At 42.4% G+C, this 144,179-nt stretch overlaps 1 protein-coding gene, 3 long non-coding RNA genes and 1 other non-coding gene across 10 annotated transcripts in view; 2 read left to right on the top strand and 3 right to left on the bottom strand.

Annotated features, from left to right (window-relative positions):
• ERRFI1 (ERBB receptor feedback inhibitor 1) overlaps positions 1 to 336 on the bottom strand; it is a 14,079-nt gene extending 13,743 nt beyond the window's left edge. For 2 of the 3 annotated variants that reach the window (XM_060396121.1, XM_060396122.1), the window contains exon 1: positions 1 to 336. This exon is cut by the window's left edge. The gene's annotated coding sequence lies outside the window, so the exon portion shown is untranslated. The other variant, XM_027975677.3, reaches the window with a different exon arrangement.
• Positions 337 to 9,772: 9,436 nt separating this feature from the next.
• Positions 9,773 to 9,844, top strand: TRNAW-CCA (transfer RNA tryptophan (anticodon CCA)). The gene has a single exon. It is a non-coding gene; the product is annotated as a tRNA-Trp (tRNA).
• Positions 9,845 to 53,128: 43,284 nt separating this feature from the next.
• LOC114117297 (uncharacterized) lies at positions 53,129 to 124,074 on the top strand. 4 transcript variants are annotated; one of them, XR_009595696.1, is made up of 7 exons: positions 53,129 to 53,452; positions 91,873 to 91,975; positions 95,699 to 97,211; positions 100,182 to 100,306; positions 100,683 to 112,622; positions 114,240 to 114,938; positions 115,946 to 124,074. It is a non-coding gene; the product is annotated as an uncharacterized LOC114117297 (long non-coding RNA). The 4 variants fall into 4 exon arrangements; XR_009595695.1 differs by lacking the exon at positions 91,873 to 91,975 and having other exon boundaries at positions 115,946 to 116,033; positions 120,144 to 120,526; XR_009595697.1 differs by lacking the exon at positions 91,873 to 91,975 and having other exon boundaries at positions 115,946 to 116,033; positions 117,329 to 120,137.
• LOC121816100 (uncharacterized) lies at positions 89,366 to 90,250 on the bottom strand. Its single transcript, XR_006055569.2, has 3 exons — positions 90,091 to 90,250; positions 89,803 to 89,917; positions 89,366 to 89,578 (listed from the first exon to the last, which is right to left on the bottom strand). It is a non-coding gene; the product is annotated as an uncharacterized LOC121816100 (long non-coding RNA).
• Positions 124,075 to 132,194: 8,120 nt separating the features above from the next.
• Positions 132,195 to 138,443, bottom strand: LOC114117296 (uncharacterized). Its single transcript, XR_003591012.3, has 2 exons — positions 137,455 to 138,443; positions 132,195 to 136,310 (listed from the first exon to the last, which is right to left on the bottom strand). It is a non-coding gene; the product is annotated as an uncharacterized LOC114117296 (long non-coding RNA).
• Positions 138,444 to 144,179: the final 5,736 nt, after the last annotated feature.

Genomic DNA, 144,179 nt, shown 5'->3' with positions numbered 1-144,179 from the left:
AGCTAGCCGCTCCTGGAGCCGCGCGTCTCCAGCGCGCCGGGCCGGCCCCTCCCTCCGTCCCGGGAGACTCCGCGCCGGGAGACCCTCTCCGCGCCCGGGGACCCGCCCCATGTCGGGAGCCGCCCGGAGTCCCGAGGGGCGCGGCGCCGCCCTTACCGCCCCGGGCCCATAGGCCCCTTACCCCAGCAGAGCCGCAGCTGCCCCACGGAGCCCTCCCGCGCATGTCCGTCCCGGCTGTCTCAGCGCCTCGGGCTCAGGGGCCAGACACCGCGCAGGCGCCTCGCCCCACGCCAGCCGCTCGCTCCCGCTCGCACTCCAAGCTCGCACCCGGCAGCCGTCGTCGCTACCGCCGCCGCCTCACTATATAGCAAGGGGGGCGGGGCCGTAACGTCACCGCTCACCGCCCCACCTCCGCCGCGCAGCCAATCCCGGCCTCTAGCCGCTTAAAGGGGCGATGTCCGGTCAAGGTGCTCGCGTGGGGTCCACTGGCGTCGGATGGCCCCTCGCCAGGGAAGCAGTCTTTGTCTCCCGAGGGACGTGTTTTTGGCCTGCTGCGGCCCGGGCGTCCCTGCTCTGCCGAATCCGGGAGGCCGCTGCCCGGCTCTGGGCACTCCTTCCCCTGAATCTTCCTCTGAATAGTGCAGGCCGCCCGGCCTCGGCCGCGGTTCCTGCCCGAACCAAAGGCGGCGCCATGCCTCGCACGGGGTTTCCGTCGTTTGCATCCCTGGGGAGGGTTTTCTCTTCCTCTGTCGGCGGGCCGCGTGGGTGGGCCGAGGGCACCGCGGGGAGGCGAGCGGACCCTCTGCGGGCCGGCCTGGGGAGGCGGGGGGCGCGTCTCCTGCAGGACCCGCGCTCACCACGAGGCCCGCGGCCCAAGACGTTGGAAGGACAGCTCGGGGCATCAAGGGTCTGCGCAAGACAAGAAAGGACAGAGCGAGGCATCGGAGGACAGCGTGGGCAGAGTGGCACAGTGTGAGACAGCGAGGGTCAGGAGGCCACATTCGTGAGGGTGCCCGGCCATCTCATGACCGCACTTCTGCACATGGAGGCCGGGCCTGGTTGGCAGTTGACTCGGATAGGGCCGCCCACGGGCTTCCAGAAGGTGCCCCCCACCCCCAACCCGGTGTCCGCTTGAGTTCCAACCTCTTGTTTACTTAATAGACCCACGCAGACCTCAACATCTCTTGGCATGAGGGCAGCCACTGATGTCCAAGGACAAAACACCAGCGAGCCGGCGGGAGGAGGTTTCTCAGGGCGCCAGTGATGCAACTTAGGCTTATAGTTTAACCGTAAAATAAATAATACAAATGATAACAAACCAAGAGTAACTAAAGTAAGAAAAAAAGCAAACAGACAGAAACCCTCCAGTTTTAACTAGAACAAATCCCCTGAATGGTACTCTGTTGAGTAGAGGTCAGAGACCTCCTGCTGACCTCTTTGGTCTCTGCAGAGGCCCTTTTTACATTTCAGCAGTAATGCCGGATAGTTAGACATTTAGCGCTGCCTAATTGGGATAGTTTAACATATGGAATGAGATTGCGACCTCATTATCAGGTTAACTATTAACTTTACACTGCAAGAAATGATTTGCCTTCTCCACATTGCTATTTACTTACTTTCTTTTAAATTTCATTCAAAGGCCTAATTTTGAATTCAAGGCCTTAAACACCTAAAAAAAAAAAAAAAAAAAAAAGAAAGATAAAACAAGAAAACAAAACTCTTTTATGTGCAAGATATTTAGCCAAGAGAACTCTATCCCCCCATTTTGATGGGCTCCTTTGGGCCATTTTCATGGCTAGGCTACTTATCAACAGTTCAGTTGTTTCATCTTTCTTTTAAGTTTTCTTATTGCCATTTGGTATTATTTTAGGAAATGATGGCAATTAGGCATAACTAATTGCTAACTTTCTTACCGAATCAACTAGGTTTTTTGATTCACAGTTACACAGTTTCCCCCCCAACCCCCATTTTGGTTTCATTAAAGTTTACAGCTTACCCATACAACTGTTATCAGTGTAAAAAAGGGATCAGCATGAGAACTTGCCAGAGAACATCTTTTCAGACCTCACAGTCCAGCATTTAATGAATGGGGACTTAGCTGAGCTCAAGTTTCACCCAAAAGGAACCCTAGTTGCACTATTTCAAGTCACCACAATACAGCTGTAATTTGTGCTTTGGCCTTATTGGCGAGCTTTTACATTCTCCCATTCATTAAACAGTGATAATCACTAGAGCAACCATCAAACACAACCCTTCTTTGGAGAAAGAAGATCAACAGGATACTCACTATAGGATTGGGAGCTGGGAGCCGAATGAGGGGCTGATTTGGTAAATTATAAAAAAAAAAAACCCCACAAAATCACAGGAGTCACTCCTCATGAATCCAATTTTTTTCTTCTGATCCATTTAAAACTTGCAAAATAAATATCTTAAAATTTTGTCTTTATTGAAATGAGTCAACTTACAATGTAGTGTTAGTTTCAGAAATACAACAAAGTGATTCAGTTATATATATATGTATATGTATATATTTTTCTTTTTTTAACATTCTCTTCTATTATAGGTTATTGTAAGATATTGAGTATAGTTTCCTGTGCTATACAGTAGGCTCTTGATTATCTATTTTAGATATAATGTGTATATTTTAGTTCCAAACTCCTAATTTATCCCCCTCCCCAAAATAAACATTTTGATTTATTCATTTTGGAGGAAAAACCAGTTATAGCTGATGGCTTACTGAATTTTGCTTATAATGATATTCACATTATATGGCTTTCTCAGCTGTGGATGAATTACATGAGAAGACTTAACCCCACAAATCTTTTATCTAAGACTCTATTAATGATATTGTGTAATAGCACTAGCATGTCAATAATACTGTGGAATATTTGGGGAAGAGTTTAAATGGAAAATGCTAAGCAAGTTGAAATGAGCCTTTTTTGTTTATCAAGTGATCATTTGGTGACTTTTCACAGATTAGAACACTAAGAGGTTTAGGGGCAAAAGTACCTTCTTTGTACTGAATCTAGCATGTTTTTAAATTATCTCCAGTAAGGAAGAAATTTAAAGTCAGAATGTTTTTTCACATCTCTCTGAATCCATCTAATTTTGAGGTCACCTCTCAAGGAATTTATATTAGCTGATGTTATTTAATATAAAAGATTCTAAACATAGCATCTAGAACATTAGACTTATATCACATTGACCCAGATTGTCACTTGGCACTTTTGCTTCTTTCAGAGTAAGAAGAGGCTGTCCTTGGAGTAAGAACAGGGGGAGGTTCTGGCTCAGAAATCTTACGATCACAATATCTGCTTTCTTGAGGACATTGTTCCTGTCTGTCCTTTCCCAGCATCCTTGCAAGTCGTGTGTAAGCTCACATTGTGTCAGAGAGGGGCCTTGCAACCCTTCTGAATTTCTGTTTTGATATTATGTGAGTCCTGTAAAAGAGGATCACAATTTGGCATTTATTCATCTTGATTACAGATGTTGTATTTTGACTTGTTTATAGAGACATATTTTAAAGTGAGACACTTTCTGCATACCTGCTTAGTCCTAGAGCCTTTTCTATTCATGATATATGTAGATATTCACTTTCAAAAAACTAATTTATAGATGTGTGCAACTAAAAAATACATGACAATAAAAGAATTGCATTTCGTATAGGTCATTAGTTTAGTTGTCACTTTGTGTTTTGGAAACATCTGGCACACACACACACATACACACGCACACACATAGATACATGCACATATATATGTATTGGAAATATACATGTATATATATATATTTATATAGTATTTCCAATAAACTTTGTGGATTATTTTAGACACTCACACTGATAAGGGCTGAGATTCACCCATAAGGATTGCCTCATCGAATCAAAGTCTGCATGGAGCGTCCAAATTTAGCAGTCATTTGAAAAGTTTCACAGAAAAAGATTTTCTTTACAACTTCCGTTTTCCCCAGGGATATTAATGAAGGATATTACTTCACCTTCTTAGCTTTCCCCCTAAATATATATATATATATTTATGCAGTATATTCAGCCTGGGAAAAGACCAAACAGGCTGGTTTTAATTTATCTGTCTACTCGTTTAAGTGTTAGGGCCAGGGCTTACCTGTCTTTGCTTACTATGAGTTTTGGAGGGCTGTTTGTATAGTTTTCTTTCAACTGGGCCACTTTTTCATTTAATGCTCCCTTAACAAACATTTGATGCTGTTGGCAGTTATTATATTTCTAGTTTTATCCCATTTCTAGAACTTGAAACCTTTTTTTATTGTCCTATAGATACATTAATGTATAGATGTTTATAAGACAATTTTTTTCAAATTTCTTTGAAACACGAATCTGATTTTTATCTTCAAATTTTAACATGACATTTTCTTCCAAGTAAATGCTGTATTTCCCATGAGCTGGCCAGTAGGGTGTGCTCTAGCCCCTTGCCAAATTAATTAATTAATTAAAAATATTAATGTCAGCTCTCCATTAAGAGATTTCAGAAATATATTTCAACTCCTTCACTGCCACCAACATTGATGAGGTATGGTTATATAGACACAAGCTAATAGTTCAGCACACACAACATATATGGGAAGTTACGTCATTATATGAAAGCAGGAAAACTTAGAGCTATTTACTTCTTTGGATTTAGTTCTAAAATAACTTGGTATGGGGACTTCCCTGGAGGTCCAGTGTCTAAGACTCCTTGTTTCCAGTGCAAGAGGCCTGGGTTCGATCCCTGGTTAGGGAACTAAGATCCTACATGCCACAACTAAAGGTCCCACGAGCCGCAAGTAAGACCCTACAAAGCCAGTGTGTAGCCAGTGCTTGTGTGTATGCTCCATCATGGCCAATTGTCTTGAGACCCTGTGGACCAGGCTTCCTTGTCCATGGAATTTTCCAAGCAGGAATACTTAGCAGATTGCCATTTCCTTCTCCAGGGGATATTGCTGACCCAGGGATCAAACCTACATGTCTTGGGTCTCCTGCATTGACAGGCAGATTCTTTACCACTTTGCCACCTGAGAATCCCTAAGATCTGAAATAGCCAAAGAAATAAAAATAATATTTTTTAAAAGGCCAACGTGGTGTGATTTTACCAGATTGGTTCCTTGGTAAGAGATATTTTCTTTTCTTCAGGATGAAAGAATAAGGAAAATGGTGCAGTGATGAAGGGTCTGTATTTAGAGGGATGAGTCTGAATCTCCATTCTGTCACTTGCTATGAGCTGGGGCTAACAGTGCTTCCTACTCTGTAGGGTTACTATTCAAATAAATAAGATTGTACACCTAAAAGTATTTAGATCATGGCCTGGTCCCAATCAGGATTCAATATGTGTTGTTAATCAGTCACTAAGTCATCTCTGATTCCTTGCAACCCCATGGACTTCAGCCCTCCAGGCTGGTCTGTCCTTCACCATCTCCCAGAGCTTGCTCAAACTCATGTCCATTGAGTTGGTGATGCAATCCAACCATCTCATCCTCTGTCATCCTCTTCTCCATTTGCCTTTACTCTTTCCCAGCATCAGGGTCTTTTTCCAGTGAGTCAGCTTTCTGCATCAGGTGGCCAAAGTACTGGAGCTTCAGCTTCAGCATCTGTCCTTCTAGTGAATATTCAGGGTTGATTTCCCTTAGGATTAACTCATTTGCTCTCCTTGCAGTTCAAGGGATTCTCAAGAGTCATCTCTAACACCACACTTGGAAAGCATCAATTCTTCAGTGTTTAGCCTTCTTTATGGTCCAACTCTCACATCCATACATGACTACTGGAAAAACTATAACTATGACTATATGGACTTTTTTTGGCAAAGTGACGTCTCTGCTTTTAAAAATGCTGTCAAAGTTTTTCGTAGCTTTTCTTCTAAGAAGCAAGTGTCTTTTAATTTTGTGGCTGCAGTCACTGTCTGCAGTGATTTTGGAGCCCAAGAAGATAAAAATCTGTCCCTGTATCCACTATTTCTCCATCTATTTGCTATGAAGTGATGGAACTGGATACCATGAACTTCGTTTCTTTGAATGTTGAGTTTTAAGCCAGCTTATTCACTCTCTTCCTTCACCCTCATCAAGAGACTCTAGTTCCTCTTCGCTTTCTGCCATTAGATGGTCAGTTCAGTTCAGTCACTCAGTCGTGTCCGACTCTTTTCGACCCCATGGACTGCAGCAGGCCAGGCTTCCCTGTCCATCACCAGCTCCCGGAGCTTGCTCAAAACTCATGTCCATCAAGTCAGTGGTGCCATCTAACCATCTCATCCTTTGGTGTCCCCTTCTCCTCCTGCTTTCAATCTTTCCCCAGCATCAGGATCTTTTCCAGTGAGTCCATTCTTTGCGTCAGGTGGCCAAAGTATTGGAGCTTCAGCTTCAGCATCAGTCCTTCCAATGAATATTCAGGACTGATTTCCTTTAGGATTGACTGGTCTGATCTCCTTGCAGTCCAAGTGACTCTCAAGAGTCTTCTCCAATGTCACAGTTCAAATGAATCAGTTTTTCTGTGCTCAGCTTTCTTTATGATCCAACTCTCACTTCCATGTATGACTACTGGAAAACACATGGCTTTGACTAGATGGATCTTTGTAGGCAAAGTAAGGTCTCTGCTCTTTAATGTGCTGTCTAGGTTGGTCATAGCTTTTCTTCCAAGGAGCAAGCATCTTTTAATTTCATGGCTGCAGTCACCACCTGCAGTGATTTTAGAGCCCCCCCCCCAAAATAAAGTCTTCATTGTTTCCCCATGTATTTTCTATTAAGTGATGGGACTGGATGCCATGATCTTCATTTTTTGAATGTTGAGTTTTAAGCCAACTTTTTCACTCTCTTCTTTCAATTTCATCAAGAAGCTCTTTAGTTCCTCTTCACTTTCTGCCATAAGGATGGTGGCATCTGCATATCTGAGGTTATTGGTATTTCTCCTGACAGTCTTGAATCCAGCTTGTGCTTCATCCAGCCTGGCATTTCACATGATGCACTCTGCATATAAGTTAAATAAGCAGGGTGACAATATACAGCCTTGACATACTCCTTTCCCAATTTGGAATCAGTCTGTTGTTCCATGTCCGGTTCTAACTGTTGCTTCTTGACCTACATACAGATTTCTCAGGAGGCAGGTCAGGTGGTCTGGTATTCCCATCTCTTTCAGAATTTTCCACAGTTAGATCCACATAGTCAAAGACTTTGGTGTAGTCAGTGAAGCAGAACTAGATGTTTTTCTGGAACTCTCTTTCTTTTTCAATGTTCCAGCAGATGTTGGCAATTTGGTCTCTGGTTCCCCTGCCTTTTCTAAATTTAGCTTGAATATCTGGAAGTTCTCGGTTCACATACCGTTGAAGCCTGGCTTGGAGAATTTTGAGCATTATTTTGCTAGCGTGTGAGATGAGTGCAATTGTGAGGTAGTTTGACCATTCTTTGGCATTGCCTTTCTTTGGGATTGGAATGAAAACTGACTTTTTCCAGTCCTGTGACCACTGCTGAGTTTTCCAAATTTGCTGGCATATTGAATGCAGCACTTTCACAGCATCATCTTTTAGGATTCGAAATAGCTCAGCTGGAATTCCATCACCTCCACTAGCTTTGTTTGTAGTGATGCTTTCTAAGGCCCACTTGACTTCACATTCCAGGATGTCTGGCTCTAGGGGAGTAATCACAGCATTGTGGTTATCTGGGTTCATTAAGGTCTTTTTTGTATAGTTCTTCTGTGTATTCTTGCCACCTCTCTTAATATCTTCTGCTTCAGTTAGATCCATATCGCTTCTGTTGTATTGTGCCCATCTTTGCATGAAATGTTCCCTTGGTATCTCTAGTTTTCTTGAAGAGATCTCTAGTGTTTCCCATTCTTTTGTTTTCCTCTATTTCTTTGCATTGGTCACTGAGGAAGGCTTTCTTATCTTGTCTTGCTGTTCTTTGGAACACTGCATTCAGACGGATATATCTTTCCTTTTCTCCTTTGCCTTTTACTTCTTTTCTCAGCTATTTGTAAGGCCTCCTCAGACAACCATTTTGTCTTTTTGCATTTCTTTTTTTTGGTGATAGTCTTGATTACTACCTCCTGTACAATGTCACGAACTTTCATCCATAGTTCTTCAGGCACTCTGTTTATCATATTTAATCCCTTTAATCCATTTGTCACTTCTATTGTTGAATCATAAAGGATTTGATTCAGGTCATACCTGAGTGGTCTAATGGTTTTCCCTACTTTCTTCAATTTAAGTCTGAATTTTGCAATAAGGAGTTCATGATCTGAGCCACCGTCAGCTCCTGGTCTTGTTTTTCTGACTGTATAAAGCTTCTCCATCTTTGGCTGCATAGAATATAATCAGTCCAATTTCGGTATTGACCATCTGATGATGTCCATGTGTAGAGTCTTCTCTTGTGTTGTTGGAAGCGGATGTTTGCTATGACCAGTGCCTTCTCTTGGCAGAACTCTGTTAGCCTTTGCCCTGCTTCATTTGTACTCCAAGGTCAAACTTGCCTGTTACTCCAGGTATCACTTGACTTCCTACTTTTGCATTCCTATCCCCTATGATGAAAAGGACATCTTTTTGGGGTGTTAGAAGGTCTTGGAGGTCATCATAGAACTGAAGTTCAGACTCGGTGCTAAAATAGGGGAGAGTGGGCATGGAAAAGAGTTTGCATGTTAGAGATGTCACTCCTATTGCCATGGGTATTGTGTGACCAAAAGAGTTTTAATTTGGGGCTGTGGTGGTGGCTAAATTATCTTCCTAGTTCTGCATCATCTTTTCTTGTTAGGGCATCAGTTCTTCTAATCCTGGGGTGTGGAGACCTGCACCAATGCTTGGCAGTGATTACAAAGTGAATGTGAAATAAGAAGAAAAGGGAAAGGCAAATACAGAGATTTGGGGTCAGTTCCTTGGTTTTCAGCTTCCCTAGAGGCCGCCGTCTCTGGGGTCACAGAGTTGGACAGGACTGAAGCGACTTAGCAGCAGCAGCAGCAGCGGAGGCTCAGACAGTAAAGAATCGGCCTGCAATACGGGAGACCTGGGTTGGATTCCTGGGTTGGGAAGATCCCCTGGAGAAAGAAGAGGCTTTCGTGGTACTTATTATATTTTTCTCATCCCAATTTAGAAGTTTTACCCTCTGTTTTTCTTTTTTAATGTGCTTATATAGATTGTAAAATGGACACTTGACATGCTGCTAAGTCACTTCAGTTGTGTCTGACTCTGTGCGACCCCATAGGTGGCAGCCCACCAGGCTCCTCCGTCCCTGGGGTTCTCCAGGCAAGAACACTGGAGTGGGTTGCCATTTCCTTCTCCAATGCATGAAAGTGAAAAGTGAAAGTGAAGTCTCTCAGTTGTGTCCAACTCTTAGCGACCCCATGGACTGCAGCCTACCAGGCTCTTCCGTCCATGGGATTTTCCAGGCAAGAGTACTGGAGTGGGGTGCCATTGCCTTCTCCTATACTTGACATAGAAAAGTCTAAAACGATTATTTTTATCCTCCTGAAAAATAGGATGAATACTTTGGGAATATGTTAACTCAAATTGCTGCCTCCCACTTTTCATTGCATTGTCTATAATTGTATTCCCTTTCTTCATCACCCCTAATTAGACATTGTTATCATTGTTTATACAGTCAATATTTATTTAGATTTAACTTTATATCTTTTTTGTTCATCATGCCTTTTTGTCCCTCAGATAGGGTTAGTTTTCTATCTACCTCCTATATATTTCTTTTGAAAGTTCCTTTGAAGTTGATATGTTGATTGTAAACTCTATCAGTTTTTGTTTGCTGGTAGATGTCTTTCTTTATCACCCTTAGGGCTTCCCTGGTGGCTCAGAGGTTAAAGCGTCTGCCTCCAATGCAGGAGACCTGGGTTCGATCCCTGGGTTGGGAAGATCCCCTGGAGAAGGCAATGGCAACCCACTCCAGTATTTTTGCTTGGAGAATCCCATGGACGGAGGAGCCTGGAGGGCTACAGTCCACGGGCTCTCAAAGAGTCGGACACGACTGAGCGACTTTCACTGTCTCAAGAGATGATTTCATGTATGTACAACTCTGAGTTGACAATTTTTTTCCTCAGAAATTTGAAAGTGTTATTTCACCATCTTTTAATATTATCGTTATTGATGAAAGATTATTTGTCAGTTTAATTGTCTTTTCTTGCAGGTATCATCTTTTCTTTCTGTCTTTAAAGACTTTCTTTTTGTTGATCATTGCTGGTTTATGGAAGTTCTTTCATTTATATTTGAGGAATGTTGTATTTCATTTGTTCTGGGAAAATGTTAGGCATTATTTCCTTTGCCTCCTCCCTATTCTTTCCTATCCTTCTATAAGTTTGATGAGAAATAAACTTTCTTATTCTATCCTTTGTGTCTCTTATCTCTCTTGTATTTTCTATTTCTGTCTCTCTGTGTTGGATTTTGTGTAATTTTGTCACATCTATCTTCCAATCTGTTATTATTCTCTTTCACTGTATCTGCTACTTAATATTAATGTACTTTGTAATATCAGTGTTATTGCACTGATGCCACGGACATGAACTTGGGCACACTGTGAGAGATGGTGAGGAAAAGGGAGTCCTGGTGTGCTGCAGTCCATGGGACTGCAAAGAGTCAGACATGACTGGGTGACTGAACAACAACAATATCAGTGTCATATTTGTCATTTTTAGATGTTGTATTTGGTTCTATTTCAAATACGCTTGTTCATTTTTAATCGTCTCAGCTTTCTTCTCTGATATTTTCTTTTATTTTTAAGATTATAGTAGACATAATGTTTTACATTTGAAATCACATAGACATAATATTTTACGTTTGGTCTCTAATAATTCCAGTATCAGCAGTCTTTGTGGGTCTACTCTTGATGTTTGTTTTTTCTGCTTAGTTTTACTCTCTCTCTACAATATATTTCTTTTGAACATTCCTTTGGGGGTGATATGTTAATTGAAAGATCTATCAGTTTCTGTTGGCTTATAGATGTCCTTTTTTTAACCCTCCTTCTTAAAAGATAGTGTCATGTATATAAAACTCTAAGTTGACAATTTTTTTCCCTTGTGTAACTTGTTTCCTCATGCATTTTGTGCTTTTTGATTTGAAACTTTGATTCTCTGGAACTTTATCTATGGGAATTCAAGGATTCCTGTTTGTTTATGCTAGACACCTAGGGGCACTACTGAGACAGGATCACTTGAATAAACCAAAGTTTTGACTAAGACTTTTTTTGGACCACCTCAGAGATAATGTGGGTTCTGACCTATGTGAGGATGGACTTGGGGTAGGAATTCTCAAAGAAAAGATTTTCCTTTCTACTGCAGCTAAGATATGAACAAGCAAGGAACCCCTTCATCTCCCTTTTCAGACAAGCATTCTCCTAATTCATCTACAGAAAGTGTCACCTTTTAGGATCCCAATTTTATTCACTCTTTCATGAGACATCCTACTCTATGCACATGCCTGGCTTTGTTTCCCCAATCCCATAAACTCAACCCATGAAAACTCAGGACCAAGAGTCAGCAAACTTTTTTTGCAAAGAGTCACAGAATAAATATATTAGGCTTTGCAGACCACATGGTCTCTGTGGCATCTACTTATCTCTGCTATTTTAGAATGAAAGCAACTAGGGACAACACATAAATGAATGCATAGGGCTGGGTTCCAATAAAACTTTATTTACAAAAAGAGGTGATAAACTAGATTAGTCCCTGGGCCATAGTTTCCTGACTTCTGGTCTAGGCCAACAGGAAATGGCTGATGCCCTCAGAGCAAACGCCAACTTCATCATTTTCTTACCTGCTTGGAGTCAGGCTTTCTTCTTTTGTCAGGTCTCTGAAGATTTTACTTATCTTTTTGCCAGTTCAGCAACATATTTATGAGGATGTTTTAGGATATTTTGTTTGCAGTTGCATTGTTCTGCACTGGGAAGATTTCTCTGGATGGAAGTCAGCAATGAGAGTCAGATTCATCTTGAAAATGAAAGTGAAAGTCTGAAAGTCTCTAAGTCATGCCCAACTTCTTGCATCCCCATGGACTGCAGCCTGCCAGGCTCCTCTGTCTACAGGATTTTCCAGGCAAGGATGCTGGAGTGGGTTGCTATTTCCTTCTCCAGGGGATCTTCCTCTCCCAGGGACTGAACCCTGGTCTCCTGCAATGCAAGCAGATTCTTTACAGACTGAGGTAGCAGGTTTTCTCAGACTTTCAAATCACTGGGAGAAACTTTAATAACTACATTTGCTTAACATTCCTATGAACTGAAGAGAAGGCTCATCAGCTTCCATGAGAGCCATTGCATTCCATCAAGAATAGAATCACAGCTGTGCTTATATCCTACAACCCGTGTAGAATCTCTTTTCATGGTATCTGAAAGTTACTGCCCACAAAATCATGACACCACCCAAAGATAACTGCTGTTGACAGTGCATGTATTGTTAACAACGATATTATCCCCATTGTCACTAAGCACGCTTTCACAACAGGATTTTTTCATAGCTACTTTGTAATTCATCATACGGATACAGCACGATTGTATCTGTATGATGACCGACCAGTCCCGAGTATTAGACTCTGAACATAATATTATTAAAGTAATGTTTTTTTCCCTAAAGATTTTTTTGATGTGGGCCATTTTCAAAGTCTTTATTGAATTTGTTACACTATACTACTTCTCTTTATGTTTTGGGTTTTTTTTGGCAAGGAGGCATGTGGGATCCTAGCTCCCTGACCAGGGATTAAACCCACACCCCCTGCATTACAAGGCAAAGTCTTAACCACTGGACCACCAGGGAAGTCCCCTAAATAATGTTATAATGAACTGGTTTGTATGTAATTTTCCATCTCTCTGCTTCTTTCCTCAGGATAAATTCTACCAAGTAAAGAAAATGTTGAATCAAAGAGACGGATCATCTTTCAAAACTTTTTCAGTTGCTAAATGGCAACCAGATTGTTGGGACAGCTAGTAGAAGTACAGTGTTCAGTTAATGATATGCTCTTCAACTTTGGAGTTTTGGGTTAATTTCAGATTTTTTTCTTGTTTCTTTGTTTTTGAGGGTTGCTTTAGTAGATAAAATTTTTGCATAGCTCTCAGAAAATGTGCATTTCTCCTGTTGGTACTGAAGTTGAATATATATACACATATATGTATATATATACACATATACAATGAATATATGTATATATATGTGTGTATCCATATGTACATATGTGTATATATATGTACACATGTATATGATGGTTAGTCCTCATATTTCTTTTGTGATTTACTTACTCATTTCTCTTTTTTATTGTGGCATTTGTTTTTTCTTATGATTTATATATTGATGAATTAATTCATTGTCTATCTCACATGTTACAAGTATATGTATATACATTTTAGTATACATCTTTTTTTGTTTATGACAATTATTTAAAATTTTGACATAATTTCAGACTTGCAGAAAAGTTGCAAGGTTAGTGCAAAGAATTCTCTAGTACCTTCACCCAGAGTCCTCAGATGTTAACATTTTAGTACTTTCATCTTATTCTTTTTCTTTTTGGTTTTCTCTATCTATATAATTTTTATTTGAACTGATAGACATGAAGCTATGGTATAGTACTTAGAGTTAAAGAACCAATATTGATAGGTTATCAGCTAAAGTGAATCATTTATTCACATTTTCTTAGTTTTTACCTAATTTACTTTATCTGTTCTAGGAGTCCACCTAGGACACTATATGGCCTTGTGTCTTCATGTCTCCCTAGCTTCCTTGGTACTGTGACAGTTTTTAAGATTTTTCTTTGATCTTTGATGATCTTTGAGTTTTGAGGAGCACTGGTCAGGATTTTGTCTAATGTCCTTCTAAAAGTGTTTTTCTCATGATGTTACTGGTTTGGGGGAGGAAGACCATGGAGGGAAAGTGATATCTTCATCACTTCCTATTAAGTCTGAATTCATGTCCAAAGACTATTAACTTCGTTTTTCACTGTTGATGTTGACTTTGATCTCAGGAATCCAGAGCCTTTTAATGTCTATATAAACATCCTCAGTTTCGAATGAAATTATTTACAAAACAGAAAGAGATTCACAGACATAAAAAGCAAACGTATGGTTAATAAAGGGGAAAGATTGGGAGGAGGGATAAATTGGGAGTTTGGGATTAACGTACACACACTACTATATAGAAAAGTGATGAACAACAAGGATCTACTATGTAGCGCAAGGAACTCTGCTCATTCTGTAATAACCTAAATGAGAAAAGAATTTGAAAATGAATAGACATACGGATATGTATGACCAGTTCACTTTGTGTATGCCTGAAACTAACACAGCATTGTGAATCAACTATAGTCCAATATAAAATAAACATCATCAGTGGCGTTTAGGTCAGGTCAACTATTCTGAGCAAAATTTGGAGGTTCAAGTTGTATTTTCTTTTTATTTTTTAAAAAGCATTTTTGTTTCTGTGGCTGCTTTGGGTCCAGTTTTGGCGTGGAAGATTTCGGTTGCATCATGTGGGATCTTTCCTGCAGCTTGATAACTCAGTAGTTGTGGAACTTGGGCTTAGTTGTTCTGCAACATGTGGAATCTTAGATCCCTAATCAGGGATCAAACCCAAGTCCCCTGTATTGCAAGGTGGAGTCTTAACCACTGGACCACCAGGGAAGGTACCTCAAGTTATCGTTTAATCATCATGGAAGCTGCACAATAGCTAGAGAATGGTTATATTCATTGCAATTCATGAACCTGAACGATACCTTGATGAAAATTCCTTAACTATAAGGTTACTGTTATACAGTGTGTTTTTGGTGATACTACAAATTAGGAATTAATCTTAGAACAGAAAGTCTTAAAATTGGTTCTTCAAAACATTCAGCAAATTATTTGAAGGGCAAAAATACTTGTGCACATCCCCTGTTGTGTCATCTGTACCCCTCTGTGTCCCAGATGTAGCCTTTGACTTTCTAGTATTGTTTTGCAAAAAACCACATCTTATCTATTATAAATGATTTAGCTGTCTCATTTCGACTACTCTTGTTTTCCCATTCACTGAATAAACCTTTTGAATGTTTGAGCAGTTAGATTCCCACACCCTACGTTTGATCATTTCCAGGAACCAATAAGAAAGTTTAGCAAAGTGAATCTGAATGATTTATTTGTGCAGAAAGAGTGAATTTCCTCTTAGTCGTACATCCGACACCCACACGATACCTCATCTGTGATGCTGGGAAGGAACATTTTCAGGAGAAATTTGATGCCCAATTAGTGTGTTTTAATTTAGTCAGTGGAATTTCCATCTGGCTGCAGCACATATCCTGGAGGGTAGACAAGCGCTGAGTGTCTTGATGAGTTTGTGAGATGGGTCTGCAGATACAAAGGACACTTTACCCAAGCAGGATTTTAGAGAGTCTGAGTTCCCCCACCCCACCTCTATTTGTTAGTTACAGGGTGAATGGGAACAGAAATAATGCGTGCAACTTATTTTGCAAATAAACAATATATAATTCAGTTTATATATAAATATAAATTAACTGCCACAGGAAAGTCTGAGATTAAACAAGCCTATTATAAAAAGTTAAGTTTTCATGGAAGGTTTTGGTTCTTATTATGTCTAAAAATAGAGGGGATTTCAGAAGTCTATAATCCTTATCCAAAAATTCTGTTTTCCATTTTGTGGAAGATATCTTTTCAGTCCATTTCAAACAGTAATATGTTGTGTTTTCTGACCTTCGGTTGTTCTGTTTGCATACACTTAGGAATGAGCTTACACAGCTGACATTGATCTTTTCTACTTTCCTAAGAATCATAGTTGCTCCCTGGACACCTTTATCTCCGAAAGTCCTGTAACACTATTAAGTGATGTCTAGATTTGGCTAGCTCCTAACACTAGGAATTCATTATTTTTAGGAGGGAAAGGTGATCATGTACCTATAAGACTTAAACACTGACCTTTGCTAACACAGTTCAGACTGTGTTTAATTGTGACTATTGGGACGTCATTGAACAAGCCCCAGGCAGAGACGTTCATAACAGAAACACCCTGTCCTTCCAGGAACAGAACCAGAAATGTCTGCAATATGTCTGTAGACTCTGGACCTCAGACTGTGTGAACACTTTCCTGGGTTCCACTGTACCCTCAAGTTTGTTTCCCAGCCGTGGAAAATGGCTGTGAGAAATGATTGTGCAACTGCGAACTGTTAGTCACTTTAGATTTCCTGAATATTCCCTGTTTAATTTCTCTGGTAGCTGGCAATTGCATCGAGGATTTAAGCTGCTGAAGGGAATTCGGGAAAACCCACATAAATGTCCTGGATGAGGTTTGGCAAGCTATGTGTCTTGGTGACATAACAATGTCATAACTAGAGATTTCATCAAACACAGCAGGCAGGAAATCCCTCTCGCTGCCAGACACCCACTTACAGTCACTGGAGTCTGAGAATCATTGTTGGTTAGAACGGATTCTACACAGTTTTTAATTTGATTATCAGGCTGCTGGAATATAAATTTGGACCCAGAGTTTAGATGCAATGAGATTTCGTTAAAAATGGGCATCTTCAGAGACTTTTTAGAAAAGGGAAAAAAAAAAAAAAATTAAAATGTAGGAAAGTTTCTGTAAAGGGAACAACAGCTTCTCCAGGAAAAACCCAGCCTACTCCCTCCAGATGAGGCCTGAGCTCTGGGGCCGGAGCTCTGCACCCGGCCTAAACTGTCAGCCAGGCCAACCACTGTGGACTGTCTTCCCAGGCAACCTTTCCTCACCCCCAAGAGCCTAATGAACAGGACCTTTCATTTGAGACCCCATGGACTGCAGCCTGCCAGGCTCCTCTGTCCTTGGAATTTTCCAAACAAGAATACTGGAGAAGGTTGCATTTCCTACTCCAGGGGATCTTCCTGACCCAGGGATCAAACCTTCATCTCGTGTTTTATTTATTGGCAGGAGGATTTTTTTTTTTTACCACTGTGCCACCTGGAAAGCCCTAATTTAAGATAGCATTTTGTAAATTGATGTGTTATATTTATCTTAGTCACTATGAAAAATAGTCTGATGTTCTGAATTTTATCCCATTCTAGAATGTTGTTTCCTAGTGTGTAGGTTTAGATTACTTCAAGATACCTTTTCTTTTCATTCATTTTTGGGGTCTTATTTAGATCTAAGACTATCACCAATTTCTGTTCTAGAATTCGGAAGCTTTTAGGAGAGAGATTGTATACTGTTAAAGGAAGTTGACTTTGACCTTCCGGTTTTCTCCACTTATTCCTGCTCACTGTCACATTTTTGTATCACCCAGGGTTACTTTCTCTGTCTAATTCTTTGATATTTAATTCTGTCGCTTGGGTAAGTATTGAGATTCCAGGTACCATTATATATGTTTATTGGTCCCATTTTCACCACTGAAGACATTTTTATTATATTCATTGGGACATGAATTTAATGTAATGGTTTTTTTTTTGCTTTTAAAGTATTTATTTATTTTGACTGCCCCGGGTCTTTCTTGTGGCATGTGGGATATAATTCCCTGACCAAGGATTGAACCTGGGTCCCTTTCATTAGGAGCCTGAGGTCTTAGCCACAGGACCACCAGGGAAGTCCCCATAGTGTTATGTTTTTATTGTCTAATGGTTTACCATTATATGGTGATTTTTTCTGCTTTGCTCTTGCTTGGCATTGATTTAATCTGATACTATGGTGATCACTCTGCTCTTAAATTTGTGTAGGTGTCTTAGAGTATAGACCATCTTGCTAATTCAAAAGTTGACCTCTGTTCACATATGTGTAACTCCAGTTGTCTGTTTGTAGTAGACTGTGGATTTTTCTCTATAGTGAAGTCTAGTCTATTTGCTAATCGTATTCTAACTGTATCTCCAAACTGACCTCTTTACCGCAGACTCCCCTCAACTCCAGACGTTGAATTTCTAATAAGCATTTTATTTGTTTCCTGGGGTTGCTGTAACAAAGCACCACAAACTGGGTGGCTTAGAACAACAGAAACATATTGATGCACAGTTCCAAAGTCAAGATGTAGGCAGGGCCATCCTCCTTGGAGCTCTAGGTAGGATTCTTTCTTGCCTCTTCCGGCTTCTGGTGGTGGCCAGCAGTCCTTGGAGTTTCTTGACTTGCAGCTGCCTTCCTGCCATCTCTGCACCCTCGTCATCACATGATCTTCTCTTAAGGACACTAGTCATATTGGATGAAGGGCCCCCCTAGCTCCACTATGATCTCATCTTAACTAATTATTTCTGTAAATCCCCTTTTTCAAATAAGATCATGTTGTAAGGTTCTAGGGGTTGCTGCTGCTGCTAAGTTGCTTCAGTCGTGTCCGACTCTGTGCGACCCCATAGACGGCAGCCCACCAGGCTCCCCCGTCCCTGGGATTCTCTAGGCAAGAACACTGGAGTGGGTTGCCATTTCCTTCTCCAATGCAGGAAAGTGAAAAGTGAAAGTGAAGTTGCGCAGTCATGTCCGACTCTTCACGACCCCATGGACTACAGCCTACCAGGCTCTTCCATCCATGGGATTTTCCAGGCAAGAGTACTGGAGTGGGGTGCCATTGCCTTGGGGTTGAGACTTCAGCATATCCTTTTGGAGGGACACAACATTAAAAAAAAGAAAAAATTGTTAATTTTGTATTGGGGTATAGCCCAGTAACAGATGAGCTTCTCTGGTATCTCAGCTGGTTAAGAAACCTCCTGCAATGCAGGAGACCCCAGTTTGATTCCTGGGTTGGGAAGATCCCCTGGAGGAGGGCATGGCAACTCCCTCCAGTATTCTTGCCTGGAGAATCCCCATGGACAGAGAAGCCTGGGGGGCTAAAGTCTGTGGGGTCACAGCAAGGAGTCGGACGTGACTGAGCAACTAAGCACAGCACAAGTAACAAACAATGTTGTGATGGTTTCAGGCGAACAGCAAAAGGATGGAGTCATACATACACATGTATCCATTCTCCCCCAAACTCCTCTCTCATCCAGGCTGCCGTGTGACATCGAGCAGAGTTCCCTGGGCTATGCAGTAGGTTCTTGTCGGTTATCCATTTTAAATATAGCCGTGTGGGACACAGCATTTTTAATGGAATTTTTACAGCTTTGTTGAGATAGCTTCTTGTGTTGTTGTTGTTGATTTTTTAAATATGGCTGCACTGGGTCTTAGCTGCAGCATGCAGGATCTTTAGTTGCAGCATGGGAACCCTGAGTTGTAGCATATGGGATCTAGTTCCCTGACTCGGGATAGTACCCAGGACACCTGCATGGGAAGAGTGGTGGCATCTTAGACACTGGGCTGCCAGGGAAGTCTGCTTCCTGCCGTCTTCTGAAAGATAGTTTCTGTCTTAGGACTTTGAATTTGCTGTGTCTCTGCCTCCACTTTCCCCCATCCACTCCCCAGTCTTCTCATGGCTTACTTAGATCATGCAGCTCCTTGCTCAAACCTTATTTCTTCAAGGAAGCCTCTTCTGACCACCCTACCTAAAATAGAAACTCATACTCTTACATTTACCACTGTCTGACACTTTATGGGGTTTTTTTGTTTGTGTGTTTTCTGTCCCCAAGTAGAATGTAGGATCTGTGAGAGCAGGAAATTAATCTTGCATCTGATCAATCTATCCCCAGGGCTTGAAGCAGTACCTGGCACACGATATATGCTCAATCAATATGTGTTGAATTAACACAGGGAGGGATATCACTGTAGCATCGTTACCTTATCAAGCATAGATCTGAGTCAAGTGAACAAGCAGAGTGCTGGAAGACACTACGGGCAAAGGGCCTGAGGCAAGACCCTGCTCGGCGTGTTCGAGGACCAGCGAGTCAAGGTGAGTGTTGAGAGATGCATCAGAGGAATGGACCGCGTGAAGCTCTCCCCTTGTTCATGATGTTCTGGCCACCTGTGCTCTTTCCCTGGTTGTTCTGATGGTTGCCTTCTCATTCTTGGTGGCTTCAGTGTAACCTCCCTCTCATTACTCTGTGTCACACCACCTCATAGCGTTTATCACCAGCAGTAAATCTATTTATTGCTTTATTGTCTTGTCCTACTACCCCACCGGGCACAGAAGTGCCACACGGGTCAAAACTGAGTTTGTTTAATGACTGTTGTGCTCCTGGAAGCTAAAACAGTGTACGTTCCCACAAGTGTTGGTTAAGTGAGTGAACAAAGATAACCTTATACTGGTAAACGAATTCCCCAGAGTAGTTTAATTCCGCTTATAAAAACATGTCTGGCTTTTACTGGGAGGAGAGAAGGAGGAGAAGAGAAAAAGGCAGCCATATCTAAATATGTTTCTACCTCCCATAATGATTACCAAATAATATAAAGATATTTCAGTCATCTGCCTATGTGACAATTCTCTATTCCCATGACCTTAAAGCATATCCCCTATGAATACTAAGGCTCTGTTTTTTCTCTTACCACATGGATCAAGTTTTTACCCCACATATTTTCCCAGTGTTTCTTTATTTTCTTTTCACATATTCTTCATAACATTAACCATATAAAGCATATAAATATTTCTTGTCAGAGTATAAATAAGAAAAAGGTGAGATTAATGGGCTATAATTAGTAAGCATATTCATTAGCTTCTTTTTTTTTTTCTGCCAATTCTTCAACTGTTTATTGTGTGCCTACTGTATACATGCTTCCCTGGTGGCTCAGACAGTAAAGAATCTGCCTGCGATGCAGGATACCCGGGTTCAATCCTTGGGTCAGGAAGATCTCCTGGAGAAGAGAATGGGTACCCGCTCCAGTATTCTTGCCTAGAAAATTCCATGGACACAGGAGCCTGGTGGGCTCAATAGTCCATTGGGTAGAAAAGAGTCAGACACAATTGGGAGACTAACACTTTCACTTTACTACATACAAAGCACTGGGCTAGACTCTGGGTCTTCCAGGGTCAGACAAGCAGGAGACATGGTTCCCACCTTCCTCAAGTTTATGTTCTATTGTGAAAAGGACCTAACAGAAGCAGAAGAGATTAAGAAGGGGTGCAAGAATACACAAAAGAACTATACAGAAAAGGTCAGCTGGCCCAGATAATCACAATGGTATGATCACTCACCTAGAGCCAGACATCCTGGAGTGTGAAGTTGAGTGGACCTTAAGAAGCATCACTACAAACAAAGCTAGCAGAGGTGATGGAATTCCAGCTGAGCTATTTCAAATCCTAAAAGATGATGCTGTTAAAATGCTGTGCTCAATATGCCATCATACTTGGAAAACTCAGCAGTGGTCACAGGAATGGAAAAGGTCAGTTTTCATTCCAATCCCGAAGAAAGGCAATGTCAAAGGATGTTCAAACTACTGCACAATTGTGCTCATTTCACAAGCTAGCAAAGTAATGCTCAAAATTCTCCAAGTGAGGCTTCAACAGTACGTGAACCAAGAACTTCCAGATATTCAAGTTGGATTTAGAAAAGGCAGGGGAACCAGAGATCAAATTGCCAACATCTGTTGGATCATAGAAAACATAAGAGATTTCCAGAAAAACATCTACTTCTGCCTCATTGACTATGCTAAAGCCTTGACTGTGTGGATCACAACAAACTGGAAAACTCTTCAAGAGATGGGAATACCAGACCACCTGACCTGCCTCTTGAGAAATCTGTATGCAGGTCAAGAAGCAACAGTTAGAACCGGACGTGGAACAATGGACTGGTTCCAAATTTGGAAAGGAGTGTGAGAAGGCTGTATATTGTCACCTGGCTTATTTAACTTATATGCAAAGTACATCATCATCAGAGAAGGCAATGGCACCCCACTCCAGTACTCTTGCCTGGAAAATCCCATGGACGGAGGAGCCTGGTAGGCTGCAGTCCATGGGGTCGCTAAGAGTTGGACACGACTGAGCAATTTCACTTTCACTTTTCACTTTCATGCATTGGAGAAGGAAATGGCAACCCACTCCAGTGTTCTTGCCTGGAGAATCCCAGGGACAGGGGAGCCTGGTGGGCTGCCATCTATGGGGTTGCACAGAGTCGGACACGACTGAAGCGACTTAGCAGCAGCAGTAGCAAGTACATCATGCGAAATGCCAGGCTGGATGAAGCACAAGCTGGAATCAAGACTGTCAGGAGAAATACCAATAACCTCAGATAAGAAGATGTCACCATCCTTGTAGCAGAAAGTGAAGAGGAACTTAAGAGCCTCTTGATGAAAGCAAAAGAGGAGAGTGAAAAAGCTGGCTTAAAACTCAATGTTCAAAAAACGAAGATCATGGCATCCAGTCCCATCACTTCATGGCATATTGATGGGGAAACAATAGAATCAGTGACAGACTTTCTTTTCTTGGGCTCCAAAATCACTGCAGATGGTGACTGCAGCCATGAAATTAAAATGCTTGCTCCTTGGAAGAAAAGCTATGACCAACCTAGACAGCACATTAAAGTGCAGAGACATCTCTTTGACGACAAAGGTCCATCTAGTCAAAGCTATGGTTTTTTCAGTAGTCATGTGTTAATGTGAAAGTTGGACCATAAAGAAAACTAAGCACCAAAGAATTGATGCTTTCCAAGTGTGGTGTTGGAGAAGACTCTTGAGAGTCCCTTGGACAGCAAGGAGATCAAGCCAGTTAATCCTAAAGGCAGTCAACCCTGGATATTCATTGGAAGGACTCATGCTGAAGCTGAAACTCCAATACTTCGGCTACCTGATGCGAAGAACTGACTCATTGGAAAAGACCCTGATGCTGGGCAAGAATGAAGGCAGGAGGAGAGGGGGATGACAATGGATGAGATGGTTTGGATGGCATCACTGACTCAATGGATGAGTTTGAGCAAGCTCCAGGAGATGGTGATGGACAGGGAAACGTGGACTGGAAGTGCTGCAGTCCACGGGGTCGCAAAGAGCTGGACACAACTGAGCAACTGAACTGAACTGAATTGAACTTACCTACATCCTGAGAACCTGTATAATATCAAGAAGCAACAGTTATAACAGGACATGGAACAACGGACTGGTTTCAAATTCAGAAAGGTATATCTAGCTTGTATATTGTCACTTTGCTTATTTAACTTAAATGCAGAGTATATTATGTGAAATGCCAGGCTAGATGAAGCACAAGCTAGAATCAAGATTGTGGGGAGAAATATCAATAACCTCAGATATGCAGATGACACCACCCTTATGGCAAAAAGTGAAGAAGAACTAAAAAGCCTCCTGATGAAAGTGGAAGAGGAGAGTGAAAAAGCTGGCCTAAAACTCAACATTCCAAAAACTAAGATCATGGCATCCAGTCCCATCACTTAGTGACAAATAGATGGGGAAACAATACAAACAGTGACAGACTTTATTTTCTTGGGCTCCAAAATCACTGTGGATGGTGACTATAACCATGAAATTAGAAGCAGCTTGCTCCTTGGGAAAAAAAAGACAAACATGGTGTATAAAAAGCAGAGACATTACCTTGTTGACAAAGGTCCATCTAGTCAAAGTTACGGTTTCTCCAGTAGTCATGTAGGGATGTGAGAGTTGGACTATGAGGAAAACTGACTGCCGAAGAATTGATGCTTTTGAATTGTGGTGCTGGAGAAGACTCTTGAGAGTCCCTTGGACAGCAAGGAGTTTAAACCAGTCAATCCTAAAGACAATCAACCCTGAATATTCATTGGAAGGACTGATAATTTTAGGTCCTGTGCCAAATTCTACTGATTTATTCCCAGTTGTGATCAAACTAATTATCCTAGTCCGTGCAAGGCTCATCCCAGCCCCTAGACCTTCTCAGTCTGTGCACTGCTGCTTCTACTACAACAACCAAGAGCCTGCTCCTTAGGTCCAACTCTAAACAACTTGGAGAGTAGTTCACAGACTACAAGTTCAAAACTAGTCCAGAAACTATTACAGTCTGCAGCAGGATGAGCAGAGAATAGCATTTAAAGACTTGGGCAATTTAGCATCTCCCCAGCATCTAAACATATGACTGATGAATTCGTCTTGTTGACAAAGCATAGAGCCCCTGAGTGCTGTCAAACTCAAGTGATGAGTTGGATGCGGCCCCAGATGTTCTACAGCCACAGGCAACAGGGCCGCTTCTTGGTTCATGATGGACTGAAAGTTAAAAGTGGTCCCTCACCATAGAGAATTTGAGCATTATTCTTATTCAGTCGCTAAGTTGTATGGGACTCTCTGAAACCCCACGGACTGCAGCATGCCAGACTCCTCTGTCCTCCACTATTTCCCAGAGTTTGCTCAAATTCCTGCCTATTGAGTCGATGATGCTATCTAACCATCTCATCCTCTGCCACCCCCTTCTCCTCTTGCCTTCAATCTTTCCGAGCATCAGGGTCTTTCCCAATGAGTCAGCTCTTCACATCAGGTGGCCAAAGTATTGGAGCTTCAGCTCCAGCATCTGTCCTTCCAATGAATATTCAGAGTTGATTTCCTTTAGGATTGACTGGTTTGATCTCCTTGCAGTCCAAGGGACTCTCAAGAGTCTTCGGCAGCACCACAGTTTGAAAGTATCAATTCCTCGTCATTGTTCTAACCCACATCTTTCTTCCCTGTTGTGCGTCACCATGGTGATTCTGTCAGTTTCATCTCATCTTATACTGGATTTTTTATTTTTTAAGCTTTATTCTAGTTGCTTTGTCTGTGGTGATCTCACTTTCTTATTTGTATTGCAAGACTCATGAGGACAGAGATCATCCTTTTTCTGTGTTCTTGTCTACCCTAGCACTTAGTCTTATCCTGGTCCCATACAGTAAGCACTCAAGTTTTTTTGTTTGGGGTTTTGCAAGGGTGGTGGTGATGGTGTTTCTCTCTCTCTCTCTCTCTTTTTTTTTTTTTTTGACCCTGATTCAAATCATAAGACAAGACTGGGGTTGGACAGGCAGGAAGAGAAGAGTCAACTTTGCTTTATTTTGTGCTAGAAGGGAAAAACATTTAACAAGTGATTTTTTTTTTACAAACGCAAGTCAAGGAAAAACCTCAGGCACACTATTGTAACAACCATTTGTGGTCTGGGCTTCCCCAATAGCTCCTTGGTAGAGTCTGCCTGCATTGCAGGAGACGCAGGAGAGGCAAGTTCAATCCTGGGTCCGGAATATCCCCTGGAAGAGGAATTGGCAACCCACTCCAGTATTCTTGTCTGGGAAATCTCAAGGACAGAGGAGCCTGGTGGGCTACAGTCTGTGGGGTCAGAGAGTCGAACAAGACTGACCACACGTGCAATCATGCATTTGTGGTATATGCCAGGCATTGTGTTAGAGTTTCATTTATTTACATGTATTATTTCATTTAATCTTTGTACAATCTCTTGAAAGCTGTAATTACAGGTATCATTTCCACCACTTTGCAGATGAAGGAAGTGATGTGTCAGAGGTGAGTAACTTGCCCCAGGTCACACAGCTCCCAAGTGGTGGTGGTCCATCTGCCTTCAAAGCCCGTATACTTTTTCTTGTTTCCAATATTACTTAGTAAGAACATTTATTGCTAAAAGGGCATGTTACTGGATTTAGAAAAAATACATGGACTCTTGTCATTTCTCTGAACTTGCGTTCTTTGTCATGGCTCTGATGTCTTATATTTCCATTGAGGCTTTTCCCTAATATACTTTTCTCTTACTGTAGAGGATGGAGTTTTAGGCCGCCCAGAAAATTACAATTCCAGCTTCACCTTTGTATCTCTTGGGAGAAGAAAGAGACAAAGCCTTCTTCTCTGACTCTAATTAGGCTGTAATTCAGCTTCCTCGCCATGGAGGTCGGGACACACAGCTTTAGCAGAGATCTGTGTCCTGTCTCTGAGAGCAGTGGATTTGTTACATGCTTCTCTGGTGTGTCATCCTTACTGTGTCTCATATGGGGTTTTCAGATGCTGCTCTCTGGTTGTCAGTAATAATCGTTTTTTAGTGTTTGTAGTAGTTTTCAAAGGCTTTTTATCATGTATGGTCAATATATATTCCTTAGTTTTTAATTTTATCAGTCTTTGACAACTATTTGGACAATTTGTTCCCCTGAGTTAGAACAAAGTTGCAAATTTGATGAGACAAAGGCACTTCTACCTCAACTAAGAGCCTCAAACTCATTGTTTAATTATACTCCAGAACATAAATGTATCACTGTATTCCTTTAGACGTATTTTAGGAAACTGACTACTTAAGGAATAAAATTTGAAAAAGGTCAAGTGGAGATTTTTTGTGTGTGTGTGATATTGGCATTTCTATGTCAGAATCAAGTCTGTATTTTAAAAACAACTTTTATGTTCTAAAAAACAAGGTTTCTAGGGATTGTCTGTATTCAGTGTGATTCCATCGGTCCCTAATAAGCTCAAAGGAAACTTGATGATGGAAAGATGATTGAGAAACCAATTCTTTCATACTGTATTTGTCTTGAGGTGACTCAGTAATTAAAAGTGAAAACAGAACAATTGTGATTCAGGATGTTGTTATAAGGAGGGGAAATACAAGGAAGGGAAAAATGTAAATTCCCCTCTTTGGAACTAATGTGGTCTTCTGAAAAGTTGTTTATTCAGCGTGGTGCCTCTAAAATACATGCATGCATATGTATTCAGGTAATTTCTCATTAGCCAGCTGCCTGTCACATCACTCTTCCTTTCATCTCTCGCATCTAATTGGTGACCAAAGCCCTGAACTCTGGTAAATGAAACTCTTCATCTGTCCCTTCCTCTCAATCCAGCTGCTCAGCAGCTGCTTTCCCTTCTTGCCTTTTAACTGGTCTTCTTATTGTTGTCTCTTAGTCACTCAGTCGTGTCCAACTCTTTGTCGCCCCCTGGACTGTAGCCTGCCACGTTCCTCTGTCCATGGGATTCTACAGACAAGAATACTGGAATGGGTTGCCATTTTCTTCTCCAGGGGGTCTTCCCGACCCAGGGAACAGATCAATGTCTCCTGTGTTGGCAGGCAGATTCTTTACCATCTGAGCTATAGGGAAGTCCCAAAATGGTCTTTATAACTCCCAAATCTTCCATTCTTCAACTGCCTCTTACACTGCTGCCCAAGTGGTGGCGCCTTAGAAAACGTACCTGGTTATGTCATTCCGCCACTTAAATTTCTTTCATCTTTATTTCTTCCAGAAAGAAAATAATAATAATTTAAAAAGCAGAGATATACACAGAGAAAATATAGGGACAAGATAAAACAGACCTTGCCTTCTAATTCTTGCCCACCCTTCTTTCCTCCTGATCACTGGTATTCCAGCCTCAGGGACAAGCCCATCACTCCTGGGTCTGTCTTTTTGATCATATGGTGCTGTAGGCCTAGAATATCCCTTGCCAGTCACCTCTCCTCCATGAGGACGAGTGAAGGGTTTGACATCATCACCTCCTTGATAAACCTTTCGTGATCAACTCTTCTCTCCCTCTTCTGCTTCTTTATACATATATATATTCATTTATTCAAAATACATATAAATATTCATTTATTTGGCTGCACTGGGTCTTAGTTACAGTAAGTGGGATCTTCAGTCTTCATTGCAGCTTGTAGGATCTTACTTCCTTGACCAAGGACTGAACCCAGGCCCCCTGCATTGGGAGTGTGGAGTCTTAGTCACTGGACCACCAGGGAAGTCCCCCTACCTCCTCTGCTTCTATGTTACCAAAAGCCCAATGTGTTCTCAATATTAATCTAGGTTTTATAAGTTTTAATTATTTCATTTGTATGTAATCATTGTATTTTAATAGCAATGTGGTCGAGGAGGTTGAGACCTCCATGCTGATTGCCTGGTTTCTAATTCTAGTTTTGCCATTTCCCAGCCGGGTTATTGGGTGAATTACTCAAGCTCTCATACTTCAGTTTACTCATCTGTAAAAGGGGATAATAATAGCTCCCACTTCCTCCACTGCAGTGAAGTCTCAGTGAATCAATGCAAGTAAAATTCCTCGAACACTCACTGGTTGTGACAAGCTAGTTGTCACATTGCTCATTACTGGAGGAAGTCATTATGTGCATTGCATAGATCTCATTAGAGAAAGTGCTTTAAAAATACCTTATTTTTTATTATTCATTTAATTATATTAGTTAAATGTTAATAAAGAAATAAAAGGGCTTCCCAGGTTATGGCTGTATTCATTTGTAAGATAAAGAATTGGATCATGTTAAAGGCAGTGGCAACAAATTGCTGTTTGTTGGTAGGGTTCTTGCTCAGGAAAATGAAAAACTTTTTAAATAAAGGGCTTGTATACTCTTGGGCAGAAAAGTTTAATGTAGTTCTTGAATTTTAGTTATTTTAGTCATATTGATTGATAGATTGCCTACAATTTATTGAACTCATTGACTCGGTTCCTGAAGAATGCAGTGCACAGAATAAGCTACATTAATGTACAGTATTCCCACTCCAGTATTCTTGCCTGGGAAATCCCATGGACAGAGGGACCTGGCAGGTTACAGTCCATGGGGTCACAAAAGAGGTGGACACAACTTAGGGACTAAACAACAAATCTTACCAACAGTGTTTGAAAGTGTTCACTTTCTCTATACTTTGGCTCTCCAGAAGTAGGAAGTAAAGACTTCTGGCAGGTCTCTTGGCCACTAGTGGTCAGGGAAATGCAGTTTCATTTTTCAATTCTCCCATGGATGATTCCAATTTTCACTGTTATAAATGATGCTGAAATGAACATCTTTTATCCAAAACTTTTGTGCACCTTTAATTATTTCCTTAGAATAAATAGATCAAAGCACAAAGCAGAATGATCAACCCAAAGGAAATGATTGAGTCTTTGCATACTAACTGCTAGCTTATTTTCCAAATAGGGTTTTACTCGTATATACTCTTTTTTTTTTTTTTTTTTTTAACTCATTTATACTTTTACCGAAGGCATCCCTGGTGAGTCAGTGGTAAAGAATCCGCCTGCCAATGCAAGAGATACAGGTTTTGTTCCTGGGTCAGGAAGATCCCCTGGAGAAGGAAATAGCAACCCACTCCAGTATTCTCATGGGATTCTGGGAAATCCCATGGACAGAGGAGCCTGGCGGGTTACAGTCCATGGGCTCACAAAAGAGTTGGACACCACTTATCAACTAAACAACTACTCTTACCAATAGTGTTTTAAAGTGTTCATTTTCTCTCTATTTCGGCTATCAAAGAATATTTGCTTTTTTATCTTTCCTAAATTCATAAGCAGAAAAAAAAAGAAGAAAATAGGAGAAACAAAGAAGGTATAGCTCATTCTTGCAGGGGAGAAAACATTTCACTCTCAGTTACATTTCTTTATTAGTTTTTAAAAAGGTGTGCTTCAGATTTCACTGTTTTCTGTTCACAGAATTTTTAACTCCCAAAACTTTTCATACCTAATACTTATAAAAAAAAATCTACATAAGTTAAACAAAAGAAGAGACAGAGATACTGCTATTACATGTATTAAGTGAGATTAAGAAAGATGATAAGACTTTAAAGTCCAGAGCCTAAAGACTGACTTTTAAAAAGGACAACAGGATTTGCAACCATTGGAATCATAGAAACTCAGTTTGGAACTTGGTATTTTCCAATTACTAGGTAGGAGTGTGTAAAGTTTTATTAATAATAGAGGGGATTTTTGGTGACTTAAGAGACATCTGATCTATATTATTTGTGCATGCCTGCTTGGTTGTCCAACTCTACGACCCCATGGTCGGTAGCCCACCAGGCCCCTCTGTCCATGGAATTTCCCAGGCAAGACTGAACTCAGGTCTCTCATGTCTCCTGCACTGCAGGCCGATTCCTTACCAACTGAGCCAACAGAGTGGCTATTCTTATTTGTGAACTAGCTCAAAATTTTACAGTGCTCTAGTTTGAAAAATGATTGGAACTATTATTCTTTTTATCCAAAAAAAGTATGTGAATTAGAAAGATGCATGTATAACTTTAGAGTGATTGGCAGTACTTCTTTTTTTTAAATACTTTTACGTATGTGTTCACTTTTGCCTGTGCTGGGTCTCCATTGCTGCTCAGGCTTTTTTCCTCTAGTTGCAGTGAGTGTGGGCTTTCTCTCTAGTTGCTATGCGGGCTCTTCTCACTGCTGTGGCTTCTCTTGTTACAGAGCATGGGCTCCAGGCTCTCGGGTTTCAACGGTTGTGGCTCTCTGACTCTCGAGCATAGGCTCAGTAGTTGTGGCACACAGGCTTAGCTGCTCTGAGACATGTGGGATCTTCCCTGATCAGGGATGGAACCCATGTCTCCTGCATTGGCAGGTGGATTCTTTACCATTGAGCCACCAGAGACGCCCTGGCGGTACTATTTTACTTACTGTCTCCTGCAGTGTTCTCACTTGCTGTTTGGGTTGATGATGTGTGTATGAGAATGTGATTCATGCTTCTATCTAAAAAGTAGTCAGAGGTGAGGATTTTCAGAGATATACATGTATTTTAAATTCAAATAGTCTTCATGGTATTTGCAGGCAGAATTCTGGGGACCTACAGGAGGGAAGGAAGGGGTTAAACAGAGTAGGAAGTTGCTGGGGCAGGCCGCTGGGCTGACTTCTCATTAGGAAATCTGGTATTTCAGGTTGGACTGGGCTTGAGGCCTGGCTGCTCCTTTGTTCAAGAGAAAAAGTGCTTGGATCTGCCTGCCCTGTCACAAGGGACTTGTAGAAAATGAATTCCAGCGCTTTCTAGCGTTAGAAAGTGAGGCCGGGCCCCCGAAGTCCCTTGAACACATTTCACCCCCATAAATCTAAGGCCACATCCCCTGATTTCCTACGCTTGTGCATAATAACTGAGCCTGCAAAGCCGAGCCCACTGCACACCCGCTTGTCCTGGGAGTGCATTTGTAAATGTTAGGGATCCAGTTCACCAACCTTCCTCTTTCTAAGTGCTGTGGATTCCTTTCACATCTCTGATGAGATTACCCCTTAAGGAAAAATTGCCTTGAAGTTGCCTTTTTGTTTCAGGTGAATTTGTTTTCCCACTTTTCATAGGTGGTGATTCATGTCTTTCTGTTTCTCTGATGACCAGCATCAGCGTGTGGATTCCTTCTTGCCATTTTGTTTTTCTCAGCTGCTTCATTTAACCTGTGACTAATTAGTTAAATAAAAGCAACATGTACTCCTAGAATTTAGGAGTACATCTTGTTCCCGGCCTGATAAAAAGGAGTGGATTGCTCTGTTCATTCCTGTCATTCTTTCTCCCTCCCTTCCCTTCAAAATCATCATCAAGGTCTTGCTGGAAAGTTCTTAATTAATGATAGAGTGCCCAGGGCATGTTTGTTTTGAATTAAATTGATTGGTTCATTTACAAATGTACCTACCAAGCACTAACTTATCTTCTGATCATTTGTGAGTTATTCTGTGAATGTTCTCACCAGCCAGCTCACAGGCCTGAGGGCTTCAGTTTGTACACAGTGCCTGAAGGAAAGAAAGTGGTCAGGAAGGAAAGAATGTCTTGTCTACACAATGGAAACAGGGTTGACCAGAAGTATGGAAACCTGGGTTCTGACTGAGTTCTCTGCTTGGTTGTATGATGTTGCCCAATGTCATCTAAACTCTCCAGTCCCTGTCTGCTCCACTTATAAAATAGAAATTATAACCCCTAGGTGGCCTGTTTCCCCAGGATAATTGTGGGAATCCAATGATATACTGTGTGCAAACTCACTTCGTAGAATCACTTTCTAAAGCTCTTTCTGGACGAAACTTGTCATTATTTTAGAAAGAAAGTGTGGTACAGGCAGGAAAGTGCTTCCATGTTGGGAATTCATTCTAGAGTGAGGTTTTAGTGATTCCTGGAAGACCCATCTCTGAATAACTTGTATGACAATTCCTCAAGGAAGTTTTCCCTGCCCCTACCCTTTCCCACACCCAGATCTGTGCTCCCCAGACACGCCCTAGCCATCCTGTACTCTTGTGTCCTTTAGCATTTTGCTGACAGTGTTATCATTGTCTATTTATAAAGCTGCAAGTCCCTTGAGGTCAGCATCTAGTCTTATCGGTCAGTGTGTCCAGAGAGTCAGGCGCTGTGCACGTGTTGTCGTTTAGTCACTGTCTTGTCCAACTCTTTCGCGACCCCATGGACTACAGCCCACCAGGCTCCAATGTCCATAGAATTCTCCAGGCAAGACTGCTGGAGTGGGTTGCCATTTCCTTCTCCAGGGGATCTTTCCGATACAGGGACTGAAACTGCATCTCCTGTATTGCAGGAAGAATTTTTTTTTTTTTTTTAACCACTGAGCCACCTGGGAGGCCAGCTGTACACATAGGGTACACTTAATAAATAAGTGAAATTATTTCTCATTAGTAAAATCCTGAAGAAGGCATTAAATCAGAGTCATACATCAAAGGATGGAAAAGTCTGTGGATTGAAACCAGGCTTGGTGTCCAAAACCTAAAGTCCTAACACTTCTCACTTCTTTGCTGTGTTACCTTAGGAAAGTGATTTAACCTCTCTGAGCTTAAATTTCCTCATGTGTAAAATGAAATAAATTACCTTTCTGGGCTTTCCCTTCTTCAGCACCATTAATAGGTCATTTTTGTACTTTGCTAATGGCACATTTAATTTGACGAATGCTCTAAAATATTTTGTTTTAATTACTCCTGCAAACTTTTCAGTGTTTCTAAAATAATACATACAATCATAATAAAAGAATCATTTTGATCTTAGCTCATCTATAGCCCTCTTCTCTCATTGTTTAGGTTGTTGGGTGATTTGAATCATGAAGGTCTGAGGGACACGGAGTATCTAAGTAAGGGTGAATTTTCTATATAAACTCATAAACTACCCTGCTGGTATGTCTTTCCTATGACCACTAGCCTAGTGCAAGCTTCAGTTAAAGCCTGACTTCTCCCTGCCCAAAAATCAAGTCCAGGATTCTGCTGGAGCTGCTGCTCCTTATTATGTCTCTCTGTCTCTGTTGTCCTCTCATTACCCTTCAGGGAGCTGGATCTAATCTCCTCAACCCCAAACTTTGTCCTGCTCTTTCCTCTGCCTGTAATATTCCTTCTTCACATTGTATCTGGCCAATGGTACTGTCAACCGGGTCTCAGTTTCAATATCATTTTGTGGCAGTTCTTTCCCGACTCCTTAGGCTAGACTGAGGGTCCTTGGGACCTGCTTCCTGAACATCTCTATTCCTGGCACTTCCTGACACTTGCTGTTCTAACATCTCTTTCTCTAGACCAGACTGTCAGCTCCATGAAGGCAGGATTGGTCCCTCCCTGTCACCTCTACACATCTAGATGCTGTGCAGTAAGGTGTGTGCCTTACTCCAGGAGTAACAGCTGGCAGGAAGTGCCAGGTCTGTGTTCATTGAAATAGAAGGGAACCTTGCCCAAAACAGAACATTGAATCTATCACGGTTCTCATTTGTTCAGATACTGATCCCCTTACTCTGGGTCTGGCACTGTTCTCGGGGCTGGGGACACAGTGATGAACATGCAGCTGCACGTTCTTGCTCTCTTGGGGTTTATATCCTAGTGGGGAGAGTCTGTTAGTAAACAAAGCCAGATGTGGAGTATGTAAGCTGATGGCAAGTGTTGGAGAATAAGGAGGCAGGAGAGAAAAGGAACCCTCCTACACTGTTGGTGGGAATGTAAACTGCTGCAGCCACTATGGAGGGCGGTCATAAAAAAGACTAGAAATGTAGTTGCCATGTGATTCAGCAGTCCCACTCCTGGGCATGAATCCGGAGGAAATTCTATTTTGGAAAGATGAATGTACTCCAGTGTTCATTGCAGCAGTGTTTACAATAGCCAAGACATGGAAGCAACCTAAATATCTACCAACAGATGAAATATTTATACACCATGAAATATTACTCAGTCATAAAAAGAATGGAATAATGTCATTTGCAACAACATGGATGGGTCTAGCTATTGTCATACTAAGTGAAGTCAAAGACAAATATACCGTACCATATCATTTATCTTCATAATCTAAAAAAATGATGGAAATTAATTTATTTACAAAACAGAAACAGACTCACAGAAATAGAAAACAAACTTACGGTTACCAAAGGGGAAAGGGGAGGACAAATTAGGAGTTTGGAATTAACATGTTCAGTTCAGTTCAGTTCAGTTCAGTCACTCAGACTCTTTGCAACCCCATGAGCTGCAGCACGCCAGGCCTCCCTGTCCATCACCAACTCCTGGAGCCTACCCAAACTCATGTCCATTGAGTCCGTGATACCATCCAACCATCTCATCCTTTGTTGTCCCCTTCTCCTCCTGCCCTCAATCTTTCTCAGCATCAGGGTTCTTTCAAATGAGTCAGCTCTTCGCATCAGGTGGCCAAAGTATTGGAGTTTCGGTTTTGACATCAGTCCTTCCAATAAACACCCAGGACTAATCTCCTTCAGGATGGGCTGGGTGGATCTCTTTGTTTCCAAGGGACTCTGAAGAGTCTTCTCCAACACCACAGTTCAAAATCATCAATTCTTCCGTGCTCAGCTTTCTTTATAGTCCAACTCTCACATCCATACATGACCACTGGAAAAACCATAGCCTTGACTAGATGGACCTTTGTTGGCGAAGTAATGTCTCTGCTTTTGAATATGCTGTCTATGTTGGTCATAACTTTCCTTCCAAGGAGTAAGTGCTTTTTCATTTCATGGCTGCAATCACCATCTACAGTGATTTTGGAGCCCCAAAAAATAAAGTCTGACACTGTTTCCACTGTTTCCCCATCTATTTGCCATGAAGTGTTGGGACCAGATGCTATGATCTTAGTTTTCTGAATGTTGAGCTTTAAGCCGACTTTTTCACTCTCCTCTTTCACTTTCATCAGGAGGCTTTTTAGTTCCTCTTCACTTTCTGCCATAAGGGTGGTATCATCTGCATATCTGAGGTTATTGATATTTCTCCCGGCAATCTTGATTCCAGCTTGTGCTTCTTTCAGCCCAGCATTTCTCATGATGTACTCTGCATATAAGTTAAATAAAGCAGGGTGACAATAGACAGCCTTGACATACTCCTTTTCCTATTTGAAACCAGTCTGTTGTTCCATGTCCAGTTCTAACTGTTGCTTCCTGACCTGCATACAGATTTCTCAAGAGGCAGGTTAGGTGGTCTGGTGTTCCCATCTCTTTCAGAATTTTCCACAGTTTATTGTGATCCACACAAAGGCTTTGGCATAGTCAAGAAGGCAGAAATAGATGTTTTTCTGGAACTCTCTTGCTTTTTTGATGATCCAGCGGATGCTGGCAATTTGATCTCTGATTTCTCTGTCTTTTCTAAAACCAGCTTGAACATCTGGAGGTTCATGGTTCACATACTGCTGAAGCCTGGCTTGGAGAATTTTGAGCATTACTTTACTAGCATGTGAGATGAGTGCAGTTGTGCGGTAGTTTGAGCATTCTTTGGCATTGCCTTTCTTTGGGATTGGAATGAAAACTGACCTTTTCCAGTCCTGTGGCCACTGCTGAGTTTTCCAAATTTGCTGACATATTGAGTGCAGCACTTTCACAGCATCATCTTTTAGAATTTGAAAGAGCTCCACTGGAATTCCATCACCTCCACTAGCTTTGTTCATAGTGATGCTTCCTAAGGCCCACTTGACTTCACATTCCAGGATGTCTGACTCTAGGTGAGTGAGCATACCATCGTGATTAACTGGGTCATGAAGATCTTTTTTGTACAGTTCTTCTGTGTATTCTTGCCACTTCTTAATATCTTCTGCTTCTGTCAGGTCCATACCATTTCTGTCTTTTATTGAGCCCATCTTTGCATGGAATGTTCCCTTGGTATCTCTAATTAACATGCACACACTATTATATATAAAATAGACAATCAACAAAGACCTATTTTGTAGCACAGGGAACTATACTCAATATCTTGTAATAAACAATAGTGAAAAAGAATCTAAATTAGAATATATATATATGTATAAAACTGAATCACTTTGCTGTACACCTGAAATGAACACAATATTGTAAACCAACTATATTTCAGTAATTTTTTTTAAAAAAAGGTTTAAAAAGATAAAAAAGAGGATAGGAAATGCCAGGTGAGGTGGCAGAGGGTCTGTTTCCGATTGTAATAGGTTAGTAAGGAAGATTTTCTGGAGGTGGCATTTGCACCTGCAGGAGGTGAGGGAGTGAGCTAGAAGGATATTTGGCGAAGAACTTTCCAGAGAGAGAGGACAGCATTGCAGAGCAGACATTGTCAAGGACCAGCAAGAAGGCTAGTGGGCTAGAGCAGAGTAAGCTGCAGGGAGAGCATGAGGAATTGAGGACTTTGAATTTTATTCTGCATAAGAAGGGGCCATGGTAGGTTCTGAGCAGAGGAGGGGTGTAAATCCATCGTACATGTTAAGAGCTGGAAAAGGGAATGGCCACCCACTCCTGTGCTCTTGCCTGGAGAATCCCATGGACAGAGGAGCTTGGTGGCTGCAGCCCACAGGGCCCCACTGAAATGACTGAGCACATGATAGAAGGGTCCGTCTGACCTGAGTATGCAAGACCGAAAGCAGGGAGGCTTGTTGAGAGGCTTTGTGACAATCCAGGTGGAAGACGGAGGTGATTTGACCCAGAGTGTTGGTGGCGGGTGTGCTGAGATGCAGTGAGATTCTAGATCTGTTCTGAAGGAAGGGCCAAGAGGATTTTCTGATAGGTTGGGTGTAGGATGTCAGGGAAAGCGATGATTCCCAGGGTTTTGGCCTGAATGGCCAGAGGATGGGGTTGTCAATGAGGGGATGGAGAGAGACTCCAGGGAGAGCAAGGTTGGGGAGACAAGCGAGGACGTTGTCATCTACAAATGTGAGATGTTATCCAGGATGCTTTTTAAATCTAAAAATAATACATCAGAGAGAGCAATTTTCTTTTATCTCTCGGTGTGGTAAAGACATTTTACCACATTCCTAATTGCTCCATAGGAATGGAAATTTATAAGGCCCTTTTGTGTAAATTTCTGTGCGTGCTTAGTCGCTTCAGTCACATCTGACTCTTTTGAGACCCCATGGACTGTAGCCTGCCAGGCTGCTCGGTCCGTGGGATTCTCCAAGCAAAACTGAAGTGGGTTGCCATGTCATCCTCCCAGGCAATCTTTCTGACACAGGGATCAAACTAGCATCTCTTGCATTGCCTGCATTGCAGGCATTCTTTATCATATAGATTTCTACACCTGGCCATTTCCTGTTGTGGCAGGACACAATGTCATTGCTCTTAAACAACACTGGGATTCTGTTTTAGAACCAATAGAACTGTTGTCCAGGCCTGATGTTTGCTTTATCATATAAAAAGCTTTTGAAAAAAGAAATTGTGAAGTGTTGTCTGCTTCTGGCCATACCTATGTATGTGTGCTAAGTCGCTTCAGTCATGTCCAGCTCTTTGTGACCCTGTGGTCTTTTGGATCCAGGGATCAAACCCATGTCTCTTGCATTGGCAGGTGGGTTCTTTACCACTAGAGCCACCTGGGAAGCCCCTCTGGCCATACCTAAGCACAATTAAATACAACGATCTCATTACTGAGGTCTTGGGTCATTATTTAGATCATCATTAAAACAGTCATTCTCCGTAGACTTCCCTGAGAGCTGAGTGGTTGAGAATCTGCCTTCTAATGCTGAGGATGTGAGTTCGATCCCTCGTTGGGGAACTAAGTTCCCACGTGCCCTGGGGCAACTAAGCCTGCACACCTCTTCTGAGCCCACTTGCTCTACATCCTGAGTGCCACAACTAGAGAGAAACCTGCACGCCACAACAACGATCTTGCTTACCACAGGCTGAGACCCAACACAGCCAAATACATAGATATTTTAAAAAGGCATTTTCCATCATTCATCAAACGTGCATCCTGAGGACCTACTATGTGCAGGTGGCTTTTCTATCCCATTATAGGGATGGCACGTGAGGTCTCTGGAGAGACAGAGCTTTTTGCCTCCTGACTGGCTTGTTCTACAGCGGTTCTCTTTCCTGTCCCAGGGAGTCACCACTTCTTGTCCTTGTGTCTGCTCCTTGGTGCGTGATGAGACTTAATGGACTCCTTGTGTTGCTGCTTTGACTGTTGACCAATCTTTCTCTTCTTCTCTGCAGAGTTCCAATTAACTCTAGGTGAGATATTGCTGATTTTGCATTTTCTCTTCTGCAGTGTTACTCCTTCATTTTAACAGAGCTGTAGGCCAGGAAAACTACAGAGGGTGATGACAATGCTTATCTGGCTGGATATTACCTCAAGGCATAATTAGCTTGTTTGCTTCTCCTCAACTAGATTATGCATTTTGCAGATTCTCTACAAGAAGATCATCCTTTCCATAGGAATGTCTCAATACATATGGTTGATAACTGACATCTCACAGGAAGAACCAGCTTAGGAAAAGTGTTTCGGAAACTACAGGACTGTGTGTGTCACAAAGATGAATGTTCAAAGGAAAAATGTGTTGTTAGAACTTTGAGTTGAAAATGAATTTATCACTGTGTTAAATAAAAAATTATATTGCTTAGCCATATAGAAAAAAAAAATCTTTTAACTCTAGGCACTGAACAATAAACCATAGTTCCTAAAACACATGAGTTCTTCTGACAGCTGGTTTACTCCAATTATTCAGCATTTTTCCTGGAATTCAAGTGATTTTTCCAAGAGAATTGTTTCCTGACAAAGCTGTTCACCCTCTCTTGAAATCAAGAGAGGGAGTGAGTGTGAATTTGCATTCTCTAAGGCTTATAGAATTCTCTCTCTGTCCAGTAGTGTTTGATGGGGTTCAAATACTTATGTCAGTCACATGGATGACAAGAATCATATGAAGTTAGGAAACTGCCTTGATAGGAAGAGGTAAAATCGTGCCAGCCTACAAGCTAACAAATATTTTATATCTGGGATCTCAAAACTGCTGAATAAGCAGTGTTGGCAAGGAGAAAAGAAAAACACTAAAATGGAAATGTCTCTAGCTGCTTGTCTAATGATATATTTTTGTCGTGTTTCGTGTTATAAAATAGAGTCCGAAGTTCAGTATCATTTTAAAGGAGTGGGGGATGTAAAGTGATAAATGAGGCAAAAGAAATGAACTTGAAGGACAGGAAAGCACACATCCTTGTGGACCCCTGTCTCTAGGACGGAAAGGGACTTGGCAGGAACAACCTTTCTGTGGAGTCAGAAGGGAATTTGTTTCCCAGCTGTTCTGCTGTATTTTCCTTTGCTCCCACGGTCTAAAAGCAAATACCGGATCTTAGCGCCTACAGTCCTGGTGAAGAACTGCAGTTTCCCTCATGGGTGACTCATAGACCAGAGCGAACCACCTACTGTACCAGCTGGACACGTACCAGGCCAACTGCCCAGAGCTGAGTATGCTTCTACTTGACCTGGCTCACTGCGCTTTGGACCATTGCTAGCACCTTCTGGGGATGATAACAATGGGGTTTATTTTATTCTATTTTTAATTTAATTTATTTTTGGCTTCCCTGGTGGCTCAGATGGTACCTGCAATGCAGGAGACCCCAGTTTGATCCCTGGGTTGGGAAACTCCCCTGGAGGAGGGCATGGCAATGCACTCCAGTATTCTTGCCTAGAGAATTCCATGGACAGAGAAGCCTGGCGGGCTATTGTCCTTGGGGTCCCAAAGAGCCAGACACTACTGAGCAGCTAACATTTTTATTTATTTGTCTGGACCGGGTCTCAGTTGTGACATATGGTGTCTTTTAGTTGTGGCATGTGGGATCTAGTTCCCTGACCAGGAATTGAACCTGGGTCCCCTGTGTTGAAAGGGTGGAGTCTTAGCACCAGGGAAGTCCAATGGTGGGGTTTAGATACAGATACTTGATTCATTTTTCCTCAAATGTAGTTCTCAATTGCCACTAAGAGATCATAGAAGACATATTTTATCTTAACTTTCAACTGAGGATGCTTTGAGGCCAATGCAGTTGACAACGTCGTTGCTTGAAAATTCTGATGTGTGTCCTTCGGCACATAAATAATGCATTTCTTGAAAAAGAAGGGCTTCTCTGGTGGCTCAGACAGTAAAGAATTTGCTTGTAATCCAGGAGACCTGGGTTTGATCCCTGGGTCGGGAAGATCCCCCAGAGGAAGGCAGGGCAACCCACCCCTGTATTCTTGCCTGGAGAATTCCATGGACAGGGGAGCCTAGTGGGCTACAGTCCATGGTGTCAGAAAGAGTCAGACACGACTGAGCGACTAACACTTTCATTTTCACTTCACATTCCTTTGAATGGGGTGACCTCTTATCCCTTCTGTATCCACTTGCCCTCTCCTCCATTCAAAGACCAGTTCTTGAGGCTTCTTTAGAAACAGGAAAAACATTGTTCCTGCCCTCAGAAAGCTTTCTGAACCAACTGTGAGTGTTTAGCACATAAGAATCACAGAACCACAAAGGAGTACAAATACGATGCAGTTTTGGAGAAAGGAGAAACCATTTTGGGCTCTGCTTGGACCCCAGTGACTGTGCATTTTGGCTTAGCATTTCACTTGGTTTTAGTCCTGTTTCTGAAAATCTGTTCTGCTGGATGATAGACACCTTGAGTTGGAGGCTATGTTATTTTCACCTTTCTTTCTGCTCTCTATTCTAGTACATTCGGCAGCCCCCTTTCCCCACCACCATCCTTCCACAGGACACATAATCGTGAAAGAAACTGAAAGTCACTCAGTCGTGTCTGACTCATTGTTACCCAATGGGCTATACAGTCTGTGGAATTCTCCAGGCCAGAATACTGGAATGGGTAGTCTATCCCTTCTACAGCGGGTCTTCCTGATCCAGGAATTGAAGCAGGGTCTCCTGCCTTGCAGCTGGATTCTCTACCAGCTGAGCTACCAGGGAAGCCCATACACATGATAGGGCCCAGTAAGCATTTGCTGACATGGTTGAATTGGGGAATGCTTCATTGAGAAGGTGGAGCTTGAGTTCTACTTGAGACAGAGAGAGGTCTTTGGATGGCGACAGACTGCCCCTACCTGAGTCATTTGTCCTGGACCTGGAGAAGAATTTGAAAAGCCGAAAGAGTGGAGATGCACCCTTGGTGGAATGACCACAGCAGAGCTGACAAAGTAAGGGGTCAGGGAGGAGGCAGGCCAAGATGTTTTGGAGCCTAATTGTGATATTGCTGTTTAGTCACTCAGTTGTGTCCAACTTTTTGCAACCCGGAGGACTGTAGCCCACTAGGCTCCTCTGTCCATGGGATTTCCCAGGCAAGAATACTGGACTGGGTTGCCATTTCCTCCTCCAGGGCGTCTTCCCGATCCAGGGATCAAATCCATGTCTCCCGCACTGGTAGGTGGATTCTTCACCACTGAGCCACCAGGGAAGCACAATTGTGATATTAGGATGGCTCATAAAGTGAGAGGACGTCCAGAGGTGCTTTGATCAGGATGTGGGCCACATTCGTGGCATTTCTTTTTTTCCCCCAATTTCATGCCCAGGACACTCTCTTCTTCATTTGTTCCTTAGCACGTTTATTATATTTTTGGTGAATTGACAAATGGGTGGGGTCTGTTAATATGATTTCATCTTTCCTTTCTTTGCACCTGTGTGTTTTATTGATTCATTAGTTTTAGAATTGGTTTGTTTTTAAGAAAGAGGTTGAGTGAGTTTTGAAAAACTGTTGGAAAAATTGGATTGAGATCTGAAACTAACACAACACTGTAAGTCAACTATACTTCAATTATTAAAAAAAAGAAAAGAAAAGAAACCAAACAACAACCCCCCCCCCAAAATTTGGATTGAGAAAATTAAAGTTTTTTTCATTTTTTTTTTTCTGGGAAGAATCTTGGCTGGTTTTGTAAAAACATCATGGATTTAAAAAATATAGTCTTTAAAATAAAAAAGATATCTACTTTGGGGCAACTGCTTGAGATGGGAAAAGCAGGGGAAAATGGCAGGTTTGAAGAAAGAAATAAGAGTTTCCTTGTTGACAGTGTTTGTAGACCATCTAGGAAGCAATGGAAAGAATGAATTGAAATCAGAGGTTCATTTCAAGAATTCAGAGCCAGAAGGAAATTTAGCAGACAGACAGTTGGAATTGGGAAATGGTGCCAGGAGAGCAGGTGGAAGGGGGCCCTAACTGGGATCCACAGTGGTTCCGTGATTAGGACTCAAGACTATACAACCAGCAGAGACAAACAGTGTTTTCTGTGAGTTTCCACTTGTCATGCTGCAATGGAATGTGTCTGTAACTTTGATCAGATCCTGAGAGGTATCCAAAGGTCAATGAATAGATAAGGAAAGATTAGAGCAAAAAGGTCAGACTCTGAGTGGAAATCAGCATTTAAGGAGGAAGTGAGAGGAGTTTAGGAAAAACGCCAGAAGATAAGGAGGGCAGAAACCTATCCTGGAAGTTAGGAGGACGTGGAGAGCGTGGTGTCTTGAAGGCAGATAGTATTGACCATTAGGAAGTCATCCACGTGACTGGAAGGGCTGTGGCGATGAGCAGAGAATGAGAATCAGGGAGTAGGGACCGTAAGTCCAGCCGTCTCTTTTTGAAAGGTTGTTGTTGTTTTTCAGTTGCTAAGTCATGTCCAACTTTTTGTGATCCCATTGACGGCAGAGTGCTAGGCTTCCTTGTCCTCCACTGTCTCCCAGAATTTGCTCAAACTCATATCCATTGAGTTGGTAATGCCATCCAACCATCTCATCCTCTACCATCCTCTTCTCGTTTTGCCTTCAATCTCAGCATCAGGGACTTTTACAGTGAGTCAGCTCTTCACCAGCAGGTAGCCAAAGTATTGGAGCTTCAGCTTCAGCATCAGTCCTTCCAATGAATATTCAGGACTGATTTCCTTTAGGATTGACTGGTTTGATCTCCTTGCAATCCAAGGGACTCTCAAGAGTCTTCTCTAGCATCACAGTTTGAAAGCATCAATTCTTCATTGCTCAGCCTTCTTTATGGTCCCACCTTCTGAAAGATTGACATTTGACAAAAGTATTTACTGAGTTCCCGAGAAGGGCTGGGACCCGTACCATTTATTGTAGACATGAACTTGAGCAAGGGGGCAGAAGTTTTGTGCTTGTGGATCTTAGGGTCTCGTGGGAGAAGTAGGCACTGATTTTCAGGACCCAAAGTAAGTGGGTCAATCATCACAAACTGAGTCAGCACTTCAGCAGGAAGAAACAAGGTGCCCTGCATGGAATATGACCTCATTTGAGGTCAAGGAAGGATCCCTGGGCGGGTTTGAGCTCAGACCTGAAGGATGAATAGGAGTGAAATAGTTGGGGGTGGGGGCAGAGAGAAGAATATTCCAGGCAACTTGGAAAGTGGGTGGAGAGGGCCAAAGGGCATTAAGGGAGTCCATGCTGTTTTTGTTTTTTTAATTTTAATTTTTATTTATGTTTAAAATTTTATTTTTAACTGGAGGATAATTGCTTTACAGTGTTGGTTGGTATCTGCCATACAACAATGTGAATCAGCTATGAGTTATACACATATCTCCACCTTCTTGAGCCTCCCTCCCACTTCACCCCCATCCCACCCCTCAAGGTTGTCATGAAGCACTGAGCTGAATTCCCTGTGTTATATTGCAACTTCCCACTAGTTACTTATTTCACACACCTTGCCATGGGGTCGAAAAGAGTCGGACATGACTGAGCACGACTTTCACTTACTTACTTAGTGTGTATTAGTCCAGAACTAATGAAAACTTGGACCAGCATCCTGGCAATGAAGATAAAAGAAGCAGATAGACTCAAGAAGTAGGTTGGAGCTGAAATGAGCACCAGAAGAAAGGAGAACGCAGTGATTTAGGGACATCCTGCCAAAGCTAAAATCTTTTTATTCAGGTGCCATGTGATGGAGGCTTTTGTAAAATGAATTTTTTTTTCATTATTTTTTATTGGAGCACAACTGCTTTGCAATGTTGTATTAGTTTCTGCTATACAACAAAGTGAATCATCTGTATGGATACGTATGTCCCCTCCCTCTGAGCCTCTCCTCCCACTCCACCCCTCTAGGTCATCACAGAGCATGAAGCTGAACTCCCTGAGCTATACAGCAGGTTCCTACTAGCTATCTGTTTTGCATACGATAGTGTATATATGTCAATGCTTCTCTCACTGGAGCTTAATTGTAGACAAGAGAAACAGCAGTGGAGAGAGAGAGAGAGCTTGAGGAAATAAAAAACAGCAGGGAATTTACGGCAACTAGAATCAGAAACACAGATTCTATTAGGCAAGGAGAATGTATAGACACAGTTATAGTTAATCAGAAGGCAAGGTGAGGCTTGAGGGCTTGATCCACCAAGAGGGGCTCTGATGTATTAAGGGTGAGGCTGTGGCCAACAGAACAGTAGGGTCAGCTCTGGAGGAGGAGCAGCATGAACTCCAAGATGAACCCTGAAAGGGACATGGTTGTCATTTGTGGACGTGCATGAACCTTTCCTCCTTGTCCCTTGCAAGTTCATTTTTGAAAAAAAAAAATTGTGCCTATTTATTTTCGGTTGTGCTGGGTCTTTGTTTCAGTGAAAGAGATGGGAATATCAGACCACGTGACCTGCCTCTTGAGAAACCAGTATGCAGGTCAGGAAGCAACAGTTAGAACTGGACATGGAACAACGGACTGGTTCCAAATAGGAAAAGGAGTACGTCAAGGCTGTATATTGTCACCTTGCTTATTTAACTTCTATGCAGAGTACATCATGAGAAATGCTGGGCTGAAAGAAGCACAAGCTGGAATCAAGATTGCTGGGAGAAATATCAATAACCTCACATATGCAGATGACACTACCTTTATGGCAGAAAGTGAAGAGGAACTAAAGAGCCTCTTGATGAAAGTAAAAGTGGAGAGTGAAAAAGTTGGCTTAAAGCTCAACATTCAGAAAACTAAGATCATGGCATCTGATCCTATCACTTCATGGCAAATAGATGGGGAAACAGTGGAAACAGTGTCAGACTTTATTTTTTTGGGCTCCAAAATCACTGCAAATGGTGACTGCATCTGTGAAATTAAAAGATGTTTACTCCTTGGAAAAAAAGTTATGACCAACCTAGATAGCATATTGAAAAGCAGAGAGATTACTTTTGCCAACAAAGGTCCCTCTAGTCAAGGCTATGGTTTTCCAGTGGTCATGTATGGATGTGAGATTTGGACTGTGAAGAAAGCTGAGTACCGAAAAATTGATGCTTTTGAACTGTGGTGTTGGAGAAGACTCTTGAGAGTCCCTTGGACTGCAAGGAGATCCAACCAGTCCATTCTGGAGGAGATCAGCCCTGGGATTTATTTGGAGGAAATGATGCTAAAGCTGAAACTCCAGTACTTTGACCACCTCATGCGAAGAGTTGACTCATTGGAAAAGACTCTGATGCTGGGAGGGATTGGGGGCAGGAGGAGAAGGGGACGACAGAGGATGAGATGGCTGGATGGCATCACTGACTCAATGGCTGTGAGTCTGAGTGAACTCTGGGAGTTGGTGATGGACAGGGAGGCCTGGTGTGCTGCGATTCATGGGGTCGCAAAGAGTCGGACACAACTGAGTGACTGAACTGAACTGAACTGAACAGGCTTCTCATTGCAGTGGCTTCTCTTACTGCAGAGCACGGACTCTAGGGGACACAGGCCTCAGCAGGCGCTGCTCGTGGGCTCTAGAGCACAGCCTCAGTAATTGTGGAGCACGGGCTTCATTGCTCTGAGGTATGTGGGATCTTCCTGGACCAGGAATGGAACCCATGTCTCCTGCATTGGCAGGTGGATTCTTTACCACTGAGCCGCCAGGAAAGCTTGAAAAGTTCAGTTTTAAATTTTACAGCTGGAGACAGAGTCAGGGAGTTTAAAATGCCCAAATGTCAAGTGGGTAGCTTAAGCTCTATTAAGCAAGTGTCTTTTTCCTGAATCCACGAAGTGGTTCACGCCACCATTGGGAACAGAGCTGGTTGGGTGGTAAAGTGAGGGAGGGAGACACTTGCTTTATCACTTGGGAGAACCAGGTCATTTTCTTATAGACAATGTACCTGCACCAGTCTGTGCTTCAAATGTCATGTTAGTAATCCTCACAGTGTGGTCCAGCTGTAGGAACAGAACTAACACCAAACCATCTTTATAAACAGACTCATTTAATAAGAAAGACACAATGAAAAATCATGTGTCAGATATATTGAATCAAATGTGTTTAACATTTTTTTATATTATATTGGAATATAGTTGACTTAGGCTTCCCAAGTGGCTCAGCAGTAAAGAATCTGCCTGGAATGCAGGAAACCTGGGCTCTATCCCTGATCTGGGAAGATCCCCTGGAGAAGTAAATGGCAACCTACTCCAGTATTCTTGCCTAGAGGATCCCAAGGACAGAGGGGCTGGATGGGCTACAGTCCATGGGGTTACAAAGAATCAGACTTAGAAACTAAACGATAACAAAGTGTGTTTATGTTAATCCCAACTAATATGCTTTTTAAATGTCCTGATTCAGAAAAAGAATTAGAGTTCATTGGTTTCTGAAAAAGATGATCGGAAAAGGATTAATGTTCACCTCCCCGCCTTTTATTTTTTTTAAAAAATTATGTGAACGGAATGCCCATTAGAATGGAATATTCTTTGATTGCTTTTCAAAAATTATTATTAATAGCATATCAGATTCTTATTGCAGAATCGGAGTGAATCTGTGTGTCACTATTCTTTTTATGTTTGATATTCTTTTCTAGGTTTGAATATAGCTTTGTCACAAAATGGCTTTTCTCTATAAATGCATGCTTTTTGAAAATCAGAGGGAGACATGTGGTTTGAGTGAGCCATGTTGGTTTATAAATGAATAGCACAGTACTGCCTGGAGGAGTGGCCCTACTTGGCAGTTTTTAAATAAATGCAGCTGGATTCATTTTTGATTCAACCCTTGGCAAACCTTCAGTGTGTACAAGAAAAGGAAAAAAAAAAAGATCAAGCAAGCTGTGGAGGAGTGGAGGAGTCTCAAACACTATGCTCACGGTCATCACTCTATCTGCTAGAATTGCCAATAAATGATAAGTCAGCTCTGTGTCCTACTGGGGTCCTGTTAGCACTTGGGGAAGAAATTATTATTATTAAATGGATTAATACATCTAAATCCTGAGTATAGGGCACTTGGCATTTAATGAATATTAGCTATTATTGTTTTTTAAAATTATTAGTCAGAATTATTAACTACCTAGAATTCATTTGGAAACACTGAACATCCTTTTTACACATGAAATCATGTGTAAGGAAGATTTCCATTTGTGCCCTAAAAGAGGAAGAGGGTTTAAGAAAATTGTCACCAATACTGCATCTGAAAGGGTCATGATCAGGGATTAAATTTCCTTCTCTGCACATATGGTGTGTTGGTTCTATGCTGAAATATCTAAATTTTATACTACACATGTTCAAAGACAACCTGGGAAAGTGTGTTTCAGTTCCATTCCAGCTTTGAAACTTATTTGTGTATTACGAAGTTTTCAAGTGCTCACAGTTCACTTGTAGGACGATATGTTTCAGACCCGATGAAGTCTCCACCTTCTGAGTCTGATTCCTTTCTGAATTCCCAGGAGGACTAGGTTTTGGAATTACCCTCATAGGGCCGAATCAGACATTTGGCGTTTCCTGTTCTGTACGTGGAACCAGACAGAAGCTTTCTGAATTATCTCATAGGACGTTTCCTGATCTGTGAATCTTTAGAGGATGAAGATCATGTTCTTCCTTGATTCTCAGTCTCCAAGGAACACGTGTGTATCTCATTACAACTCCACTGTTTCCCGAGTTCAGTGATAAATATGTGGGTTACAGTATGTACATTCATACAGAACACCAAAGGTTACCAGTACAGATTTATTGCTTGTTACATCATTTTACTGTGGGGCTGATTCACTGAATCAGTTTATCTAGCAATTAAATAATATTAAATAAGGCAACTGTACCAACTTACACCAGCCCTGACTTGGCCGATGCTACCACCTCCTCCCTCTTCTAATCGGCAGCTTGATAAAGTTGACCTCAACTCACAGGATAGACCTTGACTAGGACATGCAGCATGAGCTTCTTGATGAGGTTGTGTCTCTAAAGTGACATCTAGAACCAGAGGATTCTGTGAACCTAAAAATATAGGCAATCCTTTTCATGAACCTAAAAACATAGGCAATCATTCCCCTTTTAGGTACAGGATTTTGGATGTCCTCCTCTTACTCTGTACTCGATTCTTTGTTGTTGAGATTAGATTTCTTTGTTTGTTTGCTTTTGTTGTTTTCGACAGTGCTGGGTCTTCACTGTAGCGCACAGGCTTCTCTAGTTAGTGGCTCGTGGGCTTAATTGTCCTGCAGTATGTGAGATCTTAGTTCCCTGTTGTTGTCGTTCAGTTGCTAAGTCATGTCTGACTCTTGGTGACCCCATGGACTGCAGTGCACCAAGGTTTCTCTGTCCTTCACGATCTCCTGGAGTTAGCTAAAATTCATGCCCATTGAGTCAGTGATGCTCTTTTACCATTTCAAGGCAGATTCTTAATTACTGGACTTCTAGGGAAGTCCTGAGATTAGATTGCTTTGATTACTAACTCCAGATCGTGGGTCTCCTCTGTGCCATCTTGATCAGCAAGTCACTTTATTCCACTTGACTCAGGTCAAATTTACAATGACAAAGATCTTTATTTTCAGTTAAGACCAGATACATTTAAATTTCAATCAAAGTTAAATTCAGTTTGTTAAAAATTGGATGTTTCCATTGCTTTATTTTTACAAGTTTCAAATTTACAGAGAAGTTGAGAAAATTGTACAAACTGAACACATTTGTACTTATCACTTAGATTCTGAAATTGGCATTTTAATATTATATATTTATTTGTAATGTAACCACCTATTTACCCATCAAGCTGTCTTATTTTTTTAACTTTTCATTTTGAAATAATGTTAGACTTAGAGAAATGTTGCAAAAATAATACAGAGAGATCTCAAATACCTTTTACCAGCTTCCCCTAATGTTAGCATGTCTTGCAAAACATAATACAATGATTGAAGCCAGATAATAAAACATTAACAAAATATTATTCATGAATCTACAGATCTTATTTGAATTTCATCAATTTCCCCACTAATGCCCTTTGCTGGTGCAAACTGCATTTAGCAACACAGCATTTAGTTGCTATGTCTCCTTCAGTTCAGTTCAGTCGCTCAGTCATGTCCGACTGTTTGCGACCCCATGAATCACAGCATGCCAGGCCTCCCTGTCCATCACCATCTCCTGGAGTTCACTCAAACTCACTTCCATTGAGTCCGTGATGCCATCCAGCCATCTCATCCTCTGTTGTCCCCTTCTCCTTCTGCCCCCAATCCCTCCCAGCATCAGAGTCTTTTCCAATGAGTCAACTCTTCGCATGAGGTGGTCAAAGTACTGGAGTTTCAGCTTTAGCATCATTCCCTTCAAATAAATCCCAGGGCTGATCTCCTTTAGAATGAACTGGTTGGATCTCCTTGCAGTCCAAGGGACTCTCAAGAGTCTTCTCCAACACCACAGTTCAAAAGCATCAATTTTTCGGTACTCAGCTTTCTTCACAGTCCAAATCTCACATCCATACATGACCACTGGAAAAACCATAGCCTTGACTAGATGGAGACTCCCCCAATTATGACAGTTCACCAGTCTTTGTCTTTAATAATCTTGACTTTTTAAAAAAGCATATTTATTTATTTATTTGGCTGTGTTAGGATCTTTAGTTGTGGCATGGGGGAATCCAGTTCCCTGACTAGGGATGGAACCAGTGCTCCCTGCATTGGGAGGGTTGAGTCTTAGCCACTGGACCACCAGTGGCAGTAAAGAATCTGCCCACGATGCAAGGGACACAGGTTTAATCCCTGGGTCAGGAAGATCCCCTGGAGAGGGGAATTGCAACCCACTCCTGTATTCTTGCCTAGAAAATTTCATGGGCAGAGGAGCCTGGCAGGCTACAGTCCATGGGGCCGTAAAGAGTCAGACATGACTGAGTGACTTAGACAAAATACTGTTTTCCAAAGTTCCTTCACTTAATCCTTTTCTTTACCACCCTCTTCAGTGTGATTGTGTTATTCATTTCTAATATGATTACGTTCATTTGTTACTGTTTGTATTCCATTTGGGGTTTCCTTCACAATCTGATTGATTAAAAAAATTTATATTTATTACCTGGAAGGGGAGAGCAATGCAGGAAACTTGGCTGTGATTCTAAAGTCAGGGCTAGGAACTTCCCTGGTGGTCTAGTGGTTAAGACTCTGCCTTGCAATGCAGGGGACATGGGTTTGAATCCTGGTCGGGGAACTTAAGAACCCACATGCTGTGGAGCAACTAAGTCTTTGGGCCACAACTACTGAGCCTGTGCACCACAGCTAGAGAGCCTGTGCACCACAATGGAACATCTGACAATGAAGATCCCGCATGCTGCAACTAAGACCTGATGCAGCCAAATAAACACATAAATAGATTAATAAATAAAAGATTACTAGTAAGTCAGGGGTATAAAGAAATATACGTTCTTTCCACCAAATTCTATCTACTCCTGGCAGATAACCAGTCTCGTTTGTTCCTCCTTCTTTTTGAAACACGTAATTAGTTAATCAATTAATTTTTGGCAGTGCTGGGTCTTTGCTGCTGTGCACGGGCTTTTCTCCAGTTGCTTCGAGCAAGGGCTCCTCTCTGGTGGCAGTGCTTGGGCGTCTCACGGCAGCGGCTTGTCTTGCTGCGGAGCACAGCCTCTAGAGCACTTGGGCTTCCGTAGTAGCAGCACGTGGGCTCAGCAGCTGCGGCTCCCAGGCTCTAGGGCACAGGCTCGACAGTCGTGCTGCACGGGCTCTGTTGCTCCACAGGAGGTGCGATTTTCCTGGACTAGGGATTGAACCTGTGTCTCCTGCATTGGCAGGCAGAATCTATACCACTGAGCCGCCAGAGAAGCCCTCAGTTGTTTCTGATTTAACCTTCCTATATTTCTTTTACAGAAACGAGCAGGTCCATGAACATTTCCACATATCTTTCCTTTCTCATACAAATCTTACTTTTTTAATTTGATTTTTCTTCCTTTTTCTTTTTTCCGCAAGTCTTGCTTTTTGATGCACTTCACAGTAAGTTGCACCCATCAGTACACTTTGCCCCTACACGCTAAAGCATGCCCATCGTTAATCAGAGTTCAGTTTTCATGTATGCTTACTTTTTTCTTTTAAGGTAAACTCCACATACAATAAAATGCATTAATCCTAAGTGTACCACCAGGTAAGTTTTGACAATGCATGCACTTGTTTAATGCAAATCCCTAACAAAATGCACAACATTTACCATAGCCTCACAATATCCTCTGACTCTTATCCAATTACCTCTTGCTTCAGCCTCTGGTGACAATTGCTATTCTAATTGTTTTCCACTGTCTATTGGTTTGGCTTGTTATAGAACTTCATAAAAATGGAAACATCTAACTGAACTCTTTTGTGTAAAGCCTCTTTCACTCAGCACAGGGTTTTTTGAAATATATCCATGTTGCAATATTTATTGCTGTTATTGCCTGTAGAGTTCCATTGTTTAAACATACCACAGTTTATTGATAATCAATGTTTGGAATACAGGGATAAAAAGTGAAGGTTTCCTGTGGCTGTGAAGTTAGCCTTTTTTCATCGGGTGCTTCAGATTCCTCTGGCCATGGTTCATGCATTTTAAATTATTTTAAATAATTCAGCTTTATCACACTGCCTTTTGCATAAATGCATAGTGCTTTTCTTTCAAAAAGCTCAGTGTTGAAAGATGATTAAGCTCTCTTTGTATAGACAGATAAATATCCCATCAGATATTCAATATTGAAAAATTCATCCAACAAAAACCTGGTTCAGTGAACATGTATTATTTTTAAGTTACTGTTTTAGACATTTGGAAACAGAGGCACGAAGAAAACAGAGGGTTGTTTGGTGTGTATTTTAGGGCACTCAAGATATATGAGGGTGCCATTGGAGAGAACTTTCCATGAAGACTCTCAATCGTCGTCTCACTTGCTTCCTCCAAATCTCACGAGATACGCAGTGATCTTCAAATCCAGTAGTTCCGATGGGTAACACTGCGCATTGGTTTTTGTAGTTGTCATGAAAGCTCAGGGTTTTGGACTGGGATCAGCAGGTTAGTAAGGCCAAAATGGAAACTGACACAGGGCCCAGAGCTCTACTGCCAAACGGAAGATGGCACTGGGAAGGATTTAGTCCATTGGTGCCAACTCGCATCTCTGGAGCCAGCTGCTAAGATGCAGAAAGGAGCAGAGTTAGGGCTGAACTAGCAGTCAAGGGCTGTGTCCACCTTGATTTCATGAGGTAAAAGGGATATACACAGTCAGCATCTGTATAGGTGACAGACCCCTTCAACACTTCTTTAAAATGATTTTTTTAAAATGTGGACCATTTCTTAAAGTCTTTATTGAATTTGTTGTAATATTGCTTATGTTTTATGTCTTGGTTTTTTGTCCCTGAGGCATGTGGGATCTTAGCTCCCCAACCAGGGGTTGAATCCACACCCTCCTGCATTGGAAGGCAAAGTTTCAACCACCGGATCAGGGAAATCCCCACTTCAACTCTTTATAGATGCACAAAATAAGTCAAAATTGTGGCTAAATAATTTGCTTGGGGACACACCATGGAAAGCACTCAATGGATGCTGAATTTAGTTGAATAGTTGAATTTAAACCTCTTCTCCATCCCACATCCCAGCCATCACCTCATCACTCTGCTCTCAAGCTCCTTAGTTTTTAAAAATCTTTTTGAGAAACTTATAAAAATCTTTTTGGTAGAATACAGTAACTACTAAACTTGGAAATGGTACGTTTCTTTAAATAAAAAAATATGAGCTGAAATGGAAATGACTTTCTTCCAAAACACTTTAAAGAAACATATTATCATGTGGAATCTCATTCTGAATGAATCAGAGTACAGTAAATCTCCAAATATCTACTGAGCTGCATACTGTGGTTTCCTAAACAGGAAAATGACTTCAGCAGCATAGTCTTTTCCCCCTGGATCCAAAGCAGGCAGCTTTTTGTGCTGCTCTGAAAACATTTTAATTCTCCCCCAAGCACCATGTTTCTTGGAATTATTCACCGGAAACTAATAGTATTCTGAGCTTTAAAGTAATTCCAACCACAAGTGACTTTGTAATAGTGCTTGACAGTAGTATAAAAGGGATAGAGCACAGTTTATGATAGCGTTAGTCACATTTGCACACAGCGACCCCCACACAGAGATGTGTGTTTCTGTTCTACTGTGCTCACTGGACTGAGGTACTGGGTCATGACAACACGTAAGATAAATCAGTATAGTGTGTTGGATAGTGTTAAGTGCTGGGGGAAAAAAAAGTAGGCAAAGACAGGATCTTAAGTATTCCAGGGTGGAGGCAAGGAGGCAGTTGAAATAATAGATCAAGTGGTCAGGGACGGCATCATGGAAGAGGTGACGTTTGAGCCGAGATATCTGTAGTATATGAGTCATATGGACGTCTGGGGTAGAACATTCCAGACAAAGGGAAGAGTATGTGCTACAGCCCTGGGGCAGGAGTGTGCCTGAGGAACATAAGGGCATAGCTGGAATATACTGACTGATGGGGAGAGCAGTTGGGAATGGGGCTAGAGATGGATCTGGGGCCACATCATAAAAGGCCTCACAGCATAGACTTCGGCTTTTACTCTTAGAGATGGAAGATGCCGCTGGAGGTGTTTGAGCTAAGAAGTGACATGATCTGAACTGTATCTCAGCACCCGAAGTAGAGAGAGCAGTTAAGAGGCTCTACTGAACCAGAGAAGGAAGCACACAAACTCTTCTGAAGAAGGAAAAGAGTCTCCAGGTTCTGAAAACAGGTCAGATCTCCCCAGACAAGAAAAAATAACAGCCAGTAATTTTTCAGATAACCGAATATTTGGGGATTAAATGTGTGATGCTATTTTTAGAAAACAGCATTATTTTTAAAAAATGTCCTGCTCCTGGTTTCCTGTTGTATCTTTCAGAGCACACCATGAGCAAAGATAAGGAAGCATCGTCTTCCAAATATAGCACTGAATTAAAAGACGCTGTTTCCCAGTTATGGTCTTGTTTTGACCTTGTAGTATCCTGGGGATGATGATGTAATCTTTCTGAGTTTTAGTTTCCTCAGTGGAGAGCATCATTGTTAATTACTTTATGGAATTACCATGTCAATTAATAGCACATTAATAATCTGATGGTCATAAAGTAACTCTGAGTGTCTTTGAAATCCACATGACATAGAACTGTGGTGGGGACCAATTAGACTCGTTATTATAAGAAACACATGGTGTTTTAGCACCAAAATGTTCATGGACAGGAAAAACTGTGGGCGATTGGGAGACGACTGGTGTGAACTTGGAAAGAGATGAGTGGTAAGGGGGAGATGACATTTAATTTCAGGACATTTTGATGTATTTGACCAGAGATTTTGCATTGCTACTTATAAAGGGATGGACATTTTAGGAGGATGAAGGAAAAAGAGAGCATGTGTGTTGAAGGATGTCACCTCCTGGTGCTAGGATATGGTACTCGGTACATGTGACATCTTCTCCCTTATTAATACTCCATTGTTATATCTGACTAGGATAGCTTGTGTTTTTAAAAGTTTAGAAGACGTCTATATTGTAGTATAACTGATTTATAATGCTGTGTTAGTTCCAGGTGTACAGCAAAGTGATTCAGTTATATATACATCAATTATTTTTCAGATTCTTTTCCCATATAGGTTAATACAGAATATTGAGTAGAGTTCCCTTGTCAATTATCTATTTTATATATAGTAGTGTGTATATGTTAATCCCCAAATCCTAATTTGTCCCTCTCCCCTACCATTCCCTTTTGGTAACCATAAGTTTTTTTTCAAAGCCTGTAGTCTGTTTCTCTTTTGTAAGTTAAGTTCATTTGTATGATTTTTTTTTTAAATTTCACATCAAGTGATACCATATATTTGGTTTTGTCTGATTTACTTAACTCAGTATGATAATCTCTAGGTCCATCCATGTTGCTGCAAATGACATTATTTCATTCTTTTTTATGGCTGAGTAACATTCCATTGTATATATGCATCACATCTTCTTTATCCAGTCACCTGTCAAAGGATACTTAGGTTGCTTCCATGTCTTGGCTATTGTAAATGATCACTGGGGTGCTGCAGTGATCACTGGGGCACATGTATCTTTTCAAATTATGATTTTCTCCAGATGTATGCCCAGGAGTGGGATTGCTGGATTGTATAGTAGTTCTAGTTTTAGTTTTTTAAAGAACCGCCATACTGTTCAGACGGAGAAGGCAATAGCACCCCACTCCAGTACTCTTACCTGGAAACTCCCATGGACGGGGGAGGCTAGTGGGCTGCAGTCCATGGGGTCGCAAAGAGTCGGACACGACTGAGCGACTTCACTTTCATGCATTGGAGAAGGAAATGGCAACCCACTCCAGCGTTCTTGCCTGGAGAATCCCAGGGATGGGGGAGCCTGGTGGCTGCCGTTTATGGGGTCTCACAGAGTTGGACAGGACTGAAGCGACTTAGCAGCAGCAGCAGCATACTGTTCAGATAACTCGTATTTCTGAGCAGCGTGTTCAAAACACTGGCAGTTGACCTCTAACATGTATGTCCTGGATAATTATAGGCATATTGAAATACGTGATATTTATTTTCTTTATTACACATTAATTTCTCAAACAAAATTGTGAAATCTCATATAACTGGCCACAACTTCTGATGAATAATGAGATGGACCCTGATTTATCCTCCTCCTTTCCTGCTTCCTTTCTTCTCTCTCTTTCCTTCCTTTTCTTCCTTCCTTCTTTTTTAATTCAGAAAACTTTTTAATATAGAAAATAACAGATAACACAACAACTTATAAATTTAATAATAACTTATTAAAATTATAATATATTATTAATTATTATAATCTATAAAATTATGATTTTAATTTAATAATTTATTATAAAATTATAATTTAATTTAATAATAATTTATTATAAATAAATTTATTATATAAATAATAATAATAATATTATAAAAATAATAAATAAGACTTTAAACTTTTCTGTTTTGCTACCTTTCAAAGCAAGATTAGCTGTCTGAAGACTCTAGAAAATTACCTCCACTGTTTCTGACTGATTTTGTCTAGACTGTTTCTGTGAAATGGTGGCTCTTTCTTAAAGTTGAAGGATAACCAGCATGAGCTTGGCTCTAGGGAAGGCACCAAGGAGTTCTATGAATTGGGGTCGAGATGTCTGTTGCTCTGGCAGGGCCCCTTAACTGCTTTGTTTACTCCTTCAACAGATAGTTTTTCAATCATATATTGCCTTGGGCACTGCAGGGCATAAAAAAGATGAGTAAGGCGTGGTCCCTATCGCCAGTGAGCTTATAATCTAACAGGGAAATAACTCTCAGATCAGGCGGTTGGTGATACGTGTGTGTCACAAGCGGTCATGAGCAGTTAGGGGTGGGGACAGTCCCTCTGGCTCAGAGGATCAGGGCTGCTTTGTGCGAGAGCTGGTGTCTGAGTGTGTGGCCAACTGTGCGTTCAAGTTGAACAGATAAAGAAGACAAGTGATGGTTGGGTAAGGCTGCTCAGAGAGGGTGCACTGGGAAAGGTACAGAGGAGACTTTATAGGCCAAGAGCCAGGCCTGAAACTCAGTGGATATGTTAAGAAGGGGCAGCCATCAGTTATCCTGGAGTGAATGAGTTCCAGGAGAAAAATCTGGCCAAGTAGATGTGGGCTGGATTTTGTCTTTGAAAATCAGGTCAAGGAGTTTGCAGACAATGGAAGGTACTAGTAATCTCTGAGCTGAGCCATGACATTTGCCAAGAGCATTTTGGGGATGCTAAGCTGGCAGCCATGTAAGGGATAAACTCAAGAGTGAAAGGAAGCCAAATGGGGAGCCTTATCAAAATAGCATTAGAGGTGAAGAAAGAGGATCAGTGGGGACAGAACATAATGGGAGAGATAGGTGAGCATGAGATGTCAAAGAAGAAAATTAACACAACTCAGGGGTCTATGTACCATGAAAAAGCCTCCAAATAGCAGGGATTATTGAAGGGAAGGAAGGGGTAACGATTTCTCCAAAGGGCTGAGTCAACGTGAAGCTGGAAAATGATGACATCACGGAATAGGGAACTTGAGAGATGTCATCTCAACGCGGGGTGTTATCATCCACTCATACCACCTGAGTTGCAGAGAGCAGCTTGCTGGCGGTTGGATCCCTCGCACCCTCAAGGTGTGTGATTAATGGGAGCGTGGTGTTTCTCAACTCCTCATCTGCTCAGAACCGTCTAATCTCTCGGGACATATCAGATGTCTGGCTCCTGTCGTTTGGATGTATTTCCACGGGTTTTCTATGTCAGGTTGGAAGTGAGCGTTTGTGCAGCTTTAGTGGAGAATAAAGGTCGTGTATATACGTGCTTGTTTCTAAATGGGCTGTAATTATATTCACAACCCAGGACTCCATGACTCACCTCTGCCCTTATTAACTCCACCCGATGAACTGCCTCTTTCATTCAAATATGAAGTCACTCCATCTACTTCACTTTTTAAATCTTGGGAGAGACTTAATGATATATATATATATATATATTTTTTTTTTTTGAAGGGAATCTAAACGTTTGAATGCCGCACTCTCATGAGAGCCCCCAAGGATTCATAGGGAGACATGTCCACTCCCCAAACATGAGCTGGTTTGGTGTGTCTCTCTGAGATCCAGTGATTTCCACACCATCCTTGTAGGTGAGGAGAAGGGCAAAGGGTCCTTAGGTGGTGAGTAGGTTGACACACTGAACTTCAACCAAAGATCAAAGAGCATAGTGGAGATTTTGGTTTCTTAATCTAAGTAGATTTAAACTCCTGGTGAGAGCGGAGAGGTAAAACAAATATGAACATAACATCCTGCTTTTAGCGCTGAGAGAGGCAGTTCACAGGAAAAGGCCATAAATCAGAAGGGGCTGGCAGCTCACCCGTGGTCAGTAAAAGCGACATTTTCCACAGGGGAGTGAGCTGAACTGAGGGAGGCTGGAAAACATCAGAATCCCTTGTAAACACTCGTCTCCATGCGTACTTGTATTTATTATAGTCAGAAGACTGTGGTCAACACAGAGACAGTTTCTGCTCTCTCCATACAATAAAACCTATTTATTTACCCATCACAGTTGCTAAGGTGATTACAAGGGATTGCAGATGAGTATTTAGAATCTTTTATGGCTGTACAATGCTGTCTTTGGGCTTCCCTGGTAGTTCAGTGGTAAAGAATCCACCTGCCAATGCAAGAGACTCAGAAGAAGCGGATTTGATCGCTGTGTCAGGAACATCTCCCGGAGAAGGAAATGGCAACCCACTCCAATATTCTTGCCTGAGAAATCCCATGGACAGAAGAGCCAGGCAGGCTACAGTCCATGGCCTCCCAAAAGAGTCAGACACGACTTAGTGACTAAACAACAATAAGTGCTGTCTTACAGATACAATCTTTTAAACTAATATCTTTGGTAATGACTTTGAAAGTATAGCTTTTTCTCTGAATAATCATGATTTAAAAAAAATACTGTAACCATGAAATATTATAGATGGAAAGTAATGATTCCTGCTTGCTTTAAGATTCACATCGGCTCAACATTCATGGTGTGCCCACATGGGATTTTCACATATTTTACTCTATTCACAAATGTGAGATGTTTTAATTGCCTCCATATATATATATATATATTTTTTTGTTGTTGTTGTTTTCTTTTTTGGCTAGGCCGCTCAGCTTGAGGGATCTTAATTTCCCAACCAGGGATTGAATCTGGGTCCCTGGCAGTGGAGGCTTGGAGTCATAATCACTAGACTGCCAGGGAAGTTCCTATTGCCCCCATTATAGAGATGGAAACTGAGGCTCAGAGAGGTTGCATAACTTCCTGAACCTTCTACTAGTAAGTGGCAGAATAGGGACTGAAACCGGGGTCTTCAGGGTATAAATGCTCTGCAATTGTCCCATGAGAAAAAACAGACTAACCTTTAGGCTGATTGAAAAATATTGACATCTACTTTACCTCTACCCTAAAGTAAAGATAATTTAAAATCCTCTTGGGCATATAGACTTTGGAGCTGAGGACCATTTGGTTTCAAGATCCTTTCTTATCCACCCTTCCCTTTTTGGGGTTTAAAATCCAAAGAGGTTATCTCTTGGACATCCAGCAAGCAACTCTTAGGAGATTTTCAGGTCAAATTGTAAAACCCATAATGTTTACATGGTCTAGATAAATTTTTATTGTTTATTTATATTTCAGTTTCCTAACTACTGGTAGTAAAACTGTCCTTACATAAACATGAAAAAAGTTCCCAACACTCATTATTATTTTTATCTGCCTTCAACGTCTCCAAACCTTTCTGGCAATTAAATAATATGCCATCTTTGCTACTACTGTCCTTCCTCATTTGGTCCTGAAGTTGGACGAAAGTCTAAGGTTACTCTGAAGTTAATAATTAAAATCATCTCCGTGTGGACATTATTCACCACGTCTTGGGAGCCTTCTTGGGTCATCCGTTAGTTTCCAGTTCTGAAAGAGCATAGTGTAGATTCTTCAATATCTTGTGATAGTGTAGATTCTTAAACAGTGTGATAGAAATTCTGATGTCTGCAGAATCCCTCCTGTGGCCAATTTTTTAAAGAACTTTTTAGTTTACATTGACGAATAGGTGATTAACAATGTTGTATTAGTTTCAGATGTACAGAAAAATGATTCAGTTATACATATACATGTATCTATTCTTAATGGCTTTTTACCTAATGAACCACCTTGTCCATCTCTACTTTTAACACTTCTCCCTGTTAATCAGTAGCTGTGATGGTCAAGGCCACTTCCTCTTTACCATGTTGCTCTTCAACTAGCATCTTAGCTCAGGGGAACTGCCTTCTGAAGAAAGATTCAGAAACACAGATTTCTGCTAAAAGAAATGTCCAATGTTCTTTTATCCAATGTCTGTTTTAATACATTTTTCTAAACATAATTCTTTTTATCATCCAGACTCTTATGATTCATTCAAAAGAAATCTAGAACTCAAATCAGGTTTTCAAACATGTATTTCCAAGCACTGTTTTGCAGAAGCTGATCTATTTTAAGATCATCCAAAGGTTATTTCAGGTCGGTGAATGAGAATATGCTAATGAACAGCAGAGGCTGCATTTGCTAATTTTTAAGGGAACTCAGATTTGTGGAGATTTAAAGTTTTTCTTCAGTGATTCATTATCAGTTTTGCAATTTGAAAGCAGTTTATGAGTCATCTGGTTTATTAATCTGTTGTCATTTCCTAGGAGAAGGACTGCCTTTCCTTATGGCTTTTTAAAGTTTAGTTCAGTTATCTGAAAGCTGTCATCCTACCCTCATTTGTCCTACTTCTTGAAGAAATTTCCTTTGTTAGTGGGTAAGGAGGCCTAGAGACTAGTGATGTAAATTATCTGAAATATTGCTCTTTGGGAGTTTATAAGTCACAGCAGAATGGATAGTTGTTTTGGGAAAAAAACACAAAAAACCTGTTAAAATACCACTGCCATTCCCCACTCCCACCCACCCGCACCCCTCCTCCCCTGCCAAGTTCTAAATATGAGTTCTCTGTTTTCAGTTATCTTGTTTCTGCTCCCCATGCAATAAACTCTAGCCACCTGTAGGACCGCTGGGCCATATGACATTTTGTTAGGATAAAACAGCAGCTTTAACTGAAAGTCTTCAAAAAAGAAAAAAGGCAAAATACCCTCAGTTAGTCAAGGAATAAACCCAGTAGACTCGTGTTGACAAGGCCCTTGAGCAAAGAAAATAGGCCTGCTTTCAGGTCCAGACAGATCATTTAAAGTATTTTTGGATTCCTTTTTGATCAGGAAATCAGATCAACACCCTTGTAGGGAAAGGTTCACTTGGTCACAGGTGGGGCACTTTAGTTAAAGTGTCTATTTCTTAGTCCATATTAGGCAACAGGAACTGGTTGCAAGGCATTTATTCTTCATTCTGTGTCATTCAACCATAAATGACTCAGTTCTGATATTATTTACCAAGCTCCAGTGAACTCCTAGGAGAGACAGCTGGACAACACATGAAATGCTGATTTTATACTCTGAGCAGAGAAAGCAGTGAGTGATGAGGGAAGGGGGAACTTTTTCCTTAAGATGTTAATTTAATAGCTGATTCACATCCTGGGGACTTGATTGAGCCCTCAAAATGCTTCATTTCTGAAATATTATGGGCTTAATCTAAGTAATTTTACTGTCACTCCCGGCAAAGCTTATTGAAGTTTAAGGGGGAGATTTTTAAAAGTCACATTCGAAACCACATGGGATTAGAGAAACTGAAATGATTTAGTAGCAGAAAAAAGATGCAAAAATAGTATGGAACATTAATCTAGCATTTGGAGTGTCACCAAATCTTATTACTTTTTAAAAACAGACTTGATTTGTTACCGCAGTTTTAAGTTCACAGCAAAACTGAACAGAAAGTAGAGAAAGGTCGTATGCCCCCTCCTCCTCCACCCCCCACCATGCACAGCCTCTTCCACCATCAGCATCCCCCACTGGAGTGGTACCTTTGTTACAATCAATGAACCTGCATTGACCCATCATAGTCACCCAAAGTCCATAGTTTATATTAGAGTTCACTCTTGACGTTGGATAAATGTATATAAGGATAAGTATCAAACAAAGAACATAGAGCAGTTTGGCTGCTCTAAAAACCTCTGTGTTCCACCTATTTAGAGATTTTTTTGTTTGTTTTAAATTTAATGATCCATCTAGCTAAAATTCAAAAGTTTTAAAAAGCACAAGATCCTGAGTGTTTAATTTAAATGTAATGGTTGTTAAAAATCATTAATAGTTTTACTTAAAGCATATAATGTTAAATGTCAGCATTCATTAAAATTTCATTAATTCGGAATATGTGTCTGAAATTTACCTTTGCAGCAGCCATGAAAAAAAAAATCTGTTGGCTAAGTAAATTCAATAGTTTAACAGCCAAGGATTTGTACCAACTTTTACCAATTCCCTGCCTCTGGAACTTAGCTAAAATTAAGTAATCAAACAATAATAACATAAGACAGAAAAATCTCTGAAGAATCTCTAAATATTAGGAAGATAAAATTTCTAGTATTTCTTTTTTAAATTAATTTATTTTTAATTGGAGGATAATTGCTTTACAATATTGTGTTGGTTTCTGGTTTCTGCCACACATCAACATGAATCAGCCATAGATATACATATGTCCCCTCCCTCTTGAACCTCCCTCCTACCTCCACCCTATCCAACCACTCTAGGTTGTCTCAGAGCACTGGATTGAGCTCCCTGTGGCATGCAGCAAATTCCTCCTGGCTATCCATTCCACATGTGGTCATGCATATGTTCCAATGACACTCTCTGAATTTATCCCACCCCCTTCTTCCCCTACTGTGTCCACAGGTCTGTCCTCATGTATGCATCTCTACTCCTGCCCTGTAAATAGGTTTCTTCAGAACCATCTTTCTAGATTCTCTCTCTCTATGTGTGTGTGTTAATACATGTTATTTGTTTCTCTCTTTCTGACTTACTTCACTCTGTATAATAGGCACTGGGTTCATCCAGCTCATTAGGACTGACTCATGTTCTTTTTCATGGCTGAAACTGATAACAGGCATTGTAGAGAACAGTATGGAGAATCCTTAAAAAACTAAGAATAAAACTATCATATGACCCAACAATTCCACTCCTGGGCGTGTATCCTGAGAGGAACATGTTGAGATACATGCACCCCAATGTTTGTTGCAGTACTGTTTTACAATAGCTAGGATATGAAGCAACCTAGATGTCTATTGACAGGTGAATGAATAAAGAAGTTGTGATACATGTATACAATGGAATATTACTCAGTCTAATATTTCTTAATTACACACATTTTTAAATAACCATAAGTCTCAGAAGAAATCATAGCAGGAATTAGAATACATTGTGAACTAAATAAAATTAAAACACAATATATCAAAATTTGTGTCATGGAACTGAAGCACTGCTTAGAGAGATGCTTATAGCATTTAATACATATATCAGAAAAAAATGTCTACAATTAAATATCTAAGCTTCCACCTTAAGAGACCAGAAAAAAAGAGCAAATTAAACCAAACATAAGCATAAGTAAAGAGAAGAGTGGAAGCTCAATGAAACAGAAAATGGTAAAAACAATAGAGAAAAATCAATGGGGCTAATAGCTGGTTCTTTGAAAAGATTAATTAAATGGATAAATCAGGAGGAAGGGCCAAGAGGGAGGGGATATATGGATACATATAGCTAATTCACTTTGTTGCACAACATTGTAAAGCAACTATACCCTAATTTTAAAAAAAAAGATGAAAAAAGAGGGGAAACACAAATTACCAATATCAGGAATGATATCACCTTGGATCCTATAGATAATAAGACTATAAGGGAATATTTTGAACGATTCAATGCCAATACATTTGAAAACTAAAATGAAACACATTCTTTGAAAGATATAAGTTATTGAAACTGATTCAAGAATAGAAAATCTTGCATCTATTAAAGAAATTAAATTTGTGATTTAAAAACCCTGACAAAAAAGACACTCTTCCTAAATGACTTCACTGGAAAATCCTATCAAATATTTAAGAAAGAAATAATTCCTATTCTACATAAATTTTTAGAAAACAGGAGAGGTAGCATTTCCAACTCATTTTATGAGGCTAGGATTACACTGATACTTAAACCAGACAAAAATATTATTAATAAAGAAAACCATAGGCCAATATTCACCATTAATAATACATTAACAAACTCTCTTTCAATATATATAAATATGAGGAAGAGAGAGGCAGAGAAGATAATACATAAGGAAGATATATATAAAAATTCCAGAAATTCAAGGTTGATTTAATTTTTCAAAATCAACAAGTATGACTCATAGAATAAAGGACAAATCTATGCTCTGTTGGTGGTCCCCAAACTACCTTCAGGTTCAATAATTCTTGAGAACTCAGGGTTCAGCATATAGTCATACTCATGTACTTAATTCCTAAAGCAGTGTGTTGTCACAACACACAATAAAATACTCCTTACTGGAGAAGCTCAGGAGAGACTCTGCCCAGGGTTTTTTTGGGGGGCTAGTCACATAGGCATTCTGCTTGGCACATACCAATATTCCAGACTTCTAGAACAAAAGGCGGTGCTCAACATAAACCACATTGCTTATAAAAACAGTTTAGGCACAGTGAACCACTCATCAGTTCTGAGAATGGTGGGAAACCTCTCAAAACCTATGTCCCAGCTGACAGCCGAAGGGCAATCTTACAAACAGACCCTTCAAAGTACAGCAGTCTCAGGACTGCCATGTTAACTCTTTTCCACATATCTCCACGGATGCATTCCCCAAATCAGTGTCATACACTGCCAAGAAAACTTTGGACAAAATTTAGTACCTATTCATAACTGATGGAAAATGGGGAATAGAAAGGAATCTCATCAATGTAACAAAGGATATCTACAGAAAACATAGTGCTAACTATATCCTTCATGATGAAACACAGAATGCTTTTTCCCAGAGACTGGGAAAAAGAAAGGGCTATCCAATCCAATCTTTCCTATTCTGTACTCTACTAGAGATCCTGATCTGTGCAATAAAGCAAGAAAAGGAACTTAAAAGTATACATATTAGAAAGATGTAAAATTAGTTTTATTCATGGATAATAAAATTTTTATGTAGGAAATCCCAAGAAATCTTCCAAAAAAATGTTATTAGATGTGAAGTTAGTAAGGTATTAGGAGAGCTTCCCAGGTGGCGCAGTGGTAAAGAATCCACTTGCCAATGCAAGAGACTTGGGTTTGATTCATGGGTCAGAAGATTCCCTGAAGTAGGAGACAGCTACCCACTCCAGTATTCTTGCCTGGAAAACCCCATGGATGGAGAAGTCTGGCAGGCTACAGTCCATGGGGTTGCAAACAGTCAGATATGACTAACTGAGTGAGTATGATGACGAAGGTTACAGGATTCAAGGCCAATATATTTACAAAAATCAATTGGATTTCTATATATAAACAATATACCATTGAAAATTCAGATGTTATTGTTTACAATAGCTATTTAGAAGCTATTTTTAATAGCTAGTAAAATCATGAAGCACCCAGGGATAATCTTAACAAAATATATACGAGATCAGCACACCGAAAATTCTAAAATATTGTTATGAGAGATTCTAAAAGATATAAATAAATAGGTAAACCATGTGCTTGGATGGGAAGACTCAGTTTAAAAAAAAAGATGTCGATTGTCTCCAAATTGATTTATAGATTCACTGCAACCCTAGCTAAAATTCCAGCAGACTTTTTGTAGAAACTGGGAAGCTGATTCTAAAATTTATTTGGAAATGGAAAGAATCCAGTAAAATGAAAAAGATTTTGAAAGGTAAGGAGCAAAGTTGGAAGACTCACATTATTTGATTTTAGGTTATAATATTCAGCTACAATAATCAGACAGTGTGGTACTGGTATAAAGACAGACACATAGGTCAATGGAATAGTATAGAGTATTAAAAATAAACTCACATATATTTAGTCAACTGACTTTTGACATAGTGGGCAGGATTACTCATTTGGGAGAAAAGAGAGTCTTTTCAACAAACTGTGCAGAAAAAAAACAGATATCAACATGGAAAATAGGAGCCTTAATGTTTACCTTATGTCCTACACAAAGTTAAGAGATATGATTGAAATGGATCATGTCTCTTAGCACAAAACTTGTAGATGAATATATAGAGAAAAATCTTTGAACTCTTGGGATAGGCAAAAATTCCTTAACTAAGACACAAAAACATGAACCATAAAATAATTTAAAAATGAAGTCCATTGAAACAGACATAGAGAACAGACCTATGGACACAGTGGGAGGAGAGAGAGGAGGGAGAAAGGGAGGTGTACATAGAGAGTAAGGTAGAAATTTACAATACTATATGTAAACTAGATAGCCAATGGGAATTTGCTGTATGACTCAGGGAACTCAAGCAGGGGCTCTGCGACAGGCTGAAGGGTGGGAGGAGGAGGGAGATGGGAGGAAGGTCCGGGAGAAAGGGGACATGGGTGTACCTATGGCTGTTTCTTGTTGACTTATGGCAGAAAACCACAAAATTCTGTAAGGCAATTATCTTTCAATTTAAAAATGTAAAGAAAATAAAATAAATTTAAAAAAATGAACTCCATCAAAGTTAAAGCTTTTTCTCTTGCCACAATACTGTTAAGAAAATTAAAAAGTAAGTCACAGACTTGGAGATGGTATTTACAATACAAAAGCAGGTGAAATGCTCAACATCACTAGACATCAGGGAAACACAAAGAAAAACCACACACATTCATTGGAATGGCTAAAATTTGAGAGCATAATAATACCAGCATTGATGAGAGAATGGAAGAATTGGAGCTGTCACATATTGCTTGTCCAATCACTTTGGAAAGCAGTTTGGCAGTTTCTCATAAACTTATGTGTGTGATTCAGTTCCACTCCTTGTTCTTCATCCAGGATAAATGAAACGTGTCTATAGAAAGACTTGCGCACAAATGTTTATAGCATCTTTATTCATAATAATTGCCAAAGAACTAGAAATAACCAGACTGTCCATCCACGGGTGAGTGGATAAATAAATTGTGATATATCCATGCAAACATTATTACTCAATACAAAGAAACAAATTAATGATTCTCATAAATGACTTTCTAAAAAAATGTGCTAGGTGAAGGCAGCCAGGTGTAAAAGAGTATCTATTATATTATTCTACTCATGTGACACTTTAGGAAGGACAACTTGAGCCTAGAAAGCAGATCTCTGTTTGCCTTGGGAAAGAACACAAGAGAAGTTTGGAGTGTTATAAATGTTCTCTATATGGTTTTTTATGATTTGTTTTATGATATGGGCCATTTTTTAAAGTCTTTATTGGATTTGTTACAATATTGCTTCTGTTTTATGCTTTGGTTTTTCCGCAGAGAGGCAAGTGAGATCTTAGCTCCCTGGTCAAGTGTCAAATATATATCCCCTGCATTAGAAGGTGAAGTCTTAACCACTGCACCACAGGTGAAGTCCCTTGATACAGTTCTATATCTTCATTGTGATTGCAGTGACATGGATATATTATTAATATATATTTGTCAAAAGTCAACAAATTGTACATTTAAAGTATATCTATCTTATTTTGTATAAATTCTATCTCAATAATATTCATAGTTGATTTTTTGACTGGTTTGATCTCCTTGCAGTCCAGGGGACTCTCAAGAGTCTTCTCTCGCACCACAATTCTGATGGTGAAGCTCAAGGACTGATGTTGAAGCTGAAGCTCCAGAACTCTGGCCACCTGATGCCAAAAGCTGACTCATTGGAAAAGACCCTGATGCTAGGAAAGATTGCAGGCAAAAGAAGAAGGGGCTGGCAGAGCATGAGACGGTTAGATAGCATCACTGACTCAATGGACAGGAATCTGAGCAAATTCTGGGAGAGAGTGAAGAACAGGGAAGCCTGGCATGCTGCAGTCCATGGGGTCACAGTGAGTTGGACACAACTCAGTGACTGAACAGTGACAACAATTACCTCAGTAAAGTTGCACTTACATCTCCAGGACTCTAGTCATCTTGCAAAACTGGAACTATTTGCCCTTAAACAGCTCCTCATTTCCCCTCCCCAGCTCCTGGCAACCACCATTCTACTTTCTGTCTCTATGAATTGGACCACTCTAAGTACCTCCTAGAAGTGGAATCATACAGTATTTGTCTTTTTGTAGCTGGTTTATCTCCCTTAGCTCAATGTCCTCAAGTGTCATCCTTTCAAACATAATTTTGAGGGGCCATTATAATGACTTCCTGAAAGCTCATGGAACCTTCTCTGCCACATGGATCTGTGTCTGCAGATGTCCTGGAGACAGTACTCAATGCGGACGGATGTACTGCATTGACAGTACTCTTTGTGGTCCTAGCTGTCACTCCTGTCATTTCTTGGTACCACCCTCACTACCCTTGTTCTACCATGGCTATCTTGCAGTGGGGATGTTTCCTTCCCACACCCCGCACCCCCCAGAGTTTGAAACTGCCTGCAAAACAATGAAACCCACAGACTGAGAAGTAAGAACAAATTCAGTTCAGTTCAGTTCAGTCGCTCAGTCGTGTCCGACTCTTTGTGACCCCATGAATCACAGCACGCCAGGCCTCCCTGTCCATCACCAACTCCCAGAGTTCACTCAGACTCACATCCATCGAGTCAGGGATGCCATCCAGCCATCAATGCCATCCAGCCATCTCATCCTCTGTCATCCCCTTCTCCTCCTGCCCCCAATCCCTCCCAGCATCAGAGTCTTTTCCAATGAGTCAACTCTTTGCATGAGGTGGCCAAAGTACTGGAGTTTCAGCTTTAGCATAGGTAAAGATAATTCCTATTAAGCGAAAAGGAGGGGGTGGAAGTCTTTTCACTAAGGGAGGAGAAAGTCAGTAGGAATGAGCCTAGGACATTGCCTGAGGCCCTCAAGAACACAGTGACCCCCCAACTTCCTGGGTCCAGTTGATCTGCCTTTCCCAACACACCTTGACTGGCCTGAACTCACAGCTTGAGTTCATGCAGCTAAGACGCATGTGCTGCAGAGAGATGTCATTGCTGTTGCTGTTGTTCAGTCTCTAAGTGGGGTCCAGCTCTTTGTGACCCCATGGACTCTAGCCCACCAGGCTCCTCTGTCCATGGAATTCTCCACTCAAGAATATTGGAGAGGGTTGCCATTTCCTTTTCCAGAGGATCATTCCAGACCAGTATTCAAACCCAAGTTTCCTGCTTGGCAAGAGATTCTTTATCACTGAGCCACCAGGGAAGCCCTATGTAAATGTCATAGCAGCAAGTTATTATGATTTGTATTGCCTATTTTGAGGTACAAAGGCAACTGATTTTTGAAGTTGGTGGTTGTCAAGGATAGAATCTGTGATTACTTCAGTGTTTATCTAGGACCCTAATGTGCTAAGCATTTGTTATGATTACCAAATAAAGGAGCAGCACAGGGAAGCAAGTTTCAGGGTGAAAGGGACCAGTTGCAAGTGCAGTCTGAGTGACTGGACAATTAGTAGGTGAGTACCATGTGGATAAGTATAGCGTGAAAGTATGAAAGTGTTAGTCGTTTCAGTCATGCTCAACTCTGCGACCCCAAGGACCGTACCCTGCCAGGCTTCTCTGTCTGTGGGATTTCCCAGGCAAGAATACCGCAGTGTGTAACCACTTCCTTCCCCAGGGGAACTTCCTGACCCAGAGATCAAACCCCGATGTCTTGCACTGCAGGTGGGTTCTTTACCACTGAACCACCAGGGAGGACCTTAAGTGTATGGTACATATATTTAAAGAAATGTAATCTAAACTATTTTTAGGAAGAAGAAGCAGTTAAGATGTTGATTATATTTGAGAGGCAAGATCTATAAATCATAGTCACCAAGTCAAAAGAATGCTTTGGGTCTTCTGGAGGGATACTGGAGACAGACACATTATATAGTAATTATTTATATTACATGAATACATGGTGAGTGTGTGAATAAAACATATTTAGCTAATTACTTGTCTTCCTGGCCCTTGTGTCAGACAGAGAAAAGTGCCCTTTCTACTTATAATGGATAACTTTTCCTTTTCCCTGAACCAAGACCCTCAGACCATGTAGTCTATCTTCTTAATTTCATTTCTAGGACATGATTGATTAATAAATAAATTACCTAGTCCAGTGGTGATTACATTTTTTGCATGAGGTCAAGTCAGGAAAAGTGAAAATTTGGAGGTGGGGGAATTTTCCCCCCATTTAAATAAGAGAAGACTTTGAGCCTCATGGAATATATGTAGACTTTAAAATTTTAGATTATCTTCTTTTTTAAAATTTCAATTAATTAATTTTTTGGCTCTACTGGGTCTGTGTTGCTGCATGAACTTTTCTCTAATTGTGGCAAGCAGGTTTCTCATTGCAGAGGCTTCTGTTGTTCTGGAGCACAAGCTCTAGAATCTGTGTGGGCTTCAGTAGCTGTGGGACATGAGCTCAGTAGTTGCCCCTCCCAGGCTCTAGAGCACAGGCTCAATAGCTGTGGCACATGGCCCAGTTGCCTCATGGCATGTGGGATCTTCCCAGACCAGGGATCGAACTCGCATCTGCTGCATTGGCAGGCAGATTCTTTACCACTGAGCCACCAGGAAGCCTAGATTATCTTCTTGATTCAGGCATCAGATGTCCTTATGAAAATGGAACTGTGTTGTAAAGATCTGGGCAAAGTTGCTATGCAATAAAATGAAAAGTTTTCTTCTAATCTTTTATCCAAAACTTAGATCTTGTCCTGTGTAATGGCAAGAATTGGTCTGTAAGCTCCACATCATTGATATGGACCCTTGGAGGTTAGGGTATTGACCTCTAACTGTAACCAGTGAGACACAGATAGTATCTAGCTTACATCTTCCACTCAAATAGCTTAAAATAAGACATTTAATGACTGGTACAAAATATAATAATACTTTAGCCATATTGTGTATAATATAGCTAACCATATGTATATAACAATAATATGCACATGAAAATTGCAGATGTGCTGCTATAGGAGAATCACTTATTATTCTTTCCAAGTACTGTGTATGCCATGCACCAAACACACACCCCAATAAAACTGATCGACATGGGAAGACAGAAGGTGCAAATCAACAGTACTAAGACTGAACTGGGGCACATAAATACAGATAGAGCAGATAAATACAGATACACAGAGCTTAAAATGGTCAGAGAACATTAAAAACATCTTTAGGATCACAGATTGATAAATTCCTAGAAAAATATAAAACTTAACACCAGTGGCTCAGGAAGAAAAAGTTAGCCTGACTGGTTCTAAATTCTTTAAAGAAATTGAAACACAAAACGAAATTTCCTTTTGAGAGAATGTCAAGTCTGGGTGATTCTGCTGATAACTTTCACCAGACATTCACAGAAGAAATAATTCCAACTTTGCACAAACTCTTCTAACTAAGAGAGATGAAGTGAATATGCCTTAACTAATTTATTGAAACGCGAATCAATTTGTATAGTCGTGATAGCAAAACCAGACAAAACCGGTACAAGAAGAGTGTCCTCGGTGGAGCTTCTTCCTACAGCAGGAAGAACTGAGGTGTAGTTACCACAGTCATTTCTCTCCAGGAACTTGGGTTTGAAGTGCCAGATTAAAGTTCTCTATGTGGGGCAGTCTGTGAGCAAGTCAAACTAGATTAAACACAAGGGAGAAAAAGGAAATTTGACACCCCCTGGATTAGGTGTGTGTCCTAGCAAATCACCAAAGGCTAGCCAAATCCTTGTGGACAGACCACGAGTACCTGACAAAGGCTTGTGAAAGGCAATGAAGAATAGATCAAGCACTGAGCCTTTGGAGTGGGAGCACTGACTCCAAGACCCTAGACTACCACAGAACTAACCCTAGGGAGTATCAAATAGTGAGAACTCACACAAAGGAAACCACCTGAATACAAGCCCCACCATCACCCAATCACCAGTAGCACCCGGTGCAGGACATCGCACCTAAGTTCAGTTCAGTTCAGTCACTCAGTCATGTCCGACTCTTTGCGACCCCATGAATCGCAGCACGCCAGGCCTCCCTGTCCATCACCATCTCCTGGAGTTCACTCAGACTCAGGTCCATCGAGTCGGTGATGCCATCCAGCCATCTCATCCTCTGCCGTCCCCTTCTTCTCCTGCCCCCAATCCCTCCCAGCATCAGAGTCTTTTCCAATGAGTCAACTCTTCGCATGAGGTGGTCAAAGTACTGGAGTTTCAGCTTTAGCATCATTCCTTCCAAAGAAATCCCAGGGCTGATCTCTTTCAGAATGGACTGGTTGGATCTCCTTGCAGTCCAAGGGACTCTCAAGAGTCTTCTCCAACACCACAGTTCAAAAGCATCAATTCTTTGGCACTCAGCCTTCTTCACAGTCCAACTCTCACATCCATACATGACCACTGGAAAAACCATAGCCTTGACTAGACAGACCTTAGTCGGCAAAGTAATGTCTCTGCTTTTGAATATACTATCTAGGTTGGCCATAACTTTTCTTCCAAGGAGTAAGTGTCTTTTAATTTCATGGCTGCAGTCACCATCTGCAGTGATTTTGGAACCCAAAAAAATAAAGTGTGACACTGTTTCTACTGTTTCCCCATCTATTTGCCATGAAGTGATGGGACCAGATGCCATAATCTTTGTTTTCTGAATGTTGAGCTTTAAGCCAACTTTTTCGCTCTCCTCTTTCACTTTCATCAAGAGGCTTTTTAGCTCCTCTTCACTTTCTGCCATAAGGGTGGTGTCATCTGCATATATGAGGTTATTGATATTTCTCTTGGCAATCTTGATTCCAGCTTGTGCTTCTTCCAGTCCAGCGTTTCTCATGATGTACTCTGCATAGAAGTTAAATAAGCAGGGTGACAATATACAGCCTTGATGTACTCCTTTTCCTATTTGGAACCAGTCTGTTGTTCCATGTCCAGTTCTAACTGTTGCTTCCTGACCTGCATACAGATTTCTCAAGAGGCAGGTTAAACAACAAACAAAACAAAAATACAAACCCAATCATCAGCAGACAGGATTACCACCTCACTCAGCCTTGCCCATCAGAGGAAAAGCAAGCAAACAAACAAAAACCCAGCACAAATCCCACCTAATACAAAGCTTACACAAACCACTGGACCAACCTTAGGTGGGCAGAAACCGAAAGGAAGAAAGAATTCAACCTTGAAGCCTGAGAAGAGGAGACCTTAAACACAATAAGTTAAAAAAAATAATGAAAAGACAGAGAAATACTACACAAATGAAGGAAAAACCTAGAAACACAGAAGTCCAAATACATGAAGAGGAAATAGGCAAACTACCTGAAAAAAAATTCAGAATAATGATAGTAAAGATGATCAAAAACCTTGAAAACAAAACGGAGAAAATGCAAGAATCAGTTAACAAAGACCTAGAAGAATTAAAGAATAAACATAAACAACACAATTGCCAAAATTAAAAATACTCTAGAAGGAGAAGGAAATGGCAATCCACTCCAGTACTATTGCCTGGAAAACCCCATGGACAGAGGAGCTTGGTAGGCTACAGTCCATGGGGTCGCAAAGAGTCGGACACGACTGAGTGACTTCACTCACTCACTCAGAAGGAATCAATAGCAGAATATCTGAAAAAGAAGAGCAAATCAGTTAGCTGGAAGATAAAATGGTGGAAATAACTTCTGAAGAGCAGAATAAAGTAAAAAGAAAGAAAAGAACTGAGGATAGTCTCAGAGACCTCTGGAACAATATCAAATGCACCAACATTCAAATTATAGGGGTCCCAGAAGAAGAAGAGAAAAAGAAAGGGTATGAGGAAATTTTTGAAGAGATTATAGTTGAAAATTTCCCCAAAATGGAAAAGGAAATAGCTGTCAAGTCCAAGAGGCTCAAAGAGTCCTATACAGGATAAACCCAAGGAGAAACATGCCAAGACACATACTAATCAAACTAACAAAGACTAAACACAAAGAAAGAATATTAAAAGCATCAAAGGAGAAGCAACAAGTAACATACAAGGGAAACCCCATATGCTTAACAGCTGATCTTTCAGCAGAAACTCTGCAGCCAGAAGGGAATGGCAGGATATATTTAAAGTACTGAAAGGGAAAATCTACAACAAAGATTACTGTACCTGGCAAGGATCTCATTCAAAATTGATGGAGAAATAAAAAGCTTTTCAGACAAGTAAAAGTTAAGAGAATTCAGTACCACCAAACCAGCCTTACAACAAATGTTAAAGGGACTTATATAGTCAAGAAATGTAACAGAAGAAAAAAGATCTACAAAATCAACCCCAAACAATTAAGACAATGGCAATAGAAACACACACATATATATAAATAATTACTTTAAATGTAGATGGATTAAATGCTCCAACCAAAAGACACAGATTGGCTGAATGGATAAAAAAACAAGACCCATATAGATGCTGTCTATAAGAAACCCATGTCAGACCTAAAGACACATACAGACTGAAAGTGAGAGGATGGAAAAATATATCCCATGCAAATGGGAAGCAAAAGAAACCTAGAGTAGTAATCCTCATATCAGACCAAATAGACCTTAAAATAAAGATTACAAGAGATAAGGAAGGACACTACATAATGATCAAGGGATCAATCCAAGAGGAAGACATAACAATTGTAAATATCTAATGGCACCTCACTCCAGTACTTTTGCCTGGAAATCCCATGGACGGAGAAGCCTGGTGGGCTGCTGTCCATGGGGTTGCTAACAGTCGGCCATAACTGAGTGACTTCACTTTCACTTTTCACTTTCATGCATTGGAGAAGGAAATGGCACCCCACTCCAGTGTTCTTGCCTGGAGAATGCCAGGGACAGGGGAGCCCGGTGGGGTGCCATCTATGGGGTCACACAGAGTCGGACATGACTGAAGTGACTTAGCAGCAGCAGCATGCACTCAACATAGGAGCACCTCAATACATAAGACAAACACTAACAGACATAAAAAGAGAAATTGACAGTACCACAATAATAGCAGGAGACTTTAACACCCCACTCACACCAACGGACAGATCATTAAAACAGAAAATAAGGAAACACAAGTCTTAAATGATACATTAGATGAGATGGATCTCATTGATAGCTTCAGACACTCCATCCAAATGCAGAAGAATATGCCTTCTTCTCAAGTACACATGGAACATTCTCCAGGATAGACCACATCTTGGGTCACAAATCAAACCTCAGTAAATTTAAGAAAATTGAAATCATATCAAACATCTTCTCCGGCCACAACATTATGAGACTAGATATCAATTACAAGAAAAAAACTGTAAGAAACATAACATATGAAGATTAAACAACACGTTTCTGAAGAACCAGCAGGTTACTGAAGAAATCAAAAGGGAAATCAAAAAATTTCTAGAAACAAATGACAATGAAAATATGACAACTCAAAACCTATGGGATGCAGCGAAAGCAGTTCTAAGAGGGAAGCAATACAATCCTACCTCAAGAAACAAGAAAAACATCAAATAGACAACCTAACTTTACGCCTAAAACAACTGGAAACAGAAGAACAAAAAAAAAAGCCCAAAATTAGTAGAAAGAAAGAAATCATAAAAATTCAAGCAGAAATAAATGAAAAGAAATGAAAGAAACAATAGTAAAGATTAATAAAACTAACAATTGGTTCTTTGAGAATATAAACAAAATTAACAAACCTTTAGCCAGACTCATCAAGGAAGAAAGAGAGAAGAATCAACAAAATTAGAAATGAAAAAGGAGAGGTTACAACAGACAATGTAGAAATACAAAGGCCTATAAGAGACCATTATGAACAACTGTATGGCAAAAAATGGACAACCTGGAAGAAATGGACAGGTTCTTAGAAAAGTTCAACCTTCCAAGACTGAACCAGAAAGAAAGAGAAATAATGAACAACCCAATTACAAGCACTGAAATAGAAGCTGTGATCAAAAATCTCCCAAAAAACAAAAGCCCACTATCAGATGGCTTCACGGGAGAATTCTATCAAACATTTAGAGAAGAGCTGATGCCTATTCTTCTAAAACTCTTTCAAACAATTTCAGAGGAAGGAGTACTTCCAAACTCATTCTACGAGGCCACCATCATCCTGATACCCAAACCAGAAACAAAGACAACACGAAGAAAACTACAGGCCATTATCTCTGATGAACATAGATGCAAAAATCCTCAACAAACTTCTAGCGAACAGAATTCAGCAGCACATCAAAAAGCTCATACACCACGATCAAGTTGGGTTTATTCCAACAATGCAAGAATTCATCAATATACACAAGTCAATCAATATGATACACCATAATAACAAATTGAAAGATAAAAACCATATGATAATCTCAATAGATGCAGAAAAAGCTTTTGACAAAACTCAGTACCCATTTATGATTAAAACTCTTCAAAAAATGGGCATATAAGGAACCTACCTCAACACAGTAAAAGTCATATATGATAAGCCTACAGCAAACATTATTCTCAATGGTGAGAAACTGAAAGCTTTCCCCCTAAGATCAGGAATAAGACAAGAGTGTCCACTTTCACCACTATTATTCAACTTAGTTCTGGAAGTCCTAGCTACAGCAATCAGAGAAGAAAAAGAAATAAAAGGAATCCAGATGAGAAAAGAAGAAGTAAAGCTCTCAGTGTTTGCAGATGATATGATACTGTACATAGAAAGCCCTAAAGATAGTATCTGAAAATTACTAGAGCTAATCAGTGAATTTAGCAAAATTGCAGGATACAAAATCAATGCACAGAAATCACTTTCATTTCTATATACTAACAATGAAAAATCAGAAAGAGTAATTAAGGAATCAATCCCATTTACCACTGCAACAAAAAGAATTAAATATTTAGGAGTAAACTTACCTGATGAGACAAAAGAACTGTACACAGAAAATTATAAGACACTGATGAAAGAAATCAAATATGACATAAATAGACATAAACATGGAGAGATAGTCCATGTTCTTGGGTAGGAAGAATCAATATTGTGAAAATGACTATACTACCAATCTACAGATTCAATGTGATCCTTATCAAATTTCCAGTGGCATTTTTCACAGAACTAGAACAAAAAATTTCACAATTCATATGGAAACACAAAAGATTCCAAATAGCCAAAGCAGTCTTGAGAAAGAAGAATGGAGCTGGAGGAATCAACCTTCCTGACTTCAGATTATACTACAAAGCTACAGTCATCAAGACAGTATGGTACTGGCACAAAAACAGAAATATAGACCAATGGAAGAAGATAGAAAGCCCAGAAATAAACCCATGCACCTATGGGTACCTTATTTTTGACAAAGGAGACAAGAATATACAGTGGGGCAAAGACAGCCTCTTCAATAAATAGTGCTGGGAAAACTGGACAGCTACATGTAAAAGAATGAAACTAGAACACTTCCCAACACCATACACAAAGATAAACTCAAAATGGATTGAAGACCTAAATGTAAGACCAGAAACTATAAAACTCTTAGAGGAAAACACAGGTAGAACACTCGATGACATAAATTAAAGCAAAATCCTCTATGACCCACCTCCTAGAGTAAAGGAAATAAAAACAAAAGTAAACAAGTGGGGCCTGATTAAACTTAAAAGCTTTTGCACACCAAAGGAAACTATAAGCAAGGTGAAAAGACAATCCTCAAAATGGGACAAAATAATAGCAAATGAAATAACTGACAAAGGATTAATTTCCAAAATATACAAATAGCTCATACAACTCAATGACAGAAAAACAAACGACCCAATCAAAAAGTGAGAAAAAGACCTAAATAGACATTTCTCCAAAGAAAGCATACAGATAGCTAACCAACACATGAAAAGATGCTCAACATTGCTCATTACTAGAGAAATGCAAATCAAAACTACAATGAGATATCACCTCACACCAGTCAGGATGGCTATCATCAAAAAATCTACAAACAATAAATGCTGGAGAAGGTGTGGAAAAAAGGGAACACTCTTGCACTGTTGGTGGGAATATAACTGATATAGCCACTATGGAAGACAGTATGGAGATTCCTTAAAAAACTAGGAATAAAACCACTGTATGACCCAGCAATCCCACTCCTAGGCATATACTCCAAGGAAACTAAAATTGAAAAAGACACATGTATCCCATTGTTCACTGCAGCACTGTTTGTAATAGCTAGAACATGGAAGCAACATAGATATCCATCAACAGGTGAATGGATAAAGAAGTTGTACATATACACAATGGAATATTACTCAGCCATAAAAAGAAATGCATTTGAGTTGGTTCTGATGAGGTGGATAAACCCAGAACCTATTACACAGAGAGAAGTGAGTCAGAAGGAGAAAGATAAATATTGTATTCTAACACATATATACATGGAGTCTAGAAAAATGGTACTGAAGAATTTATTTACAGGGGAGAAATGGAGAAACAGACATAGAGAATAGGCTTATGGACATGGGGAGAGGGGAGGAAAGGGTGAGGTGTATGGAGAGAGTAACATGGAAACTTACATTACCATATGTAAAATAGGTAGCTCATGGGAATTTGCTGTCTGGCTCAGGAAACTCAAATAGGAGCTCTGTATCAACCTAGAGGGGTGGGATGGGGTGGGATATGGGAGGGAGGTTTAAAAGGAAGGGGATATATGTGTACCTATGGCTGATTCACGTCAAGGTTTGACAGCAAACAACAAAGTTCTGGAAAGCAATTATTCTTCAATAAAAAAATTAATTAATAAAAAAGTTAGTTACAATCTAAGAATATACTACCAAAATCATTAAGTAAACAAATTTAAATATGGTTTTAAAAAAATAGGAGGGAAAAGAAAAAAAATGGTACAAGAAAGGAGAATTTCTAACTGATTTCACTCATGAATGTAGCTGTTAAAAGCAAGTATTAGCAAATAGATTCAAGGATTATATGAGAAAATGGTTTATTCTGTAAAATCTATTGTAATTTTTCCCATCAGTTGATTAAAGGGAAAAAATGATATAATTGCCTCAAATCAATGAAGAAAAGCAAGTTATAAAATTTAATGTTCATCTATAATTTTTAAAAACCCTTAAACTGAGTAGAAAAGAATATCCTTAATTGAATGAAGATAATTTATTTAAAACAAACAGGCAAAACTACAGCAAAACTCAAACTTAATGGTGAAACATTAAAAACATTCTTTTTAAAATTAGGAAAAAACTCAAAGACACCAAGTCTAGTCAGTGCAATAAGACAATAAAGGAAAGAAGCATTATAGAATTGAAAAGGCAGAAGCAAAACAGGAACCATTCTGGATAAACAACAAAGTCCTACTGTATAGCACAGGGAACAATATTCAATATCCTGTGACAAATAATGGAAAAGAGTATAAAAATAATATATATTTGTGTAACTTGGTCACTTTGCTGTATAACAGAAATTGAACACAATAGTTTAGATCAACTGACTTCAATAAGATTTTAAAGAGAAAAAAGAAATCATTCTAGGTGCATTTCACTGTCTTCTTAGAAAATCCTAAGGGATATACAGATACATTAATAAAGGTTTTTAGAAATGTGGCTACCTAATCAAAGCCCTAAGATCATTCCTACAATGTTGCCACACCACCAACAACAGTGAAAACCAAGTAATAAAACAATACCATTTGCAGTAGTACTTGGGATTAGACATAATAAAAATGAGCAAGACTTTTGCAGAGAATGTTATAAAATTTGCCTAGCAGATAGTAAAGACTTAAAAAAATGGAGAATTACAGCATGCTTTTGGAGACGTAACCATACTCACAGAAAACTAGTCAATCTAATCACACTAGGACCACAGCCTCGTCTAACTCAATGAAACCAAGCCATGCCCATGGGGCAACCCAAGACAGGCGGGTCATGGTGGAGAAGTCTGACAGAATGTGGTCCACTGGAGAAGGGAATGGCAAACCACTTCAGTATTCTTGCCTTGAGAACCCCACGAACAGTATGAAAAGGCAAAATGATAGGATACCAAAGAGGAACTCCCCAGGTCATTAGGTACCCAATATGCTACTGGAGATCAGCGGAGAAATAACTCCAGAAAGAATGAAGGGATGGAGCCAAAGCAAAAACAATACCCAATTGTGGATGTGACCGGTGATAGAAACAAGGTCTGATGCTGTAAAGAGCAATATTGCATAGGAACCTGGAATGTCAGGTCCATAAATCAAGGCAAATTGGAAGTGGTCAAACAAGAGATGGCAAGGGTGAACGTCGACATTCTAGAAATCAGTGAACTAAAATGGACTGGAGTGGGTGAATTTAATTCAGATGACCATTATATCTACTACTGTGGGAAGGAATCCCCCAGAAGAAATGGAGTAGCCATCGTGGTCAACAAGAGTCTGAAATGCAGTACTTGGATGCCATCTCAAAAACGACAGAATGATCTCTGTTCGTCTCCAAGGCAAACCATTCAATATCACAGTTATCCAAGTCTATGCCCCAACCAGTAATGCTGAAGAAGCTGAAGTTGAATGGTTCTATGAAGACCTACAAGACCTTTTAGAACTAACACCCAAAAAAGATGTCCTTTTCATTATAGGGGACTGGAATGCAAAAGTAGGAAGTCAAGAAACACCTGGAGTAACAGGCAAATTTGGCCTTGGAATGTGGAATGAAGCAGGGCAAAGACTAATAGAGTTTAGCCAAGAAAATGCACTGGTCATAGCAAACACCCTCTTCCAACAACACAAGAGAAGACTCTACACATGGACCTCACCAGATGGTCAACACCGAAATCAGATTGATTATATTCTATGCAGCCAAAGATGGAGAAGCTCTATACAGTCAACAAAAACAAGACCAGGAGCTGACTGTGGCTCAGATCATGAACTCCTTATTACCAAATTCAGACTCAAATTGAAGAAAGTAGGGAAAACTGCTAGACCATTCAGGTATGACCTAAATCAAATCCCTTATGATTATACAGTGGAAGTGAGAAATAGATTTAAGGGCCTAGATCTGATAGATAGAGTGCCTGATGAACTATGGAATGAGGTTTGTGACATTGTAGAGCAGACAGGGATCAAGACCATCCCCATGGAAAAGAAATGCAAAAAAGCACAATGGCTGTCTAGGGAGGCCTTACAAATAGCTGTGAAAAGAAGAGAGGTGAAAAGCAAAGGAGAAAAGGAAAGATATAAGCATCTGAATGCAGAGTTCCAAAGAATAGCAAGAAGAGATAAGACAGCCTTCTTCAGTGATCAATGCAAAGAAATAGAGGAAAACAACAGAATGGGAAAGACTAGAGATCTCTTCAAGAAAATTAGAGATACCAAGGGAACATTTCATGCAAAGATGGGCTCGATGAAGGACAGAAATGGCATGGACCTAACAGAAGCAGAAGATATTAAGAAGAGGTGGCAAGAATACACAGAAGAACTGTACAAAAAAGATCTTCACGACCAAGATAATCATGACGATGTGATCACTAATCTAGAGCCAGACATCTTGAAATGTGAAGTCAAGTGGGCCTTAGAAAGCATCACTAAGAACAAAGCTAGTGGAGGTGATGGAATTCCAATTGAGCTGTTTCAAATCCTGAAAGATGATGCTGTGAAAGTGCTGCACTCAATATGCCAGCAAATTTGGAAAACTCAGCAGTAGCCACAGGACTGGAAAAAGTCAGTTTTCATTCCAATTCCAAAGAAAGGCAATGCCAAAGAATGCTCAAACTACTGCACAGTTGCACTCATCTCACATGCTAGTAAAGTAATGCTCAAAATTCTCCAAGCCAGGCTTCAGCAATTCGTGAACCATGAACTCCCTGATATTCAAGCTGGTTTTAGAAAAGGCAGAGGAACCAGAGATCAAATTGCCAGCATCTGCTGGATCATGGTAAAAGCAAGAGAGTTCCAGAAAAAAACATCTATTTCTGCTTTCTTGAGTATGCCAAAGCCTTTGTGTGGATCACAATAAACTGTGGAAAATTCTGAAAGAGATGGGAATACCAGACCACCTGACCTGCCTCTTGAGAAATCTGTATGCAGGTCAGGAAGCAACATTAGAACTGGACATGGAACAACAGACTGGTTCCAAATAGGAAAAGGAGTACATCAAGGCTGTATATTGTCACCCTGCTTATTTAACTTATATGCAGAGTACATCATGAGAAATGCTGGACTGGAAGAAACACAAGCTGGAATCAAGATTGCCGGGAGAAATATCAATAACCTCATATATGCAGATGACACCACCCTTATGGCAGAAAGTGAAGAGGAGCTAAAAAGCCTCTTGATAAAAGTGAAAGAGGAGGGCGAAAAAGTTGGCTTAAAGCTCAACATTCAGAAAATGAAGATCATGGCATCTGATCCTATCACTTCATGGCAAATAGATGGGGAAACAGTGGAAACAGTGTCACACTTTATTTTTTGGGGCTCCAAAATCACTGCAGATGGTGACTGCAGCCATGAAATTAAAAGACACTTACTCTTTGGAAGAAAAGTTATGGCCAACCTAGATAGTATATTCAAAAGCAGAGACGTTACCTTGCCGACTAAGGTCTGTCTAGTCAAGGCTATGGTTTTTCCAGTGGTCATGTATGGATGTGAGAGTTGGACTGTGAAGAAGGCTGAGCGCCAAAGAATTGATGCTTTTGAACTGTGGTGTTGGAGAAGACTCTTGAGAGTCCCTTGGACTGCAAGGAGATCCAACCAGTCCATTCTGAAGGAGATCAACCCTGGGATTTCTCTGGAAGGAATGATGCTAAGGCTGAAGCTCCAGTACTTTGGCCACCTCATGCGAAGAGTTGACTCACTGGAAAAGACTCTGATGCTGGGAGGGATTGAGGGCAGGAGAAGAAGGGGACGACTGACGATGAGATGGCTGGATGGCATCACAGACTCGATGGACGTGGGTCTGAGTGAACTCCGGGAGATGGTGATAGACAGGGAGGCCTGGCGTGCTGTGATTCATGGGGTTGCAAAGAGTCGGATACGACTGAGCAACTGAACTGAACTGAACTGAACCTCCCATTTTTTCTCCCCCAAGTTTATTGAGCTTTATGATTGACATATAATATTGAGTAACTATAACATCCACTCCAGTACTCTTGCCTGGAAAATCCCATAGATGGAGGAGCCTGGTAGGCTGCAATCCATGGGGTTGCTAAGAGTCGGACACGACTGAGTGACTTCACTTTCATGCATCGGAGAAGGAAATGGCAACCCACTCCAGTGTTCTTGCCTGGAGAATCCCAGGGACGGTGGAGCCTGGTGGGCTGCCGTCTATGGGGTCGCACAGAGTCGGACATGACTGAAGTGACTTAGCAGTAGCAGCAGCAACTATAACATGTTGATTTGATACACATATATATTGCAATTTGGAGGTTACCACCAAAGTGTTAGCTAACTTCTCCATCATGTCATATAGTTGCTTTTTCTTTTTTGTGGTGAGCACATTTAAGATCTAGTCTCTTAGCAACTTTCAAGTATATAGTCAGAATTGTTATCTGTCATTGCAATGCTGTACATTAGATGGCCAGATCTTATTCATCTTCTAACTAAAAGTTTGTACTTTTGAACCAACATCTTCCCCACTCCTCCAATCCCTGGTACCCATCATTCTACTCTCTGTTTCCACGAGTTTGATTTTTTAACATTCCACATAGAAGTGATATCATACCATATTTGTCTTGTTCTGTCTGACTTATTTCCATAACCTGGTAAACATACCAATTCTCCCCTAAGCGACCTATAGATTTAATGTTATTCCAATGAAAATTTCAACAAGGTGTTTGATTTGTTTAGCAAACTGAACATTTTGCTGGTTGTAAAATAGCACATACAATAAGATTTCATTTTGTAAAAGGAAAACATGCACATTCACTGCATGCATAAGTGGCCTGGGAAAAATTTTGGGTGGAGAGAGTATTTATTTTCTATCACTGTGTATCTAGCAGTGTGAAACAGCACCTATTTATTAACTCAAGGTTCTGTAAGTCAGAAGTCTGGCATGGTGTGGCTGAGTTTCCTGCACAGGGTATCGCAATGCTAAAATCAAGATATGGACTGGGTTTAGTTCTTGTTTGGAAGCTCAGCAGGAACATCTGCTTACAGACATAATCTGTTTCTTGTTGGCAATTTTTTTTTCCAGCTCCTTGGGGTTGTAGGACTAAGGTGCTGCTTCCTTGCTGTCAACTGTGAGCCATTCTCAATACTTACAAGCCGCACACATTCCTTGCCACGGAACTCACTCCATCTTCAAACCAGCAATGGTGCAGTGAACCTTCCGTGCTTCAAATCTCTGACTTCCTTTTCTGTGACCAGTCAGAGAAAACCCTGCTTTAAAGAACTCATGTGATTAGGTCAGGCCTACCCGAATGTTTTCCCTATTTTGAGGCCAGCTGGTTTGGTACCTTAGTTACATCTGCAAATTCTGTCCCTGGCAGTGCCCAGTATTTGACTGAATAGCTGCAAGAAGGTGTGTATGTACCAAGAGCCTGGAATTTAGGTGGGAGATTGCATTTTAGAATTCTGCCAACCACAGTGAGATTGCAAATATGTGTATACATGTGTATTTATATATTTTACAATTGTTTGACATTGATTTGTTGAATTTCAAATTCTTTATTAGGCATAATATTTGTCTTATGTCCTTGGTATACAACCTCACCAATAAATCATTTTTAAATAATAAAGTTGTTGAACATTATCAAATGCTTTCTCTGTATCTATTAAAATTATAGTATTATTTTCTCCACTAAACCAGAATTATAGTGAATTACATTGGTGGGTTTTCTGATGTTAAACTATCCTTATGTTTATGAAACACAGTGTTTTATTATTTAAATATTTAAAAATTAAATAAAATTTAAACGGGGGGGGGGGCAGGGTCCTTGTTTCTCCTAAAGGAATAGATGTAACAGTATCTTTGAATTCTTCACTAGGAACTAAGGTCCCTATCCAAGTGGTGGATGGTAACTTCAGGCTGAGCACAAAATTCCTGAAGCACCGCCCTGTTACCTCACCACTAAACAATCAGGGGAAAGTCCACGCATAGAGGAAGATGCAAAGATTCTGACCCTCTCCCCAAATGATTCTCCCTTTAAAAAGTTCATGGTTGAGCAGAATCTTCAGAGTTGGTTTTTGAGCACAAGTCTACCTTCTCCCCATGTTATTTTTCTAAATAAAGGAAAATTTCCAGGAACTTCCCTGGTGGCTCAGATGGTAAAGAATCTGCCTGCAATGCAGGAGACCTGGGTTTGATCCCTGGATTGGGAAGGTCCCCTGGAGAAGGGAATGGCTACCCACTTGAGTGTTCTTGCTTGGAGAATTCCAATGGCAGAGGAGCCTGGCAGGTTACAGTCTATGGGATCACAAAGAGTCCGACACGACTGAGCAACTGTCACTTCCTTACCAACCAATACTTGCCTCTCAAATATTGACTTTTAAGCCACAAGCAGCCAAACCTGAGTTTGGTAATGGTACGTGCCTGACCGCAGGAAGTTCTGTTTGACCTGTTTGTCACCACATTCCTCTCCACAAGATCGTAACTTGTGTACAAATAAATCTGTTTGAGTCAGCCATCAGGCTATGAGTCGAGGCTTCACCTGTTACATTCCTGCTGGGCACCTCCATCACTTCTCACACCCTTCCTGCAAAGACTGGGCTATTCCTTTCAAAGAAAGTTTGCCAAAACTTTGATGCAACAGAAGATGATACTAGGGAACTTAAAACTGGATGCCAAATATATTGACTTGTAAATCGTGAGGCCCAAGTCTTGAGATTTGGGTGCTCTAGAGTGTTCTGGTGTCAATCACACTTTCTTTAACTCTCCAACACCACCTGGGAGCCCTGCAATTCAATTCAGTTCAGACACTAACTGCCTGAAGTTAATGCAGACCCCACAACTTAAGGGCTCAGTGTTACAGGACAGCTCCCACATTAGAAGCCAGGTGCAAGTCCTGGGCCACCTGTACTTCTGACCAACTGGCCCCACAGTTGCAGGAGAGAAAGTGGGGCATGAGAGATCAGTCACATCTCAGGGCTTAGGCTAGTCCTGGGATTGGCTGCTGAATGTGGGTTCTTGGTTTTGAATTCTTGCAAAGAATTCAAGAGCAAGCCATAGTAAGGTGAAAGAAGGTTTATTCAGGGAGATGCAAACTCCACAGACAGAGTGTGGGCATCTCAGAAGATGAGAGACACCAGGGTACAGTGTTGTCAGTTTTTATAGGAGTGGGTAATTTCATAGGCTAATGAGTAGGAGGATTATTCCAACTATTTTTGGAGTGGAATGGGGATTCCAAAGAATTAGGCCACCACCCACTTTTTGGCCTTTTATGGTTGGCCTGTCATGGTGCCTGTGGGTGTGTTATTTAGCTTGCTGATATATGACAATGGGCACATGCTGAGCATATGTGCTCAGTGGCTAAGTCGTGTCTGACTCTTTACCACCCCAGGCCAGGTAGTTGACTCAGGCACCATCTTGGATCTATGTATGTGTTCAGTCACTAAATCAGGTCTGACTCTTTGCCATCCCATGGACTGCAGCACATCAGGCTTCCCTATCCTTCACCATCTCCCAGAGTTTGCTCAAATTCACATCCATTGAGTCTATGATGCCATCCAACCATCTTATCCTCTGTTGCCCCTTTTCTCCTGCCCTCAGTCTTTCCCAGAATCAGGGCCTTTTCCAGTGAGTTGGCTCTTTGCATCAGCTGGCCAAAGTATTGGAGCTTCAGTTTCAGCATCAGGCTTTCAGTGAATATTCAAGGTGGATTTCCTTTAGGATTGACTGGTTTAATCTTGGACCTAGTTAGTTCTAACCAGTTCATGTCATGTTCTCAATAGCAGCGTCATTTTTCTTAAGATTGTGCCCTGTCCCCTTCCTGTCTCACTACCACTCCCTCCTAAATTTTGATTATTTGCTAGAACCCAAGAAGGCATTTTTCCTATGCTTATCAGTTTATTATAAGAGTCACAACTCAGGAATGCTGGATGTTAGAGATGCCCAAGGCAAGATCTGAGGGCATGGGGAGTGAGGGGTGGCTGCTGGGAGCTGCTACTGCCCTCTCTGTGCACACAACTCTCATAGTTTTCCCCCGTATTCACCATTTCACCATCAAAACTTGTTGTTCAAGAGTTTTTATAGAGTTTAATCATCACCTCCCTCCCTTCCCCACTATGGACACACCATTTGGTCCTCTGGTGACCAGCTCCATCAGAAGCAATCTAGGGCCCCCACCCAGAGTCACCTTTTTAACAAAAACTCAAGTATGATCAAAAGGAGTTCACAGCTTTTGTTAATGAATGGCAAAAGACAGTCTCATGGCTCAGGGAAGTACAAGGGTTTTAGGAACTCTGTGCCAGAAACAGGGGGCAAAGAGCAAATATATTTCATATTGCTGTAGGAAGGAGGACCCCTTCCAGAGCCCAAGAGTGGGCTCTAGTCTAACTCAGAAATGAATTGTCCAAGGGAACACACATGCTGACAAAGCAAGAGACTTTATTAGAAGAGGGTGCCTGGATGGAGAGCAGTAGGGAAAGGGAATCCAGGAGAGCTGCTCTGCCAAGTGGCTCACAGTCTCTGGTTTTTTGGTGATGGGATTAGTTTCCGGGCTGTCTTTGGCCAATCATTCTGACTCTGGGTCCTTCCTGGTAGTGCACACTTTGCAGGGATTGAACTCGTGTCTCCTGCTTTGGCAAGCAAATTCTCTATCACTGAGCCACCAAGGAAGTCCTTAATTAGTTTTCAACATTTAAAATTTGGAGATTTCGGCTTTCTCTCAGAGCATGAGAAGGGACCATGATACTAGAGCATTGGCACCAGTTGTCTGCAGGTAAACAGAGCTATCTTTGGAGGCAGACCTGTCCTCTCCAGTTTATCATGGTCCCCTCCCCGTCCCATAGCCTTCCGGACCCCACAAGACTAACACCATCTACACCTGGGTCTTCTGTTTGAATAACTCTGGGTTCATCAAGTGTTCCTGAAACAGAGCAACTAAGGGAAAGATGAGTTCCAGCCCCCACTTTTGGCAGCACAGCTAGTCTCAAAATACCTTGGGAATCCCTTTCCCATAATAGTGAACTTAAAGAGTTTTTCCCCTCATGTGTGCCGACAGGGAGGGGGCCAGTGGAAGTCCTAGGAATCCCTTTTGGAGCAGAGGCCACCACATTTCCCCTGGTATACATGTCAATGACAGATTGGTAGTATAAATACTTATAATATGCAGGTAACATTCTGTCTTCATACCATCATGGTGTTTTCATTTTTTAAGTTCCATGTTCAGGGTGTTGGGTGTTTCTAACTTAGCAGGTGGCACCGGTGGCAAGAAATATTTCTCAGTCACATAGAATGTTTCTGAGCTCTTCCCATTGCCACTCGGGGTAACACTTACTTCCACGCTTCTTTTGTGAGTGTTCTGCTTGAGACTTTTGGCTGTTGAATTCCTTTGTTAATAGCTATAAAAATATCATGGTGGAAATTTTCAACATCACTAAAGAGCTCATGGCAATAGGGGGGGAAAAGGTGCCTTTTTCATGGATGTTTCAGAGTGGACTAAAAGAAAAAAAAAAACACAAATTCGAATTCCTCGGAGAACTGACTGTGTTGAAATATTTACAGAAGGTCAAGGAGTTCTTTCCCCTGGCCCTGAGTGGAGACGAGAAGCTGCGGCCGTGGTGAAGCGAGGCCGGCCTTTCCTTCCAGCCTTGTTTATTCTGGAAATAACTCTGGAAAATGCCTCATATGGTTCCCCAGAGACCTGGAGCTGGGCCTGTGTCAGTTCATGACAAATCCTAACAAACCGTTCCTCTGAATCGTTGAGCAAAATGTATAAAAAAGATCTTTCTTAGAACTTCCAGACAGACCTGAGGGACTAGAAACAAACTTGAAAGTGTGAGGAAGTCAGAGGACGGAGCTAGACCAAAAAAACACATTAACCCAACTTTACAACTGTGTTAGATAGTGGAATTTTACAAAGTCACTGAAATCCAAGGGTTTGAAGTGGATTTTGAAATGCTTATTTTCATCCATTTCTAGCTCAGTAATGAAGTCATTCCTTGAGGACCGGGCCAGCTGTCCCTTCTCTGCGGATCTCTGTCTTTTGAGACTCTCCTCCCTCCACCCCAACTTGGCAGCTTGTCTTTTACACCTGGTGCCTGCCCCAGGCCTGGTAGGAGGGCAGCACCCTTGGTTGTTGGATAAACAGAACTTTACATCCAATGGGACTCTCAAGAATGATGAAGGGATGGATGGTTATGAACAAGTCTGTCCCCAGGACAGCCTAATACATGCTATTGATCATGAATATGATTTCTTGCTATAAATTCCTTAAAATTTTTAAATTGAAGTATGGTTGACTTACAGTATTGTGTTAGTTTCAGGCGTATAGCAAAGTGATTCAGTTATACAAATATATCTATTCTTTATCAGGTTCTTTCCCATGATAAGTTATAGTTGTTGTTCAGTTTCTAACTCGTGTCCAACTCTTCCACTCTGTGGACTGCAGCACACCAGGCTTCCCTGTCCACTATCTCCCAGAGCTTGCTCAAACTCATGTACATTGTGTCAGTGATGCTATCCAACCAGCTCATCCTCTGCCACCCCCTTTTCCTTTTGCCTTCAATCTTTCCCAGCATCAGGGTCTTTTCTAATGAGTTGGTTCCTCACATCAGGAGGCCGAAGTATTGGAACTTCAGCTTCAGCATCAGTCCTTCCAATGAATATTCAGGGTTGATTTCCTTTAGGATTGACTGGTTTGATCTCCTTGCTGTCTAAGGGACTCTCAAGAGTCTTCTCTAGCTCCATAAGTTAATGTTATTATATAGTGCTAGTATGAGATATTGAATATAGTTCCCTGTGCTATATAGTAGGTCTTTGTTGTTTATCTATTTTATGTATAGTAGTGTATATATATTAATCCCAAACGCCTAATTTACCCCTCCTTCCTCTTTCCCCTTTGGTAACCAAGACTATTTTCTATGTCTGTGGAGAAAACCTAAGTGTCCATCAACAGATGAATGAGTGAATAAAGAAGATGTGGTGTATATATAATGGAATATTACTTGGGCATAAAGAAGATGAAATAATGCCATTTGCAGCAATCTGGATAGGTTTAGAGATAAGCATATGAAATGAAGTAAGTCAAGACAGAGAAAGACAATATCATATATTACTTATTTGTGGAGTCTAAAAAATGATACAAATGAACTTATTATTTAAAATCATTTTAATTCAAAGGCACTCTGACTCATAAAGCACTTACAAAAGTGGGGCTGCTCCTCCAGGAGTTGCTGAGGTCACTGTGGACACGCAGTGCTTCCGTTCCTCTCCTTTTCTCTCACTATTCTGATCAGTCTCTGTCCTCTTCCCATCTTCTTCTCTCTCAGAGCCAGGTTTTAAGACTTGGTGTAGGGTTAGGTGGGCTTCTCAGGGGGCACTAGTGGTAAAGAATGTGTCTGCCAATGCAGGAAACACAGGAGACCTGGGTTCGATCCCTGGGTGGGGAAGATCCCCAGGAGTAGAAAATAGCAGCCTGCTCCAGTATTTTTGCCTGGGAAAGCCCATGGACAGTGGAGCCTGGGAGGCTACAGTCCATGGGGTTGAAAAGGAGTTGGACACAACTGAGAGGCTGAGCACCCATGCACGCAGGGGTAGGTGACCCAAAGTACATCAGCCTTACTTCTTCCTTAAGATTTTCCATGCTGGGTGGATCTGAGGGAGAAAATCAATTTTCTTCCATGCTTTCGCAGTTACTAGGATGTGGGACTGGAAGCGGCTGGCAACCAGAGCTCCTGCTGCATGGAGAGAGAGGATCAGTAGAGAGATAAGACTTAAGCAGCTTCAAAGCCAGGCGGTCTGACTGATAGCTCAGTAGGTGAGAGTGAGGGAACATTCGGGGGCATCAGAAGCCATGGAGCCTGTCTGCCTCTTGAGACAAACTCCGTTCTGCCTTCTGCAGTGCGCTTACCTGGGGCTGCTCAGATGTCCTCTTCCTAAGCTGGTTTGAATTCAGTCTGCATCACTGACAAGGGGAAGAGTCTCGAAAGCATCACTAGCAAAGCCACAGCGGACTGCCCCTTGTGACCTGAAAACGCAGGCCAAACGTCAGTGTTCACTAAAAACATATTTCAAACTTGAAAGTGCACATTTTGGTCCATGTGAGGATTTGTCCATTTTAGGGTTTTGGTGGCTTTACAATTTTTTTGTTGGTTCTCCTCTCATTTTTTTAAAGACTCAGTTTCTTTCCCAAACACAAAATACTTTCTGAAAGTGCTGGAATAACACAACCATGACGAGTGTGAGCATTTGAGTGTTTACTGTGTACCAGGTGCCACTCTATTTGTAATTAACCCTTTTCACACTCATGAAAGCCTATGAAACACATAGTGTCACTTCCCCCATTTATCAGATGAAGCACAGAATGATTAAGCAGTTAACCCTGGGATCACTCAGCTAGTTAGTGGCAGAGAGAAGGTTTGCACACAAGTTTGTAAGTTCAGAGATAGAGCTCTTTTTGTATTGAAAACCATTGATTTTGTTTAGTTATGATGATAGTCTTTAAAACTGAGTTATAAATTTCTAAGTTTTGGAAATAATTTTGTGCTATTTTTTTCAAGGCGATGAAAAAGCTACAAATGTCCTTTAGTTCAGTTCAGTTTAGTTCAGTCGCTCAGTCGTGTCTGACTCTTTGCGACTCCATGAATCGCAGCACGCCAGGCCTCCCTGTCCATCACCAACTCCTGGAGTTTACCCAAACTCACGTCCATCGAGTCGGTGATGCCATCCAGCCATCTCATCCTCTGTTGTCCCCTTCTCCTCCTGCCCCCAATCCCTCCCAGCATCAGAGTCTTTTCCCAATGAGTCAACTCTTTGCATGAGGTGGCCAAAGTATTGGAGTTTCAGCTTCAGCATCAGTCCTTTCAATGAACACCTAGGACTGATCTCCTTTAGGATGGATTGGTTGGATCTTCTTGAAGTCCAAGGGACTCTCAAGAGTCTTCTTTAAAGCTATTCAACTCTATAACTTGAACTCACACATTAAAAAAAAATGTATGTATTTATTTGGCTGCTCCTCGTCTTCACTGCGGCATGTGGGATCTCTAGCTGCAACATGCGAACTCTTAGTTGCAGCATGTGGGATCTAGTTCCCCAACCAGGGATCAAGCCTGGGCTCCCTGCACTAGGAACTCAGAGTCTTAGCCACTGGACCACCAGGGAAGTCCCTGAACTGGTGTATTAAGAGACTCTAGCCCACAGAGGTTTTCCTCTGCTTTTCTGTGGTAGAGGTACATTTCCACTTCTGTACCAGTCGGACCATCCTATGAGTGGATCTTCACGTAAGTACTGACTTCGCCAAAAAACCAAACTGGTAGCAGTCTGATCGTGAGGAATGAGTCTGAAATGGAAGAGGGGAGTGTCGTGAAGTCCCCAGGCCTCCTTTGCAATTCTTCACAGCATTGTATCACCACCCGCGTGCATTTGGTGAGTAAGGAACCTCATCTCTCTGGCCAGCTTTTCATCCTGCAGTGGCATACAGTGGATCAACAGAAATGGTTAAAATGTTCAGCCCCATTTGCTAATGTCCCAGAAGCACATCGAAAGCAGAAAAAGTTCAACCAAGGTTCATCCCTCTGTCATTCCAGCGAAACATTTCACACAGTTGCTGGGGAATTAGATTGAAACCCATAGTTGTCATCCAGGGACTTTGGTGAAGTGTTCATTTCTTACCTGTTACCATTTCCTTTTTAAGCAACTGCAAAAACAGTGATCTCCTTAAGTCTCGAGCAGAAGGGAAGAGGGGACTCAAACACCCTTGACCCTCTCATTTCCTGTGAGATTGTGAAACAAAAAAGGTAAACATTTAAGGGGATGTGGTAACTGGGAACAATTGTCCCCATTGTGGAAGGAATACTGGTTTCTTTTTTACACAAACTCTTCCTAGTGGAAAGGCTGAACTGAAGAAGTCAGCTCTGCCACGGGCCCTCGAGGTTGCCTGGATTCACAGGGAGAAAATCCAGGGAGATTTGCTTTGTGGGAAGTGTGTAGACTTTGAAGGGGTAGGGCTGCAGCATCCTTGGGTCACATAGAACAGCTGTCTTTAAAGGAAGTCCTTCCGGGTGCTTCAGGCCTGGCATCCTTCTACGAGGATCCGCATCACTCAATAACCTCATTACTGAGAGTCTGAAACTTGGGTGACCGTGCTGTAATCCAAGACCCCTTGCTCAGAAGCCCTTGGCAGCGCTCTGACTTTCTTCCTTTTTAGTTTTCCCTACTGCGAGCCCTTCACAGAACAAGGTCATGGTGATCTATGGCAGTGGCTCACGCCAGGCCTGTCCAAGCCTTCTTGGCCAAGACACACGAGTCTTTTGCAAAATCTCAGGATGGTTCTGTGACGGAGGGGAAAGGGCTCCAGCAGAACCAATTCAGTAGTGTCCCTTGGTCTTTGTTTTTTAATTATTTGACTGAAAGAATTCCATAGGGACATCCCTGGTGGTCCAGTGTTAAGACCCCTCATTTCCAATGCACAGGACGTGGGTTTGATTCCTGGTCTTGGAACTAAGATCTGACATGCTGTGTGGCATGGTACCCCTGTCCCCCAAAATAAATAAAGGTAAAAAAAAAAAAAGACCTCCTTGGTGGCTCAGAGAATCTGAGTTAAAGAATATGCCTGCAATTGCAGGAGAACTGAGCTCAATTCTTGGGTCAGAACTGAGTTCTGGAGAAAGAAATGGTTACTCACTCCAGTATCATTGCCTGGAGAATCCCATGGACAGAGGAGTCTGGTGGGCTATAATCCGTGGAGTCACAAAGAGTCAGACACGACTGAGCAACTACTTAACTTCAGAAAAGAAAAAAAGAGTTCCATAACTACAGGGAAAGACTTCTTTGGGGTCAGGGTGAACTGTTTTTTTGTTCATTCAGCAAATTCTTACTTAGGAATTACCGTGTGTGTGTGTGTGTGTGTGTGTGTGTGTGTGTGTGTGTGTGTTTCTGCCCCAGGTTCTACCATTTTATCTTTGACTTTGGTTCTTGACACAGAGCTCCTAAAAACCCTTGTAATTTTCTAAGTGAGAGAAGCACCTTTTGTTCTTAAGAGGTGGCTCCTGGATGGCTCCAGGATAGGGATCAATCACCAGAGGACCAAGCCATGATTAGAAGCTTGGCACCTTCAGCTTCGCCTCCCATTCTCTAGAGAAGAGAGAGGAGCTGGAAAATGACTTAAGGATCCATTGTGCTGCCATGATGGAGTCTCCATAAAAATCCCCAAAGTACAGGGTTCAGAGAGCTTCCTGTTGGTGAACACATCCCCTGACCAGGATGGTGACACACTCACCCCCAACTCCATGGGCACAGGAGGTTCCTGGGCTGGGGACCCTTGGTCCCCAGTGTGTACTTCTTCACTTGTACACGTTATCCTTTTTTGTATAATAAACCAATAAATGTTAGTATTTTCTTAAGATCTGTGGGTCGTTCTAGCATCTGCTCAAATCCAAGAAGGGGAGTGTAGGAATCCTGATTCATAACCAGCCAGTCAGAAGCACAGATGACAACCTGGATTTGAAGCTGGCAACTGGAGTGGGGGATGTCTTGTGGGACTGAGCCTTTGCCCTTTGGGACAGAACAGAACTGAGTCGAATCATAGAACATGCAGTTGGTGTCTGCAGGAGGGCTGGACTATTGTCTGCTGTGGGAAAACCCACACACATCTGGTGTCAGGAGTGAAGAATTGAGAGTAGGGGAAAACACTGTGGTTTTCCTAAACAACTTGGAATTGTCCTAATCTCTGGGCACACACTTCCTTGGTGGCTCAGACGGTTAAGCATCTGTCTACAATGTGGGAGACCTGAGTTCGATCCCTGGGTCAGGAAGATCCCCTGGAGAAGGAAATGGTAATCCACTCCAGTACTATTGCCTGGAAAATCCCATGAACAGAGGAGCCTGGTAGGCTACAGCCCATGGGGGTCGCAAAGAGTTGGACATGACTGAGAGACTTTACTTTCACTTTCTTTCTGGGCATACACTATTGCTGAAGCTGAAGCTCCAATAATCTGGCCACCTGATGCAAAGAGCCAACTCATTAGAAAGGACCCTGATGGTAGGAAAGATTGAAGGCAAAAGGAAAAGGGGGTGGCAGAGGATGAGATGGTTAAGTAGCATCATTGACTCAGTGGGCATAAATTTGAGCAAACTCCAGTAGATAGTAAAGAAGAGAGTTGCCTGGTGTGCTATAGTCCATGGAGTCAGAGAGGCAGACATGACTTAGTGACTAAAAAACAACTGGGCATACAGTAGTGACCGAGTCAGACAATGTGCTCAGTCTCATAGAATTTATAAGAAAATGGGCAGTAACAATTACAGTTTGATAAGTACTTTGATGGGTAAACTCCGGGAGATAGTGAAGGACAGGGAAGCCTGGAGTGCTGCAGTTCATGGGGTCGCAAAGAGCTGGACACAACTTAGCGACTGAACTACGACAACGACAGCAACGGGCCAAGTCAAGGGTCATGCAAAAATTCCCAAGGAGGGTTTCTGTCCTGGGTTTTTGGCTGGGAAAGGCTAAAAGAAGGAATGATTCATCCAGACCAGGGAAGGTCTCCCTCCTACTGTCTGTTTCCTTCTAGACTGACTTCTTTGAGGTGGTGAATGAACTCCTTTAAGACATATATTTAAGAGAAAATAATACGATGGCTTATTTATTTAAATTTTTGATATATTTTTACTAACCACACAGACCTACTGAAAAGTTGCAAATACAGTAGAAAAAACTTTTTTCCTGAGCTATTTAAGAGTAAGTGGCCAATCTGATGACCCACCAAAACCAAATACGTCAACTGGTATTTCTACAAACAAGGACATGCTCCTCCATAACCGCCGTGCGACCATCGGCCTCAGGAAATTAGCTGTGACTCATCACCATCACCATACCCTCAGACACCACTTAAGTTTGGTCAGTTGTTCTAAGAATGGCCTTTATGGGGAAAGGATCCAGTTCCTGGTCATGTACTGATTGTGTCATCTACCCTACCTCACTGTTTCCTTGACCTTTGTGACCTTGTTATTTTTGAAGAGAGTGGGACAGTTGTTGTGTAGAATGTTCCTCCGTTTTCATTTGTCTGATGTTTCCTCATTCATCTGTGTGTGTGTGTTCAGTTGTGTCCAACTCTTTGCATCCCCAAGGACTGTAATCCACCAGGCTCTTCTGTCCACAGGGTTTTTCCAGGCATGAATACTGGGGTGGGTTGTCATTCCCTTCTTCGGGGGATCTTCATGACCCAGGGATTGCACCCATATCTCTTAACGTCTCTTGCATTAGCAGGCGGGTTCTTTACCACTGCACTACCCAGGAAACCTGATATTTCCTCATGGTTAGATTTCAATTGTGCGTCTTTAGCAGAAACATCTCAGAGATGAGGTTGTGTTCTTTATGGCATCATCACGTGTGGTGCAGGATTTTGAACTGTCCCATCTTTAGATAAAATGGCATTTGCTAGGCTTCTTCACCATGAAGCCACTCTTTTGCTCTCTGCGATTAATATGTATTTTTAAAATTATATTTATTTATTTGGCTGTGCCAGAAAACTCCCAGGTGCAGCATGTGAATCCAGTTCTCTGACCAGGGATGGAACCAGAGATGGAAGCGGGGATGGAAGCCAGGCCCCCGCACCCCCTTGGAGCTTGGAGTCCCAGCCACTGGACTACCAGGGAAGTCTCAATATATATTTTGAGGGAGGAACTGAAAACATCCCATTTCTCATCAAGTCCTTAATTCAGTATGGATTCATGACTTTCTGTTTTATTCAATGGGTTATGTATGTGCTCAGTCTCTCAGTCGTGTCTGATTCTCTGTGGCCCCGTGGACTGTAGCCCATCAGGCTCCTCTGTCCATGGGGTTTTCCAGATAAGAATACTGGAGTGGGTTGCTCAGGGATCAGACCTGAGTCTCTTGCATCTCCTGCATTGGCAGGTAGATTCTTTACCCCCTACTGACACCTGGGAAGCCCTCAATGGGTTGTAATCTGTTACAATTCTTTTTATGCTCAAATTGTGTTATATCTGAGCCCCTTCAAGCTGACTTCTGTGTCTTTGTGACATTTCTCTGTCATCTTTTGAGCATTTCCATATTTTCTTCTGACACAGATAGATGTTCTAGGTTCAATTCCTACATACCCTGTCCTAGCCCTAGAACCAGCTGCTTCTCCAAGGAGCTCTTAATGGAGAATGGTACTTAGAAACCAAAATCTGGGCACTAGGTGTGCTCATGGCTATGGAGCTATTGCTGCACCAAGAACCTCTTGGTAGACAGAGCTAGAAAATACATGAATGTGTCAACACACACAAATTCATTTTTATGTGTATTTTTATCGACACCCTTGAGTTCACACCAACATCTTCAGTTTCAACCCAGTATCACAGGGCTGTTTCTCATCTTCTCTATTTCCATATTTGCAATTCCTTTCTCTTACAGTGAGAAACCTAGATCCCATTTTTCTAAATATGCTTACTTATTTGATCAGTACCCTGTATAGAATCAGCCTCCACCCCTCCTCCCCCATGTGGACTTCCTCCCGCTATCGGCTCTGACACCCCATCTGGATCTAGAACACACACAGCATCCTGAGCTCTGAGTGCCCTCTCTGGGCCACCTCTCCTCACACACACCTCCTTTGCTCTATCGACCTTCATGAGTTACGGACTTAATTATTAAGGAAGGGACAAGATGTTAGGGGAAGGAAAAAGGGGGGAAAAAAAAGAAAGGCAAGGGGAGACATGTAAAGGAAGTCAGGAAGGGCCACTTGCAAGCTTTTAGCTTCCGTTTCCTTGGTTGCACCTTTAAAGTACTGTGTTATCTATCATCACATCAGAATTTATGTTTACTTTGCGCAAGTGCTCCTGGTTCAGCAGCCTCTCCATTCCTCTCTCTACTTCCCTATCTGTATCCAAGAATCCATCCATCCTGGTCTCAGCTGCTCGTGGAATTAGCTCCAGAGTGTGCAGTTCTGGACTATCTGGTTTGTCAGCGTCTTTGAAGAACCAGTTGTCTGAAAAGAATGAAGGATCTTAACTTCCCTCCAGCAGAGCACGTAGAAGGTAAGCACAGGACATCTGATATCTCAGGTGTAATTCCATGCAATTATGAGATCATATCTCTGAAAGGGAAAAGGCAGATAAATATATCCTTTAAGGTTTTGTTCACTTGTTAAAATGTGAGTTAGCACCATTGTTTGTTATTCAGATAATTTTGTCATTTAAATAGGTTTTCAATCAGTTCAACTTTCCTAAAGCTAATTAAGAATGTCAGAAAAATACAACTCAGTTAATACTAAGAATTTGAAAGTCTAAAGGTACTCCTTAAATTTAAGTGTAACATTTCAAGAAGATTCAACCTTCTTTAATTAATCAAGATTTAATATCTGCTTCCATTAAAATTAATTAATAAACAAAACCAAAAAAAAAAATCCTCAGACCAACTCAAGCTATAACATACTTCAGTTGAAAATTTAATTTTACATTGTATCTCCCTTGAGAAGTGGTACATCTTAGGGATTTTTAAAATAGAAGTAAGACCAGGACAACTATAGAAAGTTCTAATATAAGCATCCAATCTAATATAAACGATCCTCATGCATGGATTATATGAGCACCTCAGAGCTCAAACACCTCAAATATAAAAATTATCTTATTTAAGGTGACTCAGTCCAGCGAGGCATGCTTTTGTCAGTGTTACAGAAAAATGACAATGCTGGAATTTTAGCATTTATTTCTAGTAATCTGAAAAGCCATTTTTTAACGACATCAGAATTGTATTTAAAGCTTTTCAAATTCATTAGATGGTATAACTGGAGATGAAAACTGAACCTCTATAAGCATTCCATCTCTTGGAGTCTGGTTTGTCCAAGCTTTGCACCTCCTTCACATCTACACCCCTCCCCAGGAGACGCTGGAGCCCTGTGAGCTCACAGATCACAGTCCCTAACCACTGTCCGTGAGTTGAGGGAATTTGTCTCAGGATGGTGGCAAGAGGACTTGGCGGGGAGGTGCAGGTGGTAAGTGGTGATGAGGATTGGGAGAGCTTGGAGTAAAGATGTCCAGATTGGGTGGACATCAGGAGGGATTCAGAGGAGAAGGGCTGAAGACCCAAAAGGCTAAGCTAATTGCCAAAAAATCTAAAATGCAATGATGTTACATTCACAAACATAATTCAGTACCTAAAAATACTATAATATCAAAAGGAGTGAGGAGACTTCAGGGGAGTAATGGTACTGCTCACTATTTTGATTAGAATGATGGTTTCATGGATGTATGAACACGCAAAGCTTTTCTAATTGCACACATTTACAAAAAATTTTATTTTGGCTCCTTGGGGTCTTAGTTGCAGCCTGTGGGATCTTGCCTCTTCAGTCCTTGTTGAGGCGTGTGAGATCTTTAGTTGAGGCATGTGGGATCTAGTTTCCTGATTAGGGATGGAAACTGGGGCCCCTGCATTGAGAGCGTGGAGTCTTAGCTACTGAATCATCAGGGAAGTCCCTAATTGTACACTTCCTAATGTACACTTTATCTTTTGTCTGTTTTACTTTATGCCTTAAAATGTGTGTGCTAAGTCATTTCAGCCGTGTCCAACTCTTTGTGACCCTATGGACTATAGCCCACCAGTCTCCTCTGTCCATGGGATTCTCCAGGCAAGAATACTGGAGTGGGTTGTCATTTCCTCCTCCAGGGGATCTTCCCAACCCAGGGATTGAACCTGAGTCTCTTACATCTCCTGCATTGGCAGGTGGGTTCTTTACCAGCACCACCTGGGAAGCCCTTATGTCTTAACAAAACTCTTTTAAAAATATGGTACATGGTAATGGTAGAAACCTGTACAACCATTGCTAGCTGTGTCAAAATCTGAGCAGGTCAACCTGATATTGCGCTTTCTGTTTGGACCTGGGAAGGGTCTGGGCCAGTAATTTATTATAGAAATGAATTCTTTTACCAAGTCACAGTAGCCTCTCAATCTTAACTGCCTTCAGTGAGTTTTTTTTCGTGGGGACTGGGAATTAAGCAGAGGGCTCTGATTTGTGTTTTAATTTTAATTAGTCCTTGCAGGGGTCGGGGAAGAAAAAAATGTTTCTTCCACCCTCTTAGGTTCTGTGCTGAGGGACTTGGAATTAAACGAAAAAAAGATAGTTTAAGGGGGACAGAATATGCAAGTTTAAAACACATTTACATAAATGAGAGTTCACATTAACAAAGTGGAACTCAAAGAATCAGTAGATTTGGGGATATCATAAAAGATATCATTTTTAACCAAGGAAGGAGAGTTTGGGCTTCAAGAGATGATAAATCCTGGGGAAGAAAGTAGAAAATATATGGGGGAACTAACGGAAGATAAAGGTTCTTATAGTCAGGGCTGTTGCATGTTTGTTTAAATATTGTTTTATTTATTTGGCTGTATTTCTAGGTGGCGCAGCTGGTAAAGAATCCTCCTGCCAATTCAGGAGGCACAAGAGATTCTGCTTCGATCCCTGGGTTGGGAAGATCTCCTGGAGAAGGAAATGGCAACCTTTTCCAGTATTCTTGCCTGGAAAATCCCATGGACAAAGGAGCCTGTCGGGCTACAGTCCATGGGCTTGCAAAGAGTCGGATATGGCTGAGCCCAGCATGTGTACACACACACACACACACACCCCAGGTCTTGGTTTCAGCATGCGGGGTTCCCTGGCCAGGTATCAGACTCATGCCTCCTGCACTGGAGCAGAGCCTTAGACACTGGGCTGCCGGGTAGTCCCCAGTCAGGTCTATTTATGCCACCTTGTCTTGGTGTCACTCTTCCTCTCGGTCATGAGTTCTCCCCTCTTCTGGTACAGGGGTGGGGTGGGACCATGGGATTTGGGGAGTGGGAGTGGGGACAGGGGACACTTTCACACTTGCAAATGTGTGTCCTGATCTTAGGAAGTTAAGGGGAGAGCAGAGTGCTTCTCCTGCATTTGCTGATTCTCAATTGCTTTCAACTCAAAATAATTCTTATGCCAAAGAGGCAGATTTTGGGGTGGTGAATTCTGATCTCCTTCCCAGGGAAGACCATCAGGAACTGAACCTTTTAGAAGATGTTGTGCCTCAGCTCCCCACCCATGGTACTGTCACTTGATCGTGGGACAGAGAGTTACAGGAGCCTCATGCCAGCCTCGAGGACAGAGCAGGTGCCTCCTCTGGGGTCGGCATTTTGCATCTTGGCTGTGTCCTTGTCTGTGTCTCAGGCTGCCTCCTGCTCCCTCCGTCTTACCTGGGGCACCCTGTTTCGTCTGACTCTCCGACTTCCTCCCTCCTTGCTCTCACATCCTGAGCTAGGGCTCCAGGAATGGCTTTTATCTCTTTAAAAACACTGTGCAGTATTTTCCCTCTTGACATTGCTTCTGTCGGATGCACATCGTGTCTGAGTTCACTGACTTGACGCACTTTGCAGAGACTGAGAATTTAGTTTTCCAAGAAACAAAACTCTATTTTCTTCTGTTTAATACTGTCCATATAACATCTTCGTACTTAAATAATATCCCCTTTCCCCCCTTTTTTTTAAAGAAGGAGCTTGGCTCAAAAACCTCAAAAGCTGTGGCCACCAACTGAGATCCTAAAATGACCTAGAAGTGGAGCTGGGTCAGCGTGAAACAAAATAAACCCCTTTCCAAGAAGTTCAGCCTTAGAGAAGAGCGTTCATGAACAAAACCGCAGGCCCCTTGCCATCCTCCGCCTTTCTGCTTTGATTGGCTGCAGTCCTGTCATCTTCCCTCCTAACCAAAACAATGCCTCTGAGACGATGTGGATTTTTACATTTTTTCCTTAAAAGAAAAAAAAAGTTCCAAATCTCAAATATTTAAGAATTCCGTATAGAATGTACCTTTGAAAAAGTACATACTGATGTCTGAAACACAGTCCTCCAACCACCATTAAAAAAGATTCAATATCTGACACATGTCTCAGAATTCCAAGGTCACAGATTTCTTAAACTTTGTTTGTAAGAATAGCCAGACCAGCTCACACGTTCAAATGTACTATTCATGGTTTAAAAGGAATAGGAAGACTTAAGAGGTTTTCTTTGTTTTTCTGGGATGTAAATGTGTTCATCAGATTCCTGCCCCTCTTAGTTTTTTCCTCTTTCTTTTTAATCCTTATGAAGAATTGAAGAATTGGCCAGCTCTCACCCCACCCTGCCCACTACCCCATTTTATACTTTCATAGTCTGGGAAGGGGGTCTTTAGGAGGGTCTTCAGGGTCTTTTCCATTTCCTTAACTCCCCCTTCCACCCCAAATTTTATCATGAGCACTTTCAAGCAAACCAGATATACACAGTGAATAAAGCAAGGCCCAGTCAGTTCAGTTGCTCAGTCATGTCTGACTCTGAGACCCCAAGGATTGCAGCATGCTGGGCTTCCCTGTCCATCACCAACTCCCCAAGCTTGCTCAAATTTATGTCCATTGAAAAGGTGATGACATCCAACCATCTCATCCTCTGTTGTCCCTTTCTCCTCCTGCCTTCAATCTTTCCCAGCATCAGGGTCTTTCCCATTGATTCAGTTCTTTGCGTCAGGTGGCCAAAGTATTGGAGCTTCAGCTTCAGCACCTGTCCTTCCAATGAATATTCAGGCCCCCCATCCAGTTTATTAATCAATGCTGTTTCATCATCCTGCACACAGGACATAATTTTACCCATTAACACTTCAGTATGTGCCTGGGACAGAAGAAGACTTTTTCTTTTCCTGTGGTTTTTCTTCAGTCACTAAGTCATGTCCAATTCTTTGTGACCCCCATGGACAACAGCATGCCAGGCTTCCCTGTCTCTTGGAGTTTGCTTAAATTCATGTCCGTTGAGTCAGTAATGCTATCTAACCATCTCATCCTCTGTTGTCCCCTTCTCCTTTTGTCTTCAATCTTTCCCAGCATCAGGATATTTTCCAGTGAGTTGGCTCTTCTCATCAGGTGGCCAAAGTATTGGAGCTTCAGCTTCAGCATCAGTCCTTCCAATGAATATTCAGGGTTGATTTCCTTTAGGATTGACTGGTTTGATCTCCTTGCTGTCCAAGGGACTCTCAAGAGTCTTCTCCAGCATCACAATTCAAAAGCATCAGTTCTTCTGTGCTCAGTCTTTCTGAGGGCAACACCATTATCAACCTAACACAATTAACAAAATACCTGTAAAATAGTAAAAAGCAAGAGAGTTCCAAAAAAACATCTACTTCTGCTTTATTGACTATGCCAAAGCTTTTGACTGTGTGGACCACAACAAACTCTGGAAAATTCTTAAAGACATGGGAATACCAGACCACCTGACCTAACTGTTGAGAAATCTGTATGCAGGTCAGGAAGCAACAGTTAGAACTGGACATGGAAAAACAGACTGGTTCCAAATCAGGAAAGGAGTATGTCAAAGCTGTATATTGTCACTCTGCTTATTTAACTTATATGCAGAGTACATCATGATAAATGCTGGGCTGAATGAAGCACAAGCTGGAGTTAAGATTGGTGGAAGAAATATCAATAACCTCAGATATGCAGATGACACCACCCTATGGCAGAAAGCAAAGAAGAACTAAAGAGCCTCTTGATGAAAGTGAAAGAGGAGAGTGAAAAACCTGGTTTAAAACTCAACATTCAGAAAACTAAGATCATGGCATCTGGTCCCACCACTTCATAGCAAACAGATGGGGAGACAGCAAAACAGTGACAGACTTTATTTTGGGGGGCTCCAAAATCACTGGGGATGGTGACTAGAGCCAAGAAATTTAAAAACACTTGCTCCTTGGAAGAAAAGCTACCACAAACCTAGACAGCATATTAAAAAGCAGAGATATTACTTTGCCAACAAAGGTCCATCTAGTCAAAGCTATGGTTTTTCCAGTAGTTATGTATGGATGTGAAAGTTGGACTATAAAGAAAGTGGAGCACCGAAGAACTGATGCTTTTGAACTGTGGTGTTGGAGAAGACTCTTGAGGGTCCCTTGGACTGTAAGGAGATCAAACCAGTCCATCTTAAAGGAAATCAGTCCTGAATATTCTTTGGAGGGACTGATGCTAAAGCTGAAACTCCAATACTTTGGCCACCTGATGCAAAGAGCTGACTCATTTGAAAAGACCCTGATGCTGGGAAAGATTGAAGGTGGGAGGAGAAGGGGACAACAGAGCATGAGATGCCTGGATGGCATCACCAACTCAATGGACATGAGTTTGAGTAAACTCTAGGAGTTGGCGATGGACAGGGAAGCCTGGCGTGCTGCAGTCCATGGGGTCACAAAGAGTCAGACACGACTGAGCGACTGAATTGAACTGTAAAATAGTAACTGCTTGGGTCAGAGTGAACCACAGCCAAGCATCTGGGGATGGGATCAGGACCACCATAGGCCAGCAGATTTGGTGGACTGGGAGAAGTGCTGGGTGGGGACAGAGGAAGACGAGCTGGAATTCACTGACTCCTCTGTGCCCCTGTCCTGCGTGGCATCATCACAACCCTGGAAAGCCTCCGTCTCCCAAGTCCGGTGAGAGTTCCTCTCTGGCCCTCTACTAACCCAGAACTACTTCAAGAAAGGGATCTACAGAAATATAGCTCCAGCTCGGCCAGGATGACACAGTACAAACTGCTGCAATCATCTGATACTCAACTGAGTTCAAATTTTCCCCAGGGCCTCAGTAATGGGGTTTTACAGTTGACTTGTGCAAAATTGGATCCAAGCAATATCCACATATTGCATTCGATTATTAGATCTCTTATGCTTCTTTCAAGCTGAAATAACCTCCTCCTCCTTTTCCCCCATGATGTCTGTTTGTTGGAAAACCTGGGTTGTCTGTCCTGTAGAAAGTCCCCATATTTTATGGAGGTTTCTTAAAAAAGCAAAAATAGAGCTTGTGATCCTGCAATCCCACTCCTGGGCATGCATCTGGAGAAAAAACATGATCCAAAAGGATACACATACCCCACTGTGCATTGCAGCACCATTTGCAATGGCCAAGACACGGAAGCAACCTAAATGTCCATCGACAGAGGAATGGATAAAGAAGATGGGGTACAGATATACAATGGAATATTACTTAGCCATTAAAAAGAACGAAATAATGCCATTTCCAACAGCATGAATGGAACTAGAGAGTGTCACACTGAAAGAAATAAGTCACAGAAGGAGAAATATCATATGATGTTCCTTATTTGTGGAATCTAAAAAGAAATGATACAAATGAACTGATTTACAACATAGAAACAGATTCACAGACTTAGAGAAGCAAAGTATGGTTGCTGGGGGAGGGAATAGTTAGGGACTTTGGGAAGGTTATGTACACACTACTATATTTAAAATGGATAACCAACAAAAACCTACTATATAGCACATGGAACTCTGCTCAATGTTATGTGCCGGTGGGAGTGGGAGAGGGTTTTGGGGGAGAATGGATACATGTATATGTGTGGCTGAGTCCCTCTGCTGTCCACTTGAAACTATCACAGCATTATTAATCAGCTATACCCCAACACAAAATGTTTTTGGTGTTAAAAAAGACTGCAACATAAAAAAAAATGAATGATATTACAGTAAAACAATGGCCAATCTAATTAAAGTCCTTGATGCCAGGAAAGACTGAAGGTAGGAGGAGAAGGGGGTGACAGAGGATGAGATGGTTGGATGGCATCACCGACTTGGTGGACATGAGTTTGAGCAAGCTCTGGGAGTTGGTGATGGACAGGGAAGCCTGGTGTGCTGCAGTCCATGGGGTTGCAAAGAGTCGACATGACTGAGTGACTGAACTGAACTGAATATAACTAACTAACGAAAAATATACTGAAGTGTCAGAGTTAAAAATAAATAAATAAAATGGATAACCAACAAGGACCTATTGTATAGCACATGGAACTCTGCTCAGTATTACATGGCAGCATGGATGGGAGGAGGGTTCGGGGGAGAATGGATACATGTATATGTATATGTATGGCTGAGTCCCCTCTGTTCCCTGAAACTACCACAACATCGTTAATCAGTTCTACCCCAGTACAAAATAAACAGTTAAAAGTTTTGGGGAAAAAAAGAAAGTCCCCACACTTGGAATCTGGCTGATCCCGTCCTCCTGTGATCATGGTAGTGGGGTCTAGAAGCTTGAGAGGGTTTTGGATTTTGTTCTTGTTGTTCTGTTTTGGCAAAATGACCTGAGGTTCCTTAGGTTTTTGACTCCCTCTGAGACCCAGAGCTGTCCCACATCCCAGACTGATAGGGTTGGGAAAGCCAGGAAGCAGTCGATGGGCTACCCTGCCCTAGGTCAGCTTCCTTTGAGTCATCACTGATCATGAACGGTCTCCTCCAGGGAACTGGGTAAATTCTGCAGGTATAATTCTTTCAGCCACCCCTGGCCTCACACCATGGGCTCATCGTTTCCATCTTGGCAATAGTTAGTTCACTGGTTCTTCTTTCAACTGGCTGAATATTGTAAGAATGGTGATGCCAATTTCATTTTTGACATCATCTTGATATGTTGGCTGGATTAGCATCTAGTGGGAAGAGCCCACACATATGCCTTCTCTATAAGATTAGGTGAAAGTCCGTATTTTTTGAACAAAGGCTATTGAAGCTCATAGGAAGTGGGGCAGCCTTTCCTTCCCAAGGGTGGAAGCGGATGTACAGTAAGACCCCAACATACGAGTGAGCTCCATTTTGAGAGTGGTTTTGTAGGCCCAACAAATTAGCCTAGATACTCAGCTAACACAATCAGCTATATAGTTGTTGCTTGAAGCATACCAGGCTTCCCCATCCTTCACTACCTCCTGGAGTTTGCTCAAACCCATGTCCACTGAGTCAGTGATGCCATCCAACCATCTTGTTCTCTGTCATCCCCTTTTCCTCCTTGTCTTCAATCTTTCCCGGCATCAGAGTGTTTTCTAGTGATTCCATTCTTTGCATCAGATGGCCAAAGTATTGGAGCTTCAGCTTCAGTATCAGTCCTTCCAATGAATATTCAAGACTGATTTCCTTTGGGATGGACTGGCTTGATTTCCTTGCTGTCCACGGGACTCTTAAGAGTCTTCTCCAACACCACAATTCGAAAGCATCAATTCTTTGGCATTCAGCCTTCTTTATGGTCCAACTCTCATAGTCATACGTGACTACTGGAAAAATCATAGCTTTGTATGGACCTTTGTTGGCAAAGTGATGTCTTTGCTTTTTAATATGCGGTCTAAGTTTGTCATAACTTTCCTTCCAAGGAGCAAACAGCAGCTATACAGTACTATACTGTAATAGGTTTATAATACTTTTCACACAAATAATACATAAAAAGCACAAAAAATAAAGGAAACATTTTTAATCTCACAGTACAGTACCTTGAAAAGTACAGTATAGTCCAACAGTTGGCACACAGGGGCTGCCATCGAGTGAAGAGGCAAGAAGAGTGACTGACTGGGGGGGGACAGGAGGTGGGAGATGGCAGAGCTGAAGGATCATCAGCAGTAAGAGATGAAGGACAAGCTGCAATGTCAGTCGCACCTGACACTGATGGAACGTATGTTGATATCTCTGGAAGTTCGAAACTTCAAGGTTCGTATGTAGGGGACAAACTGTATTCTGAGATACAACTCAGAGTAGCTTCCCAGGGACCAGAGTGGACGCCTCCATGGACTCAAAGTGAAAGCGAAAGTTGCTGAATCATGTCTCGCTCTTTGCAACCCCATGGACTGTACAGTCCATGGATTTCTCCAGGCCAGGATACTGGAGTGGGTAGTCTTTCCCTTCTCCAGGGGATCTTCCCAACCCAGGAATCAAACTGGGGTCTCCTGCATTGCAGGTGGATTCTTTACCAACTGTGTAATCAGGGAAACCCGTGGACACAAAGGGGCCCATCAATACAGTCCATGTTTTTTCTGTGTCCTTGAACTTTTTATACCCTGGGCTCATTATCCTCATTGAAGAAGAGCTTGCTCCAGCAGTCATCGTGGTGTTCTAGAAAATGCTTATCAACTTTGGACTCTTGTTTCTTGAACCAAACTCAGTTTCAGTTCATGGCCTCACTGGGTAAGAGAAATTGAAGTTGGTGCCTGGGTTTCTGTGAACTCGAGCTCCGGAACTCGAGCTCCGGTTCCAGATGCCCAGCATTCTGGATACTTTGTTTCCCAGCATTGGCCTCAGGACTCTGGATGAATGCTCCTTAAAATGAATGTTTCATGCAGAGTTTGGTGTGAGACCCATAATCCCATTGTAAAAAGATTGTATGAATCCTTTGAAGATTTTCATGGAAAAGAAAAGAAAAAACTTTAGTGAAAACAACTGTGGCTGTGTGAAGATGCATCTCTGGGACAGACTTCCAGGAGGTTTGAGCACATCTCATTGGTACCTAACAGGTCCACAGTGTTTCTGACAGAGAATATATCAATGAGTGCTCAGCCAATCAGAGGTGTCTGACTTTTTTCGACCCTGTGGACTGTAGTCCACCAGGTTCCTCTGTCCATGGGATTTTTCAGGCAACAGTACTGGAGTGGGTTGCCATTTCCTACTCCAATATATATCAATATTTGAGCTAAAGCTAATTTCTGCCCAGAATTCTGACTGGAGCAGACAGGGATGGGCTCCTGTGGTTTACACTGGGGTCACTGGTAGAGTTAGCTCAGCTGGTAAAGAACCCACCTGCCAATGCAGGAGACATAAGAGACATGGATTTGATCCCCGGGTCGGGAAGATCCCTGGCAGGGCGGGGGGCGAGGGGGTGCGGGCATGGCAACCCACTCCTGTATTCTTGCCTGAAGAATCCCATGGAGAGGAGCCTGGCAGGCTACAGTTCATGGGGTCACAAAGAGTCAGACACGACTGAGCGCGCACGCAGCAGCAGCCCTGGTTAGAATTCAGTTACGCAAAAGGGAATGCATTAGAAGGGCCACACTGGCTCTTAGGAGGGATGTGTGGTGTGGGCCCTGGGTTTGGAATGGAAATGATGCAGTTCCGGTTCTGGTTCTGGGAGACCTGGAAGCATGTCCCTTCAAACCCTCAGTGGGAGGCCTGAGCCAGGGTTTTCAGTCCCATCAGGTTGCCCTGAAGGGGAAGAAGCAATTCCATAAAAGGAAGTTCGTCGGCCATCAGGATGGCAGGATGATTACAGGGTAACTGAAACCCGACCCAGTCCACTTGCCCGTACCGTAGAGCACGAGAACCACGACCAGCTTCCTCTTAGGAAGAAATTTAGTTTCTGGGCTTAAGGGAAAAAAGAAAAAAAAGTCTAAAACCTTGAACCTAAAGGAATGCATTTGCGAAAATCTAGTTCCATAAACAATGCCATGAAAGGCCAGAAGGAAGGCTGTCAGATTGGGGTGTTTGTGTTGAATTTCTCAATTTACCACATTCCAAGAGCAGAATTTGTACTCATTGGTGGGGAATGTTTCCGAGGACACCCGAGGTCAAGGAAATGTGGTCGTTTGCATGTTGAAACCCAGCACTGTATGTTTCTACAGCTGCTGTCTTAGCAGCTCTCTGGGGGCGCAGGCTTCGTTCATCTTGGCCGAGGGACAGCATGGCTGAGTGTCTTCTCTGGCCACAGAAATTACAGGACATCTGAGCAGAGTTAGACAGAGGAGCAGTCAGTGGGCTGGAAAGACGGGCCCTGAGCTCAAGGATCTGAGATATCCACAAGAGATTTGGGAGGAAGTGGTTTGTCATGGTGGACCCAAAGTTTTACATCCCTAAAGTGCAGAGTGACATGCTTCCATTTCTATTTTTTAAAGTAAAACAATGACTAAACTTAACCTTTGGTTGGTTTTCTCTGAGCCCTGAGTGGTATCAACACCTTGGGCCTCAGTCTGGTACACGGAAATCACTTTCATTTTTAAATTTCTTTCTTAAGAACGGATTTTATTCTACTTTATTTTTTGGCTGTGCCACATGGTATGCAGGGTCTTAGTTCCCAAGCAAGTAGAACACGTGCCCCTGCAGTGGAAGCTCCTAGCCACTGGGCCATCAAGGAAGTCCCCATTTTTAAATTTCTAACCATAATGCCTCTTGGATTAAAGAAAGCTTAAGGAACACTGCTGATGAAAAATAAACGCTAAATGGCAAGATGTGTGTGTATGTGCGTGTGTGTGCTCAGTTGAGTCTGACTCTTTGTGACCTCATGGACTGTAGCCTGCCAGCCTCTTCTGTCCATGCAATTTTCCAGGCAAGAATACAGGAGTGGGTAGCCATGCCCTTCTCCAGAGGATCTTCCCAACTCAGGGAGTGAACCTACCTCTCTTGTGTCCCTCGCACTGGCAGGTGGATTCTTTACCGCTGCACCACCAGAATGATAAAATTTCCACAAATTGCCTATAATATGGTTTCCCAGCTTTCTTAATTGTTTTCATCAGATCCAAATTAAAATTTTCCAAAATTAAAAGCTAGAAGATTGGACAATGACGTCCAATCTTGCTTGTCGTTTTCTAGGAATAAAGATTATGCACGCCCAGGTTGTGTTTTTGCTGAGGGGTGCTTTCACCTGGTAGTCTGGAACCTTCCCATTTGTCATTTAGAAGCAAAAATAGTGATTTATCTATAAATTAAAAACCTCAGTTATTAAAACCTAGTTTTAAAAATGCAAAAATTTCCAAATAATCTATAAAATAAGTTCTTTTTTTGATGCCATCAATACATACTTAACTTTGAATCTACATTTGTCACAAAATATATTGCTTTAAAATTTGCTGATAAATTATACCTTTCCTAAAGGAATTCATTTAGAGTAAATTAAGCATGAAGCTCCAGGTTCAATCCCTGGGGCTCTCAGTTAGAACTTAACTTCTTGTGCGGCATTCCCTGGTGGCTCAGACCATAAAGAATCTGCCTTCTAATGCAGGAGACCTGGATTTGATCCCTGGGTTGGGAAGATCCCCTGGAGAAGGGAATGGCAACCCACTCCAGTATTCTTGCCTGGGAAATTCCTTGGACAGAGGAGTCTGGTGGGCTACAGTCCATGAGGTCCCAAAGAGTAGGACATGACTAACACTAAGAGTATGACTTTCCTTAAATGTGATAAAGTTTAAATAAACATTTTTAATATAAGTTGAGATTAGGTGATTGTGTTTGAAATTTACCATCAATCCCCCCCACTACCATCCCAGCAACCTAAATAAAAAATAATCTGCAAATGCTAACATCATGCTATGCAAATCCTGCCTGGCAACTTTGCTGTGTCTCTTCATCTCACTGTCTGTCAGAATGCTGCCCCTCAGGCCCTTCACATGGAAGATCTGAGACTGCCACTCAAACCATCTCTGGCTGATGGAGGCACAAAGGCCCAGGTGGTCCTGTTGTTCAGTCGCTAAGTCGTTCTGACTCTTTGCAACCCCACAGACTGCAGCATGCCAGACTCCCCTGTCCTCCACTAGTTTGCTCAAACTCATGTCCAGAGGTGGTCCTGAGGGAGCTCAAACAAAATGGGCAAATAGTGTGTCACCTGGGCTCAGAATAACTCCAGGACCTGGGTGGAGCTATAATCTGAGCTGAGCTATAATCAGCCTCTTCAGAAGTGCAAGTTCCCATTTTCTCATAGCTTTTGAGATGAGTTGCCAGGTGGCCTTCTAGAACAAATTTGGAAACCTTGGGCCTTGGTCCATGTGCCTCTTCCTTCCATAGCTGCTCCACGCTGGGCTCCCTGATGGCCCCTTGTCTGTGGTCTCAGCTCTACCCCAGGTTCCACGTTCAGGTCCATCAGGACCTTGACTTGTCAGTAGCATCTGGTGTGGACAGTCACTCAGGTGTGATTAGGCAACTTCACATGACTCATGAATCCTGGGACCAGGCATCCCTAGGAGTCATTGCTCTTGGCCCTTGCATGTGGCAGACACTGGTACTTGCCTATTTAATAACCATTATCTCCTTTTCTCTAATCGCTGTTGTAATTCAGTCACTCAGTAGTGTCTGACTCTTTGAGACCCCATGGACTACAGCATGCCAGGTTTCCCTGTCCTTCACTATCTCTCGGAGTTTGCTCAAATTCGTGTCCATTGAGTCAGTGATGCTATCTAACCTTATCTCATCCTCTGCATTCCCCTTCTCCTTTTGCCTTCACCTTTCCCTGCAGCAGTCTTTGTCAAAGAACTCAGTGCTGACCATTCTAAGCTTGTTCCCCATTTGAAGCAAACTGGAAAAGTGAAAAAGTGGGTGCCTCATGAGCTGACCACAAATTTTTTAAAAATGTCATTTTGAAGTGTCTTCTCTTATTCTACACAACAACAATGAACCATTTCTCAATTGGATTGTGATGTGCAATGAAAAGTGGATTTTATATGAAAACCAGTGGTGACAGCTCAGTGGTCGGACAGAGAAGAAGCTCCAAAGAACTTCCAAAGAAGCTCCAAACTTCCACCAGAAAAAGGTCCTGGTCACTGTTTGGTGGACTGCTGTCTGTCTGATCCATTACAGCTTTCTAAATCCCAGCGAGACTATTACATCCGAGAAGTAATGCTCAGCAAATCAATGTTGTTCTTGTTGTTGTTCAGTTGCTCAGTCACGTCTGACTCTTTGTGACCCCAATGGACTGCAGCACACCAGCCTTCCTTGTCCTTCAGCACCTTCTGGAGCTTGCTCAAATTCATGTCCATCCAGTCCATGAGGCCATCCAATCATCTCTTACTCAGTTGTCCCCTTCTCCTCCTGCCTTCAATCTTTCCCAGCATCAGGGTCTTTTCCAATGAGTTGGCTCTTGGCATCAGGTGACTAAAGTATTGGGGTCTTCAGCTTCAGCATCAGTCCTTCCAATGAATGTTCAGGCTTGATTTCCTTTAGAATGGACTGGTTTGATCTCCTTGCAGTCCAAGGGACTCTCAAGAGTCTTCTCCAGCACCACAGTTCAAAAGCATCGATTCTTCGGCACTCAGCCTTCTTTATGGTCCAAGTCTCACATCTGTACATGACTACTGGAAAAACCACAGCTTTGCCTAGATGGACCTTTGTCAGCAAAGTGATGTCTCTTCATGCTAATTCACAAATCAATTAGATGTACCGAAAACTGTAATGCCTGCAGGCAGCAACGGTCAACAGAAAGGGCCCAATTCTTCTCCATGAGAACACCTGACTGCACATTGCACAATCATCACTTTGAAAATTGAACAATTTAGACGACGGAGTTTTGCCTCATCCTCCACATTCACCTTACTTCTCACTAACTGACTACCACTTCTTCAAACATCTCAACAACTTTCTGCAAGGAAAACCCTTCACAACCAGCAAGATGCAGAAAATGCTTTCCAACAGTCTGTTGAATCCCAAAGTATGGATCTTTACACCACAGGAAGAAGCAAACTCATTTCTCCTTGGCAAAAATGTGTTGACAATAACGATTCCCATTTTGATTTATAAAGATGTGTTTGAACCTAGCTTTAACGATTTAAAATTCACTGCCTGAAACCAAAATTATCTTTGCAATCTAAAGACTTTGTTTTTGTGATACACCGCCGCCTTATCCTCTTCTTTGTTTTCATCTTCCTCCTTGGAATATGGCCATGAAACTGGAGCTGGAGCAGCCACCTTGAACCATGAGGTAAGAATCCGCAAAGCCGAAAGTGACATTCTAAAGATGCAGAACACAAAGATAAAAGGAGTCTAGAGTGGCATGTTGTGGAGGGTAGGCCTGCTCTAATCTTTGTAGGGCCTGGGCAAAAGTACAAACAAAGACTATATATTGTGCCCAATTTTTAAAATTATCGATCAAGCGCACAAACTGTTGAACAAAATATGTTCTATTCTCTTACCTTGACAGTATACTTCATAGTGAACTTTAAAAAATATGCATAAAGATACAGCTTTTATGTGACTTAAAAGTCAGCAAATTATCCGAGAAACCAAATATTTTGTTGCTGTTTTCGGTTTTCCACTGCAAATTATTTCATCATGAATGATGACTCAGGAGGTACTGGGCCTTGGGATCAGCATTCTGATCATTAGATATCATTGTAGAGGGGTGCGGACGTAATGACATTGGATGATGCAGGCTGAATGAATCACCCAAGGAACCCCAGAACAAAATCTGGCAGCTTTGTTATTGTTTTTTTAAATAAAGTAGATTTTATTTTGGGCTTATTTCGCAATATGTTAGGCAAGAATACTGGAGTGGGTTGCCATTTCCTTCTCCATGGTATCTTCCTGACCCAGGGATCAAACCTGGGTCTCCTGCATTGCAGGCAGATTTTTTACCATCTAAGCCACCAGGGAATACCCATGATATGATTTACATTCTTTAAAAAAAAAAAAAAATTACCAATCCCTTTTATTCTTGTTAGTTTGGAAGATTTTTTGGGCTTGATCCTAAAGGGTCGTATTTTTTCTCTCTTTGTACGTCTTGTGCAGTGCTCTGGAAATGGAGCAAAGCTAAATAATTATGAAAACAGTTTCATAAGATAAAGTTTAAAGAAGTTCTTTATAAAGACACATGATGGATGACAGCTTTCCCTTTCCTAAATGGCAGTTGCACAGGTCAAGCAGAAGGCAAAATTAATAGGTAGCTATTATGTCAAACCACAAAGAACTTTGAATTCCGTGGTGGCAGATCCTCTGACCTCAACGCCAACACGCAGAGACTTAAATCTTCTTGTGGTTTCAGATTCAGAAATGCAGTATTTCAATCAACCTCCTCCAATGAGTTATCAAAGGAAAATGCTTCCAGAATCATCAGTGTGAAGGCAGCTATGCTTCAAAACAGCGGTTGAACGTTTACAAGGGTTCAGCTGATTTCCAAAAGCATTAATGTGCAGTGAGCAGACATTGGGGCTTTCAGGAGGTAGTTCATATTGATATCCCAGAATCTGGAAAGCTCCCCTAAGCCTGGGAGATCAGCTTGGCCATGATCCACAGTTTTAATTCTGGAAATTCCAGTTTATTTCTACTTCTGGTCTAGACTAGACTCTGGCTACAGTCCCAGACACTCGCTTTTTCTATCACTGCTCATTCAGGAAGACAGAACCCACACGTGAGAGGAGGAACTGAATTGTGTCCCCCTGAATCCATAAGTTGAATTTCTAACCCCCAACAAGATTATATTCAGAGACAGGCCTTTAAGGAAGTCAGGTTAAATGAGGTCATAAGGGTTGGGCCCTAATCCAACAGGACTGGTGTCTTTATAAGAAAAGGAAGAGATACCCTAACTCTCTCCCCATCTCAGGAGCACGCAGCCAGAAGGTGGCCATCTGCAAGCCAGGAAGGGTGCTCTCACCAGAACCTGACCATGCTGGACCTTGACCTTGGGCCTTCAGCCTCCAGAGCTGTGAGAAAATAACTTCTGTTGCTGTCTGCCGTGTTGTGTCATGGCAGCTGGAGCGGGCTGCGGCAGTGTGATTTGCCCCCAGTTCATTTCCAAGTTAAGTGCGGTGCATGTGTGCATGCGAAGTTGCCTCAGGCGTGTCCAACTCTGCGACCCCATGGACTGTAGCCTGCCAGGCTCCTCTGTCCAGGGGACTCTACAGGCAAGAATAATAAAGTAGATTGCCATGCCCTCCTCCAGGGGATCTTCTTGACCCAGGGATGGAGCCCAGTCTCTTATGTCTCTTGCACCAGTAAGCGGGTTCTTTACCACTAGCACCATCTGGCATGATCCCCTAAATTCTTCCTTCCCAGGATATTGTATAGGAATTTAGCTGCACCACTTGCTTAAAAATATAGACTATTTTGAGTTTGCACTTTGCTTTTTCTGATCCCCTGGCAATTGTTATTTGAATGTGAAAGTAGAATGAAACTTTTAATTTATTTTATTTTATTTTTTATTTATTTAGGTCATACAGAAGGAAATGTCCTGGGCAAGGCTGCCACCCAGTTGAGACTTCCCCCTGGACTTGGAGGAAAAAGGATTGGGTGAATTATAATGGTAACACCTCTGATAAATGCCTTTTAACTCATCATATGTGATCAAATTGGTACCTCATATTTACTCTTAGAGGCGTATGGCACACATAAAAGTATGTCTATTTCAGAGATGTTAAAAGCGAGGCTTAGGCCAAAATTGTGTGGCTGCTGGTGAGTGCCCAAAACTAGACTCCCTGGTCACGTAGGGGAAGATAAATGATTATGTTGTGTGGTGCTGATTAAAGGGGTTACTGGGGGAAGTCGCCATAATAAACTGAACTATATCATGTCATTTAAAGAGGCTTCATAAGGAGGGAGTCTGGCTGTGCTCCCCTCCCCACTACACCGATGCCTGCAGTCCGGGTACCACCCACCTCCATCACTTGCGACCTAAAAGCCATCCACTCTTGGCAGCAGATGCTCAGATCCTTTATCTGTTACTTCCTTTTCAAAACAAGAAATATTTTCAAAGACATAGACCCATTCGTTATCTCTCTGAGTCATTTCTAAAAAGTGTAAGAAAACTCTTGGTAAAAGAAGTCTTTCAATTGGGCTGTGCCCCATGGTTTGTTTTTGAGATGGCAGAAAGTATCTTTTATTCCCCCTCCATCAGCTGGTGGGAATCTCTCTCAAAATAAGGACACAAAACTGAAACACAAACTCAGTCCTAGTCGAAACAGGAGAGAAACATGCAACTGAGCTGTTATTGGTGATAAAGGGGGAGGGGGCAGGATTGGTGATACAGGGGAGGACAGCAGATGGAGGCAAGGAGCCCAAGCCTGTGGAGTAGAGGGGAGGCCATGTGAGGAGGGGGCTGGAGACAGGAGCCCTTAAAAGCCACCTGCTCCTTCTTTTTAGACTGCACCCTGTGGCATGTGAGATCTTAGTTCCCTGACCTGGGATCAAACCCATATCCTCTGCAGTGGAAGCACAGAGTCTTAACCATTGGACCTCCAGGGAAGTCCCTTTTTTTTCCCCTTTCTTTTCTCCACCTGCTCACTTCTTTTTCTCTTTTTTGCTGCACTGCAGGGCATGCAGGATCTTAGTTCCCTGACCAGGGATCAAACCTGTGCCCCCTGCAGTGGAAGTGTGGAGTCTCAACCACTGAATCGCCAAGGTAATCCTTTTTTTCTTCCAACTTGCTCACTTCTGCTTAGGCCAGAGGTTCTTGCCCTGGCTACATCCAGTCACCCAAGGGACTTTAAAAATGCTGATGCTCAGGCCTGGCCACAACCCTCCCCTCTCACCCCCCAACTCACGCCTTCTCTCCAGGATTATGACTTGCATGGCTGGGGACACTGGGGAGAAGGATCTGGACTTCATCGTACTCCCCTCCCTCTCTGCTCTTCAGGCTCTGCCAGCCTGCGGAGAGCAGGTGTCGCATCGGTCTCGCCCAGCTGGGGAGGCTGCCGCTTTCTGGCCCAGCTGGGTGGGTGCACTTAATTCTAGGGTGTAGAGGGAGGATGCGCCCTTGGCTGGCAGACAGGGAGCCGCCTCTTCCAAACAGGCCTGGCAGTGAGAAAGCTGCTGTTCTGACCTCCATCTCTCTTACTCCAGCACCTACCTTTCAGCTGGCTCTGTATACTTTCTCAGGAAGCTGCTGGAAGATGTGGTCCACGAAGGGGAGGGAGGAACCTGAATAGCCAAGAACGAGGAAGAGGAAATCCCAGGAAGGCAGGCTTAGAGGAGCAAAGGGAATTTCCAGGGTGGTGGTGAGGGGAAGTCCAAGGACAAATTTATGGCACCTGCCAGGGGAACGAAGTTTAGCCACAATCAGTGAGCCTGGGTTCCAGGAAGGAGTCTCTTGGAGACAAAAATGGAACCAACTGATTATCAGCTGGGAAGAAGGAAAGTTAAGGGATGAGGGGAGAAAGTACAGATATGGATAACACAAAGGAAATCTAAAATATAAGGCAACTATTTTTAAAAAGGGAAAGGGACTTGCCTTGCAGTCTAGTGGTTAAGACTGCACTTCCAATGCAGGGCGTGCAGGTTTGATCCTTGATCAGGCAACAGTCATCCTGCATGCTGCATCGCCAAAAAGAGAAGAAAGGAAGAAAATAAGGAAACTATTAAATTTGAGACAAACAAGAAGTTGCAAAAGAAAGAAACTACAATCATAGTTTATTACTTGACTCAGCAGTGAACAATGTTTCACATGGTCTTAATAGTATAGATTTTAAAGACTGATTTAACCAAAATTAACGCTGTAACTATAACTGGGTGTCAAAGCACTAAATTCTCAGCTACCATAATGGGAAGACAGTAGATGGTATCTAAGTTGGATTAGTCAAGACAGAGTTGTAAATCAACTGTGAAAGAATGAAAGTGTTAGTCGTTCAGTCGTGTCTAACTCTTTGGGACGACGTGGACTGTAGCCCGCCAGACGCCTCACTCCGTGGAATTCTCTAGGCAAGAAGGCTGGAGTTGGTAGCCATTTCCTTCTTTCTGACCCAGTGACTGAATCGGCATCTTTTATGTCTCCTGCATTGGCAGGTGAGTTCTTTAGGGTCACCTGGAAGCCTGTAGAAGTGTGTGAAGTGTGTGTGTGTATGTGTGTGTGTGTGTGTGTGCATGCATGCTTGTGTGTATGTGTGTTAGTTGCTCAGTCGTGTCTGATTCTGTGGCTCCAGGGACTGTAGCCTGCCAGGTGCCTGGGTCTATGGAATTTTCCAGGCATGAATACTGGAATGGGTTGCCATTTCCTCCTTCAGGAGATCTTCCCACACCAGGGATCTAACCTGCATCTCTTAAGTCTTCTGCATTGGCAGATGTGTTCTTTACCAGTAGCGCCAACTGGGAAGCGTTGTAACAACACACTAAATCGCTTCAGTCATGTCCAATTCTTTGAGACCCCATGGGCTGTAGCCCGCCGGGTTCCTCTGTCCATGGGATTCTCCAGGCAAGAATACTGGAGTGGGTTGCCATTTCCTCCTCCAAGGGATCTTCTGGACCCAGGGATCAACCCTGAGTCTCCCATATTGTGGGCAGATTCTTTACCAATTGAGCCACCAGGGAAACCCTTGTAAACCTGTACTTACAAGTAGGGAAATAACTACCAGAAGAATCTGCTAAGAATTGGAAGTATCCACACAACAGTCTGCCCGTGATGCAGGAGTTTCAGTTTTAGTTCAGTTGCTCAGTTGTGTCCGACTTTTTGCGACCCTGTGAACCACAGCACGCCAGGCCTCCCTGTCCATTACCAACCCCCACAGTCCACCCAAACCCATGTCCATTGAGTCGGTGATGCAGGAGACTCAGGTTCAATTCCTGGGTCAGGAAAGTCCCCTGGAGGAGTGCATGGCAACCCTCTCCATTATTTTTGCCTGGAGAATCCCATGGACAGAGGAGCCTGGTGGGCTACAGTCCATATGGTAACAAAGAATCAGACAAGACTGAGTGACTAACACTTTCACTTTTTACAAAAAAAACAATCAGATGTAGACATGATATCAGAAAGAGTCCTCTTCTGGGGCTGCTGCTGCTGCTAAGTCGCTTCAGTCGTGTCCGACTCTGTGCGACCCCACAGATGGAAGCCCACCAGGCTCCCCCGTCCCTGGGACTCTGGGAGGAGAGTACAAATCCAGGGTTTTGAAAATGCATTTGAAATCAAGAGATTAGCAACTGAAAACAACCACATATCTATAGAGACCACTATCCAAAACGTCATGGCAACTGCAAACCAAGAAACTAAAATAGGTATACACACACAAAAGACAAAGAAATCCAAATGTAACAGTAAGGAGAAGAGAACAAAATTGCGATAGGAGAGAACAAAAGAAAAAAGGCGTAGGTGGGGGGAAAGACCTACAGGAGTTGGAAGTATCCAGTGAAATTAAATGGGGCAAGTGACCACTCTTTTGGTTTTGTAACGAGCCTTTTAATGCTGTTTGACAAGACAAGCCCACACACCCCCAAACCAGACACTCATGTTTCATCTTAACAAAAATGTAGAAACAGTTTGGGTTTACATTCAGTTCTGACCTCCTGCCCAGATCTCAGAGAAGGCAAGTGTAACCCAATATACACCCCAAGAAGAACTTCTACTGTCTTTTTAATCTCTGGCTTATAACCAAGCTGTGCATACTCTATCTGCATAATTCCAATCCAATGTATTGTTAGGAATAAAAATAATTAGCTATGTATTAAGAATTCTGGAGTGTCTTGAATAGCAGAAAGTGCAATTTTGTCTGCTTATTTCTGAGAAGCAGTTATTTTTAAAAAAATTTTATTTTATTGTAGTTGATTAATTATTTATTATGTTGTTAATTCTGCTGCACGACAAAGTGGCTCAGTTATACATATATGTGTTCCTTTTCATATTCTTTTCCATTTATGATCTATCACAGGACATTGAATATAGTTCCCTATGCTATACAGTCGGACCTGTTTATCCATTCTCTATATAATAGTTTGCATCTGCTAATCCTAAAGTCTCACTCCATCCCTCCCCAACCCCCCTCCACCCTTGGCAACCACAAGTCTGTTCTCAACATCTGCGAGTCTTGATGAACAGCAGTTTGGATTTGATTCCAGCTGGGAAGCAGGAAAGTTTGGTGTCTGTAATTTTTGTGCATGTTGAGGTAAACCCCTGCTGAGTTCTCTACCTGACGCAGCAATGCTTGGTCCACATCATACTTAGAAAGTGCGTGGGATGCTCTAGACTCCCAGAGCTGGAGGTAAGAGAGTCATCCCACAAGTTGGCTCTGTTAGCCAGATCTGTGCTAAACCTGATTCTACTTGGCAAGGTTTCAAAAAGTGAACTTTGTGGTATGAACGGTTATGTATATTTCAATACAAACCTGTATTCCTGTTTACTTCCAAAGAGGCTTAGAGGCAGCTTACAATAAAGTGATAGTAATGAAAATCAGTAACAGTCAGTTTCTTTCTTCTTCTTCAGTTCAGTTCAGTCACTCAGTCGTGTCCGACTCTTTGAGACTCCATGAATCGCAGCACGCCAGGCCTCCCTGTCCATCACCATCTCCCGAAGTTCACTCAGATTCACATCCATCGAGTCCGTGATGCCATCCAGCCATCTCATCCTCTGTCGTCCCCTTCTCCTCCTGCCCCTAACCCCTCCCAGCATCAAAGTCTTTTCCAATGAGTCAACTCTTTGCATGAGGTGGCCAAAGTACTGGAGTTTCAGCTTTATTTTTTTTTTCATTTTTTTTATGATTTTTTTTTTAGTTATTTATATTTTTAATTTTAAAATCTTTCATTCTTACAGGCGTTAAGTTTCAGCTTTAGCATCATTCCTTCCAAAGAAATCCCAGGGCTGATCTCCTTCAGAATGGACTGGTTGGATCCCCTTGCAGTTCAAGGGACTCTCAAGAGTCTTCTCCAACACCACAGTTCAAAAGCATCAATTCTTCGGCACTCAGCCTTCTTCACAGTCCAAATCTCACATCCACACATGACCACTGGAAAACCATAGCCTTGACTAGACGGACCTTAGTCGGCAAAGTAATGTCTCTGCTTTTGAATATGCTACCTAGGTTGTTCATAACTTTTCTTCCAAAGAGTAAGTGTCTTTTAATTTCATGGCTGCAGTCACCATCTGCAATGATTTTGGAGCCCAAAAAAATAAAGTCTGACATTGTTTCCACTGTTTCCCATCTATTTCCCATGAAGTGATGGAACCAGATGCCATGATCTTCGTTTTCTGAATGTTGAGCTTGAAGCCAACTTTTAACTCTCCTATTTCACTTTTATCAAGAGGCTTTTGAGTTCCTCTTCACTTTATGCCATAAGGGTGGTATCATTTGCATATCTGAGGTTATTGATATTTCTCCCAGCAATCTTGATTCCAGCTTGTGTTTCTTCCAGTCCAGCATTTCTCATGATGTACTCTGCACTTTTCCTATTTGGAACCAGTCTGTTGTTCCATGTCCAGTTCTAACTGTTGCTTCCTGACCTCCATACAGATTTCTCAAGAGGCAGGTCAGGTGGTCTGGTATTCCCATCTCTTTCAGAATTTTCCACAGTTTATTGTGATTCACACAGTCAAAGGCTTTGGCATAGTCAATAAAGTAGAAGTAGATGTTTTTCTGGAACTCTCTTGCTTTTCCATGATCCAGCGGATGCTGGCAATTTGATCTCTGGTTCCTCTGCCTTTTCTAAAACCAGCTTGAACATCAGGGAGTTCACGGTTCACGTATTGCAGAAGCCTGGCTTGGAGAATTTTGAGCATAAATTGGTGGCTCAGGGGCAAAGAATCCATTTGCCAAGCAGAGATGTGGGTTTGATCCCTGGATCATGAAGATCCCCTGGAGAAGGAAATGGTGACCTATATTCTTGCCCAGGAAATCCCATGGACAGCGGAGCTTGGCAGGCTACAGTCCATGGGGTCGCAAGGGTCAGAGACAATTTAGTGTGACTAAACCACCACCACTAAAAATTAAAAGCAATCAAGATATTCTTTCATAAGCAAATGGGTAACCAAATTGTGGCACATCCATGCAATAGAATATTATTCAGTTTATTATTCATATTATTTTATCACTATAAAAAGAAATGAGCTCTCAAGCCACAGAAAGGTATGCTGCTGCTGCTGCTGCTGCTGCTAAGTCGCTTCAGTCGTGTCTGACTCTGTGTGACCCCATAGACAGCAGCCCACTAGGCTCCCCCGTCCCTGGGATTCTCCATGCAAGAACACTGGAGTGGGTTGCCATTTCCTTCTCCAATGCATGAAAGTGAAAAGCAAAAGAGAAGTCGCTCAGTCGTGTTCGACTCTTAGTGACCTCATGGACTGCAGCCTACCAGGCTCCTCCGCCCATGGGATTTTCCAGGCAAGAGTACTGGAGTGGGGTGTCATTGCCTTCTCCGCAGAAAGGTATGGTGAAGCCTCGAATACATATTACTAAGTGAAATAAACCAGTCTGAAAAAGCTACATACCTCCTGTATGATTCCAACTGCATGACTTTTTTTGCTTTCTGGAAAAGCAAAGCTAGGGAGATGGTAGAAATATAAGGGTTGCCAGGGGTTATAGGGAAAGGAGAGGGTAAGAATAGATGGAGCCAGGGGATTCTTACGGCAGTGAAATTTTTCAGCATGATACTTCGATGGTGGACACATGATATTATGTGTTTATCAAAACCCTTAGAGCACAGCACAGAGAGTGAACCCTAGCATAAACTATAAGCTTTAATTAATAATAATGTATCAATACTTCCTTATCAACTGTAGCAAGTGTACCGCGAATGAAAGATGTTAATAATACGGCAAACTGTATACAAGGAGAGGAAGGGGAGATATGGTAATTCTCTGTACTTTCTGTGCAGCTTTTCTATAAATCTAAACAATTTCTTGAATGAATGAATGAATCATTAACAAAAAATTAGTACCTCAGTGAAACCCAAAATCATTAAAATAAGAGTGAAGTGACAGGTAAAATTACAATGAAGGACTCAGGGTAATAAAAAGTACTGAACTGAACACTGACCTTCACTCTGAATTCTCCAACAAGAAAAGGATGGATTGCAGAGCGTATTGTCTGCAAAGAGGAAATGGACCAGTTTGTCAGCTGAGACAGAGAGACTCAGAGATGAATTTATTCTTAAGAGACAAACAACATAATGGGGGATGACCTTGATTGGACTTTCAGAGAAATTTTTAACTTTATTTTTAATTGAAAGATAATTGCTTTACAGTGTTGTGTCGGTTTCTGCCACACAACAATGTGAATCAGCCATAAGCATACATATGTCCCCTCCCTCCTGAACCTCCCTCCCACCTCTACCCCCACCCCACCCCTCTAGGTCGTCACAGAGCACCAGGTTGAGCTCCCTGCGCTATACAGCAACTTTCCGCTAGCTATCTGTTCCATACATGGCAGTGTGTATGCTTCTGTGATACTCTCCAAATTCATCCCACCCTCTCCTTCCCCTGCTGTGTCCACAAGCCTGTTCTCTATGTCTGCATCTCTATCCCTGCCTTGCGAATAGGTTAATCAGGTAGAAGGTATGAAGAAAAGGGAACTCTCTTGCACTGTTGGTGGGAATGTAAATTGATACAGCCACTATAGAGAACAGTATGGAGAGATCTTTAAAAAATTGGAATAAAACTACCATCAGTTCAGTTCAGTTCAGTTCAGTCACTCAGTCGTGTCTGACTCTGCGATCCCTTGGACTGCAGCATACCAAGCTTCCCTGTCCATCACCAACTCCCAGAGCTTGCTCAAACTCATGTCCATCGAGTCGGTGATGCCATCCAACCATCTCATCCTCTGTTTTCCCCATCTTCTCCTGCCTTCAATCTTTCCCAGCATCAAGGTCTTTTCCAATGAGTTACTTCTTCACATCAGGTGGCCAAAGTATTGACGTTTCAGCTTCAGCATCAGTTCTTCCAATGAATATTTAGGATTGATTTCCTTTAGGATTGACTGGTTGGATCTCCTTGCAGTCCAAGGGACCCTCAAGAGTCTTCTCCAACACCACAGTTCAAAAGCATCAATTCTTCGGCACTCAGCTTCCTTCGCAGTCCAACTCTCACATCCATACATGACCACTGGAAAAACCATAGCTTTGACTAGACGGACCTTTGTTAGCATAATAATGTCTCTGCTTTTTAATATGCTGTCTAGGTTTGTCAGAGCTCTTCTTCCAAGGAGCAAGTGCCTTTTAATTTCATGGCTGCAGTCACCATCTACAGTAATTTTGGAGCCCAAGAAAATAAAGTCTCTCACTGTTTCCATTGTTTTGCCATCTATTTGCCATGAAGTGATGGGACTGGATGCCATAATCTTAGTTTTTTGAATGTTGAATTTTAAGCCAGGTTTTTCACTCTCCTCTTTCACTTTCATCAAAAGGCCCTTCAGTTCCTCTTTGCTTTCTGCCATAAGGGTGGTGTCACCTGCATATCTGAGGTTATTGATATATTCTCCCTGCACTTGCAATCCCACTACTGGGCATATAGCCTGAGAAAAACATTATTGAAAAAGACACATGTACCCCAATGTTCACTGTAGCACTATTTACAATAGCCAGAAAATGCAAGCAACCTAGATGTCCATCGAGAGAACAACGGATGAAGAAGTTGCGGTGCATACATACAAAGGAATATTACTAGACATTTTATACCAACCCCCTGATTTAAAAAAAAAAATCCCAGAGTGTCTGATGTCACACAGTAGTTAATAAAGGCAGATTTGTGAGACCAAGTGGAGTAGAGAACAGAAACATTCTTCTGCTGGGTGAATGCTTACTATGATTCAATCTTATGAATACTCATTTGCCCTCAGCTTCTAAGCTGAGTCAAGGCTGAGCCACAAGGTTTTATATGCACATACATTTCCTTATCTGCTCAACTGTTTTTTTAAAGGGCTGCTTTAAAAATCAACACATGCATGAGCAGTGTTCTTGCTATGATAGATTTAGTCTTTTATAATATAATCCCCTTGCTCCTTTACTTGCTTCTGCAAAGGAAATCACAATACCATAGAGGTTAGACCGGAAGGGACTTGGCCCATCAAGGACCTCCCTGCCCCCTACTATTACAAATGAAGGAACCCAGACAGGTATAAATGGTTTGCTCATTGGCACAGGGCTAGTTACCAGCAGAGCTTGTTCCAGGATCCAGATTGATATCAGTTAAGTGATATGCCTGACCCTTCCACTCACAGGAAATTACTGCTCTGGGTCGGGCCAGATTCTAGGGCATTCATCATGATGTGGGTGGGGACACCACCCAGGAGGAGGAGAGCACGTGACTGCCTGCAAACAAGCTGCCTGATTGCCATCCACACCGCCCACCATCCTGCTCCAGCCAGCTGCCCCCTCCAAGACGGGTTTTGAGCAGCCACACAGAAAACCCCGTTTCCCTGGACAGCAGCAGACCTAGGAGTGGTGAGATGGGTGTCAGCTTATAGTTGTGAACAGGGCTAGGAAACTCTGATCTCCTGACCCTCTTAACACCCTGCACCCCTAAGCTGAAAAAGGAAAATCAGCCTACCGTTCAGCCTGAAAGGAAAATCTTGTCACACATCCTGCTGGCCTCATGCCGTGAGTGTGGACAGGGAGGAGCCACAACTCTGTCAGCAGAACCCCAGCTGCTGTGACTTGGATCTTTGCCACCGGTGGCCTGTGCTGATGGCCCTGGTGGGCGTGTTTATTTTGCCTGGCTGAGGAGAAACCTCACCTGAGGCACTTCCGGTTTGATGCTGGTTTCAAACCTTTTTCTTTTTTTTTGTAACTAAGAAGGGGTAAAGATAAAATTAAGTGAATCTTAAGGTTAATGAATCAAGCCCAATAAAGAATGCCGATTCTCTATCACTAGGTTTCCTGCTATTGTAATATACAAAGACGGCAGATTCTGTTGTGGATGGGGGCTCTGGGGTAAACAAAGCCTGGGATTTTTTCCATCCCTGAGGACAAAGAACTTTTCAGGAGCATCTCTGGCCTCTGGGGAGCTGAGCTGCCAGGATTGACGGATGAGTGGCATTTCTCTGCCCACTGACTCCATGGACTCTGTGCAGGAATTATTATTGGAGCTGCTGGCTCTATCTTAGGACAGACAGCCCAGGGAAAGCAGGCCGTACATAAATACAGATGTCATTTTGTGAAGACAAAATCCACACTACATGTGAAATAATTCTATGGTCAGAAGTGAGAAATATAAACTTCATTTTTATCTAGGAAACAAAGGTGGATGTGATTATGTTTTGCTCTTTGAGATCTCCCATTTCTTTTTCTTTTGAGATTTTTTGAGTTTTCTGGGTTTTTTTTTTTTAATTTTTTTATTGAGGTATAGTTGACTTACAATGTTGTATTAACTTTATGTATACAGCGAAATGAATCTGTTTCACTATACATGAATGCACGTGTGCTTAGTCGCCCAGTCGTGTCTGACTTTTTGCAGTCCTATGAACTGTAGCCTGCCAGGCTCCTCTGTCCATGGGATTCTCCAGGCAAGAACACTGGAGTGGGTTGCCATGCCCTCTCCAGGAGATCTTCCTGACCCAGGGATCAAATCCTGTCTCTTATGTCTTCTGCATTGGCAGGTGGGTTGTTTTTTACCACTGGTGCTACCTGGGAAGCCCTATACCAGATATATACATATATCTCCACTCTTTGTTACACTCTTTTCCCATAAAGGTCATTATGTAATGTTGAGTAGAGTTCCCTGTGCTGTACGGTAGGTCCTTATTAGTTGTCTGTTTTATGTTATGTTATGTTAGATAGTCAACCCCAATCTCCAAATTTATCCCTCCCCTCCTACTCCTGACTGCCCTATAACCATAAGTTTATTTTCTGCATAAGTAACTCTATTTCTGTTTTGTAGATATGTTCATTTGTAACCTTTTTTTAGATTCCAAACATGAGTGATATCATGTGATACTTGTCTTTCTCTGACTTACTTAGTATGATAATCTCTGGGTCCATCCATGGTGCTGTAAATGGCATTATTTCATTATTTTTTATGGATGAATAATATTCCATTGCACACACATACCACAGCTTCTGTATCCATTTCTCTGTGGACAATTAAGTTGCTTCCATGTCCTGGCTATTGTAAATAGTGCTGCAGTGAATACTGGGGTGCATGATTCTTTTCAAATTATTGTTTTCTCTGAATAAATGCCCAGGTATGGGATTGCTAGGTCATATGGTAGCTCTATGTTTAGTTTTTTAAGGAACCTCCATACTGTTCTCTGCAGAGGGTGCACCAATTTACATTCCCACCAAAGTGGGAGGGCTCCTCTTTCTCTACATTCTCTCCACATTTGTAGATTTTTTGAGGATGGCCAGTGTGAGGTGAGGCCTCATTCAAGTTTTGATTTGCACCTCTCTAATAATTAGTGATGCTGAGCACATTTTCATATGTTTTTTAACCATCTGTATGTCTTCTTTGGAAAAATGTCTGTTTAGATTTTCCACCCAGGCTTGACAGAAGAAAATGGTTTCAGCCTCCACCTGCCTCTCCAGGAGTATGGTTGGTAGGGCAGGAGGGAAGGGACAGAGGAGGCCCCTGGAGTGTGCTTTGCAGTGTCAGCTGGTCTTTCAAGGGCCAGAGAGTCTCTCCAAGCTCCTCCTCCCAGTCACCCTGCCTTCATCCTGTCCCCTTCAGAGCAGCAGCCTCTCCTGGTCTTCCCCTTGGCTAGCCTGACTGGCCTCAGTCCTTTATGCCCAGGCCTTCAACCTCTACAATTGATAGACATTTATTTTGCTGTGTGATGGAGGACTCTTATCTGGAGATTGAGTTCATTTTGGTGGAGGGAGGTTCCTACTGTTATCCCTAAGTTGGCGATGCTCTTCTGTAAGTCTCAGACTTTTCTCATATTAACAGAGCAGTACCACATCCCCTCAGCTGTCCCCCAAGACCCCTATATGTGGGTCAAGAAACAACAGTTAGAACCAGACATGGAACAACAGACTGGTTCATAATGGGGAAAGGAGTATGACAAGGCTGTATATTGTCACCCTGCTTATTTACCTTATTTTGAGAGTATACCATATGTAATGCAGGGCCTGATGAACCACAAGCTGGAATCCAGATTGCCAGGAGAAATATCAACAACCTCAGATATGCAGATGACATTACCCTGATGGCAGAAAGTGAAAAGGAACTACAGAGCCTCTTGATGAAGATGAAAGAAGAGAGTGAAAAAGCTGGTTTAAAACTCAACATTCAAAACACTAAGATCATGTCATCTGGTCCCATCACTTCACGGCACATAGACGGGAAAAAAGTGGAAACAGTGATAGATTTTCTTTTTTGGGGCTCCAAAATCACTGCAGATGGTGACTGCAGCCATAAAATTAAAACACACTTGCTCCTTGGAAGGAAAGTTGTGACAAACCTAGACAGTCTATTAAAAGGCAAAGACATTACTTTGCCAACAAAGGTACATTTACTCAAAGCTGTGGTTTTCCAGTAGTCATAAAGAAAGCTGAGCACCGAAGAATTGATGCTTTCGAATTGTGGTGCTAGAGAAGACTCTTGAGAGTCCCTTGGAGATCAAACCAGTCTATCTTCTAGGAAATCAACCCTGAATATTCACTGGAAGGACTGATGATAAGGCTGAGGCTCCAATACTTTGACCATCAGATGTGAAGAACTGATTCACTGGAAAAGACCCTGATGCTGGGAAAGACTGAAAGCAAAAGGAGAAAAGGAAGACCAAGGATAAGATGGTTAGATAGCATCACCAACTCAATGGACATGAATTTGAGCAAACTCTGGGAGATAATGAAGGATAGGGGAGGCTGGCATACTGCAGTCTACTGGGTCGCAGAGTTGGACATGACTTCGAAAACTGAACAACAGCAATCCGCTTGGATGACCGGGTTAGGTTTCTGTTAGGAAGGGAGGTGCAGACTGATTAACACAAATATTCAGTGTGGCGCAATGGGAAATAGATAAATGGTTTTTGTCTTCATACTTGGAATACAGCTTCTAAAACCCTTGGCATCTCTGGAATGATGACTCTTTTGAATGAGATGACCCTTGGGTGGAAGCCCTTAGGTAACTTTAGGTTGGGGGCTGGTTGTCAGCATGATCAAGACATGATTAGACAGTTAAACTTTCAGCAACACCCACGAACTCTCAAGCATATACATGTGCTCACCAACTTCTAGCAAGGAAAAAGGGACTGGAGACTGAGTAAGTCACCAATGGCCAAAGATTTCATAAGTCATCCATTTGTACTGAAACCACTGTAAAACCCTTCAATGATAAGAGTTTGGGAGCCTCAGGGTGGGTGAACACGTCCAGGTTCTGGGAGGGTGGTACTCCCAGAAAGGGCACAGGAGCTCCCCATTTTTCCAACAGACTTTGTCTTGAGTATGTGCCTCTTCCATCTGGCTGTCCCTGAGTTGCATCTTTTATCATAAAAACAGTAATAATAAGTAAAGTTCTTTCCTCAGCTCTTTGAGGACTTCCCAGATGGCACAGTGGTAAAGAATCTGCCTGCCAATACAGGAGCCACAGGAGATGCTGGTTCAATCCCTGGGTTGGAAAGATACCCTGGAGGAGGAAATGACAACCCATTCCAGTATTCTTGCTAGGGTAATCCCATGGGACTGATGCTTTTGAACTGTGTTGTTGGAAGAGACTCTTGAGAGTCCCTTGGACTGCAAGGAGATCAAATCAGTTAATCTTAAAGGAAATCAGCCCTGAGTAGTCATTGGAAGGACTGATGCTGAAGCTCTGATATCTTGGCCACCTGATGCAAAGAACCGACTCACTGGAAAAGACCCTGATGCTGGGCAAGATTGAAGGCAGGAGAAGAAGGAGACGACAGAGGATGAGATGGCTGGATGGCATGACAAACTCAATGGACATGAGTTTGTGCAAACTCTGGGAGTTGGTGATTGACAGGGAAGCCTGGCCTGCTGCAGTCCATGGGGTTGCAAAGTGTTGGACATGATGGAGCAACTGAACTGAACTGAACTGAACTGAATCCCAGGGACAGAGGAGCCTGGCAGGCTACAGTCCATGGGGTCACAAATAGTTGGACACAACTGAGCACACACAATTGTTTGAGGTATTCTAGCAAATTGTCAGGAGAAGGCAATGGTGACCCACTCCAGTACTCTTGCCTGGAAAATCCCATGGTAGGAGGAGCCTGGTCAGCTACACGAAGAGTCGGACCCGACTGAGGGACTTCACTTTCACTTTTCACTTTCATGTATTGAAGAAGGAGATGGCAACCCATTCCAGTGTTCTCACCTGGAGAATCCCAGGGATGGATGAACCTGATGGGCTGCAGTCCATGGGGTCGCAAAGAGTCATACACAACTGAGCAACTTCACTTTCACTTTTCACTTTCATGCATTGGAGAAGGAAATGGCAACCCACTCCAGTGTTCTTGCCTGGAGAATCCCAGGGACGGGGGAGCCTGGTGGGCTGCCATCTCTGCGGTCACACAGAGTCGGACACGACTGAAGTGACTTGGCAGCAGCAGCAGCAGCAAATTGTCAAACCTGAGAAGGGTTTGGATAAATCATAGGGGAACCCTTGGCTTATCTGCTCATCTCTCAGAAGGATGAGTGGCCTGGGGACATGAGATTGGCAACCGAAGTGAGGACAGTCCTGTGGGACTGAGACCTTAATGGTGAGCCTTACAGGTAAGGTGAGAATTGAACTGAACTCTTGGACACCCAGTTGGTGTTGGTGCAGGAGAAAACCCACACATTTGATGTCAGAGGTGATGAGAAAAAAGATAGTTCACTTGGCAATTATATTCTGGTGTATGTATATATTTAATACAAAGAAATTATAAGTATTACTTATAAGAAATTTATATTTATTCTGGTTTAGTCACTGAAATTTATTTATTTCCAGTCCCATCACTTTATGACAAATAGATGGGGAAACAATGGAAAGAGTGACAAACTTTATTTTCTTGGGCTCCAAAATCACTGCAAATGGTGACTACAACCATGAAATTAAAAGACACTTGTTCCTTGAAAGAAAAACTATGACAAACCTAGACAGCATATTAAAAAGCAGAGACATTATTTTACCAACAAAGGTCCATCTAGTCAAAGCTATTGTTTTTCTAGGAGTCATGTATGGATGTGAGAGCTGGACCATAAAGAAAGCTGAGTGCCAAAGAATTGATGCTTTTGAACTGTGGTGTTGGAGAAGACTCTTGAGAGTCCCTTGGACAGCAAAGAGATCCAATCAGTCAATCCTAAAGGAAATCAACCCTGAATATTCACTGGAAGGACTGATGCTGAAGCTGAAGCTCCAATACTTTGGCCACCTGATGCGAAGAGCAAACTCATTAAAAAAGATCTGGATGCTTGGAAAGATTGAAGGCAGTAGAAGAAGGGGACGACAGAGGATAAGACGGTTGGATGGCATCACTGACTCAATGGACATGAGTTTGGACAAGCTCCAGGAGATGGAGAGAGACAGGGAAGCCTGACATGCTGCAGTCCGTGGGTTCACAAAGAGTCGGACATGACTAAGCAAGTGAACAATTTATTTTATGTAAGTTATATTAATATGAGGGCTTCCCTGGTGGCTCAGAGGTTAAAGTGTCTGCCTGCAATGCGGGAGACCTGGGTTCAATCCCTGTGTCGGGAAGATCCCCTGAAGAAGGAAATGGCAACCCACTCCAGTATTCTTGCCTGGAGAATCCCATGGACGGAGGAGCCTGGTGGGCTACAGTCCACGGGGTCGCAAAGAATTAACATGAATCCATCTAGAAATCTAGTTTCTTTTCTTTTTAGAATTTTATAATTTTAAATTTATTTATTTATTTATATATTTTAAATGGGCTCTGGGCCAGCCTGACATAGACCCACACACCCAGTGTGACTGGGCAGGAAGAGAGGGGTGGTCCCTCAGCCTGAGAAAGGCACAGAAGTGACTTCGAGGACTGGTAGGCAAGAGGAAACCTCACATTGGTCACTGAGAACAAAGAGCATACCATTTGACAACCAGAGGCCCCAACAGATTGCAGTCGTCAATCACAGGGCCACAGGAGTGGAGGGCAGAGCCCCAGACCTGATGGACAAGCGACTCTCAGGAGCAGCCAGGGCAGGGGGCCTTGGACCAGCTGTGCCATCCTTCTGTGACACTCAGATCCTGTGTAAACCTCCCCTGAATCCCGGTCCCACCCAAGATAAGGAAAGAAGATGGGATGGAGTGGGGAGCACCTCAAGTTGACCAGTCCAATACGACCATCTTCAGGCAGAATCCCTTCTCCAGGAAACCTCAGTGTTGGCTCTTAAGGCCTCTGACTGGTTGGGTGAGGCCCAACCCCATCATCAGCGGTCCTCTCATTTCCTCGAATTCAGTGATGGCAAAGATTGACCACATCTACAAGATACTTTCAAGGTAACACCCCAGTTGGTGTTTGGTTAGATACCTGGACAGGACAGCCTGCTCAGGCTAACACAATAATCATCACTCTGGCGTTTTTTGCATATCCAAGTTTGTGATTCTGTTTAAATTCACACTTGAGACAAATATAGTGTATAATCACACATCCTGATGCTTCTAATGGGGCACACTGGGACTCCTGTGTGAGGCAAACCCCCACTCTGTTCATTCCCCCTTTTAGGGGGGCCTGGCTCCCCATTTTCTCTTGGCAGGCAGGGGAAGGGGCAGGAGCTTTGCAACAGCCAGACCCTGTGCCCTTCTTCTCCAGGCTCGGGAAGGTTCTATTTTGTTGCTGTTGTTGTTTAGTCATGTCTGACTCTTTGCAACCCCATGGACTAAAGCCCACCAGGCTCCTCTGTCCATGGAATTTTCCAGGCAAGAATATTGGAATGGGTTCCCATTCCCTTCTCCAGGGAACAGAAATATAATTCACAAACCATAGAATTCACACTTTTAAAATATATAATTCAGTGGCTTGTAGTATATGCACAGAGCTTTGCAAACGTCATTACAATCTAATTTGAGAGCAGTTTCATCACCCCCTGAAGAAACTCTGTCCCCATTAGCAGTCATTCTTGTCTCTCCTTGACTCCTCCAGCCCAAGGCAACAATTAAGCTGCTTTCTGTCTCTGTAGATTTGCCTGTTCTGGACGTTCAGTATAAACGCTCAGTCACTCAGTTGTGTCTGACTCTTTGCCACACTTTGAACTGTAGCCTCCCAGGCTCCTCCGTCCATGGGATTTTTCAGGCAAGAATGCTGGAGTGGGTTACCACTTCCTCTTCTAGGGGATCTTCCCGACCCAGGGATCAAACCCATGTCTCCTGTGTCTGGTGCATTGCAGGCAGATTCTTTACTGCTGAGCCATCGGGGAAGCCCTTTGTGTAAACAGCATCATCCAGTAGGTGGTTTCCTGTGTCTGCTTCTTTAACGTCACAGGATGTTTTCCAAGTTCATCCACATTGTAGCCTGTATCCAAACTCCATTTCTTCTTCTTGCTAAATATATTCCATTGTACAGACACAGCGCACATTCCTCACCTGTTCACCAGTTGATGGACATTTGGATTGTTTCTGCCTTTTGTCCGTTTGGAATAACGCTGCTGTGAACATTTACAGGCCAGCGTTTGTGAGGACATATGTTTTCATTTCTCTCGGGTGTCCTCCTTGGAGTGGAACCACACGGTCATATGGTGACTCTATATTTAAGCTTTTCAGGAAGCGCCTGACTGTTTTCCACCGCAGCAGGTCCATTTTTACCTCCCCACCAGCAGGGTATGGGCTCCAGTTACTCCACATCCTCACCAGCCTGGGTTTTTCCATCTTTTTGATGATAGCCATCCTGTGGGTGTGCCTTAGCCTGTTTGTGTTTTTGTATGGCCTGTAAGCTAAGAATAGTTTTTCTATTTTTAAAGGGTTATAACACACCCAGAGAGGAAGAAAATGTGACAGAGATGGTATGTGACCCACAAAGCCTTAATTAAACATTTACTGTCTGCCCTGTCCCCTTGGCCATCCTTGCAGACTTCTCGCCTGCAGGAAAAAAACGCTTACAAAACTCTACATGTTTCTGCTCACCAGTCTCCCACATGTGAATGCTAGCATTTTCCTTTTATACCTGGACGATGCCTTCTCCCCCCTCCTTATTTAAAATATGTACATTTTATTTTTTTAATTAAAACTTTTAAAAATTGTATTTATTTTTAGTTGCGCTGGGTCTTCATCACGGCACACAGGCTTAGTTTCCCCACAGCATGTGGGACCTTAGTTCTCCAACCAGGGATCAAATCCATATCCCCTGCATTGGAAAGTGGCTTCTTAACCATTAGGCCACCAGGGAAATCCTTCTTCTTTAAGACCTGAGGACAATCTCATTTTCTTGGGGAAAGTTTCCGGGTTGTCTTCACACTCCCATTTGCCTTTCCGTGCATTTGGCAAACACCTCCTCTGGCAGGATGCTGACCCTCAGTACACTGTGTATGTTTTTTACCATCTGAGACCCTTGAGGGCAGAGATCAGGGTTGGTGTGTTGATTCTCATCTTTCTTTCCAAGCTGAGTGCTGAGCACAGCATTTGCTTATTGAGGAGTGAAGGAACGGAAGGACAAGATGAAACTCTTGCCCTCAGAAAGCCGATTGTCTCATGGGGTAACACACCTTGCACATAAGACTGTGACAAGCTGCCAAAGCATTCGTGCCTCCTGCAGTGTTTTTTTTAATTGAGGTTTTAAAAACTATTATTATCAAAATTTTCTTATTTTTCGGCCATACTGCACAGCATGCGGGATCTTAGCTCCCCAACCAGGGATCGAACTAGTGCCCCTTCCACTGAAACTGCAGAGTCTTAACCACTGGACCACAGGGGAAGTCCCAGCAGTGTTTGCTGACTGCCTCCTTGTGCCAGGCCCCATGCAGGCAGCAGGGGTACAACCGTAGAAGGGAAAGAAGCTTGTGTCCCCATGGAACTGAACGTACCCTCCATCACGTGGACACATGGCCTTGGCTGGCAGGTGGGCTCCCCTCCCTCCAGCCAGGGGTCTCCAGGTGCTGGCTAAGCAGATACCACTTATAACGATCCAGTTCTGGGGAAGTCACTAGCGTTCTTTACCTGAACCTCGGGTTTCCTCTTTCTAGGCTCTTGATGGACTGGCACCTCCCTCTTTGTGGCTGGGGAGGCTGACTCAATGAAACATGAGCAGAGGCAACGTGTGTCATTAGAGGGTAGGAGGACCTTGAAGACCCAGTGAACACTGTCCTGTTTCCTTCTCCATCCTGCACTGACCGTGGGAGCACATGGCCAGTAGAACCTCCTTCTGCCTAGATGACTCTGCAGATCAGAATTTTCCAAACCATGCTGGACTTGTCTCATAGGACTCAGAGGTCGCACAGGACTATGGCCTGCCCTAGCCTCTCCTATCTGACACAAACCCCAGGTCCATGGGAGTTCCCCCACAGGAGGGTCTGGAGTGGCTACTGTCAGAGGTGGTGTTGACCTGGGTCATACAGGACAAGTGGGGCAGGGGTGGGCAGAAGGCCAGAGAGGACTAGAGGAAGGATGTGCTGCCCTGGAAGGTTTCAGCTGACATTGCTGCTCACAAAGACTCTGTTCCCCCTACGCCACCAACACCTTTTTTCCAACCAGGGTTAGAGCCACTTTGCCAATGTCCCTCCCTCAGAAGAGATTCCATTAGCGCACATGTTATACTTTGTGGGTGAATACACATCGATCCTTCCTTCTGCATCTTATTTTACTTCAGATCAGACGCATCATTAAAATATTTCTGCTCTCTTTGGCTCACAAAGTTGTCCCATTCTGGCATGCAGGTCAAAGGAGAGATGAAACAGCAGGAGTGTTTGCAGCCAGCGTAACAAGAGTCAGGACCTCTTACGGAATCGTGCTCTGGTCCAAAGCACCATCCGTAAGTCCGGGTGATGGTGGCATATGGTCTGTTTTATTTCTAAAATCAAGGACTCACTGATGAAACTGGGCTGGAATTCTTTTTTTTTTTTGGTTGGAGGATAATTGCTTTACAATGCTGTGTTGGTTTCTGCCATACAACAGTGTGAATTACTCATAAGTATATATATGTTCCCTCCCCGTTGAGCCTCCCTCCCACCTCTCTAGGTTGTCACAGAGCACTGGGTTAAGCTCCCTGTGTTATACAGCAACTTCCCACCCGCTATTTATTTTACGTATGGTAATGTATATGTTTCAATGCTACTCTCTCAATTTGCCCCACCTTCTTCTTGTCTCACCATCTCTACAAGTTTGTTCTCAGACCTCTGCATTTCTGTTGCTGTCCAGCAAACAGGTTCATCAGCACCATTTTTTCCCTAGATTTCGTATATATGTGCTGTTGTTGTTGCTGGTTAGTCACTAAGACATGTCCAACTCTTTGCGACCCCATGGACAGCAGCAAGCCAGGCTTCCCTGTCCCTCACTGTCTCTCAGAGTTTGCCCAAGATCATGTCCATTCAGTCAGTGATGCATCCCAACCATCTCATCCTCTGTCTCCCCCTTCTCCTCCTGCCCTCAATCTTTCCCAGCATCAGGGTCTTTTTCCAAAGAGTTGACTCTTCACATCAGGTGGCCAAAGTATTGGAGCTTCAGCTTCAGCATGATAGGGGATATGAATGTGTGCATTAATACATCATATTTGTTTTTCTCTTCCTGACTTACTTAACTCTGTATAACAGGCTGTAGGTTCATCCACCTCACTATAACTGACTCTAATTCGGGCTGGAATTCTTAACTGAAGTTTGAAAAGCATTCTGTGTTTGCTTTCTGGTTGCAGGTCATACATCACTGTTTTCTGTCACTTTCATGAGTCTTGTTATTTAGAAATAATGACATGAATGATTTTTAGTGCTGGGAAGAGTTAATTTACCAAAACAGTGTTAGCATACAGGTGTTGATGGGATTTCAGGAAAACACCTTAACAGCATCGCTCCTTGCTCATCCAGGAAAACGATCACTCCTTTCTCATGGGCTGCAAGATCTATCAGAGAAGCATCCGGTGAGGGTCCCCGGCAAGTTGCCCGCTGCCAGAGCTGGATTGTTTTTCTTCAGTGACAAGGGAGGGGAGGAACAATGGTGCCCTTTACTCACCAGTGACTAAATAACAACCTTCTGGGCCAAGAAGCCCAGGTGCAGGTGTTTTCTCTGCAGGGAGTGTGCGAGCTGAGTTTTATGGGCTGCAAACTCCTATCAGAAGTTGATAAGAGAACTTCTGGGCCATTGGTTCTCTGCTGATTGGACATGGATTTCCTAAGCCCCAAGTGTGAAACAGCTGAGGATGAATCATCCCCATGAGCCATGTTCTGCACAAAAAAAATCCATCTGTTGCCAACAAAGGTCCATCTAGTCAAAGCTATGGTTTCCCCAGTAGTCATGTATAGATGTGAGAGTTGGGCCATAAAGAAAGCTGAGCAATAATGAACTGATGCTTTTGAACTATGCTGCTGGAGAAGACTCTTCTGAGGTCCCTTGGACTGGAAGGAGATAAAATCAGTCAATCATAAGGAAATCAACTCTGAGTATTCATTGGAAGGACTGATGCTGAAGCTGAAGCTCCAATACTCTGGCCACCTGATGCGAAGAACTGACTCATTGGAAAAGTCCCTGATGCTGGGAAAGATTGAAGGCAGGAGAAGAAGGGGATGACAGAGGATGAGATGGTTGGATGGAATCACTGACTCAATGGCCATGTATTTGAGCAAACTCTGGGAGATAGTGGAGGATAGGGAAGCCTGATATTCTGCACTTCATGGGGTCAAAAAGAGTCAGACATGACTTGTTGACTGAATAGAAATAGCAACTGGTGTAAATGCACACACACACACACACACACACACACACACGCATGCACACCTTCAGCCTGGTAATCAGGGCCCCTGAGGAAGTGGTGAAATCAGACAGATAGTGTGTGCCACCCCCTATCCCAAGTCAAGTTACAATCAGAAAGTGAGATCTCGTAGAAGGGAGGAAAGAGGGCAGTCCCACAGGACTCATCAGAAGGAGCCAAGACATGGAGGGGATGTGACAGGAATCGTCGGCAGCTGTGATTCTGCGTGTGTGTATACATCCCAGGATTTAAGTGCCGGGGCGGGGGGGGAGCCGCCTCCAGGTACCCTCCCCGCAGCCTCCCTGCTGCGCCTGTCACCCGGGCCCTTCAGAGGTGCCCCTCTTACAGGACAAGCTCCCTTACCGGGTGGCAGGTCCCCTGGTCACACAGTCTCACACAGCCATGGCTTTTCAGAGTTAGGATACAAAGGCTCGTGTCTGAGAGCAGACATTCCAACGCTTTGGAGCTGCCAAAGTTCTGAATGTTTTATAAGTCATACTTCACAGCCATTCGTCTTCTGTCCCAGGAACACCAAGTTCTTCGAGGTCGGCGTCTGAGTCTCCCTCCTCGTGGGGCTCCCCACGTACCCATGAACCACACGTTCAACACCCTCTGACTCTGTGTCTCTGTCTCTCTCTCTGTCTGTCTGTCTCTCTGATGGAACTGCCACCAGCTGATCAGAGTCTGTGCCTCCGTTCCTTTTTCTTTCTGAGGGCCAGTCTTCATGGAAAGAAATAAAATTTAAAGCTCTTTAAAATACCTGGGATACCACCCTCTTCAGGGACTTGATATAATTACTGTGTGTGATGAGTTAGCAGGAATGTAACAGGTGAAGGTGAGTAGGCGGCAGCACTCGCTGGTAAGTTCGGAGCGGCTCTCCGGCTTCAGGCTCTGCTACCCCAGGGGCGAGGTGGGGGGGCATCCCGGCCGATTCCTCTGCAACCTCTGAGCTGTAGGCAGGTGGTACTGCCTTCAAATGCCCCCTGTGGGCCTTCCCCGCTCATGTCTGAGCTGTCTCCACCTTATCTGGTCTCCACTGGCCCCTTCCAGAAGTCAGGATAAAATACTGCTGTGGAAGTCGGGGGGTCCGGTGCTGTGAGCAGTAACGCCAGTGGGGTCAGGGGGCAGTCTTAAAATGGGTGAGAGAAAGAGAAGGAGGAGGAGGGGAGTGAAGAGGAAGAGCAAGGGAAGGAGAGGAAGAAAAGAAAGAGGGAAAGAGGAAGAGAGGGTGTGAGGAAGAGAGAAAGAGAGAGAGGGTAGGGAGGGAAGGAGGGGGAAGAAAGGAAAAAAGAAAGAAGGAAAGGAAGGAAGGAAGAGTCTGGCTCTCTTCCCAGGCACTTCACCCACAAACTGGTTTAGGCCAGTGAGACGGGGTGTTCTACGGAGCAAAGATCATGTGATCACACAGTGTGAGCAAACAGATGGTGTATCATTAACAAAATGCAAGGCTGCCTTTCACCATCTCTGCAGGGTGTCAGTGACCCAGGCAATTTAGTTAAAAACATAAAAAATAAAATAAAAAGTGACAAAGGCCAAAGTTTCATCCTGTTTAGATTCAACCTTGCCAACCACGTGGAGTGGCTGCGTGCCATGCTGGCCTGCACATCCGGCCCTCTGTGAAAGGTGGCCAGTCTGCCTTGTCCCGTCCATGTCATCCAATCTTTGTCCTAGCTCAGAGCAGAAGGAGGGGCTCCAGGACAGGGACTTGTCCCCTGCTTTCTCCTGGGGAGTCAGAATGGCAAGCTGCAGAGAGGATCAGGTGGTGCACGTGGTGAACCTTGAGTCCACACAAGCAGGTGTCACCTTGGTACTGGGATGCAGGCTCCAGGCGGGCTGGGAGGGCTCAACCAAGGGTTGGCATCCAATGCCCAACTCTGCTGTAGACAGCCTAAGGTGATGGTGTCAGGGCTGTGTACCTGGGGCTCCACCATCCCTCAGTGGTGGACATCTTATTGAAGCAAGCCTCGGTGTTCTCACCTGCAGCATCATGGCAGGACTCTTTCTTGGGAGAATCCATGAGAAGAGCAGATAAAGGCCCAGGACTGTGCCTGGAATGGTGGCTATCTTGAATCTGGCTCCTTGCACGGAGGCTGCCTTGACCATCAGGGCCAAGTTGAGCAAGGACATGCCGGCCTCACAGGTGGATGGAGCTCTGTGGGTAGCATCAGCAAAGAGAGGGAGGGCTTCCCTGGTGGCTCAATGGTAAAGAATCTGCCTGCCAATGCAGAAGACATGTGTTTGATCCCTGGTCTGGGAAGATACCGCATGCCACTGAGCAACTATGCCTGTGAGCCACAGCTACTGAGCCTGTGCTCTAGAGCCCAGGAGCCGCGACTACCGAAGCCCTCATGCCCAGAGCCCTGCTCTGCAACGAGAGGAGACGCTGCCATGAGGAAAGCCTGCACACTGCAGCTAGAGAGTAGCCCCCACTCACTGCAACTAGAGGAAAGCCCATGCAGAAACAAAGATCCAGCACAGCCAAAAATAGTAAAACCGAAGGGAACGGACAGACAGGGACTGGAAAGAGCAGCCAGGAGTTCCCTGGAGCCGGCTGGCAGTGGCACGGTGTGGAGCTCTAGCAGGCTTGCAAAGGCACCAGCGGGCAAAGAGTTGTGTGGCTCCAGGACTTGTCTCCAGGCAGAGGTGCTGCTGGAGCTCTTCTTTGGGAACCTGATGCGATGGATCCGTGTTTTCAAAGGCTCCTTTGCAGTCATGGGGAGCTCCTGTCCAGCAGTGGTGTCGGGCTGCACCAAGTCAAAAGAGCCTCAGAGCAGAGACAGGGAGAGGTTGAAGGGAGCGAGGGACAGAGTAGGAATCTATGAGCAAGGACGTAGCGGTTTTTAGAAGAGCATGTAACTGCGGGCCTCTGAGAATGCAAATGAAAGAATTCCTGTTAATCCTAAATCCAGATCCAAAGAGTTTGGAGGGCTTGTTTGTATGTCAGCATCTATGGAGAGCAGTTGTTGTTTAGTCTCCAAGTTGTGTCCCTCTCTTTTGCAGCCCCATGGACTGGAGCCCACCAGGCTCCTCTGTCTATGGGATTTCCCAGGCAAGAATGCTGGAGTGGCCATTTCCTTCTCTGGGGGATCTTCCCGACTGAGGGATTGAACCCGCATCTCGTGCATTAGCAGGTGGATTCTTTACCACTGAGCCACCAAGGAAGCCGTGGAGAGCAATAGCTTTCTAGAAATTCTCAATAAAATGTAACGTAGATAAACCTTTTAGCCCAGGGATGCATCTAGAAGAAGTGCAAACCTAAGGTCATGAGGCTTTCAAGAGAAACACTTATCTGTTACACTCAAGCTCTTTTTGAACAGATGGCAGAGAGCATCAGACAACAAAGTCTACACAATGAACCATTCTGAACCAGGTTCCCCACCTCTCCCCTCAAATTTGGTCATCGTTTACCCTGAGCACACAATACATGCTCTGCTCTAGATGCTGAGCTGGCCAATGGGACCCTGAAGGTCTCTGGGCTCTGCGTTGTTTAAACTGTGATCTGAATGACCAAAAGAATCCAGTCACACAGAGAGCTGAGGGGGAGCCTTTAAGGGAGAAGGAATAGCTTGTGCAAAGGCCCTGAGGTGGAAATGAGCCTGACACGTTCTGGAAAGCCAATGTAGCTGGAGGTTGGGAAGCAAGAGTGCCAACACCAGATACAAGGGATGTGGGGAGGTGGGAGGGGGCCCGGCCACAGAGGACCTTCAGGGTTAGATAAAGGGCTGACTTTTACTCCCAGTATGTGGAATAGCCATCAGAAGGGAGTCTGATCCAATTTACTCCCTTTTTTTTTTCCTTATTGAATTTATTACAATACTGCTTCTGTTTTTTGGTTTTTTTTTTTTTTTTTGGTTTTTGGTCCTGAGGCACATGGGAGGTATCAAGCCTGAACCCCCTGCCTTGAAAGATGATGTCTTAACCACTGGACCACCAGGGAAGTCCCTTGATTTACACTTTAAGAGAATATCCTGGGTACTGGTGAGGATGGAGTCTGAGTGTTGGTGGTAGATGTGGTGAGAGCAGGGAGGAGATTATTACAGAATCTTGGCTTCAGGGACTCCCCTGGTGGCCCAGTGGCTAAGACTCCACACTCAATGCAGGGGGCCCAGGTTTACTCCTTGGTCAGGGATCTGGATCCCACATGCTGAAACTAAGAGTTCACATGCCACAACTAAAAATCCTGAATGCGGAAACTAAGACTTGATGCAGCCAAATAAATAAATAATTTTTTTTTTTTTTAAAAAAGAATCTTGGCTCCCACTGGAGTACAGGCAAGGAGGTCCACAGATGTGGGTGACTGGGACACACTTCAGGCTAACAGGACTCTATTGAGGGTTGGAAGTTGAAAATGAAAGGATCATTTCTGTCCTCACAATGTGAGTGTAAATTGAGAGTGTGGTACATGGGAAGGTGGCGATTCCTGCCATGGGAAGTTTATTTACTTCTGGGTTTTTGTTTTCATTTTTTTTTTTTTTTTTTTTTCAGGGAAGGTTGAGAAAGGATGCTCTGTTGGAAGGGAGGGAGAGTTCGGAGTAGAGAACTGTGGTTCTCAAATATTAGAGTGAGTCAGAATCACAGGAGTGTTGGAGTGAGTGAAAGTCACTCAGTCGTGTCTGACTCTTGCGACCTCATGGACTATACAGTTCATGGAATTTTCCAGGCCAGAATACTGGAGTGGGTAGCCTTTTCCTTCTTCAGGGTATCTCCCCAACCCAGGGATCAAATCCAGGTCACCTGCATTGTGGGTGGATTCTTTACCAGCTGAGGCACACAGTCTGCCCTCCCGCCTCTTCCTCCCCCCAGCCTGCCCCCCACCCACCAAGTTCCTGATTGAGCAGGTCTGGGGCAGGGCCTGAGCATTTCTAACATGTTCTCAGGTGATGCTGAAGCTGGCTTCCTGGGCTCCTCCTGGAGAAGGAATGGAGTTGATTAAGCAGAGTGCAGGAGGCATGTCTTGAAGACTGGGAAAGCAGTGTGGTGCGTGCTAAGTTGCTTCAGTTGTGTCCAACTCTTTGCTACTCTATGGACTGTAGCCCACCAGGCTCCTCTGTCCATGGGGTTCTCTAGACAAGAATACTGGAGTGGGTTGCTATGCCCTCCTCCAGGGGATCTTCCAAATCCAGGGATTGAACCCGAGTCCCTGTGTCTCCTGCATTGGCAGGTGGGTTCTTACCACTAGTGCCACCTGGGAAAGCAGACCCAGGGGCATTTCCAGACAGAATGAGTGACCAGTGGAGATGTGTAGCCACTGGGACTCCAGATGATAGAGCACTGGGGGTCCATGCAAACCCCAACTGACCTTTAATGGCAGATCCATGTGCAGAGAGAAAGCTTGGTTTGGCCCTACATTAAAAGAAGGTCAAACAACTGTACACTCACTCACAAGCTTTAAGTTGTAATAAAACAAGTTTAGAACAGAATCCGCTTGGCATTATTATCTAAGTAAACTTCATGCTTAACTTTGGGATTATAGAACTATTCCACTTTGGAAAACAATTTAGTGATTACCTCAAAACTGAAAATATACGTTATCCTAAAACCCACGCACGACAGTACAATAAGCCCCCTACATACGAACCCACAAGTTGCAAACTTTCAAGGACGTGAACATACACTCCATCAGTGTCAGGTGTGAGGGACATTGCAGCTTGCCCTCCAATTCCTGCTGTTGATGACTCTTCAGCTCTACCGTCTCCTCAGCTCTACCGTCTCCCACCTCCTCTCCCTCCTCCAGTCAGTAACACTTTTGCCTGGTGGTTTGATGCCAGCCCCTGTGTGCCAGCTGTTGGACTGTACTACTATATACCTTTTCAAGGTGCTATACTATAAGATTTTTAAAATGGATATTTTTGTTTGTTGGTTTGTTTTTATGTATCATTTGTGTGAAAATTATTATAAACCTACTACAGTACACTACAGTACCTAACAGAAGCAGAAGATATTAAGAACAGGTGGCAAGAATACACAAAAGAACCATACAGAAAAGATCTTAATGACCCAGATAACCACAATGGTGTGATCACTCACCTAGAGTCAGACATCCTGGACTGCAAAGTCAGGTGGGCCCTAGGAAGCCTCACTATGAACTAAGCTAGTGGAGGTGGGTTGAATTGCAGTTGGAATTTCAGTTGAGCAATTTTAAATCCTAAAAGATGATGCTATGAAAGTGCTGCACTCAATATGCCAGCAAATTTGGAAAACTCAGCAGTGGCCACAGAACTGGAAAAGGTCCATTTTCATTCCAATCCCAAAGAAAGACAAAGCCAAAGAATGTTCAAACTATCACACAATTACACTCATCTCACATACTAGTAAAATAACGCTCAAAATTCTCCAAGTGAGGCTTCAACGGTATGTGAACCAAGAACTACCAGATATTCAAGCTGGATTTAGAAAAGGCAGAGGAACCAGAGATCAAATTGCCAATATTTGCTGGATCATTGAAAAAGCAAGACAGTTCCAGAAAAACATCTACTTCTGCTTCATTGACTAGGCCAAAGCCTTTGACTGTGTGAATCACAACAAACTGTGGACAATTCTGAAAGAGATGGGAATACCAGACCACCTGACCTGCCTCCTGAGAAATCTGTATGAAGGTCAGGAAGCAACAGAACCGGACATGGAACAACAGACTGATTCCAAATTGGGAAAGGATTACATCAAGGCTATATATTGTCACTCTGCTTATTTAACTTATATGCAGAGTACATCATGCAAAATGCCAGGCTGGATGAAGCACAAGCTGGAGTCAAGATTGCCAGGAGAAATATCAATAACGTCAGATATGCAGGTGACACCACCCTTATGGCAGAAAGCAAAGAGGAACTGAAGAGCCTCTTAATGAAAGTGAAAGAGGAGAGTGAAAAAGCTGGCTTAAAACTCATTCAAAAAATGAAGATCATGGCATCCAGTCCCATCACTTCATGGCAAATAGATGGGGGAAACAATGGAAACAGTAAGAGACTTTCTTTTCTTGGGCTCCAAAATCACTGCAGCTGGTGACTGCAGCCATGAAATTAAGACATTTGGTCCTTGGAAGAAAAGCTATGACAAACCTAGACAGCATATTAAAAAGCAGAGACATTGCT

Source organism: Ovis aries, chromosome 12 (assembly GCF_016772045.2).
Source record: "Ovis aries strain OAR_USU_Benz2616 breed Rambouillet chromosome 12, ARS-UI_Ramb_v3.0, whole genome shotgun sequence".
NCBI lineage: Eukaryota > Metazoa > Chordata > Mammalia > Artiodactyla > Bovidae > Ovis > Ovis aries.
This window is presented reverse-complemented; position numbering and strand designations above follow the sequence as displayed.